The sequence below is a fragment of the Metopolophium dirhodum genome, chromosome 2 (assembly GCF_019925205.1).
Source record: "Metopolophium dirhodum isolate CAU chromosome 2, ASM1992520v1, whole genome shotgun sequence".
NCBI lineage: Eukaryota > Metazoa > Arthropoda > Insecta > Hemiptera > Aphididae > Metopolophium > Metopolophium dirhodum.
Genome location: NC_083561.1, coordinates 3,082,369 through 3,226,547, shown reverse-complemented (window position 1 = coordinate 3,226,547; position 144,179 = coordinate 3,082,369). Strand labels below are relative to the sequence as shown.

The window sequence follows — 144,179 nt, the reverse complement described above, 5'->3', positions numbered from 1 at the left end:
GTATTCTAAAATTATATGACCTTATAATACTATTAATCAATTTGTTGTACAGACCAAATAGCTAAGTATGTAACGACTGAAATTTAAAATCGATTTGCAATTGATTTATGCTAACTTACCTATTACATTAATTTAATATTTGATCACAATAGTATTTTTTAGTTTTTTTTATAATAACACTTTATGTAAGATAAAAAAACATTAATGGTGCTATAAAATCTAAGCAAATTACAGTATTGAATTATTGTTTTTTTTAGCACATAGATAGGTAGTAGATAAATTAGTTTTATTTAACTATAATCAGTAACATAATGTTTTTATTGGATAGAGATTTCTATAGAAGTATAGGACAGACTTTGGGATAGTCCATAGACATTGTGGGATCAAATACAACTTTTTAAATTTAAGGAAATTTAAAACAAATATATATTTTTATTTCTTAAGTTTCCAACAAACGTATATAATTGTTATACTATAATATAAAAATATTTTATCTGAATAATTTGACAATATACAGGTAAAATAAAAATATTAATATCAGTAAATTAGACGATTTATTATTATTTGTATTATTATTGGGTTTAGAATTTTCAAACAAACTAGACGTATGACCTATGACAGAGTGGTTTTATCTTTGTTCAGATTGAGGATTTATAAATTATAGCTAACCTAAATTAATTCTTAACATGTTTAAAATACAGATTTCATATAATATTTGTATAAAACAGTATAAACTATTTATCGAGCCGTAATATTAAAGCGATAAAGGCAAGGCTATAATATTTAAGAGGACGTGATACCCGCATGTGTTGTCTCCGTCTTACAAGTGCGTAACATAGTAAATTTTACGCTCAGCAAAACACGTGTAGCTCCGTTAATTTAAAAATTAGAGTGAATTGACCTCTTATAAAATCTAAAGGTAAGATTATTATCTAGGCAACCTCATGGGCTTTTTAGTATATTTTAATTTTAACGCGAGTTATGAGTATTTTAAGATGTATAAAAAATTTACAATTTTAAAATACTCTTAACTCGCGTTAAAATTAATATATAATAAAAATCCTATAAGGTTGCCTATATAATAACCTTACCTTTAGATTTTATAAGAGGTCAATTCGCTCTATTTTTTATACTAACGGAGCTACACGTGTTTTGCTGAGCGTAAAATTTGCTATATTACGCACTTGTAAGACGGAGACAACACATGCGGGTATCACGTCCTCTTAAAAGAAAATCCTATGTACACATCGCCATAAAATAAAACACATGTTTAAACTTTAAACCATTGAATTAAATACTTTTTGATTCGTAATATTTACAAAATCTCAACTATTTTTATGAAATACCTACCTACACCTATGAATTATGACTAAGGATAAATATAATAGGTGTCATGTCTCATGTATATAAAGCATAAGTCTTAAGTGTCAATAAATATTTTTTTAAGATATGAATAACAAATAAACATATAAAACAACATTTTAACATTAAAAATAAAACTATTAATATTAATTGTAATATGCCTTCAATTTACTTAAAATAAAAAATAAAAATAGACTATAGCTATGTAGGTATAGAGCAATAGATAAATATTTAACATTCAAAACCATGTTTATGCAAATTATATAGGTATTTATAGAAAAAGTCAATAAAACAAAACCTAATAATTTATACTGCAATACATATTCCTAACGCCGAAGTAAATTTCTAATAATTTTAATTTTTTTTTCCTATCTACGTATTATGATATAGAGTAAAGACTATTTTAGACTATACGGTAGTGAGATTTTAAAGTGTCACAAAATGGTAAAAATTACTGTGATCCATATAATATTTTGAGCTTCCCATGCGGGTCCTTGTGTTCATTAGTATCTACCTCTTCTCTAAATTAAGTACCCCTAAATATTCTAAATTTAATATGAAATATGAAATGGGCCGGATTGACGCTTACTAGAATAACAATATATGTATAACGCTGTCTATATTATATTCTGTAATATCAATGCAATGCATATGGTTTTGTAATTCTGTAGTGTATATTATAAACTTTCCTACGATCGTTTAAGTCTAAAACAAATGTGGTAGAATAGTAGAATACCTACTAGAATCAATAAGATGGCTTAGGGCGGTGCAGGAGGTTGCGGTACCTATTTTGTATGTTTTCTTTTGAAAATTGCACCGCTGTCGTCCACAAACAACGATTAAACCGGACAGAATTTGGTTATGGATAAAATTCAAAAACTATCAAATTAAATTGGAGCGTAATAATTATACACTGCGGATAAAATTGTCCTTGTCATCCGAAAATAGCATAATCCATAAATTAAGACAATCAAGTACTTTCAAATACAAGTGTATTATAATATATGAAACATAATTATCTGGTCGTTAAAAAATAATACGTCTGCAATATATTATACTCAATATTACAGTTCTAGTATCTAGTTTATTTTAGTAAAAATTAATTGAGTTGACCTTACATATATTTTTTTTTTAGTCTTAAGTTTTCAACTTAAACGAACTGGTGAAGGAATCTGGCATTGACTTATTCCCCAAATATCTGTCAAGTACCTACTCATCAGTCATCAAAATATCTTACTTTATTTATTATTTCTGTGTTATAACTTATAAGCAATAGTGCAATACTAATACCTAATAATTAAAATATAAAAATGTACTTAAGATTTTATTTTTGTAATACCTATATTGATATAATATGATATTAAGTTATAAAAACGGAGTATAGGGCAATACTAATTGTGAAATTTTGTCTTTATTATAGGTGATAACTGATATTGAACATAGATAAGGTGGCTGAAAATTTGGTAGCAGCGTATTTATTTTCTGATTTAGACCTAATGGCTAATTTATATTACTAGGTATTATAGTAATAAAGTAGTATGAATATTAATTTTTTCCCAAAAACATTGCTTTTTAAATTGCCCTTGCGTGTATATAATATAATATTCAAAATATTTTCAAGTATACCTACTCACAAATAATATTTTTAAATTACAACAAAATACCTAAAACGGTTATTTTTTGTTTAAATATCTAATGGCATAATAATAATATGTATTCTGCACGCACCACCCTTTCAATTTAAACTGTTGAAATTAACCCGATGGCTGATCAATTTACCGATATATCATGTCAGTTATGAAACGTGAATAAATAACTTGGAATATTAATATCATGAACAATTGTCAATTAGACAATTGGTTAGTAATTGTCTTTATCGGGCGCTACACCCGCATACGTTCTCTCTGTCTTACCAACGCATAACATACCAAATTGTATGCTCAACAGATCCCGTTTAGCTATGGTAGTTTAAAAATTAGAGTGAATTGACTTCTTATGAAATTTAAAAGTAAGATTATTTACTAGTGAACCTCTTTTTTTAGATTTTAATTTTAAAGCAAGTTATGAGTATTTTAAAATGCACAAACAATTTACAATTTTATAATAATCATAACATACTACTATAAAATTAAAATATACAAAAAAACCCGTGAGGTTGCCTAGCTAATAATCTTTCCTTTAGATTTTATAAGAGATCAATTCACTCTAATTTTTAAACTAACGGAGCTAGTTAACACGTCTTCTGCTGAGTGTAAAGGCGGGTTTCCACTATATATACGTGTACGTGTACGTACATAAAAATACTTTTCTGTGATTGGTTGGTGTACATGGTAAGCTTTTGGTATACACGAGTGTTATACGTTCCTACCACAGGCTTGACCATGATACCATGAAGTTGGATCGAATTCAACTTTTCACGTGTACACGGCTCTATATTGATAACATAAGAATATATGAGGTAACTAATATGTTACCAATCTTAACCGATCCAACCCGTATTAACCGATGGGAAACGTTTTGAGACGGTTCATAGCGAACGTATCCGGTCAATTGTCAATATATGCACTCTAACAGGTACTTATCGAGTTCCAGCCTCCAGGAGCCTGCTGCACGCAGCAGCACACTAAAGTGATAAAAACTCGTATAGTGCAGTAACGTGGAACATACTATTAGTAATTTACTGCACACTGGAATTATTGCTGCAAGGGGGATTAATAACCCACCTTGAGCACCTCCTGGTGAAACGTAAAAAAGTGCACTATAAGATTTGCTATGTTAAGAGGTTACCCGCATGCGTTGTCTCCGTCTCACAAACGCACAACATACCAAAAACTGTTTTGCACGGGAAAGAACCGAGAAGGCTACAATCATAACAAAGAAACGAGATTTTCACCACATAAAAAGGAAAAGTTTGGCTGTGCAGCGTTGTTTTTATTTTTTTGATATCATTTATATGAAAAAGTTTTTCAAGTTTGAAGAACACAAACAATAACGGTTTTTGAAACAGTAAGACGGAGACAACACATGCGCGTGTAGCACACTCTTAAGTCCAAGAACGGATAGACTATGTTTGATCTATAGGGAAGTTTTAAGAAACGCCCTTTACGCGCAAAAAGCCGCTCTCAAATATATAATAATTATTTAAACACAGTAAATTATGCTGAATAAAACAAAACAAATTTGGTGATAGACTTGGCAGTGACATTCGCACATACACATGGAAACATAACATTTCTTTAATATATAATACCAACAAAAACCCTAACCATGAAAAAATTGCAAATTTCCATACCCCCTCCCAAAAGTCTGTCTTTCAAAGTATTGATATCTACATTGCGGCCAAACCTGCTATACCTCTTTCTTTAATCAAAGACACAAATATATTCATGTACAATAGATATCTTTTAATTTTATTGCTAATCAGTACCTATACCTATTGCCAGTTTCTGACTTTGCCTCTTTGGTGTTGTCAATGACTGAAATAGATTTCAATCACCCTCTGGTTCTTTTTCTTTGAAACTTGGCAAGTGATAAAATTAAAATACTCTAACAACTAATATCTTAAATAAATTAAGAGTTTATTTTTACTCGTATTATCAATATATTAATTGATAAGATATTTGGTTTCAGCACTCTTATTAACATCTAAATTGATATATCTTGTATACAATATGCAAGTTTTGTATAATTTAGAAAAACGCCCTTATTTACCCCTACTTTCCCTTAAGTGTCAAGTGCCAATAATTATGAGAAAATCGAAATTTTTAGATTTTCCCTTTTGATTGCACTATAGACTTACCTTTGTGCCAAATTTCACTTTTCTACCTATACGGCTATACTGAAAGTACCACCTGCCTTATAAATTTTATGATCAGTCAGTCAGTCATTAACAAAAATTCCAACTTTTAAGTTCTCCCCTGTTAAAAAAGCTTAATATTAAGAACTCAATTTTTTACTATGTCCTAAACTACTTAAGCTTAATCTATGTCTCCTACCAGGCATTTTAAAATGAGTAAATTATTGTGTGTAGTGGCAACTAGTACACATAAAGATGGCCATGAACATTTTCCTACAAAAAAAAAAGATAGGTAAGTACCGTTTTCTTCCAATATCCATTTTCGTCACACAAAAAATGGTTGGTTTCCATTTTCCACCAAATATTTTTTTTTGGAAAAAATTGTGTCTATTATTTTCCTTCGATCGTTTAAATTCATTTAATCGGAAATTATCGATATTTATAACCGGAATCAGTGTCGTAATGTTGTGTAGATATTGTAAAGAGATATTATTTAAAGGTAACTACCAAGTTTAATATGAAAAAAAAAATAAATATTATCTTGCTATTTATTTTAAACATAATATAACAAAAAAGGTACTATTAATTCATTGTTGGAGGAAAATAGATACGGCGCGAGAGGACGCTACACCTGCATGTGTTGTCTCCGTCTTACAAATGCAAAACATTGCAAAAACTGTTTTGCGTGGATAAGAACCACTCAGGTTGTATAGTCCAAGCTAAGCAACTCCATTTTCACACTAGGTTATAATGAGGAGAACATTTACTGTGCAATTTTCTCCTCTTTGTAGCGTGAAAATTTGGTTTTCATAGCTTGGTCTACAGCCTGAGCGATTCTTACACACGCAAAACAGTTTTTGCAATGTTTTACATTTGTAAGACGGAGACAACACACGCAGGTGTAGCGTCCTCTTGCGCCGTATCTGTTTCCCTCCAATAATGAATTAATAGTACCTTTTTTGTCATATTATATTTAAAATAAATAACAAGATAATATTTTTTTTTTTTTGGTGTAGCGTCCACTTAAAGTGTAATCGTGTGGTTTGCCGTTGTGGCCCAATGACGTCATGCGCCTGTTTTAAATTCCTCAATATCGCCTAACATGATAATTGTTTTTTCATCGGATTATCACTAGATCGTTCTGATATTAAGTCTGTCTACAATATTTCAACTTTAAATAATAATTGGGAGAAAACATGTGTGTTGTATGCTTCTTTAAATAAAAATATATATTCTGAGATATTAGGGCTTTTGTTTATATTTCGATCTATAGGGGATGCACATGCACCATGCACACATCACACATGTCTTATTTACGTGATTATTATGAAGGACATGGTATTACGGAGTACGGTCATACGGAGGATAAATGATCGGTTCAATAACTTATATTGATGCTTTATTTTAGCATTTCTACTGTTCCAAATGGTTTTTCAAAAAAATAAACACGTTAAAATAAAAACTTGACAGTTATTAGGTGAAGCATTTACCGTACTATATTATAACACCACTGATACAGCAATGCTGATTACAAATTAATAGAACGTAAATAAATTGTAGGTATTGATTTTGTTTTTTATTAATATTATTTTTTAAAAGTTACTATAGTATTAATACACAACTGAGATAGTTGTTGATTTTATTTTCCAATATTATTTCTATATGCATAATATGGCATATCTAAGTTATCTAGAATTTATAAAAGGAAAAAAGGTTTCAAGTTCATACCAAAACACACTATTTAATTTTCTATATATTTTGTATAATCTTTGTACACAGGACGGAAATGATCGTGAGTCATCGTTTACAATGCCGTAAAATATTAAAAATCATTTGACGTTATCGATACTCTGTAGATAAAGCTATATGCCTATATACTGTTTGTACGGTTCATGAGACGCGTATACATATATATATATTACAAAACGATGTCAATTGTTCAATGTTCAGTTGGGGCGATTTATAAACGTCGAGCGTTGATACTGAAATACTTATGTCGACATATTGGTCAAAGTACGTAAATCCATCAAATATATTTATATATTTTGTTTTTCAAAAATGTTAAGTGTTTCAAATTTGTAAATACATTTCAATATGCAATAATACATGATAATATCTGATTTTATATTATAGTAGGTAACATATTTTAAATAGGTACCTAGGTACCTAATAGATGTATGCATGATGTACACGTATTAAACTATTTCTAACCAAAATCCAAATACATTGTTGAATGTGAACAAAAAGAGAACTTATATTAGATCCCTCGTAAATGTATAGGGTAATATATATATTATAAAGTGACAAAAGTGATGTATTGGTACTGAGTTCATCAAATATTAAACAACCATAAACCAATTAAAATATTATTCTACAGTACCTAGTACATTGACATTTGACATTCATTTAGGTACTTATCTTAGTACTACAATAGGTAACTTATGAAATAATCAAATTTGACTTATCATAAAAATGTATTTACTTGTGAAATAATTTGTCCAACTAATAATGATCGTTTTACGATTAGCATTTTGTTCATTATTGACGTATAAAACTTAAGTAATTGTGTATTAATATATAGATGTTTCAAATTAACTATTTACAATGGTACTTTCCTAAAATTATTTAAATTTTTTTTGATAATTATAATTTTACAAAATACAAATTCCACTGCGCGTGTTCTGATTATTTTCACATGCGATTGGATACAAATTTTAAATTATTATAATCATATTTTATATCAGGCCGTGCTGAAATTCGAATCGTTGATTAAAACGAGGTCTTGCACACTGCAATCACTGCTGTGCATTAATATTTAATTCTTAATAGGTAATTATTTTAAATATCAATCGTATATACTATGTTATACTATATACCTACTATAATACTATATAGTATATAGTATATTATTCTACTATGTATTATTATAAGAAATTCATAATTTGTGAATTGATAACTTATTTACATGAAATCATCACACTTTAAGAATATATAGTAATAGCAATAATAGCATAGGCACAATATGTTATTATATTATGTGTTCATACGACATTTGACAATCCATATAATAATAGAAGCATAAAGGAATAATCCTAAGGATCGCAATGGCTTATATTGCCCAAGTGTTTTTGATTGTGGGTGCCTTACCACATTTCTAATATGATATGGTATTCGACCCATTTCTGTGCGCACTGCGCAATGATCCGTTTCTTTTTGGTCTATATAGGCATATAGCCATATATATATTATAGGTAATGTACTTAGAATTATCAAGTGACTATATTCTTCGCGTTTTATAGAGTCCTTTTAAAGCGCAGAATACATCAGAAAACATTATGGAGCACGCCGTCGGCTGTTAAAATAAATAAATCGTAATAATTGCCACCGGAAACGAAGGTCGAAATCAATAGCGGACGTCCGGTCGCACCCACGCACGGCATATAATATATATTATTACTATATATGTATATATATTATGTATATGTATAAGTATAATATTATATACTCGTTGCGTCAAACTGGTCGTGTGTCGGATGCGTTTTGCTTTCGTCTCCCATTGATCGCTGCATGTCGTTCACATGTCTTTGCCGTATAAAAGCCAAAAGGTCAAAGTAAAAAACCAACAAAAAAATACCGGAAAGAGCGCTTTACTATATGGTATACCTAAATGGTTTCGATTGTACCTCGTAATCGAGTAAGGTCACTGTAATGGACAAGTTAAATTTAAACGCAAAGATAAATCGTAGTAGGTATACGAAAAACTATTATTCTGAGCGATTATTGGGAGATGGATGAGTGTCTATTTCTAATTTTCGAAAGATAGTATATAATACCTTATAATAGGTATATTAAATATTTATATTATTAAATAATATTAGGTATAGTATTTTATCATAATTATTGTAATTCAGTAAATATTGAATTAAAAGAGAAAAATTGTTTTGATAATAATAATTGTATGTCTAAAAAATGCTTATACGAAAAGTTAGAAAAAATTGCAGGTCCCTAAAACAAAATAAAATAAAATTGATTTGTCGAAAACTAGTGTTACGTTCCCATTTTCTTACTTTTTGTTAGTTTTCTTGACTATTATTCTTGTTTTTATTTTATATTCCTTTAAAGTACCTACCAACTAGATCAAATTTCCTATCAGAGAACCCCCTAACGTTGTAGATTGAGGCAAATGTCATCCAAAATGTAATGCCTGAAAAAAACACATTGTAAAACCATTACTCAAATTGAATACATTCCTTACTTCGCTCAAGATCTAGAACAATATCTAAAAAATAAAATGTCGTCTAGGTATTTTTTTTACGGCGATCTGAAACAAATGTTCTAGTCCAAAATGACAGGTCTAGGAACTCTCGGAGTATTATTATATACGTTGGATCTTTGATAATAAAAAAACAATTAAAATTATGCAATTTGTATTTACAATTATTTTTACGTCATTAAATTATTGTATTGGTATACTTATCGGGTCCATAATATTATAGGTACGTATAGTCATCCACATAAATTTTGATTTTATAAGGGGAGTATTATACCTGTTTAAACTGTTTCAAATATAATATCATACTATTATTATTGTTACAACTCGTAAGATAATATAATAATATGATGGATATTATCTTATCGTTGGCCGGTGCCGTGTTCTGTGACTGACACGGTTTTGTCGCGAGTGGACCGGTGCCGTGTTCTATTCCATACCAACGCGGTTCGTGGACAAACTGTGTACGACGAGATTCCGTCTATTCATAGACCAACACCGCCAGCGAGGTGCGCCGGGAAATTTCGTCGATAAATATAAAAATTTTACCGAAAAAAAAAACGCAGTCATTAAATAATTTTGACTTTTATCGAGACGTACCTATAAATCTCGTCATTCTCTGCATGAATTAAATAAAAATAAATCATCACAATTATTTAGACGATTTTCCTCTTTCAGTTAGTTGGTGTGCATAGCTTTTATATTTTCTACTGTGGCCTCAAAAATCGTAAATCACTAATCAGAGGCCGTATATTATATTATAGTTGAAAATATGTTTTATTCCTATTTATTTTTTTTTTTGAGCTAAGAGGTCATGAACTGATATTTGATAATAGTTATCGGCTTTACTTTTACACTTGGATTTCGGAATAATAATTATCATGACTAAATACTAAGTATTTAACCATGATAATAATGATCTGTCATCACGTCACGTGGGCTGAATTTCCCGGGCGAATATAAAATATAATAACACAGCATTTAATATTATAGTTGCGGTTGTTTTAGCTTGGAAATTAATAATGTTTATTATTTCGTTTCGTGTGAGGACGAATGCGATATAACATATCAATATATTATTATCACATGGTGTCATATTATTATAACTCACATGTGCCTGTAAACTCTAAAGGTCAATCACACAATAAAATGACATACGATTAGCTTTCGAACACACAAAATAATTGAACCAAAATGTCTATCTCTGCTGATAAAACTACTATTATTACGATTGAAAGAGAACCGCATTCGCGTGATGTCTGACCGTCAAGGTCATTTTAATGCAAACAATTATTATTCAAACAAGATACACTACCAAAAAAATATACTTTGAGTTAGTTTTAAAGTTCACAAAGGTATCTCATAGCCCATAGTCACTAGATAATAAATTTAATAAAAAATATTGCCATCATAAGTGCGTCGTAAATCAATACCTTTTGTTTTTAAGTTCATAGTTTTATATCAAGTATAAAGGATAATTTTTGGGATAAGTAAGAAATATTTTAAAATGGTATATTATTATTATTATTATTAATATATGTTTTATTTAATAATTATAAATAAGCAGATAAGCTATAAACAAACATTGAATAAATTCAGATAATCAGATACGAGTATAATACTATAACAATTTGTAAACCGATAGAAAAATTTAGTTAATTTCGCATGAATCAAAATAACTAAGATGGCGTGTAGTTTTTCACTTATTAGAAGTTGAGTGTTGTACATGATACCAGATAAGACGTATAAATGTATAATCGAAATAAGTTCTTTTAAAGATAGTAATTTTTAATTGTTTTGGAGTTAGATGACGTCGTAGAGTCGTACACTCGTACCCGCATATTATGTTGTCTACTTGTCTCCGTCTTACACATACGTACGATATACCAAATTTTCATTCAGTTTGGTTTTGATATTAGAATGAATTGAATATTATCAAACTTTTAAGTAAGAACATTTAATAGTTGTGTTCTTTGATTGGTTTTTTATGATATTTTAATTTTAGGTGAGTTATGAGTATGTAAAATATTAATATTAAAACTTAAAAAATTTAATATCGTAAAAAAACAACGACTGGCAAGAGAACACAGATAATGTTCTTACATAAAAGTTTGATAAATAGGTCAATACATTCTAATATAAAAACTGACAGCACACTATTGAAACTGGTGAACATCGATTTGCTTTGTCGTATTTGTAAAATTCGAACTTAAAATACTTAAAAAAAATTATAAAAGAGTGGGTAAGTGGATGTCGCTCTGCTGTACAGTAGGTACAAGTGGGTCACTGTAATAGATGGTGTTAAATTTGAATTCAATGATATAATATCATTGTATAAGAAAAACGATTCTGAGCGAATACGGTCAGTCAGCCTATGATATTCTAAGTATATTTTATGATATTATTGTGAATAAATTAATTTATATATAACCTATTTACGTGGAACCTTGTTTTAAATTTTCAATCCCTAGCTATAAAATGTGAACATTTTATAGATGTTTAACTACAAAATAATCATTAAATTTTAAATTTGATAAATTTTTTTCAAAATTTAAACTTAAAATGCTTATAAAAAAAATATGTGCCTATGTATTTTCAATATTTTACAACTGCTATTGTAACATTATATCAGGAGCCTTGCATTAAATTTTCACGCTTATTATCCAACGAATAAAGTTTATTGATATTTATAGAAAAAAAAATTTAAAAAATTGAAAAATGACCTTGTCCGTAAACAGCTCAAAAAGAGTCAAATAATTTCAAAACGTATATAGCAAATGCTAATATAAACATTCAGTGAAATTGTCAAGTATCTACAGTCATACGTTTTTTAATTACAACAAAATAAGAAAATCGTTACATGAAAAATTGAGAGAATATCCAATATTGTAAAAATATTAATTTCAAACGCTCATAAAAATTTAATTTGACTTTCTTGTAGGCATTTTTTTTTTGATAAAGGTAGACAAACTTATGAGGAATCTTGTATTATATTTTCAAATCTTAGATTTAAAAAAAAAATTTTATGAATTCTCAACTCAAAATAGTTTGCTACATATTTTACTCATTTTTACTTATTTTGTCAATATCTGAACTTTAAGCGCTTATGAAAAAAAATTGTGAATATCTATGGATTTTTATTTTTTTTCATATGTTTTTGAAACAATATACTAGGATCCTTCTATTAAATTTTCAAGCTTTTTTAACCAACAAATAACATTTTATTGATATTAATAGAAAAAAAATGGAAATTGACAATGTCCGTAAACAGCTCAAAATAAGTCAAAATATTTGGAAAATGTTATGGTGTATAGGAAATGCAATTATAAACATTCAGTCAAAATTGCATGTACCTACGGTCATTTGTTTTAGAGTTACACCAAAAACCAAAATCGATTTTCTCGAAAACAGATTTTGCGGGAAAAATTCCCGTTTTTCCTTAATTTTTCTTTTGTTTTTCACGGCGCTTTTGAAAACTACAGAGAAATTTTTACTTTTGACCCCCCAAAGTACCAACTAGATTCACTTTCCTATCAGAAAAGTTACTGTTGAAGAAAATCCAAGCATTTTTACTGTCCTAAAAGGTGATGACTGGCACAAAAAAAAAAAAATAAAAAAAAACACATCATTGTAAAATCAATACATTCATCGCTTCGCTCAGACTCTAAAATGTACAAAATTTCAAAAATTTCTTAAGGCTATAACTAGCTATAACTAGCTCAAAAATAGTCAAATTATTTCGGAAATGCTACCATTTATGGGAAATGTTGATATAAATATTTAATGAAAATTCCAAGAGTCTATAAATATTAATTTTTGAGTTAAACCAAAAAAATAGATTGATTTTTTTCAAAAATTGAATTGTGTAAAAATATACACTTTTTTCAATTTATTTTTGTATTTCTTGACGCTTTCTTAAACTACCAAGAATTTTGACCACCCGAAAGTTCCGACTAGATTCACTTTTCTATCAGAAAAGATGCTGATCTCGAAAATCGTAGCATTTTTACAAACCAAAATGTTGCTGACAGACAGAAAAAATAAAACAAATGAACTTTTCATCAAAAATATAAAAATTATTCGAGTACACATCTGGATTTTTTTTTATATAATATTCGAGTATATTCATATATTATGTTAGTATAAACACGAATATCATTCTTAATTCTTATATAACAATATAAGCTAGGTGCCGAGGTATTGATTTTTTACGCAGTTAGCTTTTCTGAAACATAATATTATATAGGTATACCAGATGGCAGATGGCAGCAGCTACTACCTACACAGTTGTATACATATTTTTTTTTTTACAGTTACAAATAATAAAATATACATTACACAAAATATATAATATATAATTGCGGCTGCTAAATGCGAAATAACCTACATCGATTTTACTATTAAATTAAGGTTTCCAATAACCAAGACAATTTGCAGGAGGGACTAAAAAATTAACATTTTTTTAAGCCCTCTCAAAGTCTCAAGCCCCCACCTACAGTTGTGCCTTTATAGCTAAATATACAAATATAATGATATGCCCACCTTTGTTTTAATAGTATATTATGTTGTATACAATAAATAGATTATATTATTATATTTCAAACAATTCGTTTTACCGAACAACAATATGTGCGGGAAAACGTCGTTTGGTCGCTAAGCCCACAGCTGCAGGTATTATACTTGTATAGTCTTATCCTATATTAAGTTGTTGTGAATATAAGTACCTATATAATCCAACTATATATCCACCGTACACACGCTCATCGCAACGTACAGAAATCTTTCAGAAAACTTTTCTACTTTTTCTTAATTCCTTTTAATATAATTTACTGCATTGGTCAACGTGGTTCAAAATAAGTGGGAGAATGGCAGCATAGCATTGATCCAGTTGATTCCTAAAATTTGCGTTATTCGATTATAATAGGTAGGTATATATGATTTATATTACAAATTTTGAATTTAAATTCATTTTTGTGTTCACTCAATCAGAAAACACGGAGAGTGCATACTATGAACTACTGCCTATATTATGCGCATAAAAAACATGCAATTGTTATATTATATTTATATATTAGCCAAAAACTTTAAAGTTGTCTTGTAATATTAATAAATAGCGTTAACATCCAGATTCTAGTGTTGGTCTAAAGTAGTAAAGTCTTAGACATAGATTGCGGTGCTGTTGGTGGACAAATACGGTGTACTAAAAAGTAAAAACTATACTTAAAAGCTAGCTAATTAATGTAATCATCATCATTAATTAATAACACATTTTAGGTAATAGGTTATTAGATCTATCTAGCTTATATATTTCAAATTAAGCTTAACAATTTAATACCAAATTTCTCATAAGTTTTTTTACTGAAAATTAAAGTAATTAGAAGGAACTTGAAACTTTTCGACACTATAACTATAGATACCTACCCATATTATTATTTTCTATAGACAATTAAATAACCTAACCCATTAATACCATGAACCTATTCACGCCGTTCTATGGGTACGCCGGTATATTTAGGTTAATAAAGCTACCTAATAATATAACTATAGTAATAACGACCTAGTATATGGTAATTGGTAGGTAACAGATATCAAATTCTGATTTACTTTGTTTAGCCCCGCCTCCTCCCACCTCATTGAAAAACCCTAGGTACGCCACAAGTTATAGGTGACGATGGATACCAATTGACAACAAATCTATGATCTATAATCTATATAATATTTAATATATTTATATGCACAATATAATAATATATTCGCGGTGTTTAATATATTTTAAGGACATTAATGTTAAAAATAATTAACCTATACGGGCAATAATACCTATATATATACGACAAGTCGACAACTACGAGAAAGTGTATGACGTATATGGTGGTGGTATACCTATACCCAAGGTCGTATCCATATATTTTTTTGAGGGTGGGGGGGGTCCCCAAACATGTGTATTATTGTAATTTTATGGTATTTAGGTTTTGATATTTGGTATTTGGTTAAAAATAGGACATAATGAAGAAATTTCGGGGGTCTCGACCCCTTGGACCTCCCCCTCTCAGATACGTCTTGCCTATATCTATATATACAAGAGTCATGTATTATATTTAGTATTTATAATATAAAGAGTGTTCTAAAGAATAGTGAAGAAGAGTAATTTGAATGCAACTTGCAGCGGCTAAGAAAGGACGTGTAAAAGAAAGTCGAAAGAAATGCGTGGGCGGAAAATAATCTATAAATATAAAAAAGGAGCGTGAAAAATGTATATAACTTCATCAATCGAGAACGGCTGATCCGATTTGGTTCAAATTTTTTTAAGATGTTCGTAATTGCCAGGAAAAGGTTTTAACGAATGAAAATTTTAGGAAAATCCAACGGAAAAGTAGGAAATATGTCAAAAATACAACGGTAGCGCCGTCTGCCCAGAAAAAAAATAAGCTAAATAATAAAAAATTTAGTTTGCAGATTAAAATAATTATAGTGTATAATATATTGGTTGCTATTATTGGTTAATCGGGCATGTTTGTTGATTTGAATTATTATTTTTTGTCAATATATATATAATATATACTAGCTGATTCCGTGCACTTCGTTGCCCGTTAAATATACCAACTCTATATGACTCAAACTTTGTTCAATTCGTTATTTAATATTTGGTGTATGGTTAGGTTAGGTAAGGCTAATTTATCTTAACTTTTCTGTTGCCCGGAATAACAATTCTGATTTGCAGCAGTATATTATCAGGTAGGCAATCTACCTGCGGTAGATCGCGGACCCCGTGCTGTTTTACGTAAGTGTATGATTATTAACACTAAAGTATCAAAGTTATACCAAGTTTGTCGTTTTTACTTAATTCCACCTACCGTGGATTAATATAATCAATTAATACAAAATCCTAACCTAACCGAACCGTACTAAAATCCGATGAATAAAAAAAAACCAAATTTAACCATTTTTAATTTAGCCCATCTTCTTCCCAGAGGTCTAATCTACTCACAAACACTAATTTTTATATATATATATGGAAATAATAATACAAATCAACAAACATACCCGATTAATCAATAGCAACCAATATATAATAGTCGTCTATTATTATTTTAACCTGCAACAATAAACTATATTTTTTATTTTTATATTTTTTTAGTTTATTGTTTTCTGGACAGATGGCGCCACTATTGTATTTTTTTACATCCAAAATATCTGCTTTTCCGGTGGATTTTCCTAAAATTTTCTTTCAGAAGAACCTTCTCCGTGGAATACTCTTTCGTTCAAAAAAAAAAATCATCAAGAAGATCTGTAAGTAGTTCCAGAGTTTAGCCTATAGGGAGATTTTCATTTCACATTTATATAATTAGATAAATTAATGGTTGTGTGTAGATTAGACCTCTGGGAAGAAGATAGGCTAATTTAAAAATTGTTAATTTGGTATTTATTTATTCATCTGATTTAGTACGGTTATACTCAGTTCAGGTTAAGATTGAACCGGCTTCGCGCATGTTGACTGAGCCGCCGAACAGTGCTAGAACCCCCATTCCATGGCTATACGTTCTGTGATTGGCCGAAAGTCATCGCCGGCCGTCGTCGATCGTCGGCGCCGGTGCCGGCCGCCGTGCATACGCTCCCACCAGTGTCCGGAGTGCGCGAAAAGAACGTGTTTTGGTCGAGCGAGCGGTTCAATATTAATCTGAACAGAGTATAGGCTAGGTTAGGATTTTGTATTAATTGATTATATTAATCCACCATAGGTGGAATATGACAAACTTGGGATAACTTTGATACTTTGGAGTTAAATCTTACACTTACGTACAAACAGCACGGAGTCCGCGATCTAGCTATATCTAGCCTACATAATAATATACTGCTGCGAATCAGAATTTTTATTCCGGACAACGGAAAAGTTAAGATGAATTTTGAACACCATACCCTGAATATTAAATAACGAATTGAACAAAGTTTGAGTCATATAGACTACTTGCTACATTTAACGGGCAACGAGAAGTGCACGGGATCAGCTAGCATATATGGCTAAAATGCACTTTACCATCCCATGCAAATTTTTCGGTTTTTTTTTTGGAACTTACTCATTTTAACTATTTAAGAACAATGGTGCAATCAGAATTTGTCGGTCGGACTTAGTTTTTTACGCATGAGCGCAACGCTACGTTTATCATGTCTTTTTATCGTTGTCCGAACGCAGCGCAGCGAGCGAGTGGCAACGCTAGCACATTATGTGCTTTTTAACAAATTTGTTTAATTCCGAGGCCTCCCCAAGGTGGTTTTACACAACAAATCGGGGGATATTTTCGATTTTTTTGTCCGAGCGCAGCGCTGATTATGCAAGACTACTAGCTGATTGTGCAGATTGTGATTTGACCATTATTCTTAAAACGTTAAAATACGTATAAAAAAAAATTTGAAAATAATTATAGGCGCTGCGCGCGGAATTAAAGTAGTGTGGTGCGCATGCGCATAAACGTAATAACGCAAACTTTGTATGGCTATAACTTCAAAAATAATGGTTTCCGACAAATTCAGATTGCACCATTGTTCTTAAATAGTTATTATAAGTAAGTTCGAAAAGAAAAAAAATCGAAAAATTTGCATGGGGTGGTAAAGTGCATTAATTGTTCCACCTAGGTAAACAAATAATAAGACTATAATGTGTGATTACTGAATAGTGATTATATAGTTGGTACCACGGATTAAGATATCTTAGTATATCTTAGTCCGTGGTTGGTACCTACGAAGTTATCTTCGTCACATGCGTGCTTTATCCATGGCGGTCACGATTTAAGATAATATAGTAGTAGTCTTAAATCGTGATGGCGGTAAATGTAGATATAATATTATTATACTTCACAGTTTACATTATGAATTATATTCACATAAATTATAATATGTATGATGTATAATATTTCAAGAAATTATGTAAACAAAAAAATCTAAGGATAACCCTTTATTTCCGTAAAAGCACAATGTAATATTAATAATATAACACACCATAGGCCTAAATGTCTAATGTCTAAATATGACCCCGTTACGATTACACCTGTCTACTGAATATGTTACTGTTTTATTTATTTTTATTTTATTTAACATTAAGTGCAAATATTACATACTATTTTAGTATTTTCTAACACCGTAGAGTATACAAATAACGTGTTATGGTTTTAAGAATATTATATTTACCTAATTCTCCACGTTCAGCATGTAGATAGTGTATTACAGTGTTACTAAAATAAATAACAACGATCCGTAACTCGTAAGCATAATTTTAAACCAACAAATTGAGAAATGCTAGAAAATAAATGAAATGTAGATCAACAGTAATACACATCATATTGCCGGGGAATAAAATTGTGTCTGGTACAGCGCACAATGTAATACCAACAAAATAAAAAGTGATTTGAAAATTCGTTATTATTGTTTATTTAAATTTGATATACCAATTATTCATATATTTTAATTTAATTTATGTAAAAACATTTAAAATATAAATAAATACTAATCAAAATAGTTGCGATTTGAAGTTAGTGTATCATTTAAATTTCAGCTGTAAACATTGATAGTTAGGTATCTGCTATCACTTATCAACATAAAAACACTATAAGAGAATTGGGTAAGATGTATTGGTTGTACTGTTTCAGACCTAAAACCAAAAATATTGGATGAAATTCAATTATATTTAAATATCTCTTTCATAAATTTGTGCTAATAAATGGTTTTTAATTTTTTAATTTTAATGGTTGTATAAATTCGAAGATTTATTTCAATATATTAAAAAAAATTAAAAAATTGAAACACAATCCGATAAACCCACGGCTATAGATATTACTATATTTAATCGTGGATATACTTAGGTACTGTAAAACATTGGATGAATTCAAATTTAAAATAGGTTTTCTCTTAATATATAGTCAAATTATTGTACCCAGTGGCGTACGTAAGAATTTTTAACAATACGTATAGGCACGATAATTTTTTATAAGCATTTAAAGTTCAAATTGTATAAACTATTGCATTTGTGTAGCTAAGGCTTGAAAATTGAATACAAGGTCTTTCATACGAAGTAGACAGTAGTTCAAGTATACTAAAAAAAATACTGATTATTTTAGGAAATTTGGTATGCAAATACATTGTATTTGCAAAAATGAATTCATCCTGGTAAGATGTATATGAATTTACGTCTTGCTTACAGCTTACTAGTTGACAACTATAGTTGAAACTTGATAAATATTTAAAAAAAAAAGTAATACCTATAAATTCGAGCAATAGTGGGGGGGAGGGGCTTAAGCCCGTTAGCCACCCCATGCGTGCGCTGATTTTACCTAAAAAAAGAACAATTCACTATTACTATATACATAGCACAGTGCCACAGTAGTATCTTCATCTGATGAAGCTATATAAACAGTTCAGATGACTGATGTTTGGTTGTCGGCTGTAAATGCTGCATTGTTTATTTGTATACTATAAATGGATGTGGCCGACAAAACAAGGGAAAGTCGATCTTATGCAGACGTGACAATAAATTTAAATCTGTTTTCATAGCTCATGTCAATTATGTCAGTACACTAGATCAGTCAGTCCGTTGGTCGTTGTAACTCGCAAGTACAACAAATCAAAATTCCCTAAAATAGAAAAAAAACCTTTACAGACAGCAGCGTCATCTAGCAGTGAAAATATGCGGATCGTGGGTGGTTTTTGGTGCGCGTAAAAACTAATTTGTTTGTTCTTTGAATCAGCAATATTGAATTTCCTGCCAGCTCGCAATTATATCCACGTATAGAATATAAAAGTATTTTTCTTTTGTTTTTATTTTCTTCAACCACCTGCCAAGTAAGTTGTACTCAGTGTAGTGAACTATAAAAAGTAAAATAAATAAGGTGTCCAGACGTCCAGTAGTTTATAGTCTATATCAGAAATCTCCAACCTTTTTTTTATGGCGGGCTAAAATAATATGATTCATTTTAAATAATTTATTCTGGAATCAAAAAAATCTAAAAAAAATATGTAAACAATTCAAATTTGGACATAACTAGATAATTAAATAAAGGATAACGATTATAGTTTTTTTTGTTCTTATTTAAAAATAGTATTTGTTGGTACTTGAAACTTTTAAATTTTAATATGTTGGTACCTAGTTATAATAGTATATTAGTTTTATACTCAAAGATATCTTAAAATGTAATGTTTTCAGCAACAATTAATTTAACCCACCTACTAATTTATTACTAATAGTATACAATTACTTTAATAGCAATATAAATATATTTAGTAATATAGGTTGACCGCTTTTGCTCAGAATTGTTTTTGTATGCAATGATTTAACTTATACATCACAGTGACTTTATCAATGTGAGGTACACTCGACACCTACTGTAGAGCAGAGCAGTTAACTTTCTTCATTTTTTTCTTTAAAAAGTTAACAATAACAGAATTTTACAACTAGGTCTTTACATTGTTGGCTGTCGCCTCATTATTTACAACATTTAATCACAATATTGACTTTGATTTCCAATTTAGTTCTTTGGTGCAGATCATAATTAATTCTTTATACAGTTTAAATTGTTTAAAGGGTATTTCTGTGAGGCTGTGAATTGTGGCAACTCAATATATTTACTCAATCAACTGACATTATATCTAGTCAATGTAATCTGAACACACATTATTTGTGGAATTTGGAATATTTGTAATTGTAATTTGTACTTATAGAAAAAATTGTCTAATAAGAATTTATTGTATGTGAACCTAGTAAGAACTTTATTTATTTTAGTTTTAAATATTATAGATTCAGTGGTACTTACTTCCTTGGTAACAAGATGCCTAGCATAATGATGGTTATCTGGATTATAGTTTGCATCATACATTTAAATTTTAAGACCTTCCAATTATTTGAACAATGGAATCTGGATTTAAGTAAAGGAATAACATAAATATAAGAATAAAGTTAAGACCCTCCTACCTACTTATATTAAATTATACATCATGTCAAGTTTGTATAATTGTATGTCTTTTTACCTTTTTTAATTTTTAAAAGTATTTTGGTACCTTCATATTAAAAACAACAATGATCTAGAATTGTTAAGGTAATATAGAAAGTTGTTATTTATATATTAAAGTAAAGTAGTATGTAAACATTTTTGCATGAAAGAAGTGCTGTATGTAAGCATTTACATACTACCTAACCTATTAGATTTTAAATTTAATGCAGATGATACTTTAGACAAATCAATCAAAATTTCATAACTGTTGTTTGACAAATTATGACATTTTTGCTACGTGAATCTTTTTTGTTTTAATTTAAAAAATAATAACATTGGACATTTAAAATTTTAATAAGGAAATTAAAAATTAAATTAACGACAATACAAGTTAAAATAAGAACAATATTTCTATTCTAATAATATTTATTTTTATTATTGCCCAATGTCTATTATTATATATTATTAATATTTATCTAAATAACACAAAATAATTAATGTTTGCAAAATACATATATTAAGTAGTGAAGGGCAACAATTTAATTTTGTGTATCGATATCGGTATGATTTTTCCAATATTGTTACGTGATATCATAAGTTGTACAATATCAATATCGTATCAAAAATACACATATTAAATATTACCTACTCAGTAGGTACTTATTAGTTATTAAAATTAATAATTAATATAAATAAATAAATATAAATATTGAATCAATAATTATTAACCCATTAACGCCATGCATTGCCATATGGCAACATAGATATTTTACAATCATTTTTGAAGTATAACATGTTTTCAACAAAATGTTGCTTAAAATTGTAAATAAAAAACCCTGGCGCTAATGGGTTACTTAAAAAATTTAAAATTTAAAATGGTAAGAAAAAAAAACTAGTTAACAATGTATAAAACAATTCAATATTAAAAATTTGTCACAATATCAATATTATTGTATTGAATTATCAATATTGTTGCCCATCACTATAATATTAAGTAAATAATAATAATAATAATAATAAAAACATATTAATAAATAATATAGGCAGTATAGACACATATGACAGTAATCAGTTACATGCATAAAAGTTACTCAACTCTGTTACATTTGTAACTTGTAATGATTAATCTATTTACACTCTAACAATAACATAATTATTTTGAAGTAACATTAAAATGTAGCTCATTATAATTTTAACTGTACCCTTTTATAAAAGATACTTAATATACATATACCAGTTAAATTTAAATAATTAACATTGTTTTGTATTTTAATTATTTTTTAAACCATTTTTAAATTGTATTTGTGTTAAGTGTTTAATAATTTTGGAGGTAGGTCGATAACCAGCAATACCATGTTATAAAATATTAAAACAATATGATATTATACAAACATTCAATAATATTTTTTAGGCAATGTATTTGAAAATAACTACTCGGGTTTGTAGTGTTCAAAAACCTTCCCACACATACACGTGTTTACAACCGTTCCAATCATACCGTATCAACCCTACTGACCTTACAAGCTAATGACTTCAGTCGCCGAAGTCTTAATTCAATAAAAAAAAAATAAGTAATGGATACGATGAAATAATTTGATTATTTTTACTAAAATACTGCTAAATTTGTAAATCAAAATCTGAATTAATTATTAGTTTTGGTTAAACGTTGTAATAAGTAATGTTTTATATTTTATTTTTTATTGTATAAATATAAAACTATTTGTTTGTAACGAATGATTTATAATGTAACTTATAACCAGTTACTTTGAATAAATGTAACTCATAGATGGATACCTAAAATAGAGTAACTTGTATTCACTTACATTATGCACTATATAAACTTGTATAAGATGACTATAAATAAATAATATTAAACAATTTTTATTCATGGGACAATAATATTTTTTCAACCCACTTACTCCTGAAATACTGATATTGAAATATAGTTACACTCAAAACTCATTCAGTGACAACCAGGGGCGTAATAAGGAGGGGAGGGGTATTGGGAGGATACATCCCCCCAAAACTTATTTTTACTGCTAACATTTTGATCAAAGTATTGATAATGGCCATTTATGTTTGCTAAAAACATATATCCCCCCAAACCAAATTCCTAATTACGCCACTGGTGACAGCTGATAACTGCTCAATGTATAGTAAGGCATTACCCACCCACCAATTTTTTGGCAGTGACACTTGTCCAAAAAATTGACTGTCGTGCTGCATCTATATTAAGCTAGTGGTACCTGATACCTAAGTACTAAAATAGATATATATTTTTTATATTTCATAAAATTTTAATATTAAGTAGAAATTTTAGGCATCATGTAATAGTTGGTTTTTTGTCTAATACTTATACATAATATGTTTTGTATTATCTTTAAAATATAGGGATAATATATCCTAAGTAGTAATTAAAACATAGAATTTAAGCTAATACTAGTAAAAATTTAATGGTATATGATATTTACAAAAATGTTTAAGAAAAAAGTACAAAAATATTTTTATTACATTTTTGTATATCCTGGATGGATAATTTATCCTCACTTTTTTAACACTTATGAATTATATTATATTATTATTATATTGGTTGTATTTTCTTTTTCATGCTAATACCAATAAATAAAAGTTAAAGACCTACTAAAAATATTTAAATTTATTTTGTATACACTGTTCTTAAAAATAATAGATTATTTTATGAAAATTATATTTTCAGATTAAAAAAATAACATTAAATTTCATAATATTGATTACATAGGATATTAATTCAACTGTTATAAACCTGTAATTAATAATTCTTAATTAAATAAAACTAACTAAATTTACTAGTTTTCAAAACTATTATTATTTGTTTAATAATAGGTTCATACAATATTATTTTAATTTGGATTTGATTCATTAGTGGCACATTTTGGCAGTAGGTGGGAAATAAGTATCTACTAGTCTCTTTTAGCCATGTGCCACTAGTGAGTTAAATTAAAATAACGAGCGATAAATTATTGCATTGGTATTGCCTATAGCCTATCTTAAGTGTTATTGAATGTATGACAAGAAGTATAAGTAAAACATAAAACTAAAAACATAGTTCAATTAATCAACAGTAAAACCCGTTTTCCTTGGTAAATATAAAAAATTGGTAAGAATGACCAAAATCTTGTGGCTTTAGCACAAGTATATAATATTATAATTGTTTATGCGTAAAAATATTGTATAAAAACCACTATCTTAGTGATTCAATGATGTTATGAACTATTAAGTTTTTTATAAGTATTTTGATTTATTTATTTAAACAACTCTTAGAGGGACAAAATATAATATTTTTTAAGCCTCCCAACTCAATTTAGTTGTGTTCTATCTTTAATAATTATTTAACACAATAACATTTTATTTATAATTGTGTTGATACTTAACATTGAAGTATTTGCAAATCATATTTAAATACTTGCATTTATCAATGTATATACCATAATATGCAATATACATGGTTAAATTAAATTATTAAATGTTTAAGGTTAGGTTAACCAAAAATGTAGTTTGGTTCATTATGGAGAAAATTAGGTGTTTTAGAATGGATGAATAATTACATAATTCAAGTACCTACAAAGACAAATTTCCATTATAAAATGTACAACCTAATAGCTATGTAATTTCTTGCAGTTAGTAAAATGTTGGTCATTTAAATGTATCAAAATAATAATAACTTAAAAATTAGATCATTTATTCAAATTGAATACTGTAAATAAACATATTTATATTGAATACATTTCAGTCGAAATATAAGTTCTTGGAACAAAATTATAATTAATTACCTATCTATGTAATAACAAAAACAAAATTTTTTTGAAACAAAGTTATAAGACATTTTAAGTTGTATCTTATGATTAAAATTGACCGATAGGAAAAATTGTTGAAAAAAAATGTATAATCAAGTCTGTTTAAATTGGTCACATTATGATTTGCATGGTAAAAGTCTTACTCACCAAAAATGAATTGTTGTGCAAATATCAAAAATAAATCAAATAACATATTTAATCAGTACCAAAATATTTTTGACCAAAATGGTTGGGCGCGATGTGATAAAGTTCTGATGTTAGTATAGTCATCTAAGCATAAAAGTTATAAACATAATTTAATAAATACTGATAATGTAAGATTTATAAGGGTTATTAAGAAATAAAACAAACCAATGGGAATGCTGTGGTAATAGTTTGAGCAGCAATAGGTGTAGTGAATAAGTTTGATAGAATTATATTGTCTTCAGCCACTCGATGTTCCTTTAACACATTCACTGCTTTTATAACAGTATTTCCAGTACCTAAAAATAATGTATTATAATGTGTGTTGTCTGGGTAATATGTCATTAATGCATTACTTACTCATTATTGGATACATTAATAAAACTTTCCTATCAGCTATATCATGAGGAAATTTAGCATAAACTACACGAGCTTCATGGGTATCTGAATCTGACTCTACTAATATTTTACCAATACGTATCGATCGACAACAGTCTCGCAGACCCTAAACAATCAAACAATGATAAAAATTCCAATAGGTTTCTGGAAGTATTAATAAATTCTTACTTGCTCCATAGCCTCTCCACTACGCACAATACTGACACCGCAGTTACCTCTTTGATATTTGGTACCTTTGTAGTAATTACCGGTAGGTGTCATAACCATACAAGTATCAAATGGTAACTGGTTTAAGCTTTCTTCAATGACAAGACGAATTAGACGATCAGCATAAAATTTGAAATCCGTTCGACTTGTATTTCTGTGGACCGTACGAACGCTTAGTTCCATAAATGCATTCGTATCGGTACCACAAACTTACTTGTCTCTAAGTATGGTCTGCAGTTCCCGGACCTGATCATTGGACCGCAACAGCTTTAATTTAGGACCAAACTCGCAGGATGGACTAGTAGAATTTACTTTCTCACATTGAGCCGACATGGTTAGTAAAAAACTGATCACTAAATGCAAACTTGGTAGAGGAATTAAAATGCTGCAACGCTTTCAAAATGAGCTAATATTGTATGAAAAAAAAATAATAAATAGATGATTCTATACCGTGTACTCAATAATTAATACGTTTACCAATTACCTACGAAGTTTTTGTGTAATAACTAATAATACTAAATAATAAATATACTATAATAGTTTTTAAATAATTGATTGTCTTGCACTCTTGTCTCTGATACATAACCTACAAACGGCATATATCTATGTTGTTACTAGAGGATGATATTGCAAACGAAATGAGCGCCAAATTTTAAAAATATGGTATTATCAACCAATGTGATACTATTGCACTTATACTACATATTATATCATTTATCATCAAGTTATAACTTACTTGTGTAGTTATAAGTTAGTAATTATAGGTACGTATTTGTTTGTATGCTTGGTTATAGTTATTACAAACCATGGTTGTAGAATATTGTAGATATTGTAGACGGACACCGAAATATTGATACACCTATATATTTAATAATGGTAAGAATGGTTATATTTATATAGTGCCGTATTTTATACTGTTCATTTTTTCACAGGTAAGTCTGTTATGATCCAGCTAGTATTATATAAATGTGAAAAAAAACATTGCCATTTACGATTTACAGCAAAAACACCTAGTTGTATTAAAACTAAACGAATTATATTTTGTTAGTTCATAAAATAGTAAGTTATCCTCAGAATTGCAAATATTTTGATTTAGTATATTGTTGATGTTTATATACCCCCTTGTCACCTTTATAAGAATACCTCCAAAATAATTTTCACGAGCTCTTATAATTTCAAAAATAACATGGATATGCACTTTAAGTATACTCTGTTCAAAAAGTCACTTCAAGTTAAGAAACGTAGTCGGCTACGACCAGTTTTTGTCTCGGGCCACAGTCAGACTATATCCGTTTGTTCCCCACCCAGTTAATTATCTGTATACCTGTCGTATATTATTTCCACGCCCATGCACACATGTCGGCCGCCGACTACATTTCTTAACTTGAACAGAGTATAGGTTCTGCACTTTAGTACTAACATGATCTTCTCGGAATAATTTTTAAGTAATTACAATGACTTTTGAATCATTACTTTTAAAATGTCAAATGTGTACCTACATTAATCAACACTTTTTACACTAATAAGATGTAAATATATAAGCGCGCAAGAGCAAAGTTATATTAAATAAGTGTTAATCGTCACATCTATATTCCGTTTCTTTAAATCTTAATCTAGTTTCATTTATTGCCTTTATGGGTTTTACGGTTTGTAGGTAGCTAGGTACATTTTTATTTTATAATTCCTAATCACACATTTTGCGTTTCACTTAATAGTTATTAAAATACATCACTCGTTGTGTAGGTACCTATATGGACCTATTGTAGTATTGTATTACAATGGCTATTCAATTGCGACAAAAATTATTTAGAATACATCCACAACAAAGATTTATTAACATTAATAACTTATGTATTTTTTTAATGAGCTGATAATAGATTAAAATATGATAATTAAATTACATTTATCACGTTCTGTGAATTTTTTTACTCTCTAGAATCTAGATGAATTTGTTTTCATATTATGCTATAAGATAAATTCAGTCTTGTTAAGAATACTTTTCAAATGTATTCAGAATACGTATTTAAATACTTGGTGTAATTTGTATTTAAAATACGTATTCAAATACTTTCTTTTAAAAGTATTTAAATATAAAAACAAATACCTTTTAAAAGTATTCAAAATACTTACAAAAATACTTTATTTTAAAATAAATAAATGAATAATTAATAATCAATTCAATGACTATAGTCGACTACTCGACTATAAACACTACTACCCACGCCATGAAGTACTATTATTGAATAGTTTCTTTAATCAAGCAAACCAATTACCAAACCCTCTTATGTATCCCTCCATTTATTGTGTTTATTGTAAATAAGATTGTAATACAGATTGTAGGTACAAATTAAAATAAATATGAAAAAAAAACAGTTCACTAACATTATCACCAATATTTTATATTGAAATTATAAACTACTACCACAGTACCACCCTTTAAATTAGAAGAAAGACTATAAGATTCAAGATAAATGCCAATCCAACCAGTGATGGTCAGTGTCTTGTATGCCATGGTATAATATGTGACTATGGGAGTGAGGATCCCACAGGGGTTGAAACAACTGAAGTGTTCAGTCATTCTGTCATCTGCTTATATTTAGGCGAAACCTTATTTATAAATTATCAGAGGTTAGAACCATTTTAAAATAATATTTTAGAAATAACACTTAAAATAGTACATTCTGAATTATTAGTAATTGGAGTTTGGACTTTGGAATAGACCACGAGAATGAAAAAAAGTATTTAGTATTCTAGAATAAAAATACAAATAAAAAGTATTTTTTAAGTATTTGAAATACAGAAAAAGTATTTAAATACAAGTATTCGAATACTTAACAAGACTGAAGATAATTTTATTGTTCCATATAATAAGAACTTCGAATCTAGTACCCTATCGTACTTACATAATATGTATTACACGCATCACGTATGGTGAACAATTAATGAATAATTAAATACCTAAGTATACAGTTTATTAAGACTTTAATTTAAGCACTTTAAAGTGAACGAGGTACAATTTCATTAAGTTGATAGACAACTAAATTTTAGTTTTGGTGGTGTTGAGTTTTAATGTTTATTAATCAAATTGTACAATATATTATTATTTGTGTACTTTTATATTTAGTACTTTTTTTAAATTACTTAATATGTTGTGTACCTATACGTAAATTAGATTTATTCACATAATAACATTATATTACATACTAAACTAAATACGTTGCTAAGTCCTCCGAGAATTTACTGCCTAATTTAGATTTGTGGGATACTGTGGGATATTGTGGATAATTTCCATCACCCTAACGTTATATTATAAATCTATTAGTGAATCTCCGTGGGACACTGGGACTGTCTGCGTATAAAAATTAAGTAAGTATAGGTACCTCATACTTATTAAGCATTTTTATAGATGTCATGAAGGTATATAATTCATTATTATTATGAGTTATTTCAGTTACTATATGAATTTAATAATTACATGACCTAAGCTAGTTAAGTATTTTATACTAGAAGTAGATACAAATATTTCGATGTTTCTTAACGTAAACTAAAGTTTAAAAAAGGTGGGTAAGTGCATGTCGCTCTGCTGTACAGTAGGTTACAAGTGGGTCACTGTAATGGATGGTGTTAAATTTGAATTCAATGATATAATATCATTTTATAAGAAAAACGATTCTGAGCGAAAACGGTCAGTCAGCCTATGATATATTACCAAGTATATTTGATGATATTATTGTGAATAAAGGGAAATGTGGAGCCTTGTTTTAAATTTTCATTCCTTAGCTATAAAAGTTGAACATTTTATAAATTTTCAACTACAAAATAATTATTAAATATTAAATTCGATAAATTTTGTCAAAATTTGAACTTTAAATACTTATAAAAAAAAATTGTGTCTATGTATTTTAAATATTTTTCAACTGCTAAAATAAAATTGTATTGATATTTATAGAAAAAAAAACTATAAAAATTGAAAACTGACAATGCCGTAAACTGCTCAAAACGAGTCAAAATATTTTCAAAATTTTATCGTGTATAGAAAATGCTATATAAACATTCAGTGAAGTTTTCAAGTATCTACAGTCATATGTTTTTTAATTACAACAAAATAAGATACGTTACATAATCGAGTGAATATCAAATGTTGTAAAAATATGAATTTCAAATGTTCATAAAAATTTAATTTGACTTTCTTGTAAACATTTTTTTGTTCAATAAAGGTAGACAAACTTATGGATAATCTTGCATTACATATTCAAATCTTAGATTTAAAAAGAAAAATTTTTATGAATTCTCAACTCAAAATAATTTGCTAATTTTCGTGATTTTTCCGTATTTTGTCAAGATTTGAACTTTAAATGCTTATAAATAAAAACTGTGATTAAGGATTTTTAATATTTTTCAAATATCATTGTAACAATATAGTTATAGGAGCCTTGTATTAAATTTTCAAGCTTTTTTACCCAACAAATAACATTTTATTGATATTAATAGAATAAAAAATGGAAATTGACAATGTTCCTAAACAGTTCAAAACAAATCAAAATATTTTTAAAATTGTATCGTGTATAGGAAATGCAAATATAAACAACCAGTGAAAATTTCATGTATATACGTTCATTTGTTTTAGAGTTACACCAAAAACCAAAATCGGTTTTCTTGCGTAAAAATTCCCGTTTTTCCTTTATTTTTCTTTTGTTTTTCACGGCGTTTTTGAAAACTACAGAGAAATTTTTACTTTTGACATCCCAAAGTACCAACTAGATTCACTTTCCTATCAGAAAAGATACTGTTGAAGAAAATCTAAGCATTTTTACTGTCCTAAAAAGTGATGACAGACACAAAAGTAAAAAAAAAAATTTAAAAAAAGGTGGATAAGTGGATGTCGCTCTGCTGTACAGTAGGTTACAAGTGGGTCACTGTAATGGATGGTGTTAAATTTGAATTCAATGATATAATATCATTGTATAAGAAAAACGATTCTGAGCGAAAACGGTCAGTCACCCTATGATATTACCAAGTATATTTGATGATATTATTGTGAATAAAGTAATTTATATATAACCTATTAACGTGGAGCCTTGTTTTAAATTTTCAATCCTTAGCCATAAAAGTTAAACATTTTATACATTTTTAACCACAAAATAATTAATAAATTATAAATTTGATAAATGTTGTCAAAATTTGAACTTTAAATGCTTATAAAAAAAAATTGTGCATATGTATTTTTAATATTTTTCAACTGCTATTAGAACGATATATCAGGAGTCTAATATTAAATTTTCACGCTTTTTTACCCAACAAATAAAAATGTATTGATATTTATAGAAAAAAAAACTAAAAAAATTGAAAACTGACAATGTCCGTAAACAGCTCAAAAAGAGTCAAAATATTTTCAACATTTTATGGTGTATAGAAAATGCTAATATAAACATTCAGTGAAATTTTCAAGTATCTACAGTCATTCGTTTTTTAATTACAGTAAAATAAGAAAATTGTTACATGAGAAATCGAGTAAATATCAAATGTTGTAAAAATATAAATTTCAGACGCTCATAAAAATTTAATTTAAGTTTCTTCTAGACATTTTTTTTTGATAAAGGTAGACAAACTTATGAGTAATCTTATATTACATTTTCAAATCTTAGATTTAAAAAGAAAAATTTTTATGAATTCTCATCAAAATAATTTGCTATTTTTCGTAATTTTTCCGTATTTTGTCAAAATTTGAACTTTAAATGCTTATAATTAAAAACTGTGACTAAGGATTTTTAATTTTTTTCATCTGCCTTTAAAACAATAAACTAGGAGCCTTCTATTAAATTTTCAAGCTTTTTTACTCAACAGATAAAATTTTATTGATATTTATAGAAAAAAAAAATAAAAAAATTGAAAACTGACAATGGCCGTAAACAGCTCAAAAAGAGTCAAAATATTTTCAAAATTTTATGGTGTATAGAAAATGCTAATATAAACATTCAGTCAAAATTTCATGTCCCTACGGTCATTTGTTTTAGAGTTACACCAAAAACCAAAATCGATTTTCTCGAAAACAGATTTTGCGTAAAAATTCCCGTTTTTCCTTAATTTTTCTTTTGTTTTTACGTCGCTTGTGAAAACTACTGGGAAATTTTTACTTTTGACCCCCCAAAGTACCAACTAGATTCACTTTCCTATCAGAAAAGTTACTATTGAAGAAAATCCAAGCACTTTTACTGTCCTAAAAGGTGATGACAGACACAAAAATAAAAAAAAAAATTAAAAAAAAAAATAAAAAAAAAAACACACATCATTGTAGAATCAATACATTCATCGCTTCGCTCAGAATCTAAAAGGTGGATAAGTGGATGTCGCTCTGCTGTACGCCTGTACAGTAGGTCACAAGTGGGTCACTGTAATGGATGGTGTTAAATTTGAATTCAATGATATAATATCATTGTATAAGAAAAATGATTCTGAGCGAAAACGGTCAGTCAGCCTATGAAATAAGTATATTAATTGATGATATTATTGTGAATAAAGTAATTTATATATAACCTATTTATGTGGAGCATGGTTTTAAAATTTCAATCCTTAGCCATAAAAGTTAAACATTTTATACATTTTAAACTACAAAATAATTAATAAATTATAAATTTGATAAATGTTGTCAAAATTTCAACTTTAAATGCTTATAAAAAAAAATTGTGCCTATGTATTTTAAATATTTTTCAACTGCTATTGTAACAATATATTATATACCTTGCATTAAATTTTCACGCTTTTTTACCCAACAAATAAAATTTTATTGATATTTATATACCAAGCACTTTTACTGTCCTAAAAGGTGATGACAGACACAAAAATAAAAAAAAAAACACACATCATTGTAAAATCAATACATTCATCGCTTCGCTCAGAATCTAAAACACACATTGTAAAATCAATGCATTCATCGTTCCACTCAGAGTCTAAAAAATTGAGCTTCAAACACTCATAAAACATTTATTTGACTCTTCAGTAAACATTTTGTTTGTTAAATGTAGAAAATCTTATGAGGAATCTCATATTATATTTTCAAATCTTAGATATAAATAGACAATTTTTATTAATTTCTAACTTACATAATTTGCAAATTTTTGTTATTTTTTCAAAATTCTAACTTCAGACACTCATAAAAAAATATTGTGGATTTACGCTTAGTTTGTTTTTAACTTTTCACTGACAACAAATTATGAGGAACCTTGTATTCAACTTTCAAGTTTTTTAACTAAGCAAACATTTTTTATCAAAAATAATTTAAAAAACCTAAATAATGTTTTAATTTTCTTATTCGTATAAATAGCTCAAAAATAGTCAAATTATTATTTATATTGAAAATGTTATTTTGTATCCATAGAAAACATACGGATTAGTTTTTTAGTTACAATAAAATACCAAATCGAATTTGCCAAAATCTCGTTTGCGTGTTTACCTTGTTATTCCTTAACTAGTTTTTGTTTTTGTTTTTGATAACTGTTAAGTGATAACTACTGTGAATTTTCAATTTTGACCTTTCAAGAATACCAATTAGATTCACTTTCCCATCAGAGAATATGCTTAAGTTGAAAATCAAAGCATTATTTCTACTAATTGTATAACCAATACATTCATCGTTCCACTCAGAATCTAAAAACTAAAATGTATTTCTTTAATCTACAAATTAGAAAAATGTTGTCTTTTACTTTTTAATATTATATTAAATATGAGGATTATTAATTATAATCTGATGCTTTGGGATATTGCAGCAATACAATGTTTTTATTTAAGATTATATCCATTCATAACTATCTACGCGCTACATTTATGTAAAATTCATTGGTGTTGAGTGTTGCCTATCTATTGTGCATTCATTGTTTCAAAACGCCGTAGCGCCGTAAGCCTGTATGATTTAAGTTGCAATGATAACAGCGCCCACAAACGTTTGCTAAACATGTGTACCTACCTGTTATCACTTATCATATTGTAACGCTATTTTATGTTTACATATCAACATCCTATAAACACGAATTAGAAAAAAAGTAGTGGTAAGCCTTGCTTCATATAAAGGAAGATTTTATATGTTTCCACAAACTGATAGTTTATGGTCGTTATTAAAAAACCTATATAGGTAGTAATAAACTAATAAACAATTCAATGGCAATATTTAAGTGCAACTATAATGCCGTTTAATAAATTATAATAGATTAAAGATTAGAGGACGCAGGTCGGAGCAGGGTCATAAATGATACCATTCCATAATACTACGTCGAAGTTAAGCCCATTAAACTATTAGTTTTCTAATGCGCGTGGCCATCTGGGAATATTACCAGCAAAGTGATCTACCCTTTTACTTCTTCTAATACGATTTGTTCTTATATATAATGTGCCCATTGACCAATAGAAATATATAAATACAAGTAACAGCATTTAGTATCGATTAAAATTTACTAATTCTTAATAATTGTTATACAAGTACATTTTAGACAGCGATAAAAGCGAAAAAATTATTGGTTTAAAATAAAATACATTTTACGAGATTTAATCACTGGGCATTAAAATTCTAAATTATAGTACGTCAGGAGCCATGGATTTCATATTTTTTAGTCTAACCTATTTTTTTGAAAACACTTACAGGTATATTTCTTTTCAATCTATTTTATTCGATTACCTATATGTATTATATTTAATATTATACGTATGATGTCATTCTAACTTAAGCTTAATAACAATTAACAGCTTAATTATTTGAATAACTTTATTTGTATTTCCTATTAATTTAGTTTATGAATTGATTATAGGCACGTATATTAAGGTGTAAAATATGAAAATCATACATATTGAACTTAACTTTTCATTTTATACTTAATTTTATTCAAGATAAATGTAATATATTATAATGTTTAATATATATTTGACAGCCATCAGATAAATAGAAAATATTGGCAATGATACAAATTACAAAAATCTGATACATTGCCAAAATAAAAACATCGTTTGCAGTTCACTTATATATAAGGACATTGTGGTTATAGGTAGGTACCTAACCTACCAATAATGATAAAAAAAGGTAGGTACATCCAATTTATGTTAAATTCTGACGTGTAAAACCAAAATGTTATGTGGATTTTCAGAAAATAAATCGTGCAATATTACCTTTATAGTGTGTATGCACCTATATTATACGCCTCTATTCCCTCGTGTTATCATTTTCGTGTATTATGCATGCATGTATTTAAGGAAAATACTATTAAACTAATTATATTACAGATTGAACGGCATTGATATTAGTTATTACTTATTATTAGCACAGGATTTATATGCATTGGTAAGTTTTTTGCAGTGTATTTTTGCAAACTATTTGGTTAGTATTATCCATAAATCGCTTAATATGTATAAAAATTATCGAATTTTTACTTTACGCATTTTTGCATATTTTAAATAGGTATACTTAATGCATAATTTAATTATAAACACGAAAAATTCATGTTTTGTAGTATAGATACCTATATTTAAACGAAAGTAATGTTATGGCTAGATACTGCGTCATAATGCTCTGATAAGTATAATTCCATAAAAACAATGATTTTGCCTTTAGCAGGATAATGATTTAAATTTAATAGATAGACAATTGTATCGGGTTTTTACTTTATGGGGTGTCTACAATTTAGAGTACCTACTTTTCAAAACAACTGGGAAAGACTAAAAGCCATTACGGAAAAACGGGAATACGCAACATCAGTTTTCGATCAAATCGATTTTGTTCTTTTGTTGTAAATTTTTCAAAAAATATTTACAGTAAATACTTAAAATTATTACCAACAATTTAAATTAACGTTTTATAGATATAATAGAATTTTAAAAATATCCTTTTTATTTTTGTGCTATTGCTAAATGTTTGAATAATGCTTGTGATTGTTCTTTTTCAAACGTATTTATCTACCACTATTTAAAATAAAATAAAAATTCGGCCTTTAATCCAACCTCAAAAATGTTCTCTTTTTTTAAATAGTTCTTCTAAAAAGAGTTTTTCCTGCGAAGTCATTTTCGTTGATACAATGCATTTATTGATACCTCCTTAAATTGGTATCGAGATGTAGATTAGTGGAAAAGTATTATAGTTTAAGTTAGGTATCTCTTAACTAAAATATAAAATAGAATTTTATAGAATTTTCAAAAAATGAAAAAACCGGCATCGACACCTTTAAAAAGTTTAACGTACCTACGAAATTAGTTTTTTTAAATATTATTTTCTCACAAATATCAGACGATTTAAGTACTATATACTCTTTTAAACGTATTAAGGTTTTAAATTAATATATTTTATTATATATAAGAAATACATAATATATAAAACAAAATACGAAAATATCGATTTTGAGTATCTACTCTGAAGTGCGTGGTTGGAATGAAATTATAATGTTCGAGATTACTTTTAACTTTGACTGTAGTATAAAATAGTTGGAGACATCTGGAAAATACTTAGGACTAATGTTTGAATCGATTTTATGACGCGGTCTCTAATCTCTATACGTCTATATTGGAATTTATAATAATATAAATAAAAGTAATTTGAGCAGTAGTCTAAAAACAAAACTTTTATATTGTTTTTAACTCGTGTCGTATCTTGTTCATATATGTACAAGTGTACCTATATTTTGAAGTTTGAATCTTGTGATATATATTTAGGTACATCCGTATTTTTATTGTTTGATTCGCATACTAATATGAAGGCAAAATTTCATCTGGTGGCTATCAATATTTATGACTTTTTCGAATGTACAATATAATATAATATTGTATAGACACTGTAAATGCGTATATTATATTATTATATTTACTACACCTTTTGAAATAAGCTGTAGTCTAGCGTAAGTGCCTAACTATATTATTAGTTAATGCATTTATAGGAAGGTACACAAAAATATTGACCAAATTAATTCTCCACAAAAAAATGTTATAGGCTTAAACTATTATACGCATTTTTTTCTCAAATAAAATAAAATAAAACAAACAGTTCTCTGCAAAAAATAGGTTAGGTTAGGTTAAGATTTTTCAAAATGAAAAAAGATATAATGTTTATCAAAAAAACTTTAAAGGGAAAACATTTTAAGTAAATTATAGTAGATTATAATATTCTGAAATATATGAAAATCTGCAGTATAGAGTTCTAACGGACGGTGGTGGTGGTGTACCCATAGGTACTGGCGTGTTATGTGTGTCGTAAGTATTCGCTGATTTTCTCTCTACCTCGACAAATACGCCTATTCCGCAGCCGGTGGGTGTTAACCCGAGTGCCTCGTGGTACACAAACATACATCAAAGATAAATTGCTCGTACATCCATAATGGTAACAATAAATAATAACATATTATGACGTTTTTTCTACCAATATGCGCATACCTGCAGCTGCCTATAATATAATATTATTTACGGTGTGTACGGTGTTCCAAATAATATTCCGTTTTGAGGGCGCCGTTAAAAAATAGTGATTTTCTGTTCTAATAACTACGGTAGGTACGATAGTCTTGGGTATCTCCTTTAACCCACTCACCGATTTGCATATAAAACCATAGTAACGATATTGTATGTACCAACCTATATTACATCCGAGCTGCTTTTACGAGTTCAACTCCGAATCATATAATATTTGTTACGAAAATGGCGAAGAGCATATAGCTGCATACGCGTTTGATTCCAATAGTATTACGGTTACATTTAAATCACCATCGTTTGTATATACATAGGTACATATAACGTACGGTTTGAAAGACCCATACACATATAATATATATATTGAACTTATACGATAAATTTTAAATAATACATTTCGTAATGTTATGCATAGAGTATAAATACTTTTTGAAATAAGTATATTTACGAAGTTTAATTTTTTTAGGAAAAAAAGTAGGTATTAAAATATTTGAAAAAGAGTGGAAACATTTAAACTCAAGTTCAAGTTAAAATAAAGACAAGTAACAAATAATATCCATGTATTATATTATTTTTATGTTTTTCTCGTATCAAACTTAGAATGATTTTTTTTAATAGGTATCGTTTATTTGGTAAACGGAGGGATGGGATATCATCTCTTATTCAGCTAATGACAACATTGAAATACTTTGGTCCATTTTAAAATGCATTATAATAATTATTTATAAAACAATAATAATTATGGTGTAAGAACTAAGAACTGTGTTCAATTAAAATAATTAGGTGGTCATTTAAAATTTAAATTGATCTTACTTAATTGCATAATTGGATTTTGTCTTATACAGTTTACAGTATATATTATATTACGTACATAATAGCTAGGTATATTTATAATAGATATAAACAAAAAAAATACATTTATAATAGTTATATTAAATAATAAGTACCTATTTTTGTTACTCAGTAGTTATTTTTATGGATTAAAACAGAACTATTAATTAACAACTATTAAGGAGTCATTATTTCAATTACCTTATCATTATTATATATATCTAGGTACCTATTTTAAGTTTTTTACAAACAAATATAATATACTTAATGTTTATATGTGTCTTCGTTTTCAATAGATTAAACAATTCTGTAGGTTATTCAGTTTATATTATAACTGTATAATATAAGTAATCAGTAATCACTGATCAATATTGATTATTAGTTAAACAATTAACGTATAAAGCTAAGAAATATTAGGCCATTGATTAAATATGCAACGTAAATATTTTAATCAATGGTTAGGTGAAAAACACGGATGCATAATCTATACATAAAAAAAAAAACATTGTACCTATATTGCACAGGAACGAAATTGTGTCTAGACCTTTTATTAAACATTTAAACAACCATTAGCTCACTAAGTCATTTGTATTTATTATTTTCACCTTGATCAATTATCAAGGTCTAGAGACAATTTTTGGAAAAGGGTAACGTTTAATTTGTTATATTTTGTTGCAGTGATATCATAAGCAATTTAATTTAAACGGGAATATTGTATGTATATTGTACGAATAAATTATAAAAAGCTGGACATAATTCCGGTTACGAATGATCGTGGGTGGACGACGGCTGGCGACTGTTTTGTGCTGTAGGTAGGCCATACTGGAGCAGATGTGGTTCCATTGCCGTAGTGTTATTAAGTTTGGCAAGAATTACTGAGTAAGTTTACAAAGTAAAATGCATGCATAATAATATCATATAATTGGTTTGCATAATACAGTAATATGATAAAATTCCGTATATTTAAAAAATTTTTGCAGGTTTGAATATTGATAGAAAAACGGGTTTAAAACATTTTCTAGCATATTTTAGTATTATTATTTATGTGATGATTAAATAAACAACAATATTATAAAAATTTCAGAATGAAGATATTAATATATAAGTAAAGGTATATCAGCGTTAATAAGCAATAATGTTCGTTTGACACATATTGTTCAGAGGTTTTTTAAATAAGTATAATTATTTGTCCGAAAATGTATTCTCGTATACTCAATACTGATATATAGTCAACGACCAATAATCCATCAAATTTATTATCATATTAATCATTAACTAGTGTGGTAGTCGCGGTAATATTATTAACATTTAAATCCAAAATTACATAATATTATGAAAAAAATGTAGGTGCTATTTGTATAATAAATAACTTTAAAGTTTAACCTATATTTGAATGATGGAGAATTGAAATTAACTTAAGTTTAATTGCATTGTATACTGTAAAAAAAATATTTTCCTGCTCGTAGTATATAATATTTCAAACAATTATTTTTTGTATAATATTATGATAATAAATTGGCCCGCAACATTGTACAATTTATAGGTTTAATTTATAAATAATTAAATAATGTCACAACTTCCAATAGTTTTAAAAACATATTTACTTTTAATGAGATTGAGTATAATATAAAAAATATTCATATATGTAAATCGGTTTATACACGTTAAGTCTAAATACAAAACTGTGATTAGACAAACAAATGTTGTCACCTTATCGTATTTTTTTTAAACATAATTTCTGTGCATATAATATCGTTATAACAATTAATATTATTTTTAAACTTACAATTAAGATAAAGGTATTTAAAATTTTAATCATACTTAAATTATTCATAATACTTGTTATACTCGTTACAATATTAATGCGAATTGTTAGCTTACCACATACACACACAAACTATACAAAACATTACGGTTGTCGTAAAAAATGATTCAAATAATAAATATATAAAAAACGAACTTGGTGGCGTAAAAATACAAAAAATACAAAAAAGTAGGGTTTTTTACTCGTCTTTTTTTACATTTCCCCACTCCCCCCCCCCCCCCAACATAAATCGTTATATTCATAGATATTATACACTACATAATAATTAATAATAATAATAATATAGTAGTGGCCTTTACTCGTGTATACGTGCCGTGGCAGTGTACACGCACAGGAACGTATAACCCCATGTGTTGGTTATTATTTAACATTGTCACGCGCCTGTTGGGGTGTCGTGAAGCAACTCTGGTCCTTTCCCATGCAGACTTTCATCTCACTAGCTTCGACCACGACCACGACCACGTTGCCGCCGCCGCCGCCGCCGCCGCCATCTACTTGGTCCACCGCTGCTGCCTTTTCCGCCTTCGCCACCTCCGCCGCCTTGTCTTTGTGCCGCCTGTCCGGGAACCACAGCAGCAGCTCACGGCGGATATCATCGTACGCCTTGTCTTTGGTCTCAGGAACGAACAGGTAGGTGTACGGCACGACGGCCAGGCACACACCGCCAAACACCCAGAAGCAGCCGGATATGTGCAACGCGTCCGACATGGACGGGTACGCCTTAATGATGACGAAGCCCAGCACGTTGTTGAAGAACATTAGCATGGACATGCATATGTTGCGCACGTTGGCCGGGAACACCTCGGTGTAGATGATATACGGCACCATACCCAGGCCCAGCGAAAACGCGATCACGTGCACCGATAGGCTGAGCACGGGCAACATGCCGGTGTTAATCGTCGAGTCCACCTTGTTGGCATAGAAACACGAGCCGATGGTGATCAGCGCCAGGGCGGTGATCGCGTACGTGGCCATCAGGAAGAACTTGCGGCCGGCCCTGTGTACCGTGCACGACGCGATCGCGGACCCGATGACCTGCACCACGCCCACGAGTATGGTACATGAATGTGGGGACATAGTGCTACCGCTCTTCTGGAATATGTCTACCGTGTACATGAGTATGATGTTGATGCCGCTGAACTGTGTGCCTGCCTGGAACACCAGGCCGATGAGCAGCGCCTTGACCGTGCCACGTTTCTTGTAGTCGGCCAGCGTGGCCTTGGTCGTCTGGTCACTGTGCCGCATCAGCGAGTCGATTTCCTCGCTTACCTCTTTGTCGTTGTCCTTACCCCGGAACCACATGAGCGACCGCCTTGCCTCATCCATCCGATTCTTCTGGATGAGGAATATCGGCGACTCGGGTATATAGCACCACATCACCATGAACAACACGCTGATGGCCAGACAGGCCACGTTCAGAAAGTCATAGCTAACCATCACGCCGAACACGTACACGTACAGCACACCGATGTTGTACATGAGTATGAACAGCGAACCTAGGCCGGCCTTCATGCTCGCCTCGCTCACCTCGCCCACGTACATCGGGCAATTGATGGCCGCCCCGCTGGCCCCCAGACCACCCAGGAACCGGGACACCATCAGCGCCGTCTCCGTCTTGAAAACCAACAGGATGACCCAGCTGACCAGGTACGGTAACATGGTCAGGAAACCGGTCGTCTTCCGGCCGTAGTTGTCCGCCAACATACCCCAGAAGAACGTGCCCAGTATGGCGCTCAGCATACCCCAGCTGCAGGCCCAAGAAATTGAGTTGGCCGTCAGTACTTGACCATGGTCGAGCGGAGTGTCCGTTGCGTTTTGGAGCATAGGCGCAACCGTCGAAGACCATCCCGTGTAAAGTCCAAACGAAAACGTGACGAGATTCACTGAAACAATAATATAATAATAATCACATAATTTATCGCTATTAACGTGGTTGATTACAGTTTCCTGTTGGTCGCATCATATAATATGACCGTCAATTTACGACCGGATCAAGTGCGTCGTCACGACATCAAAATATTATATTTATATTCTTGATTCTTATTGTATAAATTTCGTTTACCTATATATAGGACTATGATGTGTAGTTAATAGTTGAATTTGAATTTTGAACATATTCTACGTCAACTTAACTGTCTTGCGACGTTTCAAACACTTCCAGTATAGAACTACACTATAGATACACAGCGATTCGCCAATCAATCACCCCCCCCCCCCCCCCCCCCTGTACGATTTTATTTAAATACAATTTTTGGAATTTTTAAGTATATTAGATCATTTTTTTAAATATTTAAATAGTTCATGTAATTTAAGCAGTGAGGTACTCATGTTTTGGAGCTGTGTACTGATATTTTTATTTTCTAACCGTGAACTTTTAGAAACACTTTTTATTTTTTATATTATAAATAAAAGTCCTCGACTACATTGGTTAATGGCCATCAAAAGTGTGTTTCAGAAAATAATATTAAAATATGAATATAAAGTATTTTTATACATCAAATTAGATAGATACCTGATTCATACCTGATTCCCAGTAGGTATATATAAAATTAATGGTTAATTATTGTCTTATTAATACATATTATTTATGAATTATAAATTTTCTTCGAAGTGGAAAATATCGAGTAGCGCGCACACCTATTATAAAATTTATAGTTTATAGTTTATAACGAGAACCATCATTAGTAGGTACCTACTGTTTACTGTAAATCGTTAAGATGATGATTTTTTTTTTAAATTCTGATGTCTATTCAATCACATTTTCAAATAAGTAATTTCTCAGTTATAAAACTTGATATACCCACTAAATATATTTACTCCATGGTAATAGGTTTATTCATTATTAAGGATTATTGTCTATTACTCTTAAATATAACTACCTATAATGTTTAATAGTTCTGAAACTATTCGATCAAATTTAAATTTGTATACACTAAAGTTTCCAAAAAAAAAAATCTTCTACTTAACAATTTAATGTAAATAGCGAAATTCTTATTTATTTTTCAAACGTTATGATGACATTATGAGTTATGACAGTTATTATAGATATATAATGATTTTGTGACGGTTACCCACCAATTTACTTTTGTTTTATAGTATAATAAATAATAATATTATGTTGAAGTGTTTCAAATTAATTGTTAATGAAAGACATATAAGATATATAACTAAATAAATATATTGGTTTTTAATTTGTATATGGAAATATTATATACATAAAATAAAATAGGAACCTAATTATTTTGATGTAAAAATGTCGACATTTCTCCTTAGTAAATGAATATTATAAAAAATTATGCCTTCGGATTTTATCTTTTAAACTGATTGTCAAATTAAAATATGTGATGATAGTGAATTCCGTAACATCTTATCAATAAACGAATGTTAGTTCAACTATAATGTAATTACGTGTAGCATTTGATGATTTACGTTTTTGGGATTGCGTTTTTATAAAATTAACAATTATGGTATCACTTAATACTTAACCTAACCACAGGATTGAAAGTTATGATGGATAGACAAACGAGAGTACTAGTTGTCATATATTATGGTGATTCTTGTGAACTAAATAGGCATTGCTACTACTATAATCAATACTAATCTACTAGGATATACTGGAAATAGTTTGGTTTTGTTTTCTGCTCTCTTATTTTTTAAAACAGTTTAGACTTTTGATTTTCAAATGGTAGTTTACATTGTATAATACAAATTAGATACATCGAAATTCAAAGATAATATTATTTGTTCACAACTAAATTGATATAAGTTTACATATTTGTTAATTGTTCATTAATCATAACTATTTAAAATTTGGAGAAATTGTACAATTAATATTAAAGAATATTAAAAATCCTTAATATGTTTCAACTGGTAACTTAATCATAGATTTATAAGTTTGGATTAAAAAAAATTATACCTAGCTTAATAACAATTTATAAAAAATGCAATTTTAATTTTAAAATAGAAGAGAGTTGTGATAACAAGTACCAAGAACCAAGTGCTAAGAAATTATTATGAAATTAGTAATTACCACAACAAAAGATAATAATGAGTTTCATTTGAACATTAAATGATGGAGAGTTCTTAATCCATTTTATTTGAACTTGTTTTAAAATTAAAAGATGTGTAAAACACTTTTTTTTGTTTTCGATAGCGTTGATTAATTTTTGAATAATATCTCTTCTGCTAAATTGTCTGTAATATTATGATGAGCCTAATCTCCTATATTGTAGTAAAAATGCTTATAAAGACATAAACCAATATAGCAAAAACCGTGTGAAATATAAATTATATTTAGGTACACACAATAACGTACGTTGTTGGTTTTTATTTTATTTTTTAATACGTTCACCGAGTAATAATAACAATTACCTATGTGGTTTTTTTTTTATACATAAAAGTTATGCCGTACGCTGTGTAATATATCATGTAATTTATTTCACTTATCGTAAAGCAGCTGCTGAAAAACTATTTAATTGTTTAATCTTTTGGTAGGTGGGCTTGCTATAGGTAGGTAGGTAGGCTGCAGTAGCGTACAATATTAATGTGGTCGTTTAACGTAGACCAAAAAAAAAAAAAAAAAACGTGTCATATTAAATGTAATTGATTATGTCTAGTTAAAATTTTGAACGGTCTGAATAAACTATTCAGCGTTTTGCGCAGGCAGCTGCAGGTGGTGATAATATGCGTGTTGAGTTCTTTAAACAGTACAAACAAAACATTTGTTAAGCGGTTGTTGATTTGATAATCTATGTCATCTTCTATACTATAGTATGCTGTGATGTAACGTGCTTTATACATTTATGTGTAGAGTGGACTTCAATTTCCCATATAAAGCTAACACAGGAGAACTGGTAAAAAAAAGACATTCCATTCGTTATAGGTAAATCGTAAGAATACGAGAGAGTACCATACTTATATTATTTATATATAGGTATAATTATTTAGTTTGGTATTTATCATATTTTATATAGTATCGTATATATGTATATTGTATATACGCAAATAGTATTAACTAAAGTTGTTAGCAAATAGTGTTCTAAAATTGAGTAATCAAAGGTGTTTTAATTGACTATAGTTAACGATAGGTAATTATGTATATTGGTATTTCTGTCTTATATGTGCCGAGAAACCTTTGTTGTACACTTGTACGTATGGGTAGACAGCACAAACCGTGGTAAGTTTGTGTAATTTTTTATGATTTTGGGTTCCCTTGGTCGTACAAAAAACGACCTGCAAGTTGAATTATTAATAATAGTAGTACCTAACCAGTAACCACGTCTATCGTCAATAATTTCTTTTTAATCAAAATCTTATTTTTTTTTCAACTTAACGTTTCTTATAGGTATTACTTATTTGTATTGCTATATAGATTATAGATACCTCGGTGTATACTTAAATAATTTAACTTTTTAAATATTCACATAAATTTGCTATTAGCCACAAATTAGGTACTGTACTGACTGTATCAGATTTTGAGGTAACTGCAACAAAAACAACAATTGCATATAGGTACCTAGTTCATCCGATTTTAAATAAAATTAAAAATAAAATATTAAACGCGATTGTTTAATGGGTACCAGTTTTCGTGAAATGTGAAAACAATAAAAAGTTATATAGGTACGCGCTAGTACATGTGGTACCTGTGATAATATTAATAATATATAAGGTATTATTTTAATCAAGCTTGCGGTATGCGTGGTATCATGGTTAGATGGTTGCATAACGGGCAAATTTAATATTGTGTTCGTTGTTCGGTTTCCGGCTGTCCTCGCTAACCTGCAACGTTTTCCGTCATCCACGATAGTATACCTATACAATAATAATATTATATAGCCTGCAGTTGCGGCGAGATCGATGACATTTCAAACCACGGGGTGAAATATTAGAATATCCGTTTCTAATTTTAACTTTCCAACGAAGTTTCTTTCGTAGCACCACTGCACAGAGCAGCTTGTGGTCATTGTATTATACAACGACCACGAGCTGATTTATATATAAATTAACATACGACTTGTACACATGATATAAAAACAGTACTCCGCATGACAAAACAGGTGTGTAATAGTGTAAGTATCATCATAGTTTTTTGATATACGCACACCCTCCTCAAATAGTTCTTTTATTAGCCTATATCGTATAGAGTCATCCATACTTATTATTGGCTGATATTATTATTATTAATATTATTATCGTATAAGGAAAAAATCGATCGATCACAAGTGGAGAGCTACGACATAGGCTGGGCATGGAGGAGATGCGCATACAGTGTTCATCCTGGATAGGCGCAGTGCTGCAATCATACCACATCATCCTCTATGATACTCATCTATTTTGTCATGGCACTCCGTACGACGGTGATGATATAGGGATCGTGACTATTACTTGAGTTATGGAGTTTGTGTAAATACAACGAATATTGTAGATTGATGCAAGATGACTAAGGACTTGTGGATGAATGCTTTGTCTAATACGATACTATATACTACCATAAACACTTGCGTACAACAGGCATGGATTATAGGGGTACAGTGCCGCGGGGGACAGTAGATCCTCCACAGAGTTTACCCGTGTGCCCTTCTGCTAGACTCTAGAATAATCTATACACCCAGAGTATTAATTTCTCGACGTATTGGTAATATTTGCTTAATTTTCCATATAGTACTGAATAAATCAGACACCAAGGAAAGGTGGAAAGAGATCTCGCGATTACTAGAACTGGACTTTCTTATGTACGAATTAATAATGTTGATAAGGATATTTATTTATTTTTTGGATTCTATAAGAACGGCAGTCGAGTAACATATTAGTTGCATACATTCAGTGACGTGAACGATATTATTTTCGGGTGGAAGAATACTGCTCGGTATTGAAAACGTACGGTACGTTAAAAAACTGATAATTTTGTTCATTCGCTGACAGCGAACAGAGATTTCTTTGATATACGAAACTCGATATTTTAATTGATTGTAAAAGTCTGTTTATCGTTAGCTCTGTAAAGACACGATATATGCCAATGAATAATGATCATACCTTATAACGTATGAACATTGGTACACATACAATGTTAAACTCATACGAATACTCGTATAATATATTAATAAAATATTATAAAGTACAATGTATATAAATATATATAATTTATTCTAATACCTTCTTAAAGTAAATGAGATAATTCGTGCGATTATGTTTTTACACAATATCATGCCCGTGTACATAGCACGGGTTGAACGATGTTCTATATAGACTTCCAATTATTACCTAGGTGCTATTTATTTTATAGTTTATTCATTATTATCGTATGACTTAGCTGAGTATAATATATTATAATTAACCGGTAGGTATATCTCGAAATGCGTACCCACGTCACAACCACTATAAAAATAGGTACCCGATGTAAAATCATTATCAAATAATCATGTACATCTATTCATGTTAATTGGTATAACCTAGCTATTTTTTTTTTAAATTGTATTTATTAAATAGGGTTAACGTTCGGCGGAATTTTATTTTGCTCCACGCTATAGGCGGACAAAAAATAATCGCGAATTACGCGTATGATATTAGAAATATAATAATATATTGTATATTAATTATATATTATGTATTACGTGCCTACCGATCACGTGCAACATAGCAGACGTAAATCATTAATATAATAAACGAACGGTAATTATGTGCACTAATATATGTATTGTGTATATATACACATGCCATCAGCTACGTTATTATAGTCATATCGAAACGATACAGAGCAGTACTATTATAATAAACAGTTATGCATATTAATTGGTGCCGTACACGATTTAATCCGACGTCCGCGATTAACGTCAGAATATATTGTTGCAGTTACCTATACGTACAAAATATAATGTCAAATAATATATAAAATATGTGTAAATGATATAATAGTCCATATAGGTGGTATACCGATACCGAACAATATTGTAATACATCCCAGCGAATACGATGTTTTTCACAATCGCACATTACATAGGCATATCGTAACGACGGCTACCGGGGAGGTCGTCGGCGGGCGGTGGCGGTGTCGGTGTGGGGGAGATGGCGTGTGGACGGCGCTGGAAACGTGTGCGAGGTGCATATCATGCGATTTATTTTGAAATTTACGGTGTCGCACCGACACGCGCGACGTGTGTAGTTGTTTAGTTGCTCGCCACAGTGTGCGTTCCTCTACGTGTGGGCACCTAAAGGTATTTTATGCATTTGCAATGTACATTGTACGTAGTGTGCGCGCGTGTGACTGCGATACACACTACAATAATTTCTATTTTCCTGTCCTCGGGCCTCCGCGTAATTTATATACGACGTTGGTCGTACACCGCGCCGGCACGGTTTTTTTTTATAGATTTAAACATTATCTCAGACGTAAATCGACCGCGGTTATACATACCTCGTTATATATATGCATATAATATGTAGGTACCTACATAAACGACTCGCGCGTAATTTACATCGCAGGTATAATAACGTACACCTTCAATATCATAACGTTTGTCACTCCGCCGTGTATACCTTTATACACACAATATTATACATTTCATCGGAACGACGTTTTTCGACAAGCATTTTTTACGCGACCTAACCCGAGCTCGAACTCGGTCGACGTACCTACCCTCGCCGGTCGACCGAGTCACAGCAGAAACGTCCAGTATCCAAATAGGTTGTTACAAATTCGACATCGCTACAACAGATTCAACGCGGCTAAATTATATGCCTATACAATATATTGAAAATTATTGCAACGCATAAATTATATTATATGATAATATGGACGGTATAAGATTTCGTGCAACCGATTTTAGCGCGAACATAATTATATTATATACGTCGTTTCGTTTTAATATTATTATAATGACAGTCTGATTGTTTCAATATACTCATCAGACCGGATGACGAAATTACTCTACTCGGTATATTTAATACAGTCCACAGATATTGGCCATCGTTATTAAAAAAAATAAAAATAAATACAGTCTGAACGGCGTTGATCGTTTTTAATTCGTTACGCTATACCGCATATAGTTGACGTATAGCAATGATAATATGTACGACGCATTTGTACGGTATAATATGTAACCTACCTATGCTAACGCGGCGTGCGTGTGTATCGGTTGTATAGACTTAAATTATTGTATGATATATGTATAATTAATGTTTAATGTTGACTTAAACAAAACGATGACCTGGTACAAATTATATCCATCTCCAACCGTTTTATGCCGAACACGGTAATATAAATTGACAGGTGCGTATAGTTGCGCGGTATATTAAGCTGCGTAGACTTAGGTACACTAAAAGTAGCCTCGAGTCGTGCAAATTGTTACTCGTGGGAGGTAGGAGGTTTCGATAATCGAGAAGGCTTTGTGACTGTGATAATAACAATAACATAAACAACATGTTTATGATAACTGACAGGTGATTTTAAAAATCAACTGCATTATGAATTATGATATGATGTATTACCTTCTATGTTTCTGTTGTCTATCCATATAGACTGGTTAACCGCCAACGAAACTATTGAAGTATTGAACCACTTTAACAACCCCAAAATGAAGAGAAATATATACATAAATTGTAGTGATACCTAATCCTTAGTAGCACCTCTCGATCCGCTTAAAATCAATTAAACCTATCGAGTTACTAAAATATCCAGATTTTTTTCAACAAAACATAGGTAGGAGGTATACCAGACGCGTATTGAGTTAAAATAATGAATATCGTAAAATAACGTTAAATAAATAACTATATCATTATGAACCGTAAATAAAATCATATAAATTATGATAAGATTCAATTATTTTAATATGAACCCAATGAACTACAGATAAATTATATTATGTGTAAACTGTTAGTGAATAACATTTGTCAAGTTTGATTTAGAGTTAAATTAAAAATTGAATTAAACGTACAACCAAAAACATTCAAGTAATTCAAATTCAAAAAATATTCAATATTTTTTAGTTTCATACTTTATATTATTTTTTAGAACACACAAATATAAAGGCATATTTAAAATTATTTTTTATTACTGAAGTGAAATGGTGAAATAGTTATTTAAATTAAATACTTCCGGTAAATATATAAGCATTTTTAATTTTTAGAAATGATTTTAACACGGTTATTTATACTGCTCATGTGTGTATGTATAATTTAATGTATAAATTATGTTTAATAATCTATTTAAAAAATACACAGAACACAATTTTTAAAATGCTCTAAAATTTACATAGTTATATAATATTTTTAATACATCTCGAATTAAATAAAATAAAAATATATTTAATACGCAATATCATAATAAAAAGTCCTCACAAATGTCTATATAGTATAGTATACTAAGTATACGAACTAACCTGTAATTGCTGCGAATAATTGTCTACAGTTGCCCTTAAATTTGCTTCCTAAAAAATTGTGCATTTTGAAACTTTTAGTTAGTTTATTCGTTAAAAAGGTATTTAAATGTTATCGATTGACAACTGTTACAAATAAAAATTGAAAAATTAATAAACTAAAAAAACTGAAAAAAAGTATTGAAAAAAAAACCGATGCGCGTTTGCGGACGTAAACGAAACGTTTAAAGCTGTAAACTTAGGTAATGTACCTTATATATAATGTGTTTGCGCGTTATTTTTTTGTAACGAGACTGCGTGCAGCACTCTCAGCAGCAGCAGACTAAAACTAAACACTATCGTACCTTAGTCGTTATGGTGTGAGACGCCGAAAAATTGTGAACTCGCTCATTCAATCGCATTATGTTATGCGTAACCAATAATAACATTGATAATACATACATCATTAAACATACATCTCCGTTGATGATGACTACGTCGTGCCCTGATTGGTGGTCGAAGTGGAATTTTTTTTAAAAATATTTATCATATTCCGCCTCGTCAACGATTGTGTTTTATATTTTTTTCGAAGTTTTATTGGTTTGAATTTTTCACGACCGTTCTAAAATCGTATTAGTTAATTTAAAAAATGAAATAAATATCACAAACCTACTATCGGTCAATCTAAAAAATTTTAGGTGAGTTAATTTAGTGCATATTATATCATTAGGTATGCTTAAATAAATCGAATTGATTTACAAAAGTTTTAAATTAATTTTACAGTTTGAGAAACTTTAAACAAAAATTAAATAACCACATAAATCATATATTATTCACACTGTATAATATAATATTGTTTATATTGAAACGCCGTGAAGAGTAAAGTTTGTAGACGCAAACTATTAACATTAATCAAGTTTTGAAAACGTTGACAGTTGTTTTTAAATATATACACTGTTAATTCTTATCATGCCATTATGTTTGTTAATAATTTTATTATTAGATTTACATTTCACAAACATAATTTTTTTTTATCATATCTACGTTTTTAATCAATTAAATAATAATCACAACCTTCCACATCCTAACTAATGCGAAGGTTAAGATCATTAAGGGCTTAAAATATTGTAAAGTTCATGCAGATAAATAGTATTCATTATTTTCTATTATGGCGCGGGAAACTGAAGTAAGAGAATTAACTTTACATTATCGATTTAATCAAGACGAGTATTTAAAACCCGTAGAAACAAAATATCTTTTAAGTGACTCTATGCATAATGTATACAATTTTGATTATATAAAGTCATTATTATTTACAGTGTACTAGTAATTATTATTCAAATTATGATTTAATAATATATTATCATTTATTAAATGGTTATAATATGCACTATATTGTATATACTTATTTTAAATAACTATAGATAAACATTACTTAAAACTTGTATACAAGTATACAGCATTGTATATTATTATACATACTCTTATGTCAGTTTAATACCTATAATACATAGTAATAATTATTAAATAAAAAATGACTGAACAAAATGTAGAGATTCTAGTTTTTGTTCATACCATAATACAAATTATTAATTATTAAGTACATTTTAAGAAAACATATTAAATACGTAATTTGATTTGATATTTATCATTTCTATTGATAACATAACATTTTTAGAATTTTAGTAAGAGTTGAACTGTGACATTACTTCAAGATAATATCTACTTCTTGTTATTTGTACATTTGTATGTAATAAAAATGATAAAAAGTTTTTTTGTTTTACAATCTTATATATTTTGGTAGGTAGTAAATTAAATCCAAGAGGATTCATTTTTTGACAAAAAAAAATTCTCTTTTTATAGGTATATTTTACAATAATCAATATTGTATAGGTACCATCGAGATAAAAATTATTCACAATCATAGTGTTGTAGTTTACATAACAAGGTACCTACCATACATTTTTGTTAATATTGTTATTTTTTTCAAGATTCAATTTCTATGGAAAAATCTACTAATATATAGAATACATATTACACATATACAGTATTAAAATATTTTCCACAAACGTTTTTGAATTATTATTAATTTACTTTAAAATAAATCAACCTTTTTGTAATAACTTAGTAATCAATTTTACTTTCTTGATTTTTAATCAAGTAAGTATGGTAATTGAAATGAAAAAAGTCTGAATTTTGAAAACTTCAAGAATTTGTGTTAAATAGGAAAATAATAAAAATGTAACTCAATAATGATGAGTAGGTGGGTAATTTAGCTAGCTTTAATATAAAATATTAATGAGAGAGATTTGATATCACACCCAAACGGTATAACTACTTGTATCCATAAAAACGTCGGCGTGAACAGTCCCAAAATTTCTATTTTTTAACTTTTCTCCTAAACTATGATAGCTAGAAAGTTGGTTGATAACTCATTAAAAATGGATTATTAAGTAGATACTAAATATGAAATTGAAATTTTTAAAACAAATTATTTAATTTTTCACAAATAAAAAAAGAGTTATTTTTTGCTAGATTTTCATTTAGCGAGGTAGATTTCCAAAACTGGAGAATGGATTTTGTTGTTTGGGGTCTTGTTAGATTCACATTGGGTAGGAGAAGTGCAGTGAAGATTTTCAGAATTTTATCTTCAATCGTTAATTCACTACAAAGCTGTAAAGCTGAAAAACATCAAAATAGGCCCAATAAAATTTGTTTTAATTTCTTTTAATGTCCTGTAATGAATTAACTATTAAAGATAAAGTTCTGAAAATCTTTACTGAACTTCTCCTAACCAATCTTAATCTAACAAGACCCCAAACAACGAAATCCGCGCTCCAGTTTCGGAGATATAACTCACTAAATGAAAATGAAAATGATTTTTTGTGGGGCTGTTCACACCGACATTTTTCTGGATACAAATTGTTATACGGTGTGATATCAGTTAATAAATTTCCAAAAATTAAATATCAAGAAAGTTTGCATGCCGATCCCTGACTTGGCAAGCGTTTTTTTTTAGTGATCAACCTGAATTTTTTAAAATAAGAATAGTTTATTTAAAACCAGCTTTGACTATTCAAAAAAATATTTACTTGAGCTAAACATGTTTTAATATTCATAATAGAATTTAAAAATTAAATAGGTACCTACATAAAATATATAACATTTTGTATCTATTAAGTCGTTGCTTGACTTTTTATTTCTTTTTCTTAGTAAGGCAGGAGTTATTTTGAAAATAATCTGAATGTGCATAAAATAGTCAAACTAAAAATCAACTATCTAAATTATCCAAATTGTATTACCCACAGTAGTCGAAAGATTGAATGTTCAAATAATTATGTAAATGTAACAATAGCATAACGCGACTTGTTATACACTTCTGATTGATTTCATTTTTTAAAATAGTACAAACAACACAACGTCAGAAAAAGAACTTTATCATTAGTTACTAAACAAAGTACGTAGTACGCTTTTTAATTTAAATAAAACAAAATCAATATCCAGCAGCTATATTACTATGGCTATATTTTTTTTATGATATACCTTTTATATGTTTGATTTATTGAGGTACACACTCTGGGATGTAGCTAGTAAATTATATTAATTGTTGACACATAATATTCAGCTTTATACAATTAAAGATTTTGTGTCTTGGGAGGACTTCTGTGTTTGCTTCTGAAGAATTTAGCCAGTTTAATCCTTTGCGCTGATAATCACTTGTACAATTTGATCATCAGTGCAGAGAAGTGAATAAAGTAAAATGTATATACCCTAAATTTTAAATCTTAATCCGTTAGTTGTATAATAATTTGCTGACACATACGGTTTGTTTAAATTATCAAAATATTTTCATTAAATGGGTATTCATTAAATAAAAAAATATTATTTTCAGGCTCGTCAAAATTATATAGAGGGACTGAAATAACTAGTTTAAATTATTTTCGTTAGTTAAAAATGCATGTTACAAAATAATAACAAAGTATTTAAATTAGTTAAAAGTATACAATTCTAGAACTTATATTTTACTATATTATATTTTTTTTAGGTTAACAATATAGTTCTAAATTGTTAACAATAACTTTGTTAAAATTATTTAACAATAATTTATACAATCAGTATGTTATTAAATGATATAGCCATATAGGTAATTATGAATGTTGATGTATCAACAAGTACCCATGATATTTATTTTATAGTTTAATAACTACTAAAATAATATTATAAATAGTAACAGTGATACATATAAATAAGTCAATGGTTACAATTGGATAGTCAAATAATATATCATGTCTAATAATATACCTACAAAGTTTAAACTTGTAAAAATTTATAAAATATTGTAGACAATACAATTATCTTCTAATACAATAATTTAATTCTACAGTATCAGTTAATTGAAAAATTCATTTTTTGTAATATTTTGAGAATTTGAAAATCTGACTAACACAATATCATTCATTATAATTATTATTGTGATGTAGATACCTAAATTTGTTTGTGACACAATTTGAACTCAGAACTCTCATTCCTTTCTGTTTGAAAATATCTAATGCACCTACTTCTGTTTGCTAAAAATTAAATACTTATATACATTTTTAAAAAAAGAGTTATTAAAATGTTACTGACAAAGTAACAAGTAGATCATTTGTAACAATATGAGACGACTCAAGGACATAAGTATCCAATTTTCTAAAAGGACGATGATACAGATAAACCATACTACCTAATGCATATACATCCTAACTCTCTGAAAAGATAAGATAAGATAGGGGGAAGGTACATCAAAATCATACTAATATTAAATTATAAAAATCTTAACAAATAAATGCCCATCAATTCAATACCAACATACTTCAACGACGTTTTTACTACGGTATTAATAATAAACGATGATGTGCCTAGTTACCTAAATGCGTCTTAATTAAATTTAAATGTCAACGAGTGGCAAGAGCGAAGTGTCGATCGTAATTTCTTCGAAATGAAGTACCTATCGTGAACATTTCCATCAAACCAAATTAATTATAATATTAGTAATTGGACGGAGTGACGGACAGGTTAATTAGATGTATTACTCAATGCATTTTTTTTAAATTTCAGTCATGCTATACCACAGTATATTGTTAGGTTTCAATTAGTTTCATAGTTATGCTATGACTGTGGTATAATAGCATGATTCTCGTAGAATAATTCATCAAACATTTTTTGATAGGTATGTACATTTTTTTTTTTTTTTTTTAGTTAAATTAATAAAAGTTTAACGTGTTCTCGAATGTTGAGCGTTTCTTAAAATAGACATTTCTGGTCTTATACGTGTACATTGTAATTAAAAATCAATCATTTTAGAAAAATGCGACTATAAGCTATTACACAAAGTATTTGATATAAGAAATTTTAGTGTTTCATATTTCATGTAATAAACTGTTACTGCAGATGATAATATACAAATATTGTATGAAAATACTTTTCATATTTTAACTAGAAACACCGGATGTGTAAGACTGTATAAATGAAACTTGACACCTGACGGGCAAATATAAATTCAATACGTTTAATTTCTATTTTTTAATACAACTTTTATAAGTTGAACGTGCAACTTTAATACTCTGAACCGTTCAAACAGTTTAGTACATTTTAAACCCATTTAATGGATTTATTTTAGATTTATTTAAAAACAATACGCGCTAAAAATAGTAATTTAAAACATTTTGATGTATATTTTCGAGGATTAAATGTACGCTCTTACCTATATAAATATATATAGTTGAAGTGGAATTGGTCATAATATATTACAACTACGAAAAAAGTTATGTTAAAAGTGAGCATTATTATTATATGTATTTCTAGTTATAGCCTGCACTGACTTTTCAATTGTATAAACTTTCTTAATAATAAAAAAAAAATATTTATAAAAAGGTGTACGTGAAGTTTTTATGTTCTATTTTTCTCTTCCATTAAATATTATAATAAAATTATCATTTATTTTCCACATAACTAACTTCTATTTGAATAATTTTATGATTATAATAAATACTATTTCATCGAACAGTATTCAAAGTTTTTCGGTGAAAATTTGAACATGAATAGGTAGAACCTACTATGTTTTCTCAAAGTGAAGAAAAACCATCCATTTTAAAGTAATGTTAATTTAATGAATTTCATATGAATCATTACACAAATCAATTTACTCACTAACCTCTTTAGCAATCACTTCAATGAAAAAACGAATATACATTTAGTTTATAATGTTAAAAAGCATATAAAGGGAACACGGGGTAAAACCGATATTGCTTATTTCGCATTATTCTATGGATGAATATTATCAGTATTAAATTTAATTCATTCCTTATCATGAAACATGTTGTTATCGCTGTTAACATCAACTGCAACGTTTTGGTTTGAATTGTTATTCGATTACGAATATTTTAAAGTTAATTATTATTACTATTATTACATATTTTGAATTTAAGATTTAACAATGATAGAACTATACTACAATTATCATACTCGTCTAGTATGAATCTACAACTTGTAAAGACTGTTTTGCAATCACCGACTTATTTTTATCTAATAATATTGTGTACGTCATCAACAATCTCATTAAAATTATACTTCGGGGCAAAACCGATGGGACAAAACCGATTGCTTATCAGTTTTTATAATGCTTGATAATTGCTATCTATTTATTATACGTTAGGATTAGGTACACCAACCTAATAATCAATTATTTTATTTTATTAAGAACAACTTGTGTTGTTAAAATTTGTTTTTATTTTGGTTTTATTGAATATTAGTCTTATAATACATAGGTAATTTATGAAACCTCTACTACTATAGTTACGATACTTAAATACCATGGTTATTTGTATTTGATTTAGTAAGTTCCTTTGAAAAAAAGATTAATATTATATTATTCTCCATCATTATTTTAGTACCTGTTATACCATGCATCGGTATTGCCTCATTAAAAATCGGGTTTGCCCCAGTATCGGGTCAAAACCGATAAAATGTTAAAAATAGTGAATGGCTTGTTAAAAAATAAATATGAATGATATTCACTGTATTGTAATTCAATATTGTAAACAAGAAGTTACTTAATACAACTGTGCAAATAGATCAAGTTTATTTTAAGATCCTGAATTATTATGAAAATATTCATTTTTTCAGTCGATTTTGCCTCGTGTCCCCCTACATGTAGACGATGTAGTTAAAATGTCCACAAAAATGTTATTGTTTATTATTAAACCAATGAATCAACAATAAAAATGATTATTAAAATAACAATTATTTGTACCACATCTTATATTATGAAATGGCTCAGACACAAGATAACCTTTTATAAATAGTTGTACATGCGGAACTGAGATGACGATTGGGAGCTATATAAACAGCCAAGTGACAGGTACTCTCATTAGATTGAATGAGGCATAATATAATTGATTAATTTTGATCAACTTTGGTAATTTATATAGTGAAACTATATTGAAGTGGTCAATTATTTATATCAGTAATATATACTGCATGCTGCAATAGTGGCGATACAATGTTTAAGCCAGGGCGTATCGTTGATATACACCAGATACATTACCCAGAATTTAACTTATGAATGTGGATTGAGGGAATGTCGTAGCTGCGTTGACGTAGGTAATGGGTATAAATGTATAATATAATAATAATACAACAATATTCATCATTTGAAAATTGAATCAAAGAAGAAAAATTTAAAAATCATGATAGCATTCAAACTTAAATATAGTTGAAGTATTATATTGGGTAATACAATCATTAAAGGCCTCAAATAGAATAACTGGTCGATATGGAACTGTGGAAGCAATATTTTATCGTTGTACGCATAGGCACTCAAAATACAGCATTTTTTATTTATTATAAGTTATTAGTTATTGCTGTTATAAAACCATGATGTTATTAATTATTTAATTTATATAAATGTAATATTTTTGATGAGCCAATTTACAAAATCTGGTAAACAGCGGTAGGTACTACAGCACTATGCAGTACGTACATTTACTAGGTAGTAACAATCATAATATTCCTATATACTATTAAACTAAAATGTAATTTTCAATTTGTAAAAAAAAATATTAGTTAATAAAATTAGGTAGGAAGGCAAAATACTTTAAACATATTTGCTCACGTTAGCTTAAATATTTTTGAATTGTTTTGATAATAATTGTATGAAGACTTCATTATTTTATAAGCTCTCGTGCAATGGAAAAAAATTAGTGCATATGGGATAAAAATATGTCAAATTTTACATTTTCCGTTATATGTCAACAACGGAGTTAAATGTATTTAACTTAAACTTATATGCCGTTAAAATGTATACTTAATTTACATAAGTATTTCCTTTGCATATTATATTCGTAGTGCACTTATATGTTATGTGCAGTTTTATAGTGTACGTTTATTTATAATACGTACACCTTTACATTACGTGGTGTATTCAGAAATACGGTCCATTACCATACCTTAAGTACAACATATTAAATTTCCACGTTTTCTCAATTTATAGTTGATTTTGTGTAGTATTTAGGTGGTTATCATAAAACTGGTTATAAATACTTATAAATTATAATGATTATATTATAATTTAGTGGATAAGTGATTACAAGACTATAAATATTGTTAATGTAAATTTATTGTTATTTGAGATGAAAAACTTAATAACAATAAAATATTTAATATAATAATTATATTCTACACTCTACAACGGCAATTCAAATCTTTACCCTTCCATTTTTACACAAATATTTTAACCTTTTCCGATCGTTTGTTTTCTACAGTTTTATTGATGTAACTCGATTATATAACTTTGAGTAAGAGCTAATAGTTAATTTAAAACAAAAACGAGTTAATATAAAAAAAAAAAACGAGTTAATATATTAGGTATATATAAAAAGTTTTATATTATGTTGATAGACAGTATAAAAAATGTATATGTACAAATATTATTATAAATTTAATTCTGTATATATTCTTTTTCAAAATAAAATTATAAATATTTATTAAATGTTTTACTTGCTCAACAAACAAGAAAATAAAAACGTATTATAACTTATAAGTATGCTTTCTGAATAACTGTATTGGTTTTTAGTAATTTATGGTTTTATGTATTAAAAATATTAATTCTGCTAAATTCAATTAAATAAAAGAAGAATAATAAGTTTAGATTAATATTTGAATAGGAGTAGATACTGACATAATTTATATTAGGTATGATTTCATAAGACGTTATATTATCAGATTTAAAGATATTCCTAGCAGAAAAAGTTTTATTTGTTATCTGTATTCGTTGTAATAATAATAATAAAATAAAATATATAAGGAGCATCGCTGACAATTAATTCTGTTTGCTGAAATAATCGGAACGTTTTATTTTTATCTTAATTATTATCTATGATAATTTTTTGGACTTTGAATATTTAAAAATAAAAATACGCATGTTTTCAATATAAACGAGTTTACCTCCTAGACAATTTTCATTCACATATTGCCCATGGTTATATATAGGTACTTATCGTGAAAAGTAAATCAATATTCATGATTCAAATGTTTTACTTAAGAACTTAATTTAAAAACTGTTTATATTATTATGTACAGTGGATAATAGTTGTATAAATAGGGAGCGCGTAAAATGTCCGAAAATATTTTGTCCGAACAGTATTTTGGCCGAAAAATATTTTATCCGAAAAATATACATTGAGAAAAGTATTTTCTCAGAACTATATTTGATACGAAAAATATAATGCCAGAAGCATATCTTAGCCGAAAAATATTGTCATCGAAAATAATAAAGCAGAAAATATTTCATCCGAACCGTATTTTATCCGAAAAATATACTATAAGAAAATATTTACAAAGAAAAATATTTTATCCGACCCGTATTTTAGAAGAAAAATATTTCATCCGAACCGTATTTTAGTAGAAAAATATTTCATCCGAACCGTATTTCATCCGAAAAATATTTAATTCGAAAATGTATCATCCGAACCGTATTTTAGTAGAAAAATATTTCATCTCAAAAATATTTTAGTCGAAAATATTTCATCAGAACCGTATTTTATCCGAAAAATATTTTTGTCGAAAATATACCATCCGAACCTTATTTTATCCGAAAAATATTTTAGTCGAAAATGTATCATCCGAACATAGATATATTAAAGAATGGAGCCATTTGTGCTTATCATACGGGAACGAACATGAAAATATTTTGAGGTTATAGAGGTCTTAACACAAATAGATATATGTATAATTGTATATAATTTATGATAAGACCTCTGTCAGAATGAGAGGCAATGATAAAAAACCATAAACCTTATACTAATAGACGGTGCGTGGTTTTAGTTCCGGTGTCCAAGCGTGATTGCGCTGATCAAGGTAGTACAACTTACACCACACATGCGCACTAGATGAAACAATACTCTGTATATTACTGTATATAATATATATATATCCCTGTAGCACAGACCGCACCACACCCCTGCATCCCGCCTGGATGTTTCGTCTATTAGTATAAAGTCCATGTAAAAAACAGTCTTTCTCTCTTCCCCATTCCGGCACACTTTTATCTATTTTATTAATGTATCTATATTCTATGGCCTATCCATTCTTTATAATATCTATGCATTTTGATCAAAAAAAAATATTTCATCAGAACCGTATTTTAGCCGAAAACGTAGATATGCAATGGGAAGGAGTCACAATTAATAAACCAAAGTTAATGTCGCTTCAGAACCTATATTTTAATTTTTTTTTAATTTTTTCAATTCTCGACTTTAAATAATTTTTATTTTATACTAATACAATACTTTATGTGGTTACCCTAGTTATCCCAATGATGAAATAAAATAAGAAATTTAAAAATATATAATTTATAATTATAGACAATATAGTTACCTAAATCAGCCGTTGAATTTTGATAAATCAATTTTTACCTTTGCAAATTTTTATTACTTTCTATAGACGTCTATATAGTGGTATACTACCAAAAAGTCCGAGGTAAAAATTAAGAGGCATAAAAAGTCAAAGGTGAAAAAGTCCGAAACATATAATAAATAATTAGGTAAAAGGAAAAATACCGTGTGATGCACTATCAAACTTCCAAGTAGTGTAAATATACATTGGAACTAAATTATTTACCTGACAAAATTAATAAATAATCGTGTATGTTGGTTATTACCTACCTGGGGGTTAAATTTTTATTTTATCATCGATGATTATATGTCAAAAATATGTTTTTTTGGAATCTTTAACCTCTTAACCAGTTGGAGAAATGCTCACGTAACAGACAAGCGTATAGTTTCCGACATACCCGGGTAGAAAAAATTTATTGAAAATTGGTGTTTGGACTGTGTCCTGACCCGATGCTGGACCAGTAGTGTCAAGGAGGTGGTTTTGGTGTCATTAGTGTTTAAATAGTGACATGTACGGAAGTTGACCAATTTTGGACCACCACAGTTGAGTGGTGTCTGCGAGAGTAGAATATATTTTTTTTACACTTCCGATTAAATTCCGACACGTTTTTCCCACCGAAAACTTATGGGTTACCTACTTACAGCATTTTATGGCGTTGGATATAATATTATGCCAAGTATCTATTTCTGATTCAAACATTTATAAAAAATAGATTATCAAGTACTAACCATTACCAAAGTTGTCGAAGTTATTGTCTAAACATAATAGCAGTAAATAACATAATGAGTATTTTAGATTGTATTATATTAAAATTAAATAGACTCAGCAAAAGTTATCGTATTCGCACCAGAGCCAGTGGCGGTTTTGATAAAACATCAAGGTGGGTTATTTTAAATTTGTTGGCTTCCCCCAACCATAATTAAAGCAATTCAAGCATTTAGTGTAATTTCAATTAAAAAAGGACATGCAAAAAAAATTCAAGGGGGGGAGGGGTGAGCGCCCCATTCGCCCCCCCCAAAAAAAAAAAACACCACTGACCAGAGCTCGTAATGAAACCAATATAATGATACCTGTATCAAATACTACCCACCTTGATAAAAATACCGTTAACATATCGAATGAATACAATAATAACTATAGTATTGAAGGTATTCCTGATCAATGTTACGACAATATAAATATTAAGGTAGATCATGCTAGTATAAATGTTTATTGTGAGCATTATAGTGCGTTTCTGAAATAGAACATCATAGCCCACTCACTCCACTCAATAATATTTCTGATAAACTATCTTCTCTACATCAGTTTTTATGTTCATGGAGTGTCAGATACTCAGATATAATATAAACCATAAAGCTTTATCTAAGTTGTTAAAAGGCTTACGCCTAAGATGACATTCTAACTTACCTGCATGGGCTGCATGTTTTATAACTTTAAATAAGTTAAATAAGGCTAAATAAGTTCTTAAAAAAGAAAAAATGGGTAAATGCCCAAATATGCACTAAAAAAATTTCATTTTTTAAATCGTGCTCACGTAGCATATCATACAATCAACCAGAACATATATGCAAATGCATATTAATCCGCGCTCTAAGTATAGCATAATGCACAGGATCTGGTTTTAAGACTAGTTAAAATGTTAATTTTTTTTAAACTTTTTCTTATTTAGTTGATTAATTTTCTCATTAACTTAATGACTAATATTATTCAATAATAATATATTGATTACTCAAATCTATTTAAAAACGGTGAAGTATAAATTAATAAATATCTTTCTATTATAAAATGAAATGTGTAGGTATGCGGGTGTGGGGTACAACAAGGTATACAAATTAGTAAATACCTACCTACCTACTATTTTTTTACAAGTATAATTTTTTTTTTACAATTTGAGCTTTGAATTTATGGTAATCCACTCAAGAATTTACTACGTATCCAAACTTGGATATATACCATAGACATTGAGTATGAAAAACATAACAATTGTTTTTGTTTTTAGATATTTTAAATGCAATAAGGTACTGTCACATTTTTGTCCAGGAGCGGTAAAAAGATTATTAGATGGAACTATTGCAATAGTAAAATTACATAATGGACACAGATAAAATCAAACTTATAATAAACAACTTATAGATAATTTTGATTGTTTAAATAAAGGTTTTATTTTGTTTTGATATAATGTTTTTTTATTATTTAAAATGTATCATATTATATTTATATATTTAAAGTTAATCACCCTGCTATATTGGGTAGGTATTTATAATATTATAATAATATAATACCTACATAATACATAAGTCTGTATAGGTATGAACAAATTATGACAGAAAATAAGAAAAACATTACAATTAATAATAATAGTTGGTTTGATATTTGCATTTAAGATCTATTAAAAAAATAGCCAATAGGTTGTTATGTATATGCTCATAGCTTATGCCTTATGCCTTTATTCCATACATATATGTAATTGAACAACAATTGGTGCTATTATTACTGAATAGTGAATACTGATAGGTAAATAATTATTTACAGGATTTAAACAATACCGTTAATATTACTATTATTCATTAGTAAATGAATCATTACCATAAATTGCAAAAAATGTATAAGGTACATATTTTGCTATTGATTGCTTTCCATTGCTTTAAAATTTTGCTTTCGGTGTGTATGTTATACACAGTACTTAGTAATTAATAATTATATTATATATGATTTGTACTTTTATATTACTGAATGTAAATCACATTAATGATATGATTTGTTACAGTTTAATTATTAAGATGGTATTATTATTTATCTATTCTGTGGTATTATAGTGTTAGTGATTGACTTTGCCACTTTGGATACCTAGCTATACAAATTTATTGAATACGTTTATAAGGAAGGTAAGTAGGTAGTTACATAAGTACATAGGTGACATTTGTTCAAGCTAAAGCTATTGATACTAATAAAATATTTGTAAAAGTAATTTACGTTTAAAACATTTTCCTTGCCAGGGAATTTAGAGAGAATGCACGAAATATGAATATTACTTTTTAACAGTCTTGTAAAAGATACTTTTAAAATTGTATTTAAATACAGATACAAATACATCCATTCAGAAAGTATTTAAAATACATTTCAAATACTTTTAAGAAAAAGTATTTAAGAACAAAATATAAATACTTGCAATGTATTTAAATACTTTTTTTTATTTTACTTTTCCACTAGTCAGTTTGCTAAATTAATTTTGTAATAACTAATTTAAAATTGTCATGATACATTCACCTAGGTATTACTAGAACTTTTTGTACCATTTTCAATTGTATACTGAAAAATGAAAATAAATAAAACTTGTTATATTATAGAAATTCTTTAATAATATGTACCTAATTAAACAGTTCTTGATGAAATATAAATGATGTGGATATACAGAGCTAGTGGACAGAAGTTCTCAACAATTATGAAAGAAAAATATTTTTATAATTTATAAATAAAAAAAAGTATAATAATTTTCAAACAAGTGACGACCGACGAATAATTTGTTCGAATTTTCAAAAGTATTTGATTTTCAAATACAAATACGTCCAAGACAGTATTTAAAATACTTTCCAAATACTTAAACCAAAAAGTATTCTAAATACTATAAAAGTATTTAAATACTTTACAAGACTGCTTTTTAAACACTTACTCATTTCTTTAAGTAGGTATTAGATAATATCTTAAGATCTTATCATAGGATCACAGTGAATATTATATATTATATTGGTTTAAAACTATGAGAATTATATTTTTAATACAGTCCATGAAACTAAGAATATATTAAACAATATTATATAGGTAGGTGTGCATATTATACTTTTTCAACAAAAAACAGGTGTATTGATCTTGGTCTATTTCGATACATTTTATTTAATTTCTGTATCTACGTCTACACATGTAGGTACGAACCAATTTATAGTATATTAGTATGTGTGTATAATAATTAATAACCTTTGCTAATAATTATTTTTATATTTACCACACAGTTATTTTTTTCTGTTTTTTATACTGTCGTGAATAATGTAATGAATTATATATCCATTAACTTATTTAGCCATGTAGGTGTTTAGTACCTATCTACTATCTACGTTTATCGTGGAATACTCAAACACGCATAGTGAAAGTCGGATTTACAATAGTTTGTAATTTATTTATATATTTAAGTACTTTGTTTGGTGGCGAATAGTCATTAGCCAAAATTGTAATCACTAAATTTATTTATTTCAATTACCTACTAACTTTTCAGGTTTCAAAAAAGTATAAAAATACCAAATATTCGGCATTTAATAAATATTATTTTGTTAATTTGTGTTGAAAAAAAAAATGAATTAGGCCCCACATAACACAGGTACAACTAATGGATGTACAATAGATGATTTATGGATATCCAAAACATCTATTAGATATGACTTTAAATCTATATTTATTAGATATCCAATTGATAATATTTATTAGATTATTATGTTATTATTATTAGAATACAAAGTGGAAAACTGTGTATATTAAACCTAATCTTTATTTGATAATCAATAAAATTATTGTAAAAAATATATACGAGTATATATTTTTTTGTATATTTTTTTTGCATATATATATATTAATCTGTATATAATTGGTTAGTTTTTTATTACTGCTATCTAAATTGATCTTACAAATGCATATTTTGAAAATTTAGCAATCAGTCAATTTTGGAAATTGTTAGGTATTTTGTACATTTCCTAATGGCTTCTAGTCCTACCTATTTCAAAACTAACTAAGTATTATTGCTGCGTGTATAATACACAAATTACAAGTCTCAAATTCGTTTGAACTTAACTTTATGGTTTCATTATGGAACTATAAACTTAACTGTGGCCATGCGTTTGCGAGTGAAATTAATCATACCCACATAAGAGAATGATAGGTGGTGGAATTGTTCATCGATAGGGAATTTCATGATGATTTCATTAAAATGGTAAGTTTAATGAATATTAAAGTAGTTATCCAGATTCTTCCCAATAATTGTAAAAATAACATATGCAAATTCGCTTTATCGATAATCATGATTTGTTATTTGTTATCAATTTGTATTTTGTACATACATGATACAATTAAAGATAGTTACTATCATTTTTTTACTATATTTTTATCTATTTTCTATGGTTACTATCACCATAAAACAATACGGACCTTAGATCATAATGATCATATGATCTAAGATACGGACTAAGAATTATAGATAGTCCGTGGACCGTCCAAGGTTTATAGATGATAAACCAGCTTTATCTAAAAACCCATCCCGGCACAGAATGTGATTTAATGGCGCAGGTTTGCTACACTTGTTTGCGAACTGGTGCTGCCAGAAAAAGATAATTCACATTAGTCTACCCTTTTGGTGACACTGGTTTGAAAAAAAATATTGATTTCGGATAAAATACGGTTCGGAAGAAATATTCTTCGTCGAGAAAAAGTTTCGGGTAAAATATTTTTCGGATAAAAAACATTTCGGTTAAAATATTTTCGACTAATATATTTTCGGCTTGGTTATTTTCGTGCATAATATTTTCTGATAAAATATTTTTCGTGTATTTTGCTTTTGAATTTAATCATTTTCGGATAAAATACGGTTCGGGTGAAATATTTTTCGTCGATAAAATGTTTCGGGTAAAATATTTTCGACTTATATATTTTCGGCTTAGTTATTTTCGTGCATAATATTTTCTGATAAATTATTTTTCGTGTATTTTACTTTCGTATTTAATAATTTTCGGATAAAATACGTTTCTATTAAAATATTTTTCGGATAAAATTATTTTCGTAAATTTATTTTCGGATAATATATTTTCGGCTGAAATATTTTCGGACATAATATAGCCCCTCGTATAAATATATTAAAATATACAGTTAGATTGATTAATTTTTTGTTAGACATTTATTGATATATATATATGAGTAACGTATCTTGGTTTTATTTTTTTTTTTTTTGGGGGGGGGATTGAGGCAAAATATAATAAATATTCTTGTGTCTAAAAATACATTGGTGTTTGATAGCGGAGGTGACACTCTTCTACCCCTCAAATAATTTACTAATAATAAGCCGTATAGGCTACACACTTTAAATGTGCCTATTGGTTATTACAATATAAAATATATTTTCATGACAAATTAACAATTACATAAAATGGACATACACAAAACTCATGTATTTATAATGCTTACAGAAAAAAAGTCTTGTTGGATGATTTAGAGCTTAAAATAGAGAATAAATGATATTTTTTCCCCGCGTCTATATAGTGCTTGAGTATAGAAACGGAATTTTAAATATTTCCTATTCGTAAACTACATACAACATTTTTTTGTAGTATATTGATATATTTCAAAACATACTTTTGGTCATATATTTTAGTTCATAGGTACTTATTTTTATTCTTAGTTCTATTAAACGTTTGCTTTTTAATTTCTAGTCTTTTAAGACGTACATGTACTATACTTATCTAAAAGTTCAAATATTAGCTTAAACTTTAAATAGTTATGTTTGAGAACTGATATCTTAATAAAATATAAACTATTTACTAAAACTAAAATCACTGTTGAGTTTAGACATACCTAAACTATATTGCTATGTATTAAATAAAGGTGAAAGTATGCCCTTGGTTGAAGTAACATCATTTAACATATCAGCTCCGCTCCACGTGAATCATACAAACATATACTACCTTGTCCATCAAATATTCTTTCTGCCTATTAATATAACAAATCATTTAAGTGTTTGTTTCTAATATAATGTTATTATTTAATTGATAACTATTTTAATTTAATTTATATTTGTTATAGCTGGGTACCTTAAAAGTAGATAAAAATTAAATCTTTGATGCCATTATGAGTTCCAATACCATTGATTCATGACGTAGATAATTTTGTAGGATTTTTATTTGTATAATATAAAAATGAAATAAATAAAATAATGTCTTGGGCCACATTAGATGAGTGATGACACAATAGTGTGATAAAGTAAACAATATCACCGACTTTATATTATATTTAAATTGAGAACAAAGAGAACACGCCTTGGGCCTTATAGTTATTAGCTTTTGATATAAGTTCAAGCTTGACAAACAATCATATTGAAAGTTGGTGAACAAGCATATATACTTTTTGTTTTTTAAATTTAACTAAGAATAATAAATATAAAATGGAGTATTGCAATATTAATATTGTACATTTATAGTACAGGTATCTATCTGACATCTGTATATTATTTCTAGATTTATTTTTATAATGTGACCATACAAAATGTAATCTGCATCATTTTTTTTTTATTTTAACTGTAATCGCTACCGAACATACTTAAATTCCAACAAATTAAAACATTATAAGTTAACTTTTAAAATATTTTTTACACGCGGTTATTTAATTGTATTCGTTCATTAACTTTAAATTACAATTAAATACAGATAAACTTTAAATAGTTTATAAAATGCTATAACCCAGTGATTTATAAGTATAATTGACATAATCTATTGATCCTGTCAGCCCAAAAAAAAGTTGGTATGTATGTGACCTAGCATTAGTTTTGCTGTGGTATTTTATTCGTTAAGCCCAACCACCTAAGTATACGTTTTATTTTGTATGAGTAGTACAATCGAGTATAACACAGTTATATTTTTCATATAAAATATTTAGTTAATTCTTGAAAAAAAATTCTATGTAGGTACTGAAAAAAATTAGGTTTCCTATGCAACTATAAATGAACGAGATAAAGTGCGACCAAGTTTAATTCTCGCCTAAAATGAGTTATTATATTACTGTAGGTACGTGATTAAATATTAGTATTTTATCGCTATAATATGCTTTTACATAGGCTCCAATAGCATACTTGGACTGCAATCAATTTATATTATCGTTTTATGTGACAATTGAATGCGCATATGATGTGCCTGTTTGTACAGGGTGAACAACTTTTAAATGGTTAGATTTTTTTAATCTCCCTTTGTTGAGTGACGTCCAACTCTTTTCAACAGGCTCGTAGCTAGGATTACACAATTAGGGTGGCATTCAAGTGAAATATTTCTATTCTGAGTTCTGTCAATCAGACCCTGGTGTTCGAAAATCGAATTTCATCTGATGCGATAAATTACAAGCTGGTACATATGTTCATATTTGTAATCTTCGTTAGAACTTAGAAACTTAGAACATCTTTAGTTTAAGATAATTATGTAGTTATAACAAATATCATAACAGACATTTTTGAATATGGCTTAATTTTTTTTACTCAATTATTTGAGCATTGGGTATTTTAAAAATATAATGGGGGTGGCCTGTAAATATTTTGGGTGGCCGGGTCAACCCCTTAGCTAAATGCCTGCTTTTAAAACGTTTATCTGTATCGATGGTTTATTTTGCTCGGTTTTCAATTTATTACAAAGTTGATCACAAGATTCGTTGACTTTAAAAATACTTACTGCGATTGCAGGGCACTCATTTTTGATAACTGTTGATCCCGGCTTAAGTTTTGACGCTCACTGATATTGACAGAATCTAAAACCTACAAAATCAAATTCTATCAGGTGTTTTCATGAAATAAAAATCGAGTGAAATGACTGCCTCACATATTATTAACCCTATAAAAACTTGTGGTGTAATTACGCAAAAGAAATTGGGTCAATTCCACTCTTCAAAAATGAATAAATCAAAAAAGTTACGCGATTTAAAAATAAACCATCCTGTATATAGCTGCATTTCTATAAATATTACAATGCAATGACCGAAAAGTTATCAATTCCTACTTTACTACGGTTATTTTAAACATTTATTTAATATACAATAATTTAGAGTTTAATATAGGTCAATAGTTCGATAACACCCAACCAATTCGTTCTACTCATTCAAATATGTCTTCTCATCTTTATCAATAATACATTTCCTATTAAACACCTACGTCGGATCGTGACCTAACCTAAACAATAGAAACACCATTTATTAACAAAAATTTCCATCGTAAATCTCAAAACCCTTGTTTGAGCACCTCCCCGAGTTGGACCTACCGGGTCCAATTGTGAATCAAAATCATTCAAGGACCCACTCAAGCACACACGAAAAATTTGATAAAAATCGGTTTAGCTGTTTAGGAGGAGTTTGAATACTTACACACGGAAAGAAACTTTATATATAAAGACTAGCTGATCTCGCGCACTTCGCTTCCCGTAAAAAATGACAGTTCTTTAAAAAATGATGATTGTTTACCTCCTATTGGGTGTAACTCGCTGCAGTAAGTGCAACTCAGCTACCCTGATTTTATGCATGCTTGTACCTAATCTGCCCGAATAGCTAATGGCAACCAATACTAAATAAATACTAATTTCTCCCATAAGGCTATACACAATATACAACCAATAGCTTATAAATAAAAATTTCTTTTGTAAATCTCAAAATTCCCGTTTGAGCATCTCCCCGGGTTCAGTCTACCTAGTCCAATAAATTGTGAATCTAAACCATTCAAGCACACATAAACATTTTCATCAAAATCGGTTGCAGCCGGTTAGAAGGAGTTTGAATAATTGCATAAGGATAGAAGAAATATATACATTAAGATAATAATAATTATATAATTATATTAAATATTATTTTCAATTTTTATTAACTTATAATTTATAGCTCAATACCGAAAGAATAAAAACTGTTATCATAGTTCATGAAAAAAAAAACTAAAAAAGTTCAAAAAATTTAAATGCCTTTAGAATAATAGCTTGCAATTTATTAGTGTGAATATTTCGACATTTCCATTATGTATCAAACATGATAATTTTAGTAATACGTAATGGAATGTTTCAAGTTACTACGATTAATATTTTTTGAATTGCAACAAAATAACAAAAATTGTATGATTCATGAGAAATCGTTTTTTTTTTGGTGAATTTCCATTTCGTCATAATTTAAATTTCAGCTAATCATCAAAAATATATTTATCTACGCCAAACTTTTATTTACAATCTCTAGAATCTTTTCAATCTTTAAATGTTAAAATAAAAATATATATTTATAAAAAATTGTAACAATTTTTTTGATATTTTTAAATCCTGTAAGAATAACTTGTAATGAACGTTGTACTTACTAAATTCTTGATTAACCAACAAAAATATTATCAATATAAATCTGAAAAAATTCGGTAATTTTAAATATCATTTGTTATTACATATAAGGGAACGCGGGGTAAAACCGATACGGGGGCAAAACCGATATTGCTTATTTCGCATTATTCTATGAATGAAAATTATCAGTATTAAATTTAATTCATTCCTTATCATGAAACATGTTGTTATCGCTGTTAACATCAACTGCAACGTTTTGGTTTGAACTGTTATTCGATTACGAACATTTTAAAGTTAATTATTATTATTATTACATATTTTGAATTTAAAATTTAACAATGATAGAACTATACTATAATTATCATACTCGTCTAGTATGAATCTACAACTTGTAAAGACTGCTTTGCAATATCTAACTTATTTTTATCTAAACATATTGTGTAAGTTATCAACAATTTCTTAAAAAATATACTTCGGGGCAAAATCACGAATTAAGATATATTAGTATATCTTAATTCGTGAGCAAAACCGATTGCTTCTCAGTTTTTATAATGCTTGATAGTTGCTATCTATTTATTATACGTTAGGATTAGGTACACCAACCTAATAATCAATTATTTTATTTTATTAAGAACTACTTGTTTTGTTAAAATTTGTTTTTATTTTGGTTTTATTGAATATTAATTAAGTTATAAATGTCTTATAATACATAGATAATTTATGAAATCTCTACTACTATAGTTACGATACTTAAATACAATGGTTATTTGTATTTGGTTTAGTAAGTTCCTTTGAAAAAAGGTTATTATTATATTTTTCTCCATCATTATTTTAGTACCTGTTATACCATGCATTTGCTCCATTACAAATCGGGTTTGCCCCAGTATCGGGTCAAAACCGATAAAATGTTAAAAATAGTGAATGGCTTGTTAAAAAATAAATATGAATGATATTCACTGGATTGTAATTCAATATTGTAAACAAGAAGTTACTTAATACAACTGTGCAAATAGATCTAGTTTATTTTAAAATATTGAATTATTATGAAAATATTCATTTTTTCAGTCGGTTTTGCACTGTGTTTCCCTATAGTAGGAAAATAACCAAAATACTTTGAATTTTGAATCGATTTTGTCGAAATATTCTCGTTTTTCTGTCACGTTATTTAAAAATGTTTTCCCGATTGTTTTGAAAACATCTATACATTTTTTAATGTCAAAAGTACCAGAATCCACCCTCAAAGTTGAATTTTTTTTTTTGATTAACCCTCATCATTGTAAAACAAATACAATAATAAATAATTGTTCCACCCAGAAGTAAAATGCATACAGAGTTGGGTATGTAACGCGAAGTGCGCATGCTCGCGATCCACGCAGCGCGCGTGAAGCTACACTGGCAAAACATCTAATGCGCATTTAAAATAAAGAATCGTTTTTCTTTAAAAAAATATGATTATTCTGTTTTTGATTATGCCATGTTTGTTTCCTTTAGTAAGCCATCCTTGCAATTTTCATGAATATTTTCTATAAAAAAAATTTCGATGTTTCACATCTGTCAGGCGTCATGCGACGGCTCACTTTTTTTATATACATATTTAGTAGTGTTGTAAATTTATCGTTTTAGTAAAAATATTCTTATCCTTTTACTGTTATCTAAAACTTTCTCAAATATAATTAATCTCAAGATTTATTTTTAAATTGTTCATTGTAAAAATGTATTAAGTATATTATAATAAAATACGACTTAAAATTGTTTAAAAGTAACGCAAATTCTAACGAACTACGTTTTCAAGTTACTTTAAATTATTATGTAACTGATTAATCATTACAAGTTACTGCGCCCATCTCTAAAAATATACATAAATCTCTAGAACGGTCTAAGACGGGTATTTGGTAGAAATTTAAATTCGATAATTGACAACTAACAACACACAATCAACTACAACGTTTTTAACTATAAACACAAGTTACCTTCTTTTAGTATAAAATTAAAGTTGTTTTAAAAATTTTAAAACCAATGTAATATTATTTAGACTATTAGTACATTTACTGTTTTTTAAAAAGTACAATTTACCATTTACCAACCTCAGTTCATTTAATTAGCATTTTGAATGTTTTAATTTTTCGAAATTAAGCCACATTTACTTCTCTATTGCATTAACTAAAGTTGTTGAAACTTAACGAGTAACAACATTTTTTACTGTATCTGACGTAGCTACATCAAAAAGTTATTTAAAAAGCGCAAACTTATGAAGTCAAAAGAAATAAACTTTATCTTATACCTACTAGCTCTTCGAAATTTAAATATATATTTCTTAAAACTGATACTAACTTAATAACAAATTCAAAGAAACACAATTAATAGTTTTAAAATCATTACGACGATATGTTGAATATCAAAACTTTGATAATTAATTGAAGTACAATCATATAGGTAACGTATTGTAATATTTTTTAAACTCATACTTAAAAAATAATACGATTTTCTAATTTGTTCCAAGACCCCAAACATTTTTAAGAACAATATATATTATTAAACTTTTAAGTTAAAGAAATCTCTCCGTAAAATATAAATGAATCTGCACTATATTTGACTTTAATTAAAAAAATATATCCAATTAGCTGTTTACAATCAATCATGGTTATGATTTATGATAGTTTAAAAATATGTTCACATTTAGGATGCGTGAGTTACAATGTTTTCTTTTATTTTTGACATGACCTTTCCAGGTGAGTCTTTTGTCTCAATAGTTATTCCAAGGTATTTTTTTGAGTTGGAATTTGGCAAGGGGTCAGCCCAGACAGTCAAATTTATTATAATCGATTCTTTTTAAGCAGTGTATAATGAAAAATAATTATTAGAGTTAATTTAAACCGGTATCGCTGTAGTATTTCAATCTAACTGATATTTGCAGATGACACATTTTTCTGTGAATTGAATTTGTTTTTTTTTTTTAATTATCAAGTATAGATAATAGATATGCATATTGTATATAGTATATCAAATATAATCACCAAGTTTAAATATGTTAACATAATATTTAAATTTATGATTATAATACATTAATACGGTCGAAGCACGTTTTCCTAGCTGTAAATAATAATATTACGCTACGATAATATAAGAAAAATAATTTTGTAGACTATATCACGGAGTTTAAGCGTGATGGTCAAACCGAGGCCGTATGTATATTAAACTGTTGGTACTTGGTAGTCCAGAAACAGTAGCTTTGATTCGCTGAAAAATCACGTTAATAGCAATGTTTTAAAGTCTGTTTATTTCCTAGAAAAAAGTCATGCCATTGATAAGAAAAATTTTTTCTTTTAGAATAATTTTTGAATTTTAAATTTGATTCCTCATTAAGAAAATGTATAAATAGAATAATTAATTATTTATAATTTTAGATTCTGAGTGTAGTGATAAATTTATGAGTTTTACAAAGTTTTATATTTATTTTTTTCTGTTTTTCATCAAATTTTAAGCTGTAAAATTGTTTCAACTCTAGGTTTCTAGTATTTTCTTTATATTTTGGCTATTATTGAAGTATTTTGTATTAATATTACGTATTTGAAGTATTTGACTTTTTTTAAGTCAAACAATTTTATTTCACAAAAATTGTTCTTCTAGAAATTTAAAAATATCGTATATACAAAGGCACATTTTTTTGTATAAGTTCATAAGGATTATCTAATTTTGATATTTTGTTCAAAAATTGTGATTTTTCTAATGATTTATTATTTTATTATTAAAATATATTAATTGTAATTTCTAGAGACTTGAAACTTTTTGCCATTGTAGATTATTATATTTTATACACAATTACATTTTCAAAATATTTAGACTACATTAAGTTACGAGTATATATAACATGGCCTAACCATTTTTTTCACATTGTTCTGCCTTACCTATACTGTTCGTCGGTTTTTCCCATAAGTTTAACAATAAAATATATGATATGATATAGTATTCAAATAATTATTGTATAACATAATTATTTTTTATATTTTTTCAACATTAGTACCATATTGTCCATATTACTAACAATTGTATAAATAAATTATAAAATATCCTCGGAATTTATAAATAAAAGGCCTGCAATTTCTGCTCAGAATCGTTTATTAATATCGTTTATGTTTTATTTCTTGTGCAAATGATTTATCTATTAACTGTCTAATTTACTATCTACTGCACACTATACAGAAGTAATTTCCTAAGTTTTTTTATAATGTAAATTGTAATCATTTTTATTAAAAAATAAACAAGTATCTATAGAGGTACCCAATAATAAATAATCGATAATTTAAAAAGGAAATTTATTTTTTGTTTCACGTTTTATAAAATTGTATTCTGCATACTTCCTTCGGTTGTATTGGTTTTTAATTTTTATCGACAATTTTTATTTTAATTACTTAGTTATAATTTTATAGTACCTATAGTGATTTAATATTTAATTCCTACATACTTCAATATTTTTTGGATATATTATATTAGGTAATAAGTTTTTAAATTTTTACTTTGTAATTTTAGGAAATGTTTTGATAATCAATCATCATTAAATTTATATATACAAATATACCTATATTGTCACTTATTAAGGAATTTTAACATTTTTGTTATTCCATTTAAAAGTTTAAACAAATAATAAAATTATGAAATTTTTATGGCGCAATAAACATCGTATAATGTATTATTATGATAATTATAAACTTATAAGTTATAATAGAATTTTTCAAATAAAATATTTTATAAACAAAGAAAAGTTTATCAGATATCAATGCGATCATTTAAATGTGCGCATGTTATTGGTTTATAAGCTTCAATTTAAATTTAAAATACATAATACTTTAGCACTAGTAATACTTAGCTTTATTAGTAACTAGTAACTACATAGTAACTTTATACCTACTGATTTTAAATGTCTGAGTGATGGATACTAAGTTTACATAACCCAATTACTCCGTATATTGTAAATTCTTCCACAACTGAGAACACTATACGTCATAATATTATAGTATACAATATAGGTACATCGTATTTTAAGTATATATTGTATACAAACGATTTTTTCATTTAATTTTTACAATAAATATACAGTTTATACCTAACGCTACGATAAGTATACGGGTGAGATATATAATTTTATATTAAAAAAAACAAAAATCCATGAATAAATGAGACGATAAACGTTGAGAAGAGAAGTCACGCATTAATGACACTCGCAAATTAGTGTAATATTGTATACAATAATTAAATACATAAATATAATTACACGTTGATTTATCTGTTCAAAAAAACCTAAAAAGAAAATACCATAGCCAATTAAATATCCATTTATAAAATTATAACATTTAATCTTGCATTTAATTATAGTTTTTTAATAGTTCATTACATTTTTATCTATAAAGTTATGTGTGTGCAATGCGTATATTCATAGCAATAGAAACATATTAATCATATTATAGCTTTGTAATATGATGCATAATGTACATATTGCATATATTTATAAAACAATTTATTGAGTTTATAAGGACGCCATAAGCGCATTTGGTGTATCCGTCTTGAGTATGTAATATACAAAATTTCTGTTCAGAAGTTCGCGTTTAATTTTGTTAATTTTAATATTGAAATGGACTAACCTATCATAAAATGAAGAAGTAACAACACTGGTTGTGATTTATCATGGGTATTTTTTTGGTGTTTTAATTTTTAAGAGAGTTATGAGTATTTTTTCAAATATTTGAGACACGTATAACTCGTTATACAATTAAAGTATCGAAAAAATGCCTCCAATAAAATACAGACAATGTTGTCAATCTTAAAATTGTTCTCCTCTTAAAAACTAATATAAGATGAGTAAAGAGTGATCAAAACTTTATGTTACAAAACTCATTTAAAATAAAAACTATTCGAATTAAATAGGTACTCTAATATTTACACATCAAACTTCTCTTCACGTCCATATTTAATTTTATATTCAAAATAATATATTCCATTTTATTATTATTATTATTTATTATATTTTTATGTTAGAAACATAAAATAAAATATGGGTATTTTTTATAGAACATTAGATAATCAATCTTTAATTTAATTTTATACAATATCAGTATATCCATTGTTACAAACTTACAATATAAAAACACAGTAAAAACTAAAAACATAAGTTTACAGTTCTTAAATTAAAATATTTATTAGTTTTTGAATCTGACATTAGTGACATTTGAAACCACTAAAATTGTTAATTTATGAAATTTACTTTAACATAATATATCTCATTTGTTCTGGCTTATCGGAATATTTAATAGTTAATGCCTACTTTAAATTTATAATTAATATCAACAGCGTGGCACATGCCTGTTTTTAATTAATTTGTTTTGTTTCGTTCAAGGCTTTGCACCCAAATTAACCCTTAACACCCGTATAAAACCCTTAAAAATCATAAATTCTAAAACCCATATAACACAACCCGAGTGACGCGTAATACCCGAATTAACTGTATAAAGTCGCGTACATGTTGACAAAATATTATATTATTATGACAAAATATGAATATGACTTCATCGTGAGATTTGAAACTATTATTACGTATGTCCGTCATATATGATGTGTAACATTGAATTGAAATACCAAGTAGTTGATACGTAATAGATAATAATAAATGTTGATAACAATTCAAAGTTTTGCAGATTTTATACAGAGAAATGTTAAAATAATTGTAATTATTAACGTTATACTGTTTGTATACAATATGATATTATATAAGCATTAAGCAGAATACTAGTTAGAGTTATACAACTTAAACAATATATAGCCTTTTAATGATATACAACTTTATCATTCATTATTAATCAAAATATATGAGATTGTATTGTTTAAAACATACGTAAAATGTATGTAATATCACGTAAATATGTTGAATGTTGATATACTTACTTAATAAGTAATAGGCATAATAGGTATATATTATGTATATATTTAGAATAATTAGTCATAAATTCAAAAATTTCATTTTTTAGTGGATTCAGTATTTTCTATTAAGTTTTTTATTTACAAAATATAGATTTCATAAAAATCAAAACGATAAAAATATATTATTCTCGAGATTTATTATTTTTAACTAACTGGTGAGTATATTTTATACATGTTAGGTATAGAGAACAAAAAAGTGGTCTCATTAGAGAAATATGCGAATTGCCATCAATTTCAAGGTAAAAACAAATAGTTAAAACTTAAAACACAACAAAAGAATATCATAAAATAAAATAAACCCATATATTTCTCGTGGAACGACTAAATAAAACTATTGAATTTACAGCCTATGTTTATAATGTCTGTTTACTGCAGTAAAAAAATATGTCTTACATATTTAGGGTAAAGTTATTGCTATTCAAATTTTTGTTTTCTATGTAACTTATAAAAAGATTTTAACCATTACCTTATTGTTATTCAATTTTTGTTAGGAAAACTGAAGTATAGGACCTCATTTAAATTAACCTACATTAATTTTACCTTAAAAACTATCTTAATATGTTTTTACAATATTGACTTATTACATTTCCTTTGAATAAGTCGAAGATCAGCTACTTCACGCCTATATTTTAAATGTTTAAATAGGTTAAATCATTATAGATTTATCCCTATAATATAAAATTTATATTAACAATATAGGTAATAAAATAATTAAGTAATTACAATTATATATATAAATTATACTATAAAAAATAATAATATTATTACTCGCCTAATAAAAAGCGTTAAAATTATGATCAAACTTACGTTTTTATACTTTTATAGGTACCTACCTACTGTAATAAATGTGATAAACATTTTTAATACATCATAAACTATGGTTCTTATTGTTTTTAATCTTTAATAGGTCATGAACCCCTATAGAGAACTTTTGGAAGGTATAACTGGGAATTTCTTATCAACATAAAAAAATTCAAACAAATAAACAAATAATGCAGAGCAAATGTTCAAAGTAACACGATAAAAAGTTCTAAAGAAACTATAGATAAAATTACTTTTAACTTTTAATTTTATATTCAATTATAGACAATGGTAAATTCTTTAACTGAAAGTAAAGAATATAAAAATAAAATAGAATTAGGTTTGAATTAAATAAGTTTGTTATACAGGATGATTCAACAAGCATGAACACATCCTTTTATTCTTTAATAAAGCTTTTGTAGTAAAACTCTGATTTTTGAAATTTTTAATTACTTATACCTAAAGATAATACTTAGAAATACTTAAATAGACTTTTTATACCATTTAATGAATGTCCTATAGTGATTTTTTTTTTTAATGAGATCCACTATTTTTTTGCAAGTATTTAAATAGACAATTTTTCGAAAAAATTGGTGCATTTAAATCAAAATTCGAATGAATAGTTTCCGAGTTATTAAATTGTATGTATACTTATTATGGATACTAATCCTACATTGTAATTTACAATACTTACCTGTGTTACACAATAACTTATAAGTTATTACATGTAAATGTATAGTAACTATATCGAGACCAATAACTAATATTCAAAGTTTAATAATAATAAAAAATTTAATTAATTAATCGATTTGTAAACTAATTAAACTATTTGAAGCGAAAGCTATAAGGATACATGTAGTTGATATAGGGCCACTGTTTCAGATAGTTTGGGTTTTGAGCAAAAAAGTTTAATATTAAATCGAAAGCTTGCATTAATCGTTTCATTGTTTTTACATAATTTCTCGAAAACTATCCAAAAATCGAAATCCAAAAATATCGATTTAACCTTAAACGTATTTATTTTAGATCTGTTCAATTTCGAATATCTAGAGGATCCTTATTATTTTAGAATAGTTACTACAAAAAGTCTTAATTAAAAAGCTCTATTTTGTTGTAGGTATTTTTAATTTTTAGTGATGAGTGATTATATTGGTTTATCATTTATTTGTTATTAGCGTTTAAATAAATAAGCGTTTCTGGAAATGAGTTAATACGAATGTAGATTAATATAGTATTACACAGTATAACTTATGTCCAGTGTTGAGTTTATCTAGATAAATATTCTTTTATCTTTTATCTTATCTAGATAAATAGAGATTATTAATTTACACAGTTAACTAAGATAAAAATCACCCTTATCTAGATGAATTCATCCAGATAATTTAATTTATTAAACGGATTTTATTTATTATAATTTATAGGTAGACAATTAAGTAATTTATTAAGTAGGTAGTATTTACTAATAACTATCAACATTTTCGATAACATACTATTAAGTTATTCTATATTGCTACGAGCTTACGGAGAGTGCCATAAACCAATATAAAAAAAATTATAAAAATTTTTTTTTTATCTTTATCTAAATAAATAAATAATTTAGTTATCTTTATCTTTATCTAGATAAAATTATATTTATTTCGGCTCAACACTGCTTATGTCCTAAGGTATTGAAGGTTCCATATGAATATAATATTATCGGAATCACTGGTCAGTGGTCACTAGTAATAAGTTTGATACTCGGGGTCTATTAACTTTTGGCTTCCATCAAGTTCTTCAAGTTATCGAGGGCAAATAAGTAGTTACGACCAAATATAAGTTATTTAAATTTACTCTCTACGACTTATGAGATATACCTATTACAGGTATTTCATTGCAACACAGATGAAACAGAATCAAAAATTGACAAAGTGTATTACTGAGACTTATTTTCAAAGCCCCTTATATGTATAATACCAAATAGGGTATCTATAATTCTAGTTGTAATGCATCATATATATATAACTTTATAAACCTTGGCAAACAGATGTTTACTTTGAAAGTTTAGGTATTATCATAATATAATGTACAATTATTATAATTCATAACTACTGAACGTGTTTTCCGCCGCGGAGCACATATAAACATAAATCAAATCGTGCAAAACAAATCTAATATATTTACAGACAGCACATTTTTTTTTCACGATCGTTTGATATGTTTATATGTTTGTTATAATATTATGTTGTCAAATCGTATCAATTAAATATATACATTGAAAAGCGTGTGAGAGCTGTCAATAAATTGTGCGTAGACAGACAAATAATACAAAATATAATATATTTATTTTCGTCCAATCGTCCGAATCTTCTTTCGTTTCCCGTTATTGTCGACGTTTATTTTTCTATCTCGTTTTATTCAAAGTTTCGTCTGTGGTGAAACGTAAACGGTGCGGCGGCAGCGATTCGGTCCGGAAAAGCAATTTACCAGGAAGAATAGCGAAGAGAAATAGTTTTTATTTCCTCTCTTGTTTGGTGTATTTGGTTTCTCGTCCTCCGCCGCCGCACAACCGTTGAAATATGATCATAGTCTCGTCACGGATCGGCTGCTCCGACGACGACGTACGCATACACACACTCAGGTATATTATATCTTAAGATCGACGGGTACAACACGAGTCGAGTGGAGGACCAAACATTTCGTCATACGTTACAGGGTGGTCGAGATAGGGTGCTGTTGCGGAACACGATCGCATTTGTTATATCGACTTTGTTGTTATTGTTCTTGCAACTTGCAGTGCCAGGGTAAACACGTATATATAGGTACTCCAAATTATGTTGTTCGTAATATTATATATTTTAACTACACGATTTAACAAAAGTACTGTAGGTACCTATGACTTGTTTCCCCTGTTTGGTGTAATGTGTAAGGCGTAACTATAATGATTGTTTGGGGGGGGGGGGGGCTTAGTAGTGAGAATCGCTTCAAGCCTATAATTTTGCGCAATACCAATCACACGCATACTATCACGTGCAAACATCGAAAACGGACGCGAGTGATCAGCGGCTGTTTGTTTACGTTTTCGTGTGGAAAACTTCGACACCGCGTGATCTGCACGTAGAAAGATTTACGATCAATATGCCCCCATAGAGTGGCATAAACGGCGTATCAATTATTGCCCGCGAAAACATAAATCATGGTTGCCCCGCCGTCGAATGTCCGGCGAATTCGTAATCTGCGGGAAACGGTGTACTGCAGTTAGCACGTGGCGGCAGTGGTACAATCGATTTTCTGACCACCCTGTATGACGGCAGTGGCAGCGAAAGGGCCGAGCGGGAGACTCCGGCGGCGGCGGTGGTGGTTGCGGCGAAGGGCCCGCGCCGCCGCCGGTCCACCCGTGTGCGCAGGTACAACCGCACCCGGTAATATCGAACTCTCTCGGCGGGGCCGAAGGAATCGAGCCGGCATCGTCGTCGTCGTCGCCATCGCCATCACCGCCACCGACGTCGTCGTCGTCACCGCCGCCACTGCCGCCACTGCCGCCACCGTCGTCGTCGTCGTCGTCGTCGTCGCCGTCGCCGCCGTTGTAGTCGCCACCGTCGCTGGCGCCGCCGAGCTGTATATCATATATTCCGTACCCCGCCGGACGACCGACCGGAGAGTGTTCCCGGCGATCGCGCTCGACACACGCAGCAGCAACACGAGCGTCACGAGCACCCCGCAGCAGTCGTCAACGACAGGGTCCTGTACGGCGGTGGCCGCGTAAGGTAATATCCGATCACGACCACCATATATTATATTTTAACAATATTTTCCTATTTTTTGTATCGTTATCGTTGTCCGTGTACATCAAGCAAGTTGTTGTGGGGGTACAGAAAGCAAACGGTCGACACTAAAAATCGTTTACTGATCACTATAATATACCGTTCGCTCATATCACTATCCAGCTTTTTTCCCGCAGTTTATCGTTGCGGGGTATCCCGTTGTAGTCTGTAACCTACGAGTTTTTTTTACATAATATTCGTTTTGTCGGCGAATATATTATTTTGATAAGGAAAAGTAAACGGTCTGTATTGTTGTTATTGGCGCCTTCGCAAAAACTCGATTATATTATCACACGATATCGCGGAACATCGATCACCGGAGCTGATGTCGGTATGTCACTGCCCGTAGCGATGTCCTCCTCTTACCGCTCTGGCCGTCCACCGGTTTACAATGTTTCCGTTAATGTTATACGCCGGTGATGACGATATAATAAATCGGCCAGCGCCTTTTCCTCGCGCCCGGTCGTCTTTATCGGCGGTCGTCGACGTGTACCAGCGTTATCGCCGCTGAACTCGCGCGTAGGTAGGGTCATAATCACGAACGTCAAGTCCCGTCGACGGTGATAATATTATGATAAACAATATAGTACATGATCTGAGAGTGGGTAGCTGGCCGTGAATCGGACGTCGTGTCGGCCGCCGGCTATAAATAAATCTCACGCCGTAATATTAATAATAATCATAATATCATTTCAATATAGGTAATGAAAAATATCTAAACGATCGAGTGACGTCCCACGCGACTGTGTAACGTGCTCTCCGGGTGTCTGCGGCCGTAGATAAAAGTCATCATAATTTCCCCCCCCCCCCCCCTGTTTCGTGCTAAGGTTTTGGTTAGTTATACGTTGCTCGATCACATTCCGATTCGCCTCCGCCATATTGTACTGCAAAATACGATGTCGTATACATGCACAATATATTATATTATACCGTATACAACTATAATTATACCTATATATTAGACTTAGAGACGATAATTATTAAATAGGTAGATCCGATAACACGCGTAACGTCTGTCGGAATTTTTCAAGAAAATTGTCTGCTGATAATTTAACGACGTCGTGTTCGCACAACGTTTATCACGATTATGTCATTATTACGATTTACGAGTGTAAGGTACTCGTGCATAATCTAAACGTTTAAATAATATACATAATATTAAAAAACTTGGTTGAATGTATACTTTAATAACTACCTAATAAAATACATATCAATCGTGTTTAGACATAAATACATAATAATCAAAGCTAAAGTTTACACTGTTCAGCATTTAAATATTAAGGCTGAGTGAACGCGGCTGGAGGTAGGTAAACAGTAGGCACTTGTTTATAGTACTTAGCACACGCCGTTGTTTTTCAATTACCATTTTAATGTCAAATAATTTATAATGTTAATATTATGTAAATTAACTAAATTATAAATTGGGCTTGAAACAACTTGGGCTTATTGACATATATTTTTTGGAAATAATTTTGATGTTTTACTTTCAGCGAGACTTGTAACATTTTTATTGCTTATAACTATTCTTCAAACAAACTCTATCATAGTCTTAATGCCGTCGAGATCTTTGTTTGAGTTTTTTTTAGGAGGGTGAGCTATATTGTTAGTATAATTGAATTTTGATTTCATTATACTTTTTTGGGATATATTCAATATAAATCCGGATTTCTGATTATCAGAAAAAAAATTAACGTATACACTATTACACTATACCTGTAACCCGTTCGACGCGTATGAAAAATAAACAAATCATAATAAATGCACATAAATATACAATATACATTAATATACTATTTATAAATCATATATATTTTTCTGTGTGTGCGCAATATAACAGGAAACCTTATTTTTTTTTCATTCCTAGTCGATTACCAAAACAATTATTCAACTCCTTGATACTAAACGTTTTCTTATGTTTTTCTTACCGAACCATATATCTTAGATAATGCTTTTAACATCTTTTTTCTTGCTGTTTCTCAGGTTTCTCGTTAATTTTAAACGTTCATCTATTATCTATACCACATATTTCTCTTATTTTGTTGTTGTTTTTTTTACATTCCTCATTTTATAGAGACTACTAAAATGCGATGACTAAAATTATCTACCACCATGGTGCAATTGAAATAAAATATTTAATAAAAATATACTTACCGAGAATCCTTAAAACAACATTGACAATTTATTAATAAAAAATGAATAATTCATTCATGCATATATATTATATATTTTGTATTTATCATTATTGTTGACATATTTATTTTCATATATTATACAATAGTACCTATTATTTATTAAAACGTTATGAAGAAATTGTGAAAAAAATATAATGTTACATTTATTATGCATTATATAGATAATTTTATACGATTTGATTAATATTAAATCTTAACTTAATTTTGTTTCTTACGTTGTTGCATTAAATAATGCTTTATCAATATGAGTAATTTCAAATTGCGATATAAATGTAATATATTTAGACTGACAATTGCAAGACTCATACCGGAACTACAAAACCCACCCGCATCCTTAACGATTTCACCAAGATACTGCTCCATAATTCATGATAACATTTAAATGTGTCTTTTATTTATTGTATATATAATATTTTATAGGCAGACGCCAGGCATATCACATTTTCTTTATTTGTATGCAGTTATTAATATAAAGTATTTTCAATACGATAGCCAGAATTTCTGGCCCAGAAATCATATAGTAAACGACATCATCGTGTTCTGACACTTTGATATTCTAATGAACCTGACTTTATTTAATTTTTTTTTATGGTAAAACATTTGAATAACGATTTGGTATTCTATTACAATCCTCAAATATAAACATGATAAACTGAAATAATATGCATGTTTTATTTTTTGTTTTATCAGAGCATAAAATAACATTATCGAACAAAAAATATAACTTTGCCGTATTAAAGAAATGTAGAAATGTGTATTGATTTAAACAACATATCAATTAAATTTCATTGTTCCTGTTGTTTTTGCACTTAGCTTTTTGTTTACATGTCAAAAAAGTTTTTAATAATGTTGTATAACAAAGTTTATGAAATGTTAATTGATTACGCCCAAACGATGAATGATTAAAGTAAATAATAATGGGAAAGTTATTATTTTCGTTAATATTTCTCTTCGACAAACAACATAATTTTTATTAAACTAATAATTTCAAAACGATTTTACAATACATTACTCTTCCTCCATATGAATTTATTAGTATCATGTGACGTTGTATACAAAATGTAAATTAAAAAAATACATGTATAAAATTTGTACAAAATACAAATGTACACTAAATCCGTTTGACCGGATCTCATTTTTCACAAGGGTTAGAGTTCAAAGTGTTCGGTTTTCCTGACCTTTTTTCGAATCGGCTGCTGTTCAGTGAAATATGTAACATTTCCTAAAATAGAGGGAGAAAAATTACATTTAACCGCATAAATTATTCCAACACGGGAAAATTCTCCGGGGATAGTATAACGATAAATTACAGTCCTGAGGTGATTTGCAGCCAGTAAAATTTTTTAAATTTATAAAGCAACATCCAGTTGTATGTCAACGACATTGCAACAAATTTTTTAACGGAACCGTAAAAACTAATACAGACCTGTCACGAGTACAAGATTCTGCAACTTGGTATATATACATAATAAATACTTGGCTCTGTTCCAATGTTGCACAGACGATAACAACCCACCAAAGTATAGAAAACGATGTTATTCACCATAATATAAAGTTAATAGTTGATATATAAATAAAGAAAGTTAATATATATTGTCGTGGGAAAGTACCTATACAGAAATATTAAATTACTACAATATAGAATCTAATGTTGTGTTAGGTGAACTCGGTTAATTGGTAAATTGCAAGATGAACCATCTTGTCTTACGTTATTATTTTTTTTTTGTCTAAAGTTTTTAATTCGTCTTTATGTTTATCCTGTTGTATGAATATACCTAGTAAACTAAAGTAAATGTTTTACAAGCAAATATAAATATAAGAATAGGTATTATTATTTAGACATTAGATATGAAACTTAATACTACCTTTGACAATTTTTTCCCTCATATTTTCCTTATAAATGTTAATGTACACCAATTGTATGTGTTTAATGTATTTATACAATATATAACAACAAAGATTTTAAGCTTGAATAACATTTAATCCCCTACATGATATGAAATTAATAAAATTTGTTATGAATAAGGACCTATGTCCCATCTTATCTCAGCCATGGTTCAATGTTCCATGATGGGACAAAAATCAACTTTTATGTTTAATAAAAATGTATGTACTTATAATTAATAATAATATAATAAAACTAATTAGAAATCTAGTAACTACACAGTACACATAGTTTTACATAATAAAGGATCTTTGTTTTTTCAATAAAATAAAACATTAACCCTCTTAGATACAATTAAAGTTAGGTGCCCCATCTTACCCGGTTTCCCCTACACCTAAGTTTGAAATTCATTTTAAATGAATGCATTTAATAAGTCTTAAGTTTAACGTATATTTTATTCGTTTTATAATTAACAAATTACGAAACAATGAAAACTGTAAATAATAATTAAAGCGGATGCGTTATTTTTCCGTGAATACGCAACCACGCGAGTACTGTAGTATTTTCTTTTATCCCTTTACTAAGCTCAGTGCTTGTAAAGGAAGGGTATAGTAAATCCCTAACGCCACATATTACCAAAAGCTCATAGTGACTTACCTACGTTATAACTTTCGTAAAACGAATATTAGGATATAATATAATAAAGCGTTCTGAAACAGGTCTAAAGTGACTTAACGTAACCGTCCCTTAACTATAAGTACATTATAAAGTATTTTCCATAAAAAAATTCTCGATTACCTTTATATTAAATATCCAGACAAGGATGTAATATTGTTATTTATTTTTAATCTAGGGTATACGGTAATCGTGTACAGCTGCGTTTTGTTTAAAGATAACTAATTCGAGTTGTATTAAAATAATAACACTATCGAGTCATTGGTCATATTATAGTATATAATTGGTCGTCATAATAAAAAAACATAATCATAACGAACCCGCGTGGCCGCGTGTTAGGATATACCTATATACTGATAAGTCTTATACTCGCACGTGATATAACATTTACGTTGATAAAATATATTATTATATGACGTAGATGTACAAACCAAAGTTAATATTTAAAATGTATACCTACGTAAATATTTTATTGCACGTACAAGGAGTAAAATATCATAATTGATTATTCGGTGATATTGGCATATCAAAACATTTATATTATTATTAGTTGTAATCAATTAATCATAATGTTATTGATTGACATACTTATATATTATCAGGTCGACATTAATAGATATTATAATAGAAAAAAATTACTTAATAGTGCAGATTGTAAAATGGAAATAAGACACGAGCGCCAGTGTTTACCACCTACAAGTTATTAACAAAAATTAATTCACATTCATGCCAACTATTATATAGTAAAATAACAAATCGTTTTATAGGAAAGATAAAAGCGATGATAAACAAAATAATATATGAAACGGTAACACGTGACACATGACACAGATTCATAGATTCGCATAAAAAAAAAAGGAAGAGAGAAGCTTATCTACCTTTGTGATAAATGAACGTGAGATTTGACGTAGAACGAGAGAGAAACCAAAATTATTTGGACCCAGAAAATAAGGGATGTATTGTGTGCCCAGTGCCCATTGCGTTAAAACGGCTCTACGACCCTGAGTCAACGATTTTGCCAACAATGCGTATTGTCCGCAGAATACCACACATGTTATATTATAATATAACCAATTATTTTCTGAATAAATAATATCTCCAGAACCTTTTTATCGTACGACCATGTCATAATAATGGGCTATAGGATTTATACGCCATCCGCATGTTCACTATTCTCGAGCTTTTGTGCTTACATATTTCGTGTAGAAATCCTGTTTATATATATTAATATATTAAAAAATATATTATATATATGCTCTTATTTGCGTTTTGACGAACGCTATGGACATTACACGAATAAAGTTTATATAATAATACTCATGTCATTGATAAATTCTGTGGAAACCGTGTTCATTTAAAACGACTTAACAATGAGTACACATTAGTTATGCCGATAGAATTCCAAAACAGAGTGGTATCGAATACTTGAAATTTTAAACGTCAGAAAAAATATTATTAATAATCATTCTACAAAAAAATATATGTAATATATACCCAGTTGTGTTAACAGTGATGAGTGATCAATAAAAAAATAAAAACTATTCTCAGCCCAATTCGTTTGCTTTAAATAAATTAAAATATAATTTTTTAGGTTACAGACGAATTTATTTAAGCACACTGCAATATAAATTGCAAGCAAACTTGCATTATGACTGTGTTTACATTGTATGGTATAGACTATAGAATATTTCACAAAAATAGCTTTCATTTTTTATATTAAATTTTGTTTTGTACATTTGTTTTTGAAAATTAACTATTCACAAAGAATTCATTATTAGAAATTATATAAATTGATTTTAATAGCAATATATTTCATTTTAATTTTAATATGCAAAAAACAAACATTATTTTATTATTTAAATAAGAACGAAGAATTTATATTTCCTGTAGTCGTCTCTATTGAAATATGACTATATCAGTAAACTATTTGGTTATCATAATAAATCGAAAAAGACCAAACTAATTTATTAGATAGCTTATATACGAGTAGATACTATAAACAGTAAAATACACGTATCAATTGTATTACCTACATCAGATAAAATAAAATTATTTAATACATTTAACTTAAACCAATTATAACTTCTCTTTTTGGTATAAAGGTCTACCGATGAAATGGATAGCCTCTTTCATCGTGTAATTCCGTTGTTATGCTATTATTATTATAATGTCTATATTCATTATTCATCATTATTACCGACTACAATATTATTGGCTTTTATGTTGTTTATACAAAATGTAAGTATAAAAATTTAAATAAATAAACACCTTCACTTTTATTATTTTAATAAATACCTACTAAATGTATTAATTATTAACATCCTAAAATTAAAATGAGTAGGTACTTTGTTTACGTTTAGGTTGTGTGACGTAATGCTATGATGATGGCATGTGATTATAAATATTAATTTATATAAGTTTTACTTAAAATTATTGAAGAAAAATAGAAAAATATTTGAAATTTGATTCAATTAAATTTTAAGAATGTTATTATTAAGAATTTATATTCATATAAACATTTATTCAACTTAATTTTAAACATTTAATAAAAAAATATAATATATAAGATACAAAATTAGAATTAGTATTAACACTTGTATCCATGTACAACAATTTCAATTTTAACGTGTAAAGAAGCATTAAAACAAATTTACAAAAACTTTTGCATATTTTAATACGAGAATGTAATGCTGAGAAACTAACATTAAATTAAGTGCAGTTAAAATATATTGTTTGGAATGAGAACACTCGGAATAAAATAATTGTATAAAAAATAACCATCGAGAATCAAAATAAATGTTTATGAACCAGCAATTACTTAGGTAAAGAACTCTCAAAACTAAAACCAAGTATGGTATACATTATTCATGCATTTTTTTTTTTATTAAAATACAAGTAAACATTTTCACATGTTCTCGAGTGTTGAACTATCTGAAAGTGTGTTTCAGTGGTTATTCTGATAAATTATAAATGGGGAGTTTCCACCTACTTAATATAATATACATATATCATATTTTCGTCATATTATTAAGATACCAATTTCATTTTGCGATTATGTGGCATAAACAAAGTCACGTACTTATCACGAGCACCTTATTTTAATATCTTCAGATAATGTAAGGTTCACAATAGACATTATATACAATACACGGTATAAAAAGTTTATTACGAATGTTCGATTTTAAAGAGCAAATTGGGAAATGCAAATGCAAATATAAAGATAATATAATATAATAAATAGATATATTGCAGATAATATAGATATATGGAATTCATATCACTATGCTAACCTTGGAGAAATCCAGTGCATGTTTGTGTACTTAAATGATAATTATAAATTTAGTAATGCGATAAAAAAAAAATTGTAAATATAATTATATACATGTATTTTTAAATTCTTTGAAAATACGAACGAAAAAATATGGAAAATTATAAAAATGTATACTTATAGAAACATACTAGTTTTAAACACAGTTTAAAATGTTAGTGTAATTCAAGCTTTGATTAGAACTATTTTTTGAAATTTAAACTAAACTTTCTATTATAGTATTATGTTATCGGTTATGTCACTATTCTCACTGTTAATTATTTCATTTTTTTTTTCGTATAAAATATTACTGTTGGACTGTCATATTTATAAAGTTTGTTGAATTTTAAGAGTCTAATGTATGTGAACATAAAATATTTTCTTATACGACAAAAATAAAAACTAGTGCAAGAAATTAAAAAAACACAAAACAAATTATTATATTGAAATTAAGGAAATTGGAATGTATAGTCTTCAATAATGACCAATTATTTTCAATTAAATAAATAATACCAAGAGAATAAAGTGATATTATGTATTGTTCACAAGGTGATCCATTTAAGTTTGTTAATACTCATTATTTTAATCATTTGGAAATTTGAATTTTTCTTTGTAGGTATTGAAATTATTGAAATTCTGATTTTTAGAATTCTTAAAATATACTTAAAGTCCATATGTATTTTTGGATATTTGAGATTTTTGTACCATTTAAGAAGAGGCTGGTAGCGATACAAATTTCTATTAATCAAATTAGAATCTCTCTTTTTAATTAGAATTATTTAACAGATATTGTTTTAATAATGTTGATGTATTGATGTAAGCAAATAAAAATATGAATAAGTAGTTTCCGACTAAAAAATGTTATGCACATGATAGTCCAGATATTTGCCCGGTAGACGTACATTTAATATTTGTTTAGTCATATTCTATTATTTAGAAAATAAATACAAAATATTTTAAAATTCTAATTCATTATTATAGCTTACTTAATATACTTTCAAATCAATTAAAAAGCAAACAATAACTACCCCTCCTGTCATATCGAATCTCTTATCTATCTTTGTATTATAAATAAAAAAAGTGCATATTACATAGGTAATATATTTTATGTTACATATAACCATACCTATTACCCATAATATACATAAAAATCAATAACTAAGAAACTAGTCGGTAAAGTTTTAATTTAAATTCAACAAAATTAAAAAAAAATCATCTACCAATTAATTGAAAATAAAAATTTGTGTTGTAACAGGTCACTCCTTGATACAAAAAACCGAAAAACCTAAATAAATCTATTTAAGTATTTAAAAATATATACTTTAGATTTTAAGTATAATTAAAAATTCCAAAAACCATATTTTGAATAATTGTACCATTAAAGGAAATATGAGGATGAGTATGCCTGTATAAATTATTATGCTTGTACTCTGTTTACACTGAAACCACTTTATTTTTTAACAAGATGTAATTTTCATTTTCCAAATGACTACATAAAAACTTGAACACAAGCTGCAATCCACGTAATGGAAGTATCCCTTCGAAATATGTCAACCTGTCTTACCAGTGACAAGAAATACCACTAATATCCTTCCTCGCTATAATAACAGTAACAATTGAATTTAAAAAAAAAAAAACACAATCTGCAATCCCTAGGGACATTATTATGTATACAGTTCTCTGATACCGGTATTTTAAGCATTAAAAAAACAATTAAACCAATTATTCGCTCATATAATTTCATTTGATAAACTTCGGGGAAAATTAAATCACAGTATAAAAAACAGTAACATAGTAAATTAATAAATTTAACAAATAAAACCTTGTATGATTTTAAAAAATGACCAAATTTCAACATTTGAAAGAAGATATATAGTTTGTCAATACTTTTAAAGTTATAATTTATACTGGGTAGGTATTAATTTAAAACAGATAGGGTTACTTCAGTTAATTTTAAAAGCACAAATAATAAAAATAAAGTTCATTATATAAATTTAAAACAGTAAAATGCATTTATTTGGAAGTTAAGTTCTTTCCTTTATTATTATAATTTATAATTCATTATAATTAATTTTACTACGGTTTTAAAAATATACTGGTGTATCTACCACCTTATATCATAACAACAATTAACTGCCTAGTACAGATTTTAACACTGAATTAAAATGTACTTAATTTGAATTGATTTCAAAAATACAAAGTGAAGAATTCTATAACAAATAGATATATTTGGAACAAAATGTAATACGCTAACGAAATTCTTAGGACACATTCAAATAACTTGTGAACAATGTTATATTTAACAAACAGATTAAAATGATGCAGTTGCCAGGTATAACTAATAATTAATGCTATTATAATATTAGTTGAAAAATTAAAATTCTAATAAAATCCAAAAATTTAAAAGTGTATAAATAAAATAAGTTGTACAAAAAAAACAGTAACAACAAAACTCCATTTAAAGATTTTCAAGCCAGGACAAAATAGATACAAATAAGTTATAAAAGACAGTTAATAGAAATGAATAAAAATCATAAAAAAAAATGTATTTTACTCTTAAATTACTTACTTTTATAGTTTTGTTATATTGATTTTACAAACTGGTATGGAATAGGCAGAATCTTCATTTATTTGTTTACAAAACTTCTCAAGAAGTGAGAAGAACTATAAATTGTATCTTTTCAGAATAGAATAAACATATATAGTTATAAAAATGAACCGACTGCATTGTATCTATCGACTTCGCATGCAAAATATTATATATTATAATGAAATTTGTACACAAACAAAAACAAACATCATGACAAACTGAACACAAGTATTACATTTGCGTATATTGCTCGACATCTGTTATCTACATAACAAATAAATTGCAATAACAACAACAGCAGCAACGAAGACGACGACAACAACAATGAAACGGTGCAGAAATAAAATTATGATTTCAAAATAATAGTGTTTTGGATCTTTAACAATGTTATTTGCTTAATGTCAGGAAACTGCAAGGTTTTAAAAGAAAGAAAAAACAATTACATTCTAAACCGCAAAATAAATATCCGACACACACATTTATTTTCTAATCGGATTTCATTGTTAATTAAAATCTCAGAATCAGAGTAAACTTTTGACGCATTCTTACACTCATCAAGCAACCGTTGAGATAATAATACATCAATCAATGATAGTAGTTTTATACCGATTACGTTCTGTGCTAAATAAAAAAGTGTGTGAAAAGTTAATTAATTTAAGTGTTGATAATTGGATTTGAAATTTATAGAGTATATAGTTATTTTTTTAAATATTTTTTTTTTTGCAAACTGCGTTGTATAAATGATAATAGGACAGAATATCAAAAAGAATGACGGTGCTAATTTTAATACTGTTTTATGTGTTATTGATAGTTCGCATAACGACCAAGGCTTTACTAGATTACATTTACTCAACGAGGAAAGTAATTGCCAGCTATTAAATACCAACATCATTCTACTTTATTAAATTAAATATTGATATTTTGTTTAGGGAAAGATTAATGGTTTGCTTTTCATCCAAATAGTACTATTAAAAAAAACAGCTGTGGGTAGTGGATAATATATCAAATGTGCTTAAACTGTTTTGTATTTTTTTTTTCGAATAATCACATTTGATTAGTTTCAAACACACAACGCGACAGTAAAATGGTAGTAGTCAAATTTATCTTTGTATAACTTTTGTGAAATGCAATATACCATATAATGTCAATGTTCGTATAAAAAATATACATACACGCATACATTCATATATTCATAAAAAATATCTAAAAATCAAATAAAATATACCATGGGGTACACTCAATTTATTTTGTCATGTTTTTTTTATACCTATATAAATACATATAAATATTTATGGTTGTATTTATAGTTATTATTTATAAGCCTTGATCAAATTATAAACAGTTCACGCATGTGCATCGGAGTGAATTGAATATTGGATTTCTTTTATATTTGTATTTTTTAACTCTATAGCTACTACATTTAAAACAAATTAAACAAACCGTGTTATTAATTATTTGAAGCATCACTCAAATATTAAATATCATTATTAGATGATTTAATACTACCAGAATTTTATTGATAGGTAGTTCGTATATTTTAAATTATAATTATAACATGTTATTGAACTCGTGGTATTTAAAAAATATATAAAAACAGATATGAGTGTGAACTGAAAGAGTAAAAAATTTAATATAATTAAATATTAAATAATTAATTTTTTTAGACAATCAGTGTATTAGGTGTACCTAAATTGCCTATACATATCGCCGTGTTAAAAAATGTGTTTTAATAGTATAATTTACAGTACAATAACATTTGAAATATCGAACACTTAATTACACGATTCATTAAATTTATATCTATCAGTTTTAACTGTTAAAATATCTATCAGTTTTAACTGTTAAATAATCTATTTTAAAATATAACACAAAATTCATATCAGTATTATTGTAGTTTAAAATAATATTTTACTGACCGAACGATTGTACAACTAATAATCTACCTTTATAATATTTATTTATTTATTTACTATTAATATTATGTATAATATATATCCATAACATATCCATAATATATAAACCGTAGGTGTTATTTATTTATTGTACGAAAAAAGAATCCATGCATTTACCAAAATTGTGTAACATAATAACAGTCGGAGGTATTGATGGTATTATGTAAGCTGCGTGAACTTTAATTGTGTTCGGAATAGTCAAAATTAAATATTTCTTTGGACATTTTGAAGAAAATACGCCCTTCGTTATATTACATTGATTTATAAAGTTAATAAATCTATCGATTTTCTGTCACACGCTAAAAACATATTAATTATATTTCGTGTTTAAGTTTTTTTTCCCAATTCAAAATGTAATTGACAGTTTCAAAAAGCTCGATCATAAAAAAAAATATAGCTTTTGTCGTTTTTCGTAACAGATACATATATATATGTATATATATATCTTTTAAAAAAAGTTAATTAAAAACCAAAGTGTTGATGATTGGAAAACGAATCGCGCGGGACCGATTTCTACGAATTACATTTTGTTCGTAAATTAAAACCGAAAGCGCTTAATTATGAAATACTATGCGGAATCGGTTCCTGCTATTGTTATTATTCTTTGCGGTCTTTTTATGGCACGGAAGACAACCCGCTGTAAAACGCCTGCAATACTCATTAGTTTACATCGGTGTTTGCACATAATATAAATGACAACATAAATTATTATTCGGTATGTATACTCAAAATTCCACACGGACGCACGGTGCGTTGACCCGTACGCGATGATATTGTCTAGATAAAATTCCACTGCGGTGTAATATAGCGCCCGAAATATCTATATGGACTTTCATAATTAAAATGATTAAACTTGCATTTTAATTTATTCGCGGTGCACATCGTTAAAGTAACATTACGCAGACTCTTTTCTTCGAATCTATTACCTATGTTCTGATCGAATCGGTCTGTCACACACGCGATGGTTATTATATTTACACGCGTTTTTGCCCCCCCCCCCCCCCCCCCCCCCCCGACATGATCGCCGGAAATCAATCGGACTAGTTACACGTCGCATAATAATAATGATAATAATAATAATAATAATAATAATAATAATAACATATATTACGGAAACCCGGCGCTGCAAAGTTTCAACGAACTCGATTGTTATTCAACGGATGACGGTGGCTGGCTATGCACGCGACGCGCGTTTTAGCGCGAGTATAATAATATTTTCCAACGCGCAATACGCCAGACGAATACCGATCGTCGAAAGTTGGTAGTTTGATACTAGTTGTATAATCATGTTTTTATTTATTATTAAATTATTGAAAAAAAAAAAAACTGTCAAAGTACCTCGGCGACAGAACCCACGGCAGACTTTTTTAAATGAGATCACCTAGTGTTGGCACGAAGTTGCATAAGTACAGCGTGCAGTTGTTTCGAAGAACACATTATATATTTATAATATTTATAGCGTGATCCTTGTAACGCAGACCACCATCCTCGTCTGGGTTAGTTTTTGCTTTTAGAAAAAAATATCTTAGTGCCGTTATATTTTTGCGAAAACAGTTTATTATCGATTTGTAGAGATATGGAGATGTGATGCTCTAATCAGTAATTGCTAACGGATATTTTGGAATCCATTAATATCAACTTAAAATATTTATAGATAAGTAAAATGAGTTCAACATTCTTTATTTCCGGCATTTTCATAAAAATGTTTTGCTCCGGAGTGTGAAAATAAAAACGATATGGGCTGTAGTAATTTAATAAAAACTAATCCTCCCCCACCCGAAACAAAATAAACTATGAAAAATAGTGTTATTTAAATTTAATACCTATTTGGCAATTTATCTTCAAAAAAACTGCAAACTACGATGGCATGACGTCTGTAAGACGTCTATATAAATTTGTTATTATTTTTATTTCTACCCGTTTCCAAGTAAAGCAAAAATTGCGTGTGCAGCGTATGCCACCTGCCGCAGCTATACACGACGCGTCTCGGCTAGTCTCGTGCACGCTTAGTACCTACACCTCGCACTGGTCCCAGATCGTGTCGGATTATATAATTTACAGTTGCATTTTCTGATTTCTAATAAAAAAAAATATATAACATTATGTACAGTAATAATATAATGATGATGTACGGACGCAATGTGCCGTAAAACATGTTCCTATCGATTTTGACGGTCCCCATAGTAACGAAGTAATTCGCATTTTCGCTGGGATTATTATCTGGTGCTCACGGCAGCAGCAGCGGCAGCACCATGCACACAATATTGTATATTATTATTATTATTATTATTATTAGGTGTGCCCCCACGTCGCTCTCCAGGCGGCACGCACTCGAGTCCAACCGACCGTGTGGGTTTTAATCGACCTATACCTGTGCACGCACGCACGCACACTAACACACGGGCTGCACTCACACTGCTGTCATTGACACTCACGTTATAATATATAATATAGTTCAACAAATTAATATAAAACAATGGCAGCAGTGTGCCTACATAATGTATTGTACAGTGTAGGAGTATATACCATACTACTGCAGTATTAAATACATGTAGGTATGCGTATAATAGATCCAAGTACAGTGTATAATATACATTATATTTATACATATTATATAGCATAAAGTGACTCACCGACGGACAAGTATTGTGTACCTACATAATATTATTATTATACACTAATATATTACTACGAGCCGCGGGTGCCCAGCTCACGAATATTCGTATAAAAACGCCACCGCGTCGTTTGTGCCAATGATGTAATATAATAATATAATGTACTATTGATATGGTGCGACAGACAGACACATTGTCTCTTCGTATTTCACGTGCGCAGAGAAACATTAAGATGATAATATTATGTACACATTTTTTTTTTTTTTTTTTTTAATTAGATACTTCATCGAAATTAGAGTATAGTTGAGACTTTGTCAGTTGCCACGTTGGCGATTAGATTTCCTCTACAACTGTATATTGACAAAATTCCTCTTTTCTTCATTTTTAAGATTTAGGTTAGCTTATTTAATTATTATCCGAGATAAATATATTAATTACACGCATATTATGTTACACTAATAGTTTATGTTTATGAATTTGAAAATATTCAGCTAACTTCACACACATATTATAGCAGTTATTTGTAATTATTACAGTTGGACTGTTTCAATTAACTTGAGTATAAATTATGCACGTAGGTAGTTGCATGTAGGTACTTGCATGTCATATACACTACAACAAGCATAATATAGTGAATTCTATTAAAGTACAATAAAAATGTTAAATAATAAGTTATTAAAATGTTCATGACTTTGGGTTTGTTTTTTTAATCACTTATAACGAATTGGCATGAAACTAACTATGTGCATGTTAATTGCATTTAGACAACCATAAATTCGTAATAGTTAACATTTAGCGTTCTGGGAATTGAGTTAGATCATGACAGGTTAATATTATTATTTAGATATCGAGTATAATTATCAACCACTATATTATTTTTGTGTAAATGTGTTTATAAAGTTGTCAATTTAGAATATATTTATAGTCCATGCATGGTTGGCAGTTGCCTACTCACAGTGTGTTTCTTTCATCAAGTCAAATACATTTTCTTATTTTGTTATATTACTCTCAAAGAACAAAGTTTGTACACATGGCACATAATCATTCTTCGTTTATTCAAATACAAATACTTACTAAAATAAAATATATTCAATTATCTAAAAAGATTATTTTTCAGTGTCGATCATAAGAAATTCCTCCTCTATTAAAGTCAGACAAATTATTCGGTATTCAAAGAAAAAGTCTGAAACGAGATGAAAAAAAGGAATTTAACACGTTTTCCTCTCGAGCGCGATCGTTATTTTTAATTTTATAATGTACCTGCTCGTAAAGATTACAGACAATATTTTAACAGCAGCGGATATTGTACAAAATGTGTGCTTTTGAAATAATTGTTAGTTTACAACCCAAACGTATGCTTAAAAACGTTATGCATGTCCTTGTTGATACATAAAACACAATGCTCGCTTTCTTCGTTATGTTGTTATTTATTGTTATGTCTACGCACGTTTCAGACGACACTAAAAAGAAAAATAATAATAATAAACAAATGAATAAAAATAATAATGGCAAAAAAACATGGTTAAGAGATAAAATAAATTATGCAAAAATGGAATCATCACGAATGAGCGCGTTACACATTCATGGCACACAAAATATAATATAATATTGCAAAATTTGAAAATATCTCAACACGTTCGGTGATTAACTAACTCATAACGTCTGCCATGATAATATCATAATATTATATTATTCTCTGTCGGAATAATAGAATTACGATGACAGAGTATACGGCGTATTTACCTCGCCACAAAATATATAGCCAGAATGGTTATATTATTATCATATACGCAGTGTATTACCACTATTAAACTGTACGTACCATATGTGGTATGTGTGTGTGTGTGTGTGTGTGTGTGTGTGTGTGTGTGTGTGCGCGTGCGTGTGTGCGTTTGTGTATACCATTAAAAAATTCATTAGCTTTAAATATTGTTATAATAACACATCGGTGGTTAACAATGCAATTCAAAAACGTTAACTCCGCGGTAATATATTATCCCGGCATAGCGTTACAAGTATAAGTCACATTCTTCAAAGGCACGTCAATGTGCCATGTGTTGTTGTGTACAGGTTGTACGTTGTGTATTATATTATTATAAATCATGATATTAACCCCACCCGAGATTCAGGTACGCGCGTGGCTGGGCACAAGTTTAAATACCGATTGTATTACATATTTTATAACGGGTTTATTAATGTATACATCAACTAGTGATGTAAAATACGATATTTTTTTTTTTTTTTTTGTATTGTACGTAAAATAAACCTTATTTAATGCCGTACTACCGTGTGTATTAACTAGAGTATATAATTAATATGTGTACTATACTATACCGTAGTATTATATTATACACAATTTATACGGTAGATTATAATATTATAAAAAATTCTTTTATTTTAAAAACTACACAAATCACATTAACATTGCTCATTCAAATGCAAATGCATTAACATTTAACAACGATAAAATAAAAAAAGACGGGAAATTTCGTGTTCAGTAAATGTTTAGGTATAGTAACTTCAAATTGACAAGAAATTATAAAATTAACAAAACAGTTAGTGAATGATAATTAACATTAATTAAAGATAAATATATTAACAAGTCGAGATAAATGTCGAATGATCTAATTATATCATAATATGCAGGTACTTTTTTTTTTGTTTAAATTTGTTTAAATTTAAATAATACCATTTGATACACGTGTATATTAGACTAATAATTCACATCACTAATACCAACAGTTTAATAGCTGTATAATATATTATATAGTATATTAGTATATATTACGAATAAGTAAAAAAAACTTTGTTTTAATAGTCATTGATTATGTTATTTTGAAATATACTAAATTAGTGTATTGACACCCTAAATATAGTATATAACAATCTATATTTTAATCTATAATGTAATATTTAATGCATTTTTATTACATCGGTAGATAATTAAGATAGTAATTTTCATATTTTTAAATCAAATTCATACTATAAAACTGTCACTAATTACATTATATTTTCATCCCTTTCGCTTATCGAAATTAATGACTAATAAAACCAGCTCCTGCTATACAAACAATAACTGCAGGCTAAAATCCAATTTAATATAAATTAGGTAATAAGGCATACAAAATAACGGTTGGATTCAACATTTAAAATTTGAGCTGGATAAGTCGTCTAGAAACTTTTAAAATAGGAAACAGCTTCAAGCATATTTTGTTGTAACATTATTTTAATACAAGTAGTTACTTCAATTAATGTTAACATAAAGAAATTGTAATACAAAAATCTAAATTAATTTGTATTTTAAAACTAGTTTTAAAATATTATATTACCCAATTCATTAAAAGTATAGTAGAATTAAAGGATCAATGAGTAAAATGTTTAGGTTTACATGTGACATTTGCAATTTATTAATCACGGAAAGAGTCAAAAAACCTTCATAACTGTACAATGTACATACCTACTTCGTGTACTTGATGATTACTCGATTAAACTTTTCGTTATACCTAGCATATATAGTTATCTAGTATTATACGTGTTCCAAACGTTTTAAATTTAATTTCAAGCAATTTATAATTAACTGTTTTAGTGTTTTCATTAAAATCCCACAAGATTTTTATGTAATATTCAACTATATTAACTAGGTATTAAGTATAACTTACTTAAAACCAATTATTAATTATAATTAATATAATATCAGAGTTAAACTTAAAATTGTCAAGTCACATAATTATAATCAGGAATGCCTAACATTACCCTAAAGATTAACATAACCTATAATAAGTCACTAAATGTATAGGTTCCTTAAACTCAATACAATCTTCATTAATCCCAATTAAATATAATATATTTAAAGAAGTTTTTCGTAATGTCCGAAATTATAAGTAATTAACTAGGTAACTAAAATAAAAATAATAATATTGACTCGATAAAATTAATCAAGTTCCTAATTTCGAAAAAACGGGAACAAAATGTAAGCTTTAAAATTTGAGCATAATCGAATAAATTTAACCAACAATATTCAACTTTTATATTTGAACAGCTTTCAACTAGGATGTATTCATGTGATGTATCACTCTTTGTCCAGAATGCGAAAATGAATTATATTTCTTTGTATACCTCCAAGATCGAAAGTAAAAGCATTTTGTGTGATAATGGATACGCGTTCGCGCACAGGAAATAAAAGAGATGACTATTTCTCTTTTATCGTGCGCGGGTGTGTGTGCTTTGGAAATATAACAAAAGGCCGACCATATATATATTATATACACATAAACCGTATCCGTATGTCCATTTATGGCCATAAACAAGAAATAGTGATTTATTATTGCAAACGTATTCTCACCAGAAATAATATTGAATATATTGAGCATATCGTATCTTAGAAAACACGCAATGTATAGCTTAAATCCACAAACTTATTGACGGCAAGGTTATTATTATACTATATATATATATAATGACGTCAAACATAACCATTTATTCGAAGACCACTTCATGTCAAAAATAATGTCTTTTTAAAAATATATTAGCTTACCCCCGTCCTATTACCACCGTGGAAAAAAAATACTTACGCCATCTAAAATCGAAAAAGTTAAGCCATAAATTATTGCCTTTTTATTTAGGTCATCGTTATTAACTAGCTATCAGTAAAAAATACTGTTTTGAAGGGGGTTGACCTGGTAGAAAAATGGTGTATTGTATGTGATTAGGATCATTTTTATCTTATTTATATGTATTTAATCATGATCATTAATAATAACTGTGGTTTATGAGATACCATTATATTATAACGTCTTATTATAACGTACTGGTCAAGAGATTTAAGTCTAAATATTATGAGATTGGACAATTTTGTCATAGCAATGTATTTTATTTGTCCAAGCTCTCGTAGAAAATAATTTATATTATACTGATTGCAAATTGAAGAAGGTTATTTCAGGGCGGTATTTAGATGGGGAAACAAAGGGGCTGTTTTTTCCGAATTGGTATTTTTATTTTAAATTGTCATTGTTTTAATTCTCTCCTAACTCCATTCACTTATTTCCTGCAACTAACATTATATTTTTATATTTTTAAACTTGTTATCATAATTTATAACACTATCATTATTATTAGCAAAAATGGTCATAGCTATATTAAACACGGAAAGAGATCTAACCTCCACCACAGAATAATTTCTGTGCTTCCACCATCATTTATGATATTGTTATTGATGATTTTACTGAGTCACCACCCAAGAAGACACTTTAAATTTGTTTATTTGTATTTTTTTTAAGCCTTTAATTTCATATTATTAAAACTAAAACTAATAGGTACTCACATGTTTTTTTTTGTATAACTGGGCGTTTATTTTTGTGGCTCTTGGACCTAATTCCTAAGTACAGCCCTATAATGTACACGATAATAATTGCATTCCGTGAATTTTGGTAGGTACCTACTAATTTTTAATGTTGATTGAAAATGTCGATTAACGCATTATATTTGTTTAATGATACAATACAAACAAATAAAACTACTAATCATATCAAGATATCATGAAATCCGTATGGAAATGTTAAATTATTAAAAAATTGTCATTTATTTAACTTGCATATTTTAAGACTACACACTGCATCATACGAAAACCATCTGGTATTTTAGTAATTATTTTCCACTATTGGTAAATAGATAAAAAAATATGTCTTATTACACGTTCTAAACTCTAAAGGTATTTTCTTGTAGAGCGCGTATGAAGTATTTAACGATTGTATCATGTGTGTATATTTTGTTTTAGATGTAACGTGAGCAAGAAAGAAACACGAAAACACGGAACAAAGAAGCAATACAATACGAAACGAAATAATAATTTAAAAAAATGAAGGGAACCAAATGCCCAATGCAGACAACACGTTCTCGCCAGCAATCATTTCATCACGCTGGTGTCGTGATGTATTTTATTTGTGCGCAATTGATGATATCCATTGATTCAGCAGCTCTTGGTTCGTATTCAAAAATGCATCACGTTCAAATGTATAATACACGCATTTAATCCATAGTTTATGGTACACATTATGCAAATTTCATCGTGCAGTAATACTGTTCATACGCACATGTACTGCAATGTGCTACTCGTGTCTGTGCACCATATAATATTTAATCATAACAATATTATATAATATGAGGTCGAATAATAATTATCGTCATTTATCCCACACACGTTCTACCGGTTATCTATAGGATGTGTAATTATTTCGCCAGTTTTTCATAATATCCACGCAATAATTATGAACATTTCGTCAGAAAAACATAACCACGCACACATCAGTATTTATTTATATCATAAAAAACAAGGATGGTATAACAATGTAACAATGTAACTTGAAATTTATAAAAAAAATATCTATAGAAAAGCATTATATAAATGCGCAACTAACAATTTAAAAATGTAAAAAAGAAATGTTTTGTATGTTATAATAATTATTATAATATCATGAAGTTGAAAAGAAAAGAAATTTAAAAATATAATCACTTCTATATTACTATACTATCAATAATTGTTAAACATTTGAACTTTCTGAATTATTATTTTCCAAATTTCGGGAAAATAAACGAAATTGATTTTGTTGTGGGAAAAAAAAAATACCGCAAATGTTGCTTTTTTGTGGTTTCCTGTATGGTTTCAATAAGTGTATGGCCTCGGTTTGCTGAAAAACTACTGAGAAATTACCTCTCAAAAAACTAAAGTACTATCTATGTTCAATTTTCAATCTATTGATTGGACTATACATGAACTTTTAAAGCCACTATACAAAAAGTGATAACACACTTTAAAAAATAAAAAACTTTTTTTTATAAGATCAATACATATCTCTATTTGCTTAGAACCTTAATAATAAAAGAAACACAAAATCTGCATCATTATGATACTTATAATACGTTCTAGAAACTATTTTTAATCTAATTTAATATTAGAGAAGTTGCAAGAGAAACATAAAAATCATAAATATTATTTTAGTGTAAATAATCTTAATTAATCCATTGGGAAATAATATATATATATATATATATATATATCAGATACTTAAAACGACTAGAGGGATTGTATAATGTACCTATGGAGATGGAAGTTTAGTTGGCCACTTTTTCGGTTGTCTTAAGGTATTAAAGCAAAGATAAATAAATGTTTATGAATAACGATGCAGAGCAGAGTTTAGGACTTATGCAACACAACCTAATTGTCCAAAATGTGTTTGATAAAAGAGATGAATTATGCGTGATTACAGTTTGTACTTGGAACTGCGGATGATAAAACATATGTTTAAAGAAATAAGTGTCTGTTAAAATTAAAATTAGTACTTATAGGATTTTTTGGGCTTTTATTCAAACGTAATTTAACATATCCACAAGTACTCAACTTAAATTAAAATTTAATTAAAACAGCTTTTTGTTTTCTTAAAATATACCATCACATTATTAAGAATCTTTGAATAAACTTTTGTAAAAGCGTTAGAAAAACTTTTAAAAACACGTCTTTTAGAGAAAATTTATTTTTTAAATATTCTGAGATGCTTTAAAAAGTGTCGTTAGTATTCTGAAAATGAACCAAAGTTATAAAGTTCTCGTTATTTAAAGTGCGTGAAAACAGAAAGAATTGTAAGCGACAGTTACTTTTCCAAAATATATTATTACGTTTAAAACTACAAAAAAAAAAATTTTAACTGCTGAGACTGGAAATATATTATTATTTGTCCATATATAGTTTACTCAAATCATATTTTTACAGAAAAAACTCTAAGAAAGACAATAATACTAAAAAAATAAAAGTAAACAGAAAGAAGTTTAAGCATATAGACTATTGTCAACGGTAAAGCTCATTCACGTGAATAATAATAATAATTTATTTCAATTTAAAATCAACAAAAGAAACAAAAGAAGCAAAACTTGCAAAACTCCATAACAAGAACCAAAAAAAAAAATCATGCACTTGAAAGTTGAAATACGATTTATATTTACTCGCATGATAATAATAATATTAATATATTATCTCGATTAGATTACAATATAATTTAAATTATTTACGTTGATAAAAAATACTATAATATACCTACTGCATAATATTATTATCTTCTAATCACTTATCAGAGTGACTAATAAATAATAATACCGTTTATAATTTATTGTTAAGTATACACGACTGTATTAAATAATCAATTAACAAAGTAACAATGACAATTGTACATAATATAGTAATATATATTTGTCGACGGCTAAGTTTATTTAATAGGTACACATAATTATAATAAACACACTCGGCACTCGACTGTAAATAATATTTTTATACAACAGCACCGCTATCGAGCATAGTTGTTTATACAATTTAACTCATATGACGTATATTGGTAACTGTTTCATATCGAATAAAAAACGTTACGCATCTCATAATATTATTTGAAATTTTATTTTGAAATTAAAAATATTTTTTTTTTTAATTATTTTTTCCTAGAGCCTGGCAACTATCGCCATTAGCTATTTTAGGGGTTTAGCGGTTGTAGTGGTTATAATAGTTGGAAGGGTTGGAACGGTTGGTATGGTTGGTATACTGTTGATTGGCAACACGTGTATGTGTGGCAAGGTTTTTGCCACTATGGACCCGGGTGGTCACCCATCCAGGAACTAGTAGCTGCAGACGTTGCTTACTCTTCAGCCACTGCGCCGCAACAAGTCACTTAAAATTGTTTATAGTAATTATTTACGGATCAAATATTATAATACCAAAAACATCAATATTTTCTAAAATCATTAATGGAAAATAATAAATCATAATATTATTATAAAAATATACATAAAATTCTCCGACATAGAAAAATAACAGTAATAAAAAATGCATTCCAACATATATAGAGGGATGGATCCTTTCTGATAACATTTATTATGTCTGATGGAATGAATTATAACTTATAATATTATTTAAATAATAATAACAAATTATTTGATGAATTAATATATAAATCACAACATCAATCATTGTATAAATATTTACATAGAAATTACTAAAAAAATTGCAATATAATTTTAGATAATTTTTAATATTGTTCTAGATTAAAAATTAATACAAAAATAATAAACATAAAGTTAGAGTTTACCGAATTTGGTCGAAATTAAAAGTCTTAATATTAGTACATGATTAATATCGGTATCCATATAGGTACATGTTATGCACACTACGAGTCCGTGATGACAATAATATTTATAATCTCGTGTTCGTTTCTTGTTTACAGTGGACGCTGCGGCCGTCGGAGTGGCCATCGAGGACAAAGTGACGTTACCGTCAAGAAACGAAGCGACAAACCCGTTAAAAGAACCGACGCCCAGCACGCTGCAGGGGGCGTTCTTAAGCGGCAACCTGACAGACGTCACCAACGGTAGCACCAGCACCCCGCCGGCCGAGGTGTCCGTCACGTCCACGACCGCGGCTGCGGCCGCCGAAACGGTTTGGAACGTGCAGACGGCTGCAGTGGCCACCCTGCCAGCCGATGGACGCAACGGTTCGGCAATGGCCACCAAATTGGAGCCGGTCACCACTAACAGACCGCTGGAATCGTGGGCGGACGTCGTTCACACAAGCACCGAACGGCCGTCGTCGTCGTCGCCGTCCTTGTTGCAGTCGTCTCTGTCGTCTGTGGTTGACTCGACCACTCAAGAAGTGATCCGCGGCGGCGATTACGGTCATGACCTGAGCAACAAGAATCTTGTGGCCAACATGCTGAAAAGCTGGTTTAACCACAAAGATGACCCGGCCACGCCCGGTGTGGCCAGCAACAAGGGATATTATACAATGGCGACCAAATATGTGATCAAGAACGGCGGCAAAGAGAAGGAAAGTGTGCCAACGGGCAACGGAATTGAAGAAGAGGGGCCCGGTGTGGTCCCGGCACCGTCATCCAAAGCGGTTACGGTGGCCGTCAACAAGAGCCTGTTCGAGCGATGGGACGAGGCGAGTGAGGAACAGGAACGCGTGCTGGAGGACGCCATGCGTTCCGAAGGACCTACGGGTGACGGTGGAGGCGGAGGTAATGGCGGCGGCTCATCGTCGTCAGTGTTGGCCGCCGATCAAAACACGCCCAGCCGGTGGTTCGTGTTACTGTTGTCCGGCAACTCGACCGTGGCGCAGATGCGGCGCACTGATTTCGCAAAGTATCTCAAGCTGAACCTTGCGGCCAGGCTGTCGCTGGAATACGACGAGGTCAAGATCAACCGCGTGTTGGTCGTCCCTCCTCGTCTCATGGTCAACGTCAGCGTGGTACCCGTCTCTGAACGGACCTCGTCGGCCGCTGCTGCGGCCGCTGTCGCCGCTGTTGCGTCGTCCTCGTTTTCGTCCTGGTCGCCATCGGCCTCCGACAAGACGTCAGCGGCTATTTCCGATCGGGTGGTAGAGGACGACGACCCGCTGCACAATCTGGTCGAAACCAATGCCACGCTCATGGAACTGTCCGGAGAAGAATATCGGGTCAGTAGAATAGTTTTACACAACCCTAATAATTATACTAGTTATTTTGGTGAAACATTTTAAGAATATTTGTAGTTTGTTGTTGAAAACACTATGTAGCATGCCGTCGAATACGTACTATGTTTTTTTTATGTTTTCATCCCTCCCCCCAAAAATACGAAATACATTAACATCATCCATAAGCTATATCATAATATATTCATATTTCATATATGGTAATATGGTATAGAAAATATTTAAATAGGTTTTATAGTAAAATTGTTGGATTCTGACAAAAAAATAACCAGTCGGATGTAGATTGTAGAATGTAGATCGGCCAGAATTTTATTGTAATTGTTGGAAACTGTTTACGGGCGAATACGTACGGTTTAACTGAATACGGTTTTGTCATAATAAAAGTCAAAAATACAATAGCCTAGCTACGGTGTTATTTTTCGTCGGCCTTTGTGCCATCGTGAATAATACAACTCATACAAGTATATGTACAGATTATTAAGATCGCTAATGCTAACTGTACATTAAAAATACTTTCCGCAACAGTGGTCAGTGATAAGTTATTTATTCGGAATAATATACAGCTTTATTCTCGTACCGAAACGTCTATAGAATTTATAAAATATTTTAAGCACCCTCCGTCAAAATAAAATATGTATTTTCATGTAAACCGTACAATATTTTAAACTTACGTATAGAAATACGAGCACTTATAGTTCTAAAACATTATACTAGGAACATAAATCGTTCATATAATTTTTTTTTTTTTTAATTTGCTTTAAATAATTTGCTTTAATTAAAAATAATCAGCGAATACATAAACGGTACATACAGAGTCCAGCGAGTCTATACATATTTTCACCTTTACCATCGCGATAGTGTGTGTATTAAAAATTTGTATCAATTGAAAGACAAAATAGGAACTGCCCACTTTTAATTATTATTGTTTGTGAAATATTCCTACGCGAGTCGGTACAGAAATAATTTAACAGCAAATTGATTAGTTTTACAGTACCTACGCATTATAAACACTTCTGAGTTCTGACTACACTAAAATGTGTGCCCAGTGTGAAATGATTGTGTTGCTTGCTGCATTATTGTTGATTTGGCATTCATATTCATCATTATATTTTTTATTATCAGATTTCCCTGAAATACTACTATATACGCCCGAGTTCAGTTTTATTATATTAAAATAATGATTTTGCCGTCGCAATTAAAAAAAGTCAACAGCGGTTGCAGCATATATAGAATTATTTAAAACTTACTCAAACTCCGAAAATACGTCGTCGGCCATTATTGCCTAGTGCCATTGACGGTATATTATAAGGTTTGAGTAGAGCACGTGATATGCGTATACCTACCACTAAAATTGGTTGTTAATTGAAATGTTGAAAATGTATAGGTATACACCGTGCATTGCATTATATTATTATATTTATGTACATAATATTACTATACAATATACGATGACATATATTATAAACATTATAATATTAGACTACACCTGCCCCCCGCTGGCCTGAACCGCCGCTACACCTGCACCGACTTCAATTACACTTTCGAAAGACAAACAAAACTGATTGAAACAAAACTATTTCTACGGTGTATCGTGAAACTCTATCGATTTTATTTTTTACGTGTGTATAATCGTCGTGCAATACGTTTCACCGCTGGCCAATTATTTTGCCGAATTCGGGTCCGCGCCGGCTCGAACACACTATACAGTTAATAATATAATATACAAGGTACGTGTGCGTTTGGTTGATACGACTCGGTGTAGTCTTTCTGATCAATACTGCTCGTTTACGGCATCGCCCTGTCTGACATAGTTATTTTTGATAAAAATAAAAAAAAAACTACGATTCTAGAAAACGATTGTGTGATCCAACAAAACGCGTTCGATACCGTTATTTCAGGATTTCCAAATCCCCGTCGATCAAATATAAATTTAGTATAGTCCAAATATTTCATTTTTATGAGACGAAAATATATCACATCGTTAAAACAAACTTTAAAGTCGCAATATTAATTCATTTAAAATACGGACCTTATATACAACAACAACAACAACAATTCTCGCCATAACCCATTAAATGTTTTTAAGTAGGTATATATAATATATAATGACGGCATTCAAACGAATACGACATGCCTAAAATTAAACAATGTGTATATACTATACGCTTATGACATAATATGCAAATACGTTTTTCACCATAGCGTTATCATCACCGTACTCTATTAAATATTAAAATAAAAAAATGGAGTGAAATTAAAAGCAGTCAACAAGTTTATATATATATATATACATATATAAAAAAAAAATGAATTATAATATTTATATAAACGTATAAATAATAATTAACCCACAGAGGTTTTATGAAGTAGACAGAGTAAAATTAAAACTCTCTATGCTAAAAGTTGTATGCTAAAAAAACATAAAAGCGTCCCGAACACATTACACATAATGTATACTGATATTAATATTATTCGCAGAATTTTCATTTCGAGTGCATACAACTGCACAGTCCATACTATATTTTATAATATTTTGTTCGTAGCAGTTTATTAAAATAATGTCGTATTTTATCGGTGGGCCGTAGGTATAGTTACATCTTTTACAGGCCGAGTGTTCAGAAACAAATAATACACAATCTACTTGATTCGTTTTCCGCATATCTAATTAAATAAAAAAATTCTTGACTATAGGATAAATGTCACCATCGCAGACCGTATTATAATAATATAATTTATACATTTAAGTATAGATACTTTTATATTTTAATATATTATGTTTATATTACGTATTGCGCAACGGCTAATATTACATTATCGTATTTACAAACAAGCGCCGAACCCAGGGAATGTCCTCACCGAGCCCCTAATTTGTTTTTTAACTTTTGGTTATTTAGATTATGATGACATGTTCAGGTACATCTATGATAAATAACCGCAATTACAAAAAAACATTTTTTTTTTTTATATAATATATAAAGCTGCTAAGACCAAGCTTTGTCGATTTTCAGTACATACGGAGCGCTAGACGATATGCCTGTCATATTCTTATAAACGTATAACAACATAATATTATAAAACATTTTGAAACGCTCGACAACGGTCAACGACGGTCGTTAGCAATACATTAAGTATAGGTTTTAGTTTAATAAATGCTTAGGTCGAATACATTATTTTTGGTACAGGTAGAATTTTGCGGTGGACTTTTTGAGGGTTCAACAAAAAGTGTCAAACATATTATACATGTACCTGGCAGTGCCTCGACGGAACACAGACGATTTAGAAACGCTCGTTTCAACTAAACACACTGCGTACACGGACGCGTATTATTGCAACAGTCATATCATAGGACATAAGTACCCACTGTACACGCACTAGTGTATTCGTGCGGCGGACAAAAGAGTCTAGGATTTGTCGAGTGCTCTATTTTATAAATATATATATATATATAAGCCATGCGCATGTACGTTATATGTATTGTATACACGTCTGTTCCGCGCCCGACAAATTAATGCTCCTCTCGCGGAGTTATTTGAAATCAACCGACGCGGGCGACCTACTTTACAAAACGGTCCATCTCCACCCTTAATGTGGAAACGCATTATTTTGTCGTGTCACTGGCGCCCGCCATACCGGGATCATACTTCATGTCACCGGCACTGATGTTGCTGACAAAAACAAGAGGACTACGGTGAGTCGAAGGGAGGGCGAGTGTGTGTGTGTGTGAGAGAGAGAGTGAGAGAGAGTGAGTGAGAGGGTTGGGGGTGGGGGTGGAGGGAGAATGAGAAACGGAGAGAGACGGACGGCAAATTGATATAAAGACCGCCGCGGCTGCTAATGCGTGCCGAGCGTGTACTTGATAGAAATCGAATAAGAAGAACTGCTGCAGTGAGACGACGGAAACTTCGCGGCGAAATCATTTATTCTGTTATCGTTATTTTTATTTATTTTTTTTTTTATAAAACACCGGCGACAGTGTTAATGACAATACATAGTGATGATTCACTGCTCACCCCCAATTTTCTTTCAATGACTAATTTATTCAATTTAAAATTTTCGAAAATTTTAAGGATAATATTTTCAATATTGCTGAAATTTTCATAATCTGTAGGTAATGTACTCGAGATATATAGAATTTTGGACTGCTGAACTCGAATAAATATCATCTATTTCCAACGTCGCCGAGCTGCGGGGGTTTAGGACTTTATAGGGTCATATTATAATCATAATATGTATCGTTTAAGTTCTAATGGTTGCAATACACCGTTAAAATATAATTTCGCAAATAAAGTGTGGGTATTCTGAACAAATATAATGTTATTCAATTTAATATTATAATATCTGTATAATATAAGCCGAGGATAAAAATAATGTAACGTTATTTATTAAATACGTTATTATTTAATAAAACTCCTAACGACAAACGACTTTCAGACAACCGAAATAATTTAATATTAAAAAGCGTTTTCGTGTTAATATTAATATGCCGAGGTATTAGATGGATAGATATGAGTGCTGTTCGTAATTCCATACATAAAATATACGATTTTCGTTCGTGGAATATTCTTCTGAATAAATAAAACCTAAAAGAAAAATGCTTCATGCAAATTACATATTTTGCTAAAAATGAGTTGAGATTAATTTATAACTTACCGACAAATTATAATGTTGTAAAATAATTAAATACGCCAGAACAGAAGTGTTCGTACAAAAAAAGAATTCTACCGGATATTAAAAAATAAAGTAGATTGGATTAAACATATAAACTAATTTAAGACATCAATAATTTATTTATCTTAAATTAAATATTATAATAAGTTTAAATATATTTTGGATTAATCGTAATATTGTTATACATATGATTTATTATTTTTAAATCAGTATATCGGGAATGAATCAAATAGCATTAGTAATACAAATTTCAAATCGTATTACTGCTAGAATCGTATAATGTAACGCAACATGCTACATTATGTCACTATGGTAAATAAATGTAATATTTCGTATCTGCTATGTATAGAGTGTTTAAATTGTTTTAAATATTTCTAAAAACAACAATAGGTATTATCATGATATTGGGTATGACGTTATAACTAGGTACCTACGTTAGAACTTTTTAATTAATTACAAAATATAATTTTTTTTTTTTTAAACTGTTGGAACTGCTTGTACACTGCGATTATATCTGTCATCCATCACCCCTATAAGTACAAACAAATATACTTACAATAGTTAATCGAAAAGTACGGCACTTTAATTTAATTTAAAATTGTGTCTTATGAACACGTACATATATTTAGTATACAAATTTAACATTTAATAAAAATAACTATAACTACTACAAATATTGGGGTTTTATTATTTAAACAAAAAAGGAAAGAAGATTAAAAATCAAAAACATTATAAGTTATACGTTTATAAGACTGTTTCACAAAATCATAAAATATATAAATAAATATTATAATAATAATATGGTACATTATACAACGAACTTAATTAGGTATAGTAAATTCTATACGCGACAGTATGGAAGTGTTAAGTTTATTACATTTTATTTTTAGGTGGACAGGACTAAATAATAAACATAATACAATACATTATTATTATAATTTTTTCCAAAAATCAACATAACGCTATACGATCAGAATATGTATTATTTATTTATTTATTTACAGACCAATTTCAAATACATTTACAGTCGTGACAATTGCGAATAACTAATAAGTAACAATTTTAACATAAATGAATTTAATAAATAGTTAGCAAGAGCAAATTATAAGAGCAATTAGAATAATATAATATACAAAAATCATATCTAATACATAAACATATAGACAATAAACAATGAAATACAAGTTATACAAATTATGGTAATATATTATAATATAGTTTAGTAGTTTACTTCAATAGATTATGATAACCAAAATTGTTTCTATGAGACATTAAAATATTAAATGAGCGATTTAACATGTAGTTTTGAGAAACCGGATGATAAAATAAATTATTACGAGTGTATTTCGAGTGTTATGGCTTAGATACTTTGAAATTTACCAGACATAGTATAAAAAAATCATAAAGTTCATTGTTTAATAGCTTAGAGAGAAAAATATATTGTGACTTGTGAGCAGCAATTGTACGTGTTTTTAATGAATCTATTTTTAATATTCCTATAATGTTTTCGTAACCTGATTGTTCCATCCATATTACATTTATAACATATAAAGCGAAGCATTTTATTTTGAACTTTTTCAAGTCGGAGATTGTGATCAATGTTATACATGTGTATAATGTTTTATACATAAAATTCTAATGCTGGAACTCGAATTAAAGAAATCCTTATATTTTAAACATTGTACACTGGATAAAATGGAACGTAAAACTGTTTATATTATCAATTTCCCAGAATCATATTATGTCCTTTATAGATTGTGTCGAAATGAATTGAATGGCACAAATATATGATACTATGAGTATAATATGTTAAATTTTTTTATATTATTATTAAACTATGTTATTAAACTTTTGAGATTTAATCACAGATATTGACATTTAATTATAAATGTCTGTTTATGCTTTATAATTAAAGACCGGATTTAATTGCATTAAAAACACTCAAAAATTGCATAATAAAATTGTATAATTGCACCAAAAATCCCATAAAAATTGCAAAATAAATTGCACTATAAAAATGCAAGTCGTATTTATATATGCATTAATTAATATTACATTAATTACATTTAATATTAATTTTACATTTTTGAATTAAAATTGATGATTAAATACATTTCTAAATTATTTTCATTAAAATTAAATCTTCTATTAGTTAAAATATGTTTGTACAACGAGAAACTACGTTCTACGTCAACACTCGTTATTGGTGCATATTTAAAACAATTTAATAAAGTAGGCGTTATATCTAAATTAACATTTGCTTTACCTGACATGACTTCATAGTAACACTTTAAAGTTTTATACCCTTCATTTTTTTCAATTACATACATACATTTTTCCTTAATTTTTCCCCCTTCTGGACCAGGAATGTTTGTTAAAATATCTTCAATTTTTCTAAAAATATCCATACTTTTCAGTAGTTCACTATTAGATTCTTCCAAATTTTTGAGATTCGTGCATAACTCAGATAAGTGTAATTTTATGAATGCTAAACCACATTTGACTGCATTATCTTGTACAAGCAGTTTCAGCTTTTCGACACTTAAAGCATCATCTTTTAAACTTTCAATCACGTTTTTAAACTTTTCAAAATTATTTGCATAGAAAAGTTCAGCGTTTAACCATGTTCCCCATCTTGTAATAATAGGTTCGGGTGGTAAAGGTATACCCGGCATTTCTTTTCTGTATTTATTTATTCTCGATGGTGCTTTTAGGAAAGCTTTTTTTTCTAAAATAAACAAAATAAGTTACAAATGTATTTATAAAATTAGTTAAGAAATATTGATTTGTACATTTGATTACGTGAAATATACAAAATTGAAAAAAATTGCAAAAACATTAAAAATTGCAATAAATTGCAACATAAAATTAAACAGAAAGACAGTAATTAATACAAATCGTGTACATATTTGATCAGATTTGATTTATCTTAACTACAAAAAAAGTTGCAATATCAATTAAATCCGGTCTTTATTTATAATATATTGGGTAATTGCCGTCTATAAACATTTATAAAAACGGCCATTTGGTTGTATGTATTACGTCACTTTGTCTGTCCAGGCGTGTGCTTGACATATTAAAAAGAGCAAAATAGTAACGGTATTAAAATATTATACCGGTGAATTTTTATTAGTTCTATTTCACGTCTTCGCCGATCATCCAAGAACAAACGAATGGTATCAAAAACAAAAGATGAAAATCTCTACTGTGCTACCGAAGCGTTTTGTATTTTAAATTTATTACGACTTTGACTTTGAAAAAAACCTGCAGTAGACATTGTAATATTTAATTTCTGAAGTATAGGTACTGCATATTATTTTTGTTATACTAGATATGAGTATAGTCTGAAAGTGCGTCATCAAAAATGCGTTTTACATTATTAACTAAATTCGCTATCTACCTAGAGTTGTATTTTCTTTAAAAATATTTTGGAATATTTATTTTTTCTTAAATTTAAATGTTTATGTTAAAATTGTCAATCTCTTGTATACCTAACACCGATAAAGTGTGAAGCCCACTACTATATGTTTTAAATTTGGAGGGGCCATTATAATTTACACGTGTGTCTATTCCCCAGGAATAGCTAAAAGGGAAAGTGGAGGGGGAATTCATCCTCGTCCACCAAAAATTATAAAAAATGTACTCGCACCACACGGTTTTTGTTTTTAACCGACAAAAATCATGAAGTAAGGATCACCGGCTAGCACAGTGTTACCAGGTTTTCATTATTGAATATCGCAAGTATCGTATATCAAAATCACCCAAATCAAAAATTAAAATTTTTTTGGTTTGAACATTTTTTTGAGTGATTAACTTTTTTAAATACAAACCATTTTGAGGGGCTACGGTTAGTCTTGAGAGCTTAACCCCTCCCCCCTCCAAGCAACCCCAAATTGCGCTTATGTGGTTATAATCTAATAATATTATAGTCATATTTATAAATAATAATAATGCTGATAATGCCTGTATTATCGTATTGTCGTACTAATGTGCTATAATATGATGATGACAATAACAATAATTGTTTATTTTTTTGGTGGGTCACGCTTTCTGCAGGTGGAGAGATTCATGTCACTGAAATCGCAAAAGCCACAATCGATGGATGAGGCGACGGCCGTGGTGAGTGACAGGCACGCGGACATCGACTTCTTTATATACGCGACGGTGGGCCCGCTGTGCTTCATCGTCGTGCTCGGGTTCTTGTTGTTGACGCTGTACAAGTATGTGCGCAAACATCCGATCCAGTGGCCGTGGACACGCAAGTTCCGGCAGCCGTCGTTCTGGCCGGGTGGCGAACATCAACACCGCCACCGTCGGATGACGGACGAGTGCGGCGGAAGCGGATGCGACTTTGGAGTGTCGTCGTCGGTCGATGACGAGACGTCCGGCGGTGGCGGTGGCTCGGTGAACGTCATATACTCGGGCGAGTTCGAGCAGAGCCAACAGCAACAGCTGTCCGGTTCGTGGTTGGACGACGCCAGTTTCGTGCCTGACGACAGCCTGGACAGGATACGCACACCTACGCTGCGGCGGACGGTTCCACCCAAGAACAAGACGTTCACGGACATGCTACAGCAGAGTAGCGGCGGTGACGGCGATGACACCGGCGTCGGTGTTGGTGCTGCGGGCGGCGGCGGAGGCGCCGACGGAGGCTCCGGCCAACATCTGCACCGTTACCGGTCGTCGCGCGATGGACAGTGCGCGGCCGCCGTGCACCACGCGCAGAGCCCTCGCCTCAGCCGGGACAACAAGCTGCGCATATTGGGATGCAAACAGTCGTGTCTGCTGCTTCCCGCCGTACAACCGGTGGCCGCCGAAAAGACGACGGCGGCGACGACGACGATGTCACCTCCACCGCCGCCACCACCGCTGCCCCCGTTGTCGCCGTCCCAATCGTCGGCGGCACCGGTTGCAGGCGACCGACAGCCCTGAACGCGTACCTGATGAGCAACATCAGAGTATACAACACGCGTGTATACAGGGCGTTTTTAGAATGTCGGTCGGATAAGTGATAATAGCTGGATACATACCGTGGATAAGTGCTCGTTTTTCCACACTCTCTTTGTTCGTCAAAAATTTACAAAACATAAAAAATATGTATACATAAAAAAAGGGTTAGGGGTTAGCCGTTTTCGTTTCTTACACACAAATAAACACACACTACACACACACACACTACACACACACATACGCGAGAGGCGTCTCGAATATATTTCAGTCGTCAGAGGACAATATTATAATATTATATTTTAACATAATAATATTATATTTGTTGTTTAGTACCCGCGTATATATACATAATATTATACAGAGGCACTAAATACCCGTTACCCGCACGAATGTAATTTTACATTACCCTATAAGCGTATTCAATATTTTATTGTCATACATCATACAATAATTATGTACATTGTTGTTGTGACGTTGTTGCATAAACATAATGATATATATTCATATTTTCGTGATTATTTTTATTATTATTGCTATTATTGGTAGAGTCACTAAAATCGAAAAATGCACCTCACGGAACTCATCAACAATATTATATAAATCATAAATAATAATAATTGTTTTTCGTACGTCATTGACCATACATTATAATATATACGTACCACACAGTATAAATTATATATATAGTATACTATATGTACTTATTTATAATTACTCTATTTTATTACGAGCATTACATAATATTTTATATATCAATGGTCTATAATTTACATATTATGTATACCTACCAAATGTATTATATATTAACGACTTGCGGTAGATTCGTCTCAATTTGTACATTTTAGCTACCCGTTTATAGTCATTTCTCCGATAACACACATTAAATTAACTAATAATATGCTGCAGCTTATAAGTTATAATAACGTATACCTATGACAAAGGTTTTGTTCTCGGCGTTAAGACATAGGCTGCGTCTTTGGCATACTATTGTCGTGACAATATTATTGTCTTGTCCTAATAAATTAATTTTGCATAAAAAATAAGCCAGACAAAGTAAATGCGTCGTGATATTATTTTATGTAGTCAGATACTTTAGGCTGTATAATAATCAGTACATAGAGAGTCCCCGTAAGATACTATATATTATATTCATTAGTCGTTTTAGTAAATAACTAGTAATGACCCAAAAACAATTATAAACCATAGATTGTTATACTTAGTGTTTACCGGCTTGGTTTCTTTACTGTAAATAAGTGTGTAGTGATCCCATATTTATCTAGATAGTTAAATTATTAATAATATTAATATTATCTGTATTCAATTATGTGCTATATTTCTTTTGTCATTAAAAATGTATGCATCGTGACAAAGAGTGCGTGGATTGTATAAAAAAAGACATACGATCATTTTTTTTTTTCTAATTTGTAAAATAAAGTTAATGTGTGTAGAACGGTGTCAACACCGTTTACAAGAAATATTAGAGCAAACAGTATTACTATCAACTTAAAACGTACCCTTAGACTAGTTAGACTTAACATTTAACAATATACTAAAATATAATATTATAATAGTTTACAATAAATTTACATAATAATATATAAATATTAATAATAGGTATGTGTATTTGGTAAGAAAATAATAGTTACCTTAACTATTTAACTATACCTTCACTAGCTATAATAAACAAAAACCAAACAATATTCACGGAAATCATTAATAACGATTTTATTGTTGTATTAATTACCGTTTCAGTCGTGTATAGTATAAAATAGAAAAATTAGTTGTGTGACTTGTGTCTGCACGTTATTAAATTATATAACTATAATATTATAACATACAGTCAAATACTCAATTTTTTTTTTGTATACCTATGTGTATTATATTTATTATTTCTATATTTTTGTTCAAAGGTTTTCGTGTTGTAAATGTGATTTGATTTATACCTCGATTAACGGTAAATAAGATTATATATTTATTAGTGATATACATACCTATATACAATGTATATAAAAACTTATTTATACATTATTGTAGTTGAGAACTTAATAACTTATTAAGAATATAATCGTCTTATACCTTGAGATAAGTTTTAAAAAATTATAATTTTTTTCTTTTTTATCTTGTGATTATTAGATCAGTAGACGATTTCTACCATAAAATATTGTAAATGTCTTCCTCCTTCTTTTTGTTGGATAATAAAGTCTATAATTTTAATAATTTCTATTCGAATAGACAATATTCTACTGTTGTGGCCATGGCCTACGCGTATTTGTAGTTTTAATATTCTATACAAATTATTATATTCCTGGACGATGTGAACGATTATTGTATAATATGTTTTCATCAACCATGTTGTTTTAATTTTTAAAATTTTATTAGTTAATTATATTTTAAATTTATAAATTTTATGTAAACATTATACATAGTTAGTTGCGGTTTGTTTCCGCAGATTAATCTCATAAATGTATTGAACTATTATATAATCAATAAAATCGATATTAATAATATTAATTTGTCTACTTAATAAACGTGTGCAAGATAATGCCTTATGTGTGATGAATCATCACTGATGGCTAGTTCTATTTACTTATTAGTTATTATAATTTAATAATATTTACAATAGATGTGCCATGTGTATCATTATTGCAACACACATCTTCTAACTCTACATTTACGAATTGTGCCGACATTTCTTAATTGTTTGATGTTTGACCAGATCGAGTCTTCACAAAACTAAAAAATAATAACACTCAACAGGGCATGACTTGTATTTTAGTAATGTTTTAATCTTTCTATATAGTGTAAATAGAAAAAGTAGGTAGATTTAAACCAATACTAATGTCACTAAGGAAAAAATGAACAAAAATATTATACATATTTTGCTTTGCATATTATATAGGTACTTGTTATGAATGTATACATTTATTTTTGTACAGCTATTCTATATTTTAATTTGAATTTTGAATTTAAAATTATGTGATAGAAGGTATAGTTGCTTTAAAAATGTAATTTCGTTGTTTTGAAATCATATAAACAAAATATGTGTACCCATATAGATGACTTTATGAAAAGTAGGTGCACTATAAATTTATATCTATGTGAGTATTTGAGTCTGTGCTTTAGAGTCTAGGTAATCTTCTACACAAAGGAAAATGTCATACACGAGACAAAACATGTAAGATGAAAATGTGCGCAAACGAGTCGTAAAACTATCAAGGTATAATGGCATTTCGTCGTGTGTAAAAGCTTGTTCCTCAGTTATTTCACATTATATCACGTGGTGCATAATAATCTTACAAAGAGAGTTTAAATACAATTCTATTATATAAGTACCAGAGTACCTACGCATAGAAATATGGGATATAGGTACTACAGTAATTAATACTAAAACCGATCGCTTATGAGCTCGCAAAAATGACAATACACATTGCCATTATATATTTACACAGATATTAAAGAACGAGCATACACTAGTTATATAATATATGTATACATCTCATAAGGTATGTACCTATTTCGTAATATTCGCATCAGCGACAACAGTTACAGTGACTATACAACATACTTATTAAAACTATTTAAATACGAAATAATAAAAATAATATAGTGCATACAAATGAAGACCTGGGGACAATAACCAGACATATTATTCTTTTTTGAAATTGTTCAACAGACAAAAAAACATTGTATTTTAGAATTTTTTGAAAAACGGTAGATTTTAGTTTTAGCGTACATACAGCATATGCACTTATAGATAATGCTTAAATTTTAATAATAAGTTAAGGAAGCTATAAAAACTTATTTGGACATGTCTTGTTGTTGCACCAATATAAAGCCAGACATCTCCATTTATATGATATCTCTGTATTTAACCGTCGGATTTGTCTGGTTGTTACACCAAAGTATATAAACATATACTCAAAGTATTTAGTATATTAATAAATACATCAATTATTTCTTTTATATTTGCCGATCAATGTTAGCTTCTTTATTGTTAGGCCTGGATTAGCTGAAATAAAAAAAAGGTGGATAAGTGGAAGTCGCTCTGCTGTACAGTAGGTTACAAGTGGGTCACTGTAATGGATGGTGTTAAATTTGAATTCAATGATATAAAATCATTGTATAAAAAAACGATTCTGAGCGAAAACGGTCAGTCAGCCTATGATATTACCAAGTATATTTGATGATATTATTGTGAATAAAGTAATTTATATATAACCTATTTACGTGGAGCCTTGTTTTAAATTTTCAATCCTTAGCCATAAAAGTTAAACATTTTATACATTTTTAACTACAAAATAATTAATAAATTATAAATTTGATAAATGTTGTCAAAATTTGAACTTTAAATGCTTATAAAAAAAAATTGTGCCAATGTATTTTTAATATTTTTCAACTGCTATTAGAACGATATATCAGGAGCCTTATATTAAATTTTCACGCTTTTTTACCCAACAAATAAAATTTTATTGATATTTATAGAAAACAAAACTAAAAAAATTGAAAACTGACAATGTCCGTAAACAGCTCAAAAAGAGTCAAAATATTTGGAAACTGTTATGGTGTACAGGAAATGCAATTATAAACATTCAGTCAAAATTTCATGTCCCTACGGTCATTTGTTTTAGAGTTACACCGAAAACCAAAATCGATTTTCTAAAAAACAGATTTTGCGTAAAAATTTCCGTTTTTCCTTAATTTTCCTTTTGTTTTTCACGTTGCTTTTGAAAACTACTGGGAAATTTTTACTTTTGACCCCCCAAAGTATCAACTAGATTCACTTTCCTATCAGAAAAGTTACTGTTGAAGTTACTGTCTTAAAAGGTGATGACAGACACAAAAATAAAAAAAATAAAAAAAAAAACACACATCATTGTAAAATCAATACATTCATTGCTTCGCTCAGAATCTAAAAACTAAAAGTTTAAAATTATAAAAACATTAATTATAGGTAGGTATATAATATTTCAATATTTGGACCTACCAAAATATTAAAACATTTTAGTAATTTCTGCTTATTTAATATACATTATTTAATAAAGTATAATAGGTATGCCACTATTATTAAATTATCATCATCGCCATTATTCTTTTGGCTTTTGAAGGTATACTGTACAGTGTACATACAAATTGCAAGATTTTTAATATACATATTCAATTTTCTTGGGTTTAATATTTTACATATATTATTTGTATTTTATAAAATAATACAAAAATTTGTACAAAATACAAAAATAAATATTTTTAATATATTTTAAATACAAAGCAAATATTATACATAATATATTGTATTTTATACTTGGATTTAAATACCAATTTGTATTTAATTATAATTACTTAGCGTCTTAGCAAGTATAGGTAGTAGGCACCATGTTATTACAATATTATACATTATACATATAATATACGCAAATACTGTATCGAGACCATAACGCTGAACTGCAGCAATCTGCTTGCTATATTGCGTTTTTTATTATAGCATAAACATATTTCATCAATAATAATAATTTGTCATATTGTATAATACTAGTTATTACATAAACTTTACCGACCGAATTCTGGAAGACTACTTGAATTGTATTCATCTTAAATACATTACACGATGCCGCGATGGTTCATATAGGTAGGTATACGTTTTTTTTTTTTATTATTGAAAGCTAACCTCAACATAACAAAATAATGGACTTTTATGAAAATTGTATGAGGAAAAAATAAAACACATTTCAAAATTCTATACAGGTATTCAACTCAAAAACGGTAAAAATGATTTGTATATACTCAATATTGTATACAAGTATAGTTATAAAGTTATATTGTCATTGTGTCATCGTCTATAATATTCCATTGATGTTTTTGAAATTTGATAAAATATTCTAGAAAAAAGTACTTATCAACTCAGAATTCTTCGCTCGGTGATCATCACTCCGACTTACTCGCGGGAATCGACGATGGGGTGCAGTGATTCGACGAGTATAATGAAAAAATTCAATATAATATAGTAATTAGTCTAATAATGATAGTGTTGCAAAACGTATAGTATAAGAATTAATGTAAAAATGTTCTCGAATAAAACATTATCTATGACGACGTGAAAGTATGTGGGTACACAGCCACCAGTGCCTATACTCACATTGCCTATATATATATTTATGTATATTGTATGTATCCATATATATATAAATTAATAAAATTGTGCACAAAACTAAATCGTTTGTGATATAGATATGTAAAGTAAGTTTGTATAACATTTATACCTATATACCCATATTATGTACGTATATTTGCTACGATTGTACGGATTTATCTTACACGCTCACGCTAAACTACTGCCTATAAACACATTGTATTACGTAGGTACCCGAAACGAAATTATTTGCATAGTTTGGTTGCACACGCGTTGCACAGTATGTCACACTGCCAATAAAAATCCAGGATATCACGTAAGTTAATACGTCCATGGTCCATCTCTTAAGAATATAATATAATTATGACGTCCAAGGAAAATGTTTTCTGTATAGTTTTCATTGTAAGCTACAGTTATGTGTTAAAAATAATATTATAAAAAATATTATAATTCTAGCTCAACGTTGTCTAGGCCAAAGATTTGTATTTTTAATAAATATATTTGTACAAAATGTATATGATGTATATAATGTATATACAATATTTCTTCTAATTATAATATTAATAGGTATGATGATATGTAACCAATCGCAAGAATTTAGACAAACAAAAAAAGAATGTATTTTTTCGTAAGCTGAAAAAAAAATCATGTGTGAGCTATACCCTTTAGCTATCTATAGCCTATAGGAGTTGAAAAATCAAGCTATAAACACCCTCCAAGTTTCAAGTATAACTCTTCTACTGATATAACTTTTATTGAAAATGGACCAGTCATTTTTTGAGGCTATTAAATTTAGATTTTGCACATGAAAAAATACAAAATGTTGATTATATAAGTGTATCTTGCAGGTGTTGGTGTACCTACTTACCTCAGTTCACAGGCAAATTTGCGTCGCTTTCGGAACTAATTCCACCAAGATGGACAATTAATTTTGGTGGATTGGATATAGCACTTGGTATAAATCGAACATGGTTCAAACTACTCTTTAAAGATTAAACTTAACTGATATCTACAAGAACAATTTGAAATTTTCACAAAAACAGTTAAGTGGATTTTGAGTATCTACCTATATAATAATTAATATATAGGTACTCAACACTTATATTTGTTTTTAGAAATTATTTCTTTATGTGAAACCATAAACGTGACGATTTAATGAATGCTTTTACCTCATTTGTCCGAGTAACTAATGGCAACAATTTATATACAAAAAAAAAAAAATACTAATTTCTACTAATTATTTCTCCTAAAACCAATAGCAACCATTTATGAACAAAAATTTCCATCGTAAATCTCAAAATCCCTGTTTGAGCACCTCTCCGGTCCAATTGTGAGTCTAAATTATCCAGGGAACCACTCAAACAAACACAAAAAACGTCATCAAAATCGGTTCAGCCGTTTAGGAGGAGTTCAGTGACATACACATGGACCGAAGAAATATATATATAAAGATGTGAGTACATTATAGTATAAATTATATAGGTATGCGTACGTTAAAATATAGCATAGTAAATAGTATGTTATACACCACAAACAAATAAAAAAATATAACCTGTGTGTGTCATAACTAGGGCAGAAGACTTGTAGCATTTGCATATTTTTTTTTGCACAGTCACAAAAATAGCAGAGTGCGAAACAAATGCGTTTCATGCTACCACAAAGCTAGTTTTGAAATTTTATTGTGCATATAAATGCATATTTTACGTTTTTTGTGGTTTTTGGGGCATATTTTGCTTTTTTTTGGTTTTTAGGGCAAATTTTTTCCATTTTATACTTTTAGATGCATATTTTAAATAGTTTATAGGTTTACCAATATTTTTTCTTCGACGTTTTTATTTATTTATTTATACATCCAAAATACGTTGATATTATCGACGATATTTCTCGAGATTTGCCGATCTAATGCCGCAATTTGTCGGGTTATTAATTTTATTTATAGACAGATAAGATAATATTGTTCAACGCACAAAATGTTATCGAACGGGCCACGGGGACGCCTGTCGCAGACATCGGACTTATTCATATTTCAGTAATCGCTGTGTTTCTCAACGGTCAACTAGCGTTCGCGTTCAATTTACTATTTATTATACAAAATGCCTAAAGTTAAAAGGTCTTTATTTTCACAATTAAACAATTATGTATCTGAATTCGGTCCTCAAGTTTTGAAGAAGTATCCAGTTAAGAAAACCCATAAAATAAACCCAAATAATTCAAATAATTAATTGTAAGTTGTTAAATAAAGTTGTAAATAACATTTTCTCATCGAAATAATAAGTACCAACAGAAAAATTCTTATTTTTTATACTTAAGTGCATATTTTTAATGCATATTTTGTATATTTAAATGCATATTTGGTGACTTTTTAGAGCTACAAGTCCTCTGCCCTAGTCATAACGCACGCCTGAAGTGAATACGGGAATGGTAGCGACTAGCGGTGGATATGGTTTAATTGATCGATAAAATACAAATAACATTAATATATATTTTGATGTGCGGTAGCAACGTTGTTACCGTATATCATACTTAGTCGTATTTGACCACACAAATACGGTAATTACCGTACACCAGCTGATTGGCCTGATTACACGTAGCAGTAACTGCAAACTACCGGTGCCCACCTCCTTTCCTGAGCCACAGAATACATTTAATACAGAGCACCAGACCCCGTACGGGATGCACAGTACGCCCCTCTACTTTCGTTTACGAATTCCTCGCTACACTAAACGATATTCAAAAACAAATGCAACATTTTTTTTTTTTATATAAATCTAATCAAAGTTAAATATTCATTTAAGTATTCGCTTCGGACGTGTGTACTGAGTACTAACAAGAATTGCACGCCACGTTTCACAATTTGATTGCAGTGTCAGTTCAGATAAACTTCGGATAACCCATTAGGCCCGGGTGGCCGGACCTACAGGCACCACTCTTTAGGCCAGAAAAAAAATTTAAAATTGTTAAGTGGATGTCACTTTGCTGTCACAAGCGGTTCACTGTAATGGATGGTATTAAATTCTGAGCGAAGATGGTTTGTCTGTCAGGATATTTTAATATATTTACATTGTTATTACTTATTATTAATACGGTAGACAGTAAGTTCAATTAATATTATACGATTACAAAAAATTATATTTATTTAATATGTAATTTCGTTCAAATTTGAACATAAAATAACTATAAAAAAAAAACTGTGTTTTTATATTTTTTAGATTTGTTGGTTACAGAACAACCTACTTATGTGGAACCCTGTTTTTAATTTTCATTCCTTAACAATAAAAGTTAAACATTTTATACATTTTCAACCACAAAATATTTTTAAATTTTAAATTTGATAAATTCTGTCAAAATTCGAACTTTAAATGCTTATAAAAAAAAATGTGCCAATGTATTTTTAATATTTTTCAACTATAATTGTAAAAGTATATCAAGATCCTTGTATCCTTGTATTTTAAACAAAATTGAATTGACAATTATAGAAAAAAAAAATAAAAAAATTGAAAACTGAAAATGTTTATAAATAGTTTAAAACGAGTGAAAATATTTTGACATTTTTATGGTGTATAGAAAATGCTAATATAAACATTCAGTGAAATTTTCAAGTATCTACAGTCATTCGTTTTTTAATTACAACAAAATAAGAAAATCGTTACATGAGAAATCGAGTGAATATCAAATATTGTAAAAATATTAATTTCAAATGCTCATAAAAATTTAATTTGACTTTCTTGTAAACATTTTTTTTTTTGATAAAGGTAGACAAACTTATGAATAATCTTGTATTACATTTTCAAATCTTAGATTTAAAAAGAAAAATTTTTATGAATTCTCAACTCAAAATAATTTGCTAATTTTCGTGATTTTTCCGTATTTTGTCAATATTTGAACTTTAAATGCTTTTAAATAAAAACTGTGACTAAGGATTTTTATTTTTTTTTATCTGCCTTTGAAACAATAACCTAGGAGCTTCCTATTAAATTTTCAAGCTTTTTTTACCCAACAGATAACATTTTATTGATATTTATAGAAAAAAAAAACTTAAAAAAATGGAAACTGAAAATGTCCGTAAACGGCTCAAAATAAGTCAAAATATTTGGAAAATGTTATGGTGTATAGAAAATGCTAATATAAACGTTCAGTCAAAATTGCATGTATCTACGGTCATTCGTTTTAGAGTTACACCAAAAACCAAAATAGATTTTCTCGAAAACAGATTTTGCGTAAAAATTCCTGTTTTTCCTTAATTTTTCTTTTGTTTTTCACGTAGCGTTTGAAACTACTTTTTGCTTTTGACCCCCCAAAGTACCAACTAGATTCACTTTCCTATCAGAAAAGATACTGTTAAAGAAAATCCAAGCACTTTAACTGTCCTAAAAGGTGATGACAGACACAAAAAAAAATAAAAAAACACACATCATTGTAAAATCAATACATTCATCGTTCCACTCTGAATCTAAAATAAATACATGTGGCAGGCCAGATACCCAGGCCAGCTAATAGTAAATGTATTAACATTTTTAAAATGTTCACCAACAATTTTTCCCATCGTTTTGGCGCCGCAGTCAACGTTTAAAAAGCTTTATAAAGCCTATAAAAAAGTGACACAAAATATTACATGCATTTAAATAAAACAAAGCCTTTGCAGTTTGCACATATTGCACGTATAAAAAAGGAAATTTACACGATAAATAGATCTAGAATAACTTACTCCGTACTCTGTATACCTACTCCGTTTGTTTACTCAAAATTAAATATTCAAAATACAATTCTAGTAAATTTGTTAAATTCTACAAATTATCTCAAAGTGATTTATTTTCACGACAAAAATTGGATTTTGATTTCTAAAAAAATCATTTAAGATTACCTAACACCCAATATTATTATGGTCCAAATATTTTTCACGTATAGTTTGTATTATTGTTAATTTTATTATTGTTATACAACATTTAAATACATTTATTATATAATATTATAATTTATATTTATATTCTAATCGTATTCTTTCTATACAAATCAAAAACAGCTGTGATGAGACAAATGCGGCCACGATAAATTTGAAACGAGACCTATATAAGTAGGGTTTTATAAGAGACACTTCGTTAAAACGTCAGTGCGCTTAATGCTTGCCCGATTTCTGTCATTTAGACAGTTATAAATTACTGTATTGCGCGTTAAACAGCGTACGCCGTTCAGCTAAAAGTAGGTACATCTGCCCAATAAATAACACTGACACATTGATGGCAGTGTCAACAGTGAGGAAAATTATCTCTTTAAAGATTTCGACAATCGATGTATAAGGTAGCTACAAGATTAATTTCATATATAATATATATTGAAGAATTTTGTTTTTCTGCTTTACTACAGGAAACTTTCCACACTTATTTCGCGTTGGTAAACTATACACTTAAACATAAATATCTATATATGTATGGTCATTACAGTTGTATTAGAAAAAATCGTTATTCACCGAGGGACAGTTTTTCAGTTTGTCATTGAATTTATCGATGGAATGTTTTCCAAAAATTAACCACCTAATATCAATATTCTTCGTGAAATTATGGTTTTAATATTGATTTTTTTTTGTAGATTAAAATTAGGTTTTGTTACATTTAAACAAAAATGATTTAAGATTTTTAACATAACCCAAAGCAATTTAAAATCTTCAAATTGAATGACTAAAGTAGGATGAATATGTAGGTTCTGGAGCTCCTTCCCCTTAAATTTTACATGTAAAAGCATAGGCTCCTCTGTATAGGCAATTCGTAGTGCAGGCTCCTCCGAAACTAGTATTAATTACTCAATATACGCAACCTGCAACACACATAAACGCGTCAAACATTACAACCGCCACCCGATCCGAAACGTGACCGACATAAATTGTACGCCTTCCCCTTCAAATACATTACCTCCTCTTTTATTTTCCCTTTAAAAAATATATATATAATATTCTGATGTACATTTGTATCGACTATATCATACATACATACATACATACATACATATACGTGTATATTTACTTAAGCAGCATTCATGCATACATATAGACTAGATTGATTATTTCAAATAATAATTTACATCAAATATTTTCGATATATAATTTATTTAATAGCTAAGTTCTTAAAAATATATTAATTATTATATATTTACAGTAGATACATAAAATATATGTAATATTATAAAAAATACCATACCCCTGCCTAATTACCATTAAAGGCATATAATATACAGTTTAGTTATTAAATGCATCTAGACGCATGCCCACCACTATAACGAGTCATTATTACGAGTCTCGACGACCGATGCATAGTTGATAAAACCATTTGCATTAAAGACTTTACACATATTCATCACACAATTCTCATACAGCTGAAGTGTGATCCACCGTCGAATGACGTTAAACCGTAGGTATTGGTGTTAAATAAGTAACACGTAGATTACGTTATACTAAGATTACCGATTTATTAAATTAGACACTTGTTGTAACAATGTATATAATGCTTTTATAAGTTGATATTAATACTAAATATTTCAATTAAACACAAAAGAATTAATGTATATATAATTAATGTAATGAATCTATATAAATACTGACACTGAGAGGTTCTGATTAAAACTATATGAGGCTCTGTAATTAACTATAAAAGATGCTCTGACCAGTAACGCGGGTGTTACTCACTCTTTTGACCTTACACGACTGCCGTCCGCCGGGCGAGGCCCGCCGAAACGGTCCGTCCAGGCCTCTAAGAATGTGCTGACCCAGCCCTTTCGGTCACGTAGACCATCGTGAGAACCGAATCGGTCACACACTCGTCTTACCCCGATTCAACACATGTATCCCTATATATGTATTACATACATACATACATACATACATACGCGTGCATGCATATACAACATACCCCCAGCGTTAAACTGGAGCAGTCCTTGCGACCTTATTTACTACTCCATAAATTTCTTACACTACGGGTACACCTAGTTACAATACCGCCACATGGTGTCTATAATGCTTAAACTTACTTAATTTATTCTACACTCAAGGCAATACATTTTTTTTTATACAAACTTAAGGGTTAACTTGTTCATTGCTTGGAATATTATCCGCTACCTCTGGACTATACATTTTTATGACCTTGTTCTTAAACTTAACAACAACTATACTTATGGTTAGAGTTATGAATAATATGGATATGTACATAACTGTAAAGTGAAATTCAACTTTAAATATAAATAGAGGTTCCAATGACTTACGTTGGAGGTTATTTATTTAGATTGCCTTATGTGCTAAAGAGTTTAGATTTTTTATTTGGTTTAAGTTTGAAAAATGTTGGGATAATACTGATGGTATAATCTCTGCTAACAGAGAGATTACACTGACTTTTGTATTTTCTGGGATTACGTCTGCTTGTACATTTCTAATGTTTTTATTTAACGGTACGAGTACAGAATTTTCCGTAAAAATTTCACATGACAATGAGGTGGTCAACCTACCACGCCCGAGATCTCCACGGTATAGCTTTGAAGAGGTTCTAAACAGGTAATCGTACACGTGTGTGGTTGTGCATAGTACAACCAAGAATTGGTTTTTGACAATCGATTCCAAATGGGTGTGTCTAATGTTACAAATTTAATTTTACAATTTCCTAATGTATTTTGCGAGTTAGACAACCGTGAAATTTCACACAAACTAGATCCCGTTCGGTGGTGTATTAGTTGATCACCCTTACAAAGAGTGTATAATTCTAGCCTAATACATAGTTCCCATTGACTTAATTCTAATACAAAAAAAATGTTCATTATTATTACTTAAAGCAAGGTAGTCGACTTCAGGGTCAGTTAAAATTACTGTATCTTTGTCGTATGGAATGGGCAGAGAAACGGGGTGATACATGGTATATTCTTCGTTACTTACCAGAGGAATATCTATGGAAAATACTAAATGATCGTCTCTATGGAAAATTGCTATTTCCGAGATTCGAATATGCTCTGTTAGAGATTCGGTGTTTACTACTAACGGGAGGGTGGTTCCTACTGGAAGATTAATTTTTATTTCCCTTAATTCTGTAAGTAGTTTGCTCGAAGTGAATACACTGGTGTGAATCTTGCCATCCAGGGCAGAGTTAACTATGGACATTAGATTTTGGGTTTCGTAGGCATATTGATTTAATATAACCTCGAACAGGAACGATTGTTCCAGTAATCTTGACCTGAATTCTACCTTATTGAGCTTCTGGATGATCTGCTTAGCTTGTTCTTGTAAAAACTGACAGTTTTCCTCGAGTTTCTTCTGGTGTTTAGACAATTGCTTCATTTGATTTTCTGTTTCCACCTGAACGATTCTAGTCCTCTCCGGAATTAAGTTTAAATCCTTGATTTTGCTCTCGCTTAATGCCAAGATTTTATCGAAAATAAACTTCGTATCGATCTTTGAATATATACCATATAGAAAATTCGTCATGCGTTGAATTTTGCTGCCTAATCCTCGACGCGTTCTTCCCCCTTCTGAAGAATTGTAGCCAATTGAAACCATCATGTTACGATGATTGGCCTCAATTTCATACATGTAAGGTAACGTTGCACGAGCAAACGTCTGAACGAACTGATCGCAGGTGGGCGATAACTCTAAGAATCGCTCAGTCACCTGCTTACAGATCTCCACATTGCCAAATTTCCTGCGAAACATGAGGGCCGTGCCCTGGCTCATTTTCACGTCCTGGGATATGCAATGTGCGAGGCTGTAGTCTGATGGTGCGTCGAATAAATCTCCCGATTCTTCTTTTACCCTATTATTGACTATTGACTTGCCTTTTATTAGTTCCAAGTAGGTATCAAAACTGACTTGGGTAACTGGGTTAGATGTTCTGTTCATCATAATTCTCCCCATACGGCTGAGTGCATCTGCATTTGTGTTTGCGGCACCTGGTTTGTAAACCACTTCGTACTGATATTCTGACAATTTAATTCTCCAACGCATGAGCCTGGATCCAGGGTCCTTAACATTAAATAGCCACGTAAGTGGCTGATGGTCTGTGTAGATCTTGAACTGTCTGTCCAGTAGATACGGCCTAAAGTGCTTGACTGACCACACGATGCTTAGTAGTTCCTTTTCCATGGTACTGTAATTCTGCTCGGCCTTGTTCAGCGTACGAGATGCATATGCAATGGGAAGATCTTGCCCTATTTCCCGGCCTTGTGAGATAACACTCCCGATTGCATACTGACTCACATCGGTTGTCAGAATAAATGGTTCCTCGAAGTTGGGATACTGAAGTATTGGAGCTTGAATGAGTTTCTGGATGAGCGCTTCAAATGCTGCCTGGCATTCTGCAGTCCACTCAAAAGGTTGTCCCTTCTTCAATAGGGTTGTTAACGGTTTGGCTATCTGGCTGTATGCTTCTATGAACCTTCTATAATATCCCGAGAGTCCTAGAAATTGCTTTATCTCAGTTGGGTTCCTTGGTACCGGGTGATCTCGAACACAGCTGATTTTTGCCGGGTCTGGTTTTACACCAGTATCCGTTATCAGATGCCCAAGGTAAACTACTTCGCGCCTGAGGAATTGACATTTGCTTGGCTGGAGTTGGAGGTTGAATTTTTGAAGCCGTTGGAATACTTCTTCTAATCTGCTCTCGTGTTCGGGAAGATCCGTTGCATAGATGATTATGTCATCTAAATATACGAACGCCTTGATGTCGTTAAGTCCTGCTAATGCAGTGTTCATAAGACGTTGGAATGTACTGGGTGCTCCGCACAACCCAAAGGGCATCCGGACAAATTCAAAATGGCCTTTGTCCGTTGAGAATCCCGTCTTCTCACGATCTTGTGGTCGAATTGGTACTTGATGGTACCCACTAGCGAGATCCAGTGTGGAGTAATATCTGGAACGTCCTAGTTGGTCCAGGATCTCATCGATCCTTGGAATTGGAAAAGCGTCTCCGATGGTTAGTTTATTAAGTTGCCGGAAGTCTACGCAAACCCTGAATTGTGGTTTCCCGTTCGAGTCAGATTTCTTAGGTACTACGACTAGAGGTGCATTCCACGGCGATTTTGATGGTTGAATAACATTATCATCTTCCAATTTTTCCATTTGTTCGATTATTACCTGACGGTGAGCGTAGGGAAGTCTATATGGCCTGATGTTTACAGGAGCCGTTTCCACAGGAACCTTAATCTCATGCTGGATCGCTGTGGTGAATGGAAGAGGCTGGCCGTCCAAATTGAATAATCTATGATACTTCCTACACACTCGAAGCAGGCTAGCTCGCTCTTCATGATTTAGATGGTCTGTGTGAACAACCTGAGATATGTCCGCTATACAATCTTCCTTATTTACACTGTCTTCCGATTTCGAACATAAATGTGTGCTCGCTCCTTCAAAAATGTTATATTGCACACTTTCTAGCTGAGGTGGTGTGAATTCAACGGAATCACTTGATTGATTTATCACCGACACTAATATTTGGCCATTTTCCACCGTGTTTAGGGCATTTCCTAACAGGATACTACCCTCACTAATGTTTTGCGCGTGAATTATTAAGGCTGTGCCATCTTCCTTGTCCGTTAAGATAGGTATAAGTGTTTCCGATCTCGGCTGGATAGTCAAGATTATTGGGGAAACCGCGGACTCTGGAGGTTCTGGATTTGCTAGATTTTCTGGATTTTCTGGATCTTCTGTTGATAAACTGGAGTTTCTGAAATTGATATTGATGCCATTGTCCTTGAAAAATGGCGCGCCTAAAATTCCTGATTCCGTAATCGGAAAGTTGTCGTGAAACACTTGAAATTCGGCATCTGTCTGCTTTGTCCCAAGTTGAACTTTTAAAGTAACCGATCCTATAGTGAGTACTGGTTGCGAATTGATACCTTTTAGCTCATAGATTATTTTCTCGTTTACCAATACCTCTTTTCTTAATTCCGAAAGTTTGATTATATTTACATCGCTTCCTGTGTCCACTATAACTATTACTTCCTCTTGGACACACTGTACAATTTTGAGCGAAGTTGAATTATTTACGAGTTTTGCCAAGAAGTGCAGGGTCGCTGCAGACTTATGACAGCGCTCTGAATCTGTTGAACCGAACGTGCGCTGACTGGGTTCGGTTCTTCCCCGTTTTTCATACTCTGATTCTCCGTCGTATCTCCCTTTGTGCCCTGTTCCTTTTTTCCGTTAACATACTTTCTTTTCCAACACTCCTCAAGCTCGTGTCCTTCCTTCTTGCAATACCTGCATAGTGCATATCATTACCGTTTTTACGGCGGTTTTTGAGTTCGACTGTCCACTTTGCTGGCTGGCTTTAAATTTTGCTTGGTCCCCTTGTGATGCTCTGCAGTCCCTGGCGAAATGATTCGTCCTGCCACACTTGAAACAGTCCTTATTTGAGTTATTGCTTCTACTGTGGTTTCCTTGTTTAGACGTTCCGAGATTAGATTTCCCTGACTGCGGTTGCTGACTTCTGGTATTCGTCTGCAGACTGAATAATTGTGTCTCCTTTGCCAAGTTTTCTTCTGTTAGCCTCTTCCAACCCAAAGGCTAACGCGTCACTTAACTTCTTCGGACCTCGAGCCTTTAATAGTAGCCGATAAGATTCTGGTAACCCACTTATAAAGACGTTGAGTACCTGATTGTGTAATAGCCTGCCAATATCAGTTCCATTCGAATATTCTCCTGCCTCCATTGTTGCATTGATCAAGTCATGCAATAATTGTTCCATTTTATCATAGTATTCTTGCACTCCTTCATCAGGGCTCTTCCTACACGTGAGTAATTTAATTTGTAGTTGCGGTAATAGCTTTTTCGTTTCTGATATTTCCACAATATTTTTCCGGAACTCCTTGTATGTTCCGGAAAAAACCGGACGGTAAATGTCAGAAAATAATAGTTACCTCAGTGGACGATGGTCCATTACAATATTTGATTAACTGTGAGACTGCATTGGAAATGTGGGAGAAACTGCTGAGTATTTACGAGCAGAAGTCTGAGGCAAGTATACATTTGCTTCAACAACAATTTTTTAGTTATTCAAAGGAGTCGACAGATGACATGTCGACGCATATTTCTAAATTGGTCAATTTAGAAAGGAAACTGAGAGTAGCGGGTGAACCAGTTACGGATAACATGGTTATGACAAAAATACTAATGACATTACCAAAAGAATATAATCATTTTTACAGTGCTTGGGATTCAGTCCCAACGGGAAGTAAAAATATAAATAATTTAACTAATCGGTTGTTGATTGAAGAATCACGGGTTATCCAGATCAAAGGTGAAGTTGGTGAACAAGAGAAATTGAGTGCATTTCCAGCCAAATTTCAAAACAGATCCGAAGGAAAAAACGGCAGTTATGGTAAAGGTAAAAAGCAATTTACTAATAAAAGTAATGTTAAATGTTATTACTGTGGTAAAATTGGTCATTATAAAAGAAACTGTAAGAATTTTCTAAGTAGTATGAAAGGTGGGAAAACCGGTACTACAGGTACAAATTTAAATGCATTTGTAAGCGAGTCAATGATAAATGAAACTACAACAGATACGTGGGTTTTAGACTCAGGCGCGTCGGATCATATGAGCGTGAACCTAGAATGGTTTACAAGTTATGAACAATTGAAATATACACAACGGGTAACAATAGGTGACGGAACAAATCTGTACGCAACAGGAAAAGGTAATATTAATATATTATCATACGTGAACGGTAATTGGAATAAAAATTACTTGGCAAATAAATTGCACGTGCCGGGATTAAAATTTAATTTATTCTCGTGCGGGTCAGCGTTAGACAAAGGTTTAGAACTAACGTCAGACAATAAAACGTGTGTGTTCAAAAGAAACGGGATTCCTGTATGCATAGGCACAAGATGCGGTAGGTTGTTTGAATTACAGATCAAAGTCGAAACACCATCGAAAGCTGAATGTTATGCGAACATTGCAGTAGAAAAACGATTAGAAGTATGGCATAAGCGTTTAGCTCACAAGAATATTCAATACGTGAGGAATTGTTTGGCAAAACATAATATTGATTATTCAGCCAAGGACGATCAATTTGTATGCAGCGACTGCATAATCGGGAAACAACACCGTCAATCGTTCAGTAAAAGTGAGACCGAATATTTTAACGTCGGCGATTTAATACATGCAGATTTATGTGGACCGATGCAGAGGGACTCTATCGGTATGTCAAAATATTTTTTATTATTTAGAGATGACTACTCACGTTACAGAACGGTATATTTTATTATAAATAAATATGAAGTAAAAAATATTATGGAAACATTTATAAAAAGTGTTAAAACAGAAACAGGATCTAAGGTCAAAATATTAAGGACAGATAATGGGTTAGAATTTGTAAATAAGGATATTACAGGTATTCTACAGAAATATGGCATACGACACCAAACTACGGTAGCATATACGCCGGAACAGAACGCGAAAGTCGAGCGTGATAACAGAACAATCGTAGAAGCTGCCAGGACAATGATATGTGCGAAAAATCTTGACGTATCATTATGGGCAGAAGCTATGAACACAGTGGTTTATACACTTAATCTAACCGGAACGAGTTCACAGAATGGTAAGCCACCTTACGAGTTATATTATAAAGTCGTGCCAGATATTAAACATTTACGAGTTTTTGGTACTGCGGTATATACACACATACCAAAGCAAAAACGTCAGAAATGGGATCCAAAAAGTGAAAAAGGAATATTTGTTGGCTATTCGAACAGCACGAAAGGTTATCGAAAACAAATAAAATATCCGTGTGCAGAGATATTATATTCGAAGACGAATGTAATAATTATGAAAATGTAATTGCTGACACATTAGAGTTTACAGACACTCAAATTAATTCAACGGGCGTGCGTGAGAAGGACGAAAACATAGTCGATGATAGAAATGTTATGGTTCTACGTGACAGGAATACACTTAAGAAGCCGGACAGGTATAATGTTCAGACTTTTATTGCTAACTGTGTCAGTCCATTGAATTATGATGAGACAATTACTGGGTCAAACAAAAATGAATGGAATAATGCTATGAACGACGAAATTAATTCATTACACGAAAATCAGACTTGGACTCTAGTCGATTTGCCACAGGATAAAGTTGCATTACGAAATGCATGGGTGTTCAAAACCAAATATAAAACTGACGGTAGTATAGATAAATTTAAGGCCAGATTGGTCATTAAGGGTTGTTCACAGAAATATGGTATAGATTACCATGAAACATTTTCGCCAGTGGTCAGATACGAATCAATTAGGGCGATATTCGCAGTAGCAGCTGTGGAAAAATTAATACTACGACAATTCGACATCAAGACAGCATTTCTGTACGGAGAACTACATGAAGAAATATACATGGTACAACCACCAGGATACGAAGATGGATCGAATAAAGTATGTAAGCTTCAACGTAGTTTGTAGGGCTTAAAACAAAGTCCAATATGTTGGAATACACGCTTTAAGAATTTTTTGAATGCATTTGGTTTACAATGTACCGAAGCGGATGCATGTGTATTCAAAGCTGATAACAGCCAAATTATTCTTGCAATATTTGTTGACGATGGTTTAATCGCGGCAGATAATGAAGATATAATAGATGAACTTTTAACAAACTTGGAGAAAGAGTTTGAGGTTAAAAAGGGAAACTTAGAATATTTTCTAGGTATGCAGGTAAACTTAATGAAAAATGGTTCATTATTTGTGCATCAGACAAATTATGCATGTAGCATAATTAATAAATTTAATATGCTGGACGCCAAGGAACTTTCAATTCCGATAGACAAATCACATACTATTGAACAAAAGGAAGAATCGGAGATATTAAGTGAAGAAATACCTTATAGGCAGGCAGTAGGTAGCTTACTGTGTTTATCACAGGTAACGAGACCAGACATAGCATATGCAGTAAACTTTGCTAGTCGTTACTTAGCAAAACCAACTAAAGCTCATTGGAACTTGGTAAAACGGATTATACGATATCTCAAACGAACATTTAATTATGGCTTGTATTTTAATCACAATACACAACTGTCATTAGAAATATTTAGCGATGCAGATTACGCAGGTGACGTTCAGACACGACGTTCAACGTCAGGATTTCTATTCAGATACGGGTCAAGCATAATTTCATGGACATCGCAGAGACAACATTGTGTGTCATTGTCATCGACAGAGGCTGAATATATTTCGGCCAGTGAAGCTGTAAAAGGGATCATGTGGATTACGCGGTTGATAATAAGCTTATCAAAAACAGGTGATAAACAACCGGCATTATTCATTGATAATCAGAGTGCTATTCGTTTAGTTAAAAATCCGGAGTTTCATAAGAGGACAAAACACATAGACGTACGATATCATTTCATACGGGAGAAATACGAAGAAGGACAATTTCAACTACAGTACATTGGAACAGAGGACCAGATTGCGGACATTCTAACCAAGCCTTTGGTTAAGGAACGATTCGAGAAGTTGCGGTCAGCTGTAGGAGTGACTACAATTAAAGAAATTATTAATTGAGGGAGGGTGTTGAAATATACAATTAATATTAGTATTCAAACCATGTAAATACACGTGCGTGTACAATGTCGTTTTCTAATAGATACTTATGCATTTCCGATATAGCTGTGTAACACCTTTACTATCGCTTTCTATATTATATACGGATACGGGATGGCCTCGATTGTTCATATAAATAGGGCCTTTGATGTATGTAATAACCACTTGCACAGACGCTGTCATACCGAGTGTACGCGGTGTGTGTGTATAGTCACAGTTTAATTGTCCAGTTGTACGTTATTATATATTATACTTATACATAATCATATTGTCGTGTTATTACTTATTATATTAATGCTAACATCATTAGTCCGTCAAGCTACAAATTAGAGGCATCGTTGTTCATGATTTCTATCTGTTGCTCTGACGGTTTTTGCCTTTTTGTACTTCCTGAATATTTTTGATGCTCTGAATATGGTTGAGGTTCTGGGTGTTCCGTGTGCTCCTTGTCTTCTCGATGCTTTGGATGTTCTGGACTTTTGACTTTTTGATGTTCTTGATGCTCTGAACTTTTGACTTTAGGAAGCTCTTGGTGCTCTGAACTTTTAATTTTCGGTTGCTCTGGATGTTCTGAACTTTTGATTTTTGGTTGCTCTGGATGCTCTGAACTTTTGATTTTCGGTTGCAATGGATGCTCTGAACTTTTGACTTTTTGATGCTTTGGATTTTCGGTACTGGTTTGAAGCTCTGATGTTCTGCCCGACGTTGACTACGCAAGAAGTACCTAGCTTCACCTAAAAGTTCGTCTGTTCGTCCTAAGGTGTCTCTTGCCCTGCGCAATACACTATTCGGCTCATATTAGTCCCCACTTGAGGGATCACTACTGGAGCTATCAAAATCAATTAAATCTGTGCTAATATTATCGTCCGATCCTGATTTCGACATACACTAGCTATAAAGTTCCCACTATTTAAAAGCAATAATAAAAATAAAATAATAATAATAAAAAAAAAAAAACCAAGAAAATAATTTTGAATTAGGGATAGCAGTAAATAGTGTTTGAGGAAGAATAATAGAAAACGAAAATCCAACGTAATTACTGTCCCCGTAGTAATAAAAAAAATATAATTCGTGCTACCCAATCGTAATACTATTCCCTTTGTAACAATAAAATGAAACTTACAAAATTGTGCCTAATAAATATTGTTGCATATTGAATTGTAGTCGACTGTTGTTGTTTATTCTCGATAACGCTTCTGTAGATAGCGGCACGATGTTGTTGATACTCTGACCCACTGACACGGTGGCGTTGACCTTGCCCTACTCCTGCGGCGGCGTCGCGTACTGCTCCTCGACGATGACACTGTTCAACACGGCGGCGGCGACGACGACGACGACGAAGGCGATGACAACCGACCCCTCCTCGCTCGTGTGTACGGGACGCTGACCCACAGCGTATGAACGATTTACCTTGGCGGCTACGGCGACGCGTATGAATATTATATATGACGCACAACAACGAAACTGCCAGCAGCGCGTATCGAACGAATTAACACTATTTCTTAGATCGTATTTTATATGATCGGGTTGCCTCGACAGCGGCTGCGGGACTGCCAGCACGCCCGTCCGGTAATGAATTGTATAGATGTACATAGTATACACCGGCGTATATACATATATATTATATCCGACCGGCCGAATGTATAATGTAACACGCCGTTACGATACTGACGACGGCGGTGCGTATTTTTCCGATATACACTATATTTTTTTTAAATATGTATACTATATATATACCTTTAGACACTCGAGTCTCCGACTATTGAACGTGATTGCCTTATCTTCCTGTACTGATTTTCCGTAGTGATTTTCTGACACCAAGCCGGTTGAAACCAAACGGCGGTGGTCCACGTAGGTTCTTTAGTGATCTCCAAAATTGCACTGTCACAAAATAAATTATGACAATTTTTCCCTTTTAGAGATCCCACCGCTGCCACCAATGAAGTGTGATCCACCGTCGAATGACGTTAAACCGTAGGTATTGGTGTTAAATAAGTAACACGTAGATTACGTTATACTAAGATTACCGATTTATTAAATTAGACACTTGTTGTAACAATGTATATAATGCTTTTATAAGTTGATATTAATACTAAATATTTCAATTAAACACAAAAGAATTAATGTATATATAATTAATGTAATGAATCTATATAAATACTGACACTGAGAGAGGTTCTAATTAAAACTATATGAGGCTCTGTAATAAACTATAAAAGATGCTCTGACCAGTAACGCGGGTGTTACTCACTCTTTCGACCTTACACGACTGCCGTCCGAATATACGGTCCGTCCAGGCCTCTAAGAATGTGACTCACCTTTCGGTCACGTAGACCATCGTGAGAACCGAATCGGTCACACACTCGTCTTACCCCAAGTCAACACATTTATCCGTTATCCCTATGTATGTATTACATACATACATACATACATACATACATACATACATACATACACGTGCATGCATATACAACACAGCTAAAAGTCATTTTCTTGAAAGCATAACATGAAAAGTCGCATTTATTTCAACGATGAAACAAAATCATATTTAAATTCCATGGTTTCAATAATAAAAAGCATATTATTATATAGTTATCTTCATCACATATTAGTCTACACACAAACTTTCATTTATTTATATATATATTGACAAAAAATAATAATACAAATCAACAAACATGCCCTATTAACCAATAGCAACCAATATATTAAATTACTGTTGCGCCACTTTTGTATTTTTTACATCCAGATTTCCTACTTTTCCGGTGGATTTTCCTAAAATTTTCTTTCGTAAAATTCTCTCCGGGCAATTACAAACATCTTATAAAAAATTTGAGCTAAATTGGAACAGCCGTTCTCGAGTTTTAGCGAGACTAACGAACAGCAATTCATTTTTATATATTACTAGCTGATCCCGTGCACTTCGTTGCCCGTTATATATAGCAACTCTATATGACTAAAACTTTGTTCCATATGTTATTTAATATTCAGTGTATGGTGTTCAAAACCTATCTTAACTTTAACGTTGCCCGGAATAAAAATTCTGATTCGCAGCTGTATATTATCAGGTAGGCAATCTACCTGCGGTAGATCGCGGACCCCGTGCTGTTTGTACTTTGTACGTAAGTGTATGATTTAACTCTAGAGTATCATAGTTATACCAAGTTAGTCATTTTTACTTAATTCCATCTACGGTGGATTAATATAATCAAATAATACAAAATCCTAACCCAACCGTACTAAAATCCAATGTTAAAAAAACAAATTTAACCCTTTTTAAATTAGCCTATCTTATTCTCAGAGGTCTATCTACACACAAAATTTCATTTTGATATATAAATATTAAATATATTGACAAAAAATAATAACACGAATCAACAAACATGCCCGAGGGCTAGCATATTATAATACACTATTATTATTTTAAACTGCAACAATAAACTAATTTTTTTATTATCTAGTTTATTTTTTCCTGGTTAGGTTAGGTTAGGTTAGAAGTTAGTTAAAAAAACTAAAAAAATTGAAAACCGACTATGTCCGTAAACAGCTCAAAAAGAGTCAAAATATTTTCAAAATTTTATGGTGTATAGAAAATGTTAATATAAACATTCAGTCAACATTTCATGTCCCTACGATCATTTGTTTTAGAGTTACACCAAAAACCAAAATAGATTTTCTCGAAAACAGATTTTACGTAAATATTCCCGTTTTTCCTTAATTTTTCTTTTGTTTTTCACGTCGCTTTTGAAAACTACTGGGAAATTTTTACTTTTGACCCCCTAAAGTACCAACTAGATTCACTTTCCTATCAGAAAAGTTACTGTTGAAGAAAATCCAAGCACTTTCACTGTCCTAAAAGGTGATGACAGACACAAAAATAAAAAAAATTAAAAAAATTAAAAAAAACACACATCATTGTAAAATCAATACATTCATCACTTCGCTCAGAATCTAAAAATGATAACACTTTGGTGCTGTGGTGTTACCGGTGCGGCTGCGCCGTGGTCGTAACGTGTTACGGGGCACCGGTAAAACACTACGTTAACTCATTTCAGAAGGTTTTTTGTTGTTTAGGAAAAACAAGACAAGATGCACGGTGTGTAGGTAACTAATTAATTTATTTT

The 144,179-nt window shown here is 29.7% G+C and overlaps 4 protein-coding genes across 4 annotated transcripts; 1 reads left to right on the top strand and 3 right to left on the bottom strand.

Moving 5' to 3' along the window:
* Positions 1-25,094: 25,094 nt before the first annotated feature.
* On the bottom strand, positions 25,095-26,602 carry LOC132939473 (uracil phosphoribosyltransferase homolog). The gene is made up of 6 exons (XM_061006650.1): positions 26,510-26,602; positions 26,240-26,431; positions 25,987-26,179; positions 25,780-25,924; positions 25,588-25,718; positions 25,095-25,506 (listed from the first exon to the last, which is right to left on the bottom strand). The coding sequence occupies exons 2-6, from the start codon at positions 26,356-26,358 to the stop codon at positions 25,432-25,434; spliced, it is 663 nt and encodes a 220-aa protein (XP_060862633.1). The 5' UTR covers positions 26,359-26,431; positions 26,510-26,602; the 3' UTR covers positions 25,095-25,431.
* Positions 26,603-39,866: 13,264 nt separating this feature from the next.
* LOC132939311 (facilitated trehalose transporter Tret1-2 homolog) lies at positions 39,867-50,844 on the bottom strand. The gene is made up of 2 exons (XM_061006402.1): positions 50,482-50,844; positions 39,867-41,991 (listed from the first exon to the last, which is right to left on the bottom strand). The coding sequence occupies exons 1-2, from the start codon at positions 50,543-50,545 to the stop codon at positions 40,469-40,471; spliced, it is 1,587 nt and encodes a 528-aa protein (XP_060862385.1). The 5' UTR covers positions 50,546-50,844; the 3' UTR covers positions 39,867-40,468.
* A 31,848-nt stretch (positions 50,845-82,692) lies between these two features.
* Positions 82,693-120,889, top strand: LOC132939625 (uncharacterized). Its single transcript, XM_061006897.1, has 4 exons — positions 82,693-82,990; positions 104,037-104,241; positions 107,521-108,749; positions 117,489-120,889. Exons 2-4 carry the CDS (start codon positions 104,118-104,120, stop codon positions 118,362-118,364), a joined length of 2,229 nt encoding a protein of 742 aa, XP_060862880.1. The 5' UTR covers positions 82,693-82,990; positions 104,037-104,117; the 3' UTR covers positions 118,365-120,889.
* LOC132939626 (uncharacterized) lies at positions 115,402-142,307 on the bottom strand. The gene is made up of 2 exons (XM_061006898.1): positions 141,179-142,307; positions 115,402-116,160 (listed from the first exon to the last, which is right to left on the bottom strand). The coding sequence occupies exon 2, from the start codon at positions 116,105-116,107 to the stop codon at positions 115,511-115,513; it is 597 nt and encodes a 198-aa protein (XP_060862881.1). The 5' UTR covers positions 116,108-116,160; positions 141,179-142,307; the 3' UTR covers positions 115,402-115,510.
* Positions 142,308-144,179: the final 1,872 nt, after the last annotated feature.

What these genes read in the sequence shown, in the direction of transcription:
- LOC132939626 (XM_061006898.1), bottom strand. Translation starts at nt 116,107, where the DNA reads ATGCCGGGTATACCTTTACCACCCGAACCTATTATTACAAGATGGGGA.
- LOC132939473 (XM_061006650.1), bottom strand. Translation starts at nt 26,358, where the DNA reads ATGTCGGCTCAATGTGAGAAAGTAAATTCTACTAGTCCATCCTGCGAG. An exon ending in GTGGAGAGGCTATGGAGCAA is followed by an intron (nt 25,925 to 25,986) that starts GTAAGAATTTAT and finishes TTGATTGTTTAG; the next exon opens with GGTCTGCGAGACTGTTGTCG. An exon ending in TTACCACAGCATTCCCATTG is followed by an intron (nt 25,507 to 25,587) that starts GTTTGTTTTATT and finishes TTTTATGCTTAG; the next exon opens with ATGACTATACTAACATCAGA.
- LOC132939625 (XM_061006897.1), top strand. Translation starts at nt 104,118, where the DNA reads ATGAAGGGAACCAAATGCCCAATGCAGACAACACGTTCTCGCCAGCAA. An exon ending in CATTGATTCAGCAGCTCTTG is followed by an intron (nt 104,242 to 107,520) that starts GTTCGTATTCAA and finishes TCTTGTTTACAG; the next exon opens with TGGACGCTGCGGCCGTCGGA. An exon ending in TGTCCGGAGAAGAATATCGG is followed by an intron (nt 108,750 to 117,488) that starts GTCAGTAGAATA and finishes CGCTTTCTGCAG; the next exon opens with GTGGAGAGATTCATGTCACT.
- LOC132939311 (XM_061006402.1), bottom strand. Translation starts at nt 50,545, where the DNA reads ATGCACAATTTTTTAGGAAGCAAATTTAAGGGCAACTGTAGACAATTA. An exon ending in ATTATTCGCAGCAATTACAG is followed by an intron (nt 41,992 to 50,481) that starts GTTAGTTCGTAT and finishes TTATTGTTTCAG; the next exon opens with TGAATCTCGTCACGTTTTCG.